This window comes from Corylus avellana, chromosome 6 (assembly GCF_965113065.1).
Source record: "Corylus avellana chromosome 6, dhCorAvel1.hap1.2, whole genome shotgun sequence".
Taxonomy (NCBI): domain Eukaryota; kingdom Viridiplantae; phylum Streptophyta; class Magnoliopsida; order Fagales; family Betulaceae; genus Corylus; species Corylus avellana.
This window is the reverse complement of record NC_142495.1, coordinates 23851821-23993837: the sequence shown is the minus strand read 5'-3', so window position 1 is coordinate 23993837 and position 142017 is coordinate 23851821. Positions and strand designations below refer to the sequence as shown.

The following is a 142017-nucleotide window of genomic DNA, read 5'->3' as shown; positions in this document are numbered from 1 at the left end:
TACCCGTTTAATAAAAAAAATACGCATTTTTGAACTTAAAAACTCTATTTCTCAAATAAAATCACAATTATGAATGAAATGAGTTATTGATGCTTTCTAGACCTATTCTCCGGGTCCCACAATTTACGGTCCATATTTAATAAAGAAAACATGTGTATCTCACGTCCCTTCGACTAAAAAAATATGTTCATATTAAAGCATGTGATGCACATATTTTTCTTTTAACATTCTTAATAATATTTTCCGATTAATTTAGAATCATAAACATTTGGTACAGATAAAGAAAGAAAAAATAGTTATAAAAAATCTTTATTTATAATGAATCATAATAATTAATAAGTGGCAAAGTGAGCTATATTTACCTAAAAAATCAGCTCATTTAGCTCATCTCTCGTCGACATGATTGCAACTTCTATTTTTGCTTTTTGGGAGCTAGTCACTACAGAAGACGAGTGGTTGCAAAAACAATCTCATAAAAAACGTGTCTTAATAATAACATTATAATTAATAAGTTGTCGGACAATTGGGACTTGTGAGATAACAGTTACCTCATATTTTGAAAGTGTGCTGGAATAAAAGAATTTACGATTAAGCATATGTACAAATTATATGATTTATAACATTAATGACCGAATTTCCGTAAGGTCAAAGTCTCTTTTCCTCTTCTTGATTCTGAAAACAAAATAAATATAGATGTGATTACTTATGTGGAGGTACAAATCTATTCTGGGAACCGATATAAGGGTGACTCTAAGATTTAGAGAATATTCTAAGACACTCTCATTTATCAAACTCTCCATTGTTTCTCTAATTTAGTTTTTGTCATAATCTCTCTTCATATTTGATGCTAGTTTTTCTTTAATCATTTATTATTTTATTACTTCCATTGTTTTCTCTTTCCATATGTGTACTTGGAAGTCTTTTTTTTCTTTGGTGGTTAGTTTCAACCAATTAACAATTAATAAAAAAATAATATTTATTTAAAATAGATAAATATTTATATAGCTTGATATTTAGTGTATGTAAAAAATAAATAGATAAAATGATAAAAATAATTTTTTTAGTTAAAATTTGATTAAACTTTAGAGAATTCTTTGATAATGATGATGAATAATGTCAACTAAAAGCATTTCAGCAATAATGCTATTTTAACTATTCAAATAGTGTAGTAGTATATTTTTATATTTATTGTCTTGTCTTATTAGTGAAATAGGTAGACAGCATAGGATGCGTAGACTACAAATCCTAGATTAATAGATGTTTGAAAATTGTGAATTGTTTGTCCATTGCTTGACTCTTGACCGTGGCTAATCACACACAACATATATAGCATAAATAGTGATGGTACATAATGGCATGACATGAGTTGCAACAATGATTCTGTTTATTCACCTTTTGATACTCTTGTATGCTTTGAGTATTTTTTTTTTTTTTGGCACATTCAACAAGAGTTTCTTCTAATCTACAATTCTTGATCATTTATTAGATATACTCTTCTTATGAATACTTAAGTTTGAAACATTTGTTCCCTTGTTGATATTGAGTCACACATTGAGGGGGAGTTTTTGCTGATGTTTTTTCATGATCTTGCATTATTCCATGCATGTTCTGTTATCTGTAATCATGAGTTTTACCATTTATGTATTCATGTTCTACATATGCCTTGATGTATTTTGTGAAGTGTTTCAGGAAACATGAAGACCTTTTGTCATTCTGTGACAAAAATGGGTGAGTAAATATGAGGAGATGATGGGATTGGCTCGGCATTTTGGTTTTGTCACCGAATTGCCAAAGGGGGGGTTTGTTAGTTCTCGTGTTGGCTTAATTCAGTTTCAAAATGCAGACGTTACTGTCCACGGGCTCAAACACTGATATATAATGCTCATAATCAAATCTCCACCGTTCATAATGTAGATTCATGTGTCATAAACGTCCTTGCAAAATTTCAGTTCAATCGGACTACATACGCCCATCGATCAGAGCTGTTAATCAAGGCTAGATAGCATTTTCAAAATGTTGTTTTCTCTCCACTGCAGGCTATGACTGGACAGGGTGCTAGGCTGTCCGGACAGGCTTTCCAGCAAGCATATGTTTCCCTGCAAGGCCCTGTCTGGACAGGCACTTACCCTGTCTGAACGCTATGTACCTATTATACCCAAAAACGTGTTTTTAGTGGGCCCAGGTCTAGGGTTTGATGTACTGATATATATACATCATTATACAAGAGAGAGGTACGGATTTTCGCCCCCAGAGAGTTCGTCGGAGGCTGTGTTAAGAGAGATCATACGTGACGAACGATAAATTGAATCTCTTAGAGTTTTAGTTATTCCTTTAATAAATCTACGGTTGAGAAGTCTATCAGAAGGGTCCGGTAAAGGAGAATCACGTTGAAGAAGATTGTGACCAAGGAGACGAGTTATAAGCTTGTCGATCTTACAGAGTCAAGGTCTTGCAAAGGGTTGTAAGTGTTTCTAGTGTCTGTAATCTCTGGATAATTTTTTGATAGTGATTTCCTGAGTTTGGCTGCCCCGGAGAGGTTTTACTTTTAGATCGATTTCTAAAAAATTTCATTTTCGTAACCAAAATACATGTGTCCGCGTCTTTGTTGCTTTATATATTTTGGATGATTGAATTGTTTATTGTTTCATAATATTAATTCCGCATAAATTGATTGTGATAAACAAATTTTTAAAGTCGGCATGACGTTTTTCATAGTTTAATGCTTGAAAGGCTCAGATACTAGCTAATAAAGTATAAAGGGTTGAAATATATACTTGTGTTGTTTTGTAATCCTCTACACTACACTTCAATATATATATATATATATATATATATATATATATGCAAGTCAATCGTGACCTTGCAAAGACAATTTCATGATCATCCGTAAGACAATTTCATATATTTTGAAATTGTTAATAATTACAAATATAGTAGACTTTTTTGTGTGATTGATTGTCGGTACTTACATGGTGTATTGACTAAATTCCCTTCCGGTTGCAATATTTTCCTGCATACAGTGATTGCCGTATTGTTTCTAGTTCAAATTTCATTTGATGCGTCTTATCGATCTGTTGTTCCTTTCCTTTACATTATATGATTTTGGACGCATGCCAAGTATCAATTGTGCTTCTTTTGGAGAGACGATTATATGATTGACATGCTTGGCGTAGGGTTTTTTTTTAGTGTGCGTTTGAAGAATTTAAAAGTGTGTTTAACATTCAAAAAGTTCATTTCAACCAAAAAAAGAAAAAAAGTATCCGTTTAATAAAAAAAATACGTATTTTTTAACTTTTTTTTTTTTTTTTGGAAACTTCACTTACCCCCCTATACTTTCGCGCTCTTTGCAAACACTCCCTTATTGTTCAAAACCTCTCACTTTGATGTATCCAACTTTCGTTTCCTTTCACTTTCCCCCTTCCGTTAGGATTTTCTGTTAAATCCTAACGGAAATAGTGGAAAATTACAATCGTGCCCTTATTTTTTATTAAAAATAATTTTTTTAAAAAAAAATTTAGGGGTGGAAAGGTCTTTTACACTGCAAAAGCTAACGGTAGGGGGTATTTGAAAGGAAACGAAAGTTTGATACACCAAAGTGAGAGGTTTTGAACAATGGGGGGTGTCTGCAAAAAGCGCGAAAGTATAGGGGGGTAAGTGAAGTTTCCCCTTTTTTTTTTTTTTTTGAAGGAAAATCATTCTTATCTCATTAATAGAGGAATCAAGAGTATTAAAACTCTTACAATCACAGAACATAACGTTCTGAAAGATCCTAGCCGAAGCTAAAAGATCAAAGTCGTAACTAAAAGATTACACATCAAAGATGCCAAACATCCGCTAACCTATAACTAATCTTCAGTTGGAAAAACAGATCTGCGCTAGGCAGACACAAACTAATGCATAGATAGCTCTTATTTCTTGACCCTGGGATCAAAAGGACCCCATGCCGACACACATCCCCCTAAACCCGAAAGCCAGGATATCGTTCACATCCACAACCCAGGGGTCTGGACCAAAATAACAAGCGAGGAGATCAAGGAAGAGGACATGGCCTTATTACAAGCAGCAAGAAAAACAAGGAAAATACAGGAAAAATCAAAGCAATACAACTAAAAATTTAAAAATAGGAGCACACTAGGCGGATGATAGCAGTCAGAAGAAAAGCCGATCGCGTGCTTGCCGGAAACTGATGCGTAGATGGCGTTGGAAGCACATCGCGGTGGGGACGCGTGAAAAGACCAAGCAGAAGACAGTAAACGGCAAAGCTGACGCGGAGGAGATCGGCGGCGCACTCAAAGAAATTGGGGGGAAGTTTGAGTGAATCCCCTATGAGCGGCACCCACAAAGTGTGCCCAAATAAACACCTTGCAAGAAAAAATAAACAAGCAAACAAAGAACAACAACAGGGAAAAGAAAACGAAATCCAAAAACAAACACAAAAAAGAAAAGAAACACAGATCGGGGAAGAGAGGGGGGGAAGGAAAATGGGGAAGGGAGTGGGGAACAGATCAAGAAAACAGAGGGGGAAAGAGAGGGGGGGAGGGGGAGAAACCCCTTCCCCTCAGCTGTGCGGCACTTCCTTAAGCTCTACTATGTATTTTTGAACTTAAAAACTCTATTTCTCAAATAAAATCACAATTATGAATGAAATGAGTTATTGATGCTTTCTAGACCTATTCTCCGGGTCCCACAATTTACGGTCTATATTTAATAAAGAAAACATGTACATCTCACATCCCTCCGACTAAAAAAATATGTTCATATTAAAGAAAACATGTGATGCATGCACATATTTTTCTTTTAACATTCTTAATAATAATTTATTATTTTTTGATTAATTTAGAAACATAAACATTTGGTACAGATAAAGCAAGAAAAAATAGTTATAAAAAATCTGTATTTATAATGAATCATAATAATTAATAAGTGGCAAAGTGAGCTATATTTACCTAAAAAATCAGCTCATTTAGCTCGTTTCTCATCGACATGATTGCAACTTCTGTTTTTGCTTTTTGGGAGCTAGTCACTACAGAAGACGAGTGGTTGCAAAAACGATCTCATAAAAAACGTGTCTTAATAATAACATTATAATTAGTAAGTTGTCGGACAATTGGGACTTGTGAGATAACCGTTACCTCACATTTTGAAAGTGTGCTGGAATGAAAGAATTTACGTTTAAGCATATGTACAAATTATATGATTTATAACATTAATGACCGAATTTCCGCAAGGTCAAAGGCTCTTTTCCTCCTCTTCTTGATTCTGAAAACAAAATAAATATAGATGTGATTAAGTATGTGGAGCTACAAATCTATTATGGGAACCAATATAAGGGTGACTCTAAAATTTAGAGAATATTCTAAAACACTCTCATTTATCAAACTCTCCATTATTTCTTTAATTTAGTTTTTGCCATAATCTCTCTTCATATTTGATGCTAGTTTTTCTTTAGTCATTTATTATTTTATTACTTTCATTGTTTTCTCTTTCCATATGTGAACTTGGAAGTCTTTTTTTTCTTTGGTGATTAGTTTCAACCAACTAACAATTAATAAAAAATAATATTTATTTAAAATAGATAAATATTTACAGAGCTTGATATTTAGTGTATGTAATAAATAAATAAATAAATAAAATGATAAAAATAAATTTTTTTACTTAAAATTTGATTAAACTTTAGAGAATTCATTGATAATGATGATGAATAATGTAAACTAAAAGCATTTCAGCAATAATGCTATTTTAACTATTCAAATAGTGTAGTAGTATATTTTTATATTTATTGTCTTGTTTTATTAGGGAAGTATGTGGGCAATATAGGATGTGTAGACTACAAATCCTAGATTAATAGATGTGTGAAAGTTGTGAAATTTTTGGGCCCTTTCGGCAAATGCCTCTGATCTTTTCATTACAGGAGAAAATGATTGAGGTGAAAAAAGTAAACGTATTTAATCATTTGATTAATGAGGGTTTATGAGAACAAAAAATTAATAGTTGATTTTTATTAATTATCACATCACCATAATTGTATGACAGTAATATGAGAATCTAATAAATAGCACTTTTCTTTTATATTTTTGTACTGATGCAAACAAAGGATCTCCAAAAGAGTAGCTAAATGGCTTAAAATAGTCATATTTGACTATTTTAAGTTATTTTTGATCTCCAATAGAATAGTCAATTTGTAGATTTTTCATCTAGTCTGTACAGTGAATAGGCTAATCAGCCTATTCACTGTTCACACACTAGAGAATAAAAACTTGAGAAAAAATAAAATCTCACTCTCTCTCTCTCTCTCTCTCTCTCTCTCCTCGTCTCTCTATAACACCCCGGTCTCACGTTAGAAAGATGAGAAGAAACTCACATAGAGTGGATGGTTTATAAAGATAGTCATGGGTGCTAAACCCCATATTGTCTAATTACTAGGTGAAAATTGGTTTTATAATGAATTTTAGGAAAGATCCAAATTGACTAGTCTTTTTGGGGTAATAGCGCAGATGTAGCTAGCATTTTTTCCTAGGTTGTTACAAATGGTATCAAAACCACCCAGTAACGTCAGGTCATGTGGCACTGGAGCACTGTATGATTTGGCACTAGTTGTGTATCCTCCATGTTAACATTTTCTGACTCATATAGCCTTTAGCTCACATGCAAAATAGGAAGTTGTCCGGAAATTGATGGCTCTAGTTGGCCGAGCATGTGAGCAAATTAACTAGCCAGGAAATACAAATGAATCATTGAATGGGAAAGTAAATCATTCGAGGAATAATTAACCTAATCAAACAAATATGCGCATGTGTTACATTATTACATTTACATACATACATAAAGAAAATAAGAAGAAAAAAAAATCAGAGAAATCCCCAAAATTTGGACTTACGTCAACCAACCCAAAGTCTCACAATTCACAAATCTTCACAATTTCTTGCTTTTACATTATAATCCCACGATTATATAACAAAATTTACAAAGAATTTCACCTCCCGCAGCAGTGCTCTCTCTCTCTCTCAAATTCTCAATCTCTCCATCTCATTCTCTCACCGGCAATCTCTCTCTATGACTCTCAAATTCTCACTGTGTGTGAAGCCATGAAGCAAAGAGGTTAAGGGGACTAGGGGGAACTGAGGAAGAGAAGGGGGTATCGGGACTTTTATGAAGACCTAAAATTATTTTTTGGCGACCGCCTTTTTCTGGGGGGGGGGGGGGTGGGATGGGAGGACCGTATAATTCCGTATAATTTTTTTTTTGTGTTTTCTTCAGCCTAATTTGTTTTTTTGTTTTTTTTAAGCAAAAGTGGGGAACCTGGAGCGAGACCACATTACCAGCCATTTCGTATCCATTACTAGCGCAGATTCCTCATCTCATCCTCTCTCTCTATATATATATATATATAACATCTCACTTTTGATCAAGCTGCAAACAACTCCCAATATTGCTTTCTTATGCAAAGCCAAATATTGCTTTCTTATCCAAAGCCAAACAACTCCCAATAGTGAATGGAGTACCTAGCATTTGTTCTGGCACTTTCCTTTTGGTGGGCAATCATTCATCTGATCACCTCCGGTCTAGCACGCCGGAACTCTGGCTCACCCAGACTCCCACCAGGCCCCAGACCTTTTCCGATCATCGGAAACATCTTTCAGCTTGGCAACCAACCTCATCAAGCTGCTGCCAAGCTCTCAAAAACTTATGGACCCCTTATGACTCTCAAGCTCGGGCGCAGGACAACCATAGTCATTTCCTCTCCAGACTTGGCCAAAGAAGCACTTCAAAAACACGACCAGGCCTTCTCCAGCCGAACCATCCCGGACACTGCCCGAGCATTCGACCACCACAAATTTTCAATGACGTGGCTGCCCGCATCGGCTCAGTGGAGAAGCCTCAGGAAAGTTTCTGCCCAGCAAATATTCGTTCCACAACGGCTCCATTCCACTGAAGCCATTCGATGTAAAAAGGTGCAACAACTAGTAGACCACGTTAAGGAAAATTGTAATAGTGGTGAAGCGGTAGATATTGGTCGAGCAGCCTTCACAACGGTCCTTAATGCCATATCCAACACATTTTTCTCCACGGACTTAGCAGAGTATTGTTCAGATGCGTCCCAAGAGTTCCTGGATCTCGTAGTGGGAACCATGGAAGAAGCTGGAAGGCCGAATATTGTAGACTATTTCCCAGCACTTCGTTTAGTTGACCCACAAGGTGCACGCCGAAGGATGAATGTTTATTTCAGAAATTTTTTTGTTGTTCTTGATGGTATAATCGATAAACGATTACAATCAAGAGCATCTTCCTTGGGTTCTAAGCCAACCAGCGATGTGCTTGACTCCCTCCTCTATCTCATTGAAGAAGATGATGCAGAATTGAGTTGCGATCATATGAAACATTTGCTTCAGGTGAATTTTCCTTTTCAGTCATATTTTGATCATTATATAAGTTAGGGAAATCAAATATAAAATTCTTAGATAAAGGCGCTTTTATTAAAAATTCTTTGAGTATTTTTTTTTTGAAAATTTAGTCTCTGGGTCACTCGAAACTACTAAAAAACTAATTAAAATTTTTTTTTTTTATTAATTTAATTTTAAAAATTAAATCTTTAAAAAAAAAAAAAAAAAAAAAAAAATTGAAGTGCCAACCCTGGCCACCCCCCTCAATCCCTATGGGGTGGCCGCAAGCCACCCCAGGGGTGGGCGGCCCACTCTTGGGGTGGCTCGAGCCACCCCTTTCCACCCACCCCCTTGGGGGTTTGGGGTGGCCCGCAAGCCACCCCTCCACCCATGGGGTGGCCGCGAGCCACCCCATGGGTGGTTTGGGGTGGCCCGCAGGCCACCCCATAGGGGTTGGGGGGGGTGGCCAGGGGTGGCACCACCCTTCAATTTTTTATTTTTTTTTAAGATTTAATTTTTTAAATTAAATTAATAAAAAAAATAATATTTTAATAAAATAAAACGGTGAGTTTTGAGTGGACTAACGAAAGTTAATAAAAATTAACGGTAGGGAGTTTTCTAGTAGTTTCGAGTGACCTAGGGACTAAATTTCAAAAAAAAAATACTCAAATGAGTTTTTAATAAAAGCGCGTTTACCTAATGATTTTATATATGATTTCCCTATAAGTTATAAACTTTATAAGGATGAAGACTTTCAATAATTTATAGAGTATTCTATCGAAAAATAAATAAATAAATAAATTCTTGTACTTTTAGTTCATTACAATCTTAATATTTTATTATATAGTCCATCCATATTTTAATAATAATGAATGTTGATGCGAAAAAAATCATAATTATTTTTATTTAGAAAATAAAAAGTGATGCAAGATTCCTTAAAATATAATAACTAGCCACCCATTCCAAAATAAATCTTTGATTAAATGGCTTAGAAATTTTAGACAATCTTAATTCATAAATTTATTTTGGCATGGGTGGCTAGTTATATTTTCAGCTTTTGAGATAAGAGGTTTGTTTGTTAAAGCCTTTTTTTTCTGGATACTGTAGTTAATATAGATTGATGTGAAGAAAAAAAAATGGTTTGGTATAAATAAAGAAAAAAAAATTGTGTTAGGGTGATTTTTTTATTTAAATAGTAATAAGAACCGAATGATATAATATAAAAAATGAAAAAAAGTTAAAATATTTTGATTTGGATTGTTTTTGGAAAAATGGTGCATGAAAACTGGCAGTAAATAAAGTGAATAAAAATTTTGCCCAACAAAGCCAAGTACTTTCTCAATCATAAGTCGTTATCATCACAATTTGGGGGACCAGCAGAATTTTGTCCAAAGAAAATTAAAAGGTCAATAAGTCAATAATATGTGAGAAAATTATGGAAATTGTTAAAGACACAACTATTTTGCCTAATTTTGGGCCAATTTTTGTCTTATTTTTTAATTTAAAAAATACCAAAATTAAAAATTAAAAAAGTTTCTGAAGCAATCATTTTTATTTTGGTTATTCTTTTTTTTTTTTGGTTTTTTTTTTAAAAATAAAAACTGTATTTTGCTTCAAAAAATTTTCCTTATTTTTTAATTTAAAAAATAACAAAATCAAAAATTAAAAAAGTTTCTGAAGCAATAATTTTTATTTTGGTCCTTCTTTTATTTGATATTTTTTAAAAAAATAAAAATTGTATTTTTCTTCATAATAATGACCATTTAAAAAAAATGTTCATTATTATGAAGAAAAATACAATTTTTATTTTTTATTTTTCAAAAATACCAAATAAAAGAATGACCAAAATAAAAATTATTGATTCAAAAAAAATTTAATTTTTAATTTATTATTATTTTAAATAAAAAAATAAAATAAAAAGTTGGCCCAAAGTTGGCCCAAGTTGGGGTTGTATCATTCCTCAAAAATTATTTATTACTACTGTTGCATTACTCCTTCTCTGTGAGCCTTATCCTTTAGCAGCAAAATTATTGATTACTTCTGCTTTCTTTGAGGAGAAGGTTTTTTTTTTTCTATTTTCGGAGGAGAAGTTTTCTTAAGTAGTCAGCTCTCACACAACTTTGTACGTGTCAGGATTTATTTGCTGCAGGGACCGACACAACATCAAGCACAGTGGAATGGGCGATGACAGAGTTACTCCACAGCCCTAAAAAAATGGCAAAAGCCCGAAAAGAGATTGAAGAAGTGCTTGGCAAGGACGGACTTGTTCAAGAATCAAACATCTTAAACTTGCCTTATCTACAGGCAATAGTGAAAGAAACCTTTAGGTTGCACCCACCAGCGCCCTTCCTGGTTCCCCATAAGGCTGAGGTTGATGTAGAGATGTGTGGCTTTACCGTGCCCAAAAATGCACAAATACTAGTAAACGTATGGGCCATGGGACGGGATTCAAGCGTATGGAAAAACCCAAATTTGTTTCTGCCGGAGAGGTTTTTAGACAAGGAAATTGACTTCAAAGGGAGAGATTTTGAGCTCATTCCCTTTGGAGCTGGAAGAAGGATTTGCCCTGGATTGCCTATGGCCAACCGGATGGTGCACTTGATGCTGGCCTCTCTTGTCCACGGCTTTAACTGGAAGCTGGCAGATGAGATGAAGCCAAAAGATATTGACATGAGAGAGATGTTTGGCATTACCTTGCATAAGGCTGAGCCCCTCCTGGCTATTCCCATCAAATCCGTGTAATTTTATAATGTTAGACAAATAATAGTCAATGGACGTGTGTAAATGTAATGTAAGGATTTTGCATATGCATAATAGATGTAGAATTACCGTACCTCATTTGTAGTTGTTATCTTCTTCCTGCTTCCAAAACCCTTTTCTTTTTTTTCTTTTTTTTTTTTTATGTACATTTCATTAATGATTAAACCAAACCAAAGACAAATTAAGCAGTATACAAAGGAAAACAGGAAAAGATCAATAAAACCAACTTTTTTGGAAGGATTTGCGTATGCTTCCAAAAACTCAACTCATATGTAATTATTGTACGGCTAGATTGATATAGAGTGCCTATATCAATCTAGGGCTGAGCCTCGATCCCTGCAGTAAATAAATCCTGAAATGAAGTAGTGTCAAAGTTTACTAATGGGCTAAGCGTCAGTCGATAATGTTGGTTTTGGTAAAAAAAAAATTATTTTTGCCTTTTGAACCAACAACGTCGGTAAAGTCAGTTATTCCACCAACTTATTCTGCCAAATTTTATTTTATTTCGCATTTCAAAACAAATGGTGGTCGGTAAAGTTCGTGTCTGTCAGAAGTCGGTAAAGTCGGTGTCGGTAATGTCAGTATGTGGAAAAGTGGCAAATTTGTCGGTAAAGTTAGTCGAAAGTCAGTCAGTAAAGTCAATTCAGTTAAAAAACCTCTTCCGCCTACCGAACCAAAAAATTCAGAATAAAAAAAATCATGCCGCCTACCATCTACCATCTAGTCGGTAACGGTCGGTATCAGTTGAAAGTCAGTTAGTCGGTAATTTGCTCAGCCCTATTTACTACTGCTGAGTTTTAGAGGGGCATAAATGTTCTTTGTTTTTTAGGAACAAAATTATCCAAAAAAAAAAAAAAAAATTATATGATAATTTTGCCCTTCTGAGCAAAATTCAAGAAAGGTAGTCAAATCACCAAAAGCAAATGTTTAATATCGTCGCAGCTTAATTCTAAACTATCTTCTTCAACGTGATTGAGGAGGGAGTCAAGTAATTAATCGCTGGTTGCCTTAGAATCCCCAAAAGATGCTTGTCTACCACTTTGATTGGAAGCTTGCAGATGAGATGAAACCAGAAGATATCGACATGAGAGAGATGTTTGGGCTTTCCTTGCATAGAGCCAAGCCTCTCCGGGCTATTCCCATCAAATTAGTGTAACTTTCATTGCTTTTGTTCTTTGCCAAATATGTATGTGCATGTTTAGATCATGTGTTTGATATTAGAGAAATGCTATAGTGCAATGAAAAGACTATTTTTAGCTTATAAAAGTCTTAGATGGCGAGAGGCTATAGGCCCCTACGTGGCTACAGTTAAACAAACTGTGGTTAGGGGTCTGTGGCCTCTTGTCACCTAGGCCTTTTACGGATAAAAAATAGTATTTTTATTGCACAATAGCATTTTTGGGCCAAAAATAATATTGTTGGGCATGACTTTCAAATATTTCGTGTCTTGTGGGCCCATCCAAGTTGCATTATATTTGGTGTTCTCTTTGTATTTTAACCGACTTTAATTTTTATGGTACAATTAATTCACGAAGTGGGTAGTTTTTTAAACTATAATTCAAAGATTTCAAACAACTAGAAGGGAGGGCTAATTCTGAGCAATGCTACAAGTTCCTTTTGTATCCCTCTTGAGTCACTCCAAGAATGATGTAACTATTAAAATCACTGTTAGGCTTGTGATTGATCATTATTGAATTTTGATCAAATAGTGATTTTAATATGCATATAATTCTTAGATGGACACAAGAAGGACTTCTAGAAAATGAATAATGAATTAATAGAGGACGTTGTGTTCTATTATTTAACTTGATAAAATAACTTGCCTACATGGGTATTTGTAGGATACAAATAATCTTTCTAATTTCTTTGTAATAACTTCATTCATTTATATCTCATATAACTTTCATATAACTTCTATGTAAAATAACTATTTAAAAACTGAAAGACACAACATCTTCAAGTTACTTAATTAGCAACATATGAGAATATGAAATGAAAAATAATAAAAAAACTCAACTAAATGTTATTAAAATTAAGTTTATTATTCAACATAATAATTAAAATAATTCCAATCCTAAAGCAGCGAGCAAGTAGTTGTGACATTTTCAAGAGACGTGTTAAGAATAATTCCAATTCTGGTCCAATATGATCATCAACTGCAGATACACCAGAAAATAAAGACCAAAGTTCAAATGTCAAGATGTGAAGATTAAGATTAGTTTTGCAATCTGTTTGCATTTCAAACATTCACGACATATCTTGTTTTGTTCCATTACTCAATCTGTTTGTGTTTTAAATATTCAGCAGCGTATAGCATTAGCAATATCTTAACAACTTAATTAGTTTATACAAGCCCATGCACGTTAAATGCAAGGCAGAAAAAATCTACAATATTTTACGGGGCCCACCAGAGTAAGGGGTGCAAAATCAACAACCCATGTCTTATCGTGTCGGTTTTCTTTGTCAAGATGTTAATTGGTGTGTTTAGCAAAGGACTAAAAAAAATGTCATTATTATTCCTTTCAAAATTAACTTTAAAATTTTTTACTTTTATATTACATTAATTATTTTTTTAATTTTTATGATTATTTAAATAAAAAAATCACTAAAAAATAATTTTATTTTTTTTTAACTTTTTCATTCAAAACAATCTTCTTCTTTTTTTCACATCAATCAAATCTACTACAGCTCCAGTTCACTTTATTTTTCAAGTTCTTTAGCAAACATGTACAACCAAGATTAGTTTTGCAATTTGTTTGCATTTCAAACATTAGGACATATCTTGTTGCATCAGTCAATCTGTTTGTGCTTTAATTAAGCTTTGTTTGGCATTAAACAATTATTGTTTAGTGGATTGAAACTGTAGCAAAAATTTATTGTTCTGAAAAAAAAAAAAAAATGTTTTGTAGTAATTTTTTATTTATTTAAATAATAATAAAAATAATTAATGTGATGTAAAAAAAAAGAATATTGTGAGTTTTGTGACTTGAATTTTTTGAATGAATAGTAATAATCCTTGCCAAACGGTCCCAAATATTCAGCAACGTATAGCATTAGCAATATCTTAACAACTTAATTTGTTTATACAAGCCTTTGCAAGTTAAATGTAAGGCAAAAAAAAAAATCTACAATATTTTAGGGACCCACCAGGGTGATGGTTGACAAGTCAACTACTCATGTCTTGTGCGGTTAGTTGAAAAAATTTGTGGACCTAACTCATCTCATAAAACGAGTTATTAAATAGGTTTTTTTTATTATTATTATTATTATTATTTATTTTTTTTTTTATTGGTCCTGTTATGGGGTAAGTAGTGAGCCACATTCGTCATGTAATAAGTTCTGATACCATGTTAAATTATTAGTTATCCAAAAAATTTAAGCCGAAAAAATTATAAAAAGACATTAATTTAATTAATTAATCAATACTTTAACATTAATTTCATCTGTCAGCATGTGAAGATTAAGATTAGTTTTGCAATTTGTTTGCATTTCAAACATTACATTTCTTGTTCCATCACTCAATCTGTTTGTGTTTTAAATATTCAGTAGCGTATAGCTTTAGCAATATCTTAACAACTTAATTAGTTTGTATAAGCCTATGCACGTTAAATGCAAGGCAAAAAAAAAAAATCTACTATATTTTAAGGGGCCCGCCACTACCAAAGTGAAGGTTGAAAATTCAACTACGCATGTCTTGTGGCGTCGGTTTTCTCTGTTTCTTTCCGGTTATCTCTTAACATAAATAACTACAACTACGCGCGCAAAATCGCCTCAAATCCCTTTCTAAAAAGAAAGCAGCCAACTTTTCCGGTTCTTGTTAATTACGCAACGCCCGCATTGCTTAATTTCTTACACCGACAACCTCTGAAGACAAAATTGAGTGAATGGAGTACCTGGCATTTGTGCTGGCTTTTTCCTTTGTGTTGGCATCCATTCATCTGCTCACCTCCGTTCTAGGACGACGGAACTCTGTCTCACCCGAACTCCCCCAGGCCCCACGCCTTTTCCAATCATCGGAAACGTCTTGTAGTTGGGCAACCAACCCATCAAGCAGCTGCCAAACTCTCAAAACCTTATGGACCCCTCATGACTCTCAAGCTCGGGAGCATGACAACCATAGTCATCTCCTCTCCAGAACTAGCCAAAAAGGTACTGCAAAAACACAACCAGGTCTTCTCCGGCCGAACTATCCCGGACTCCGTCCGAGGACGCGAACAATACAAAACTTCAATAATCTTGCTGCCCGCATCATCGGCTCAATGGAGAAACTTTAGGAAAGTTTCTGCCATGTAAATATTTGCTCCACAAACGCTCGATTCCACCCAAGCCATTCGAATAAAAAAGGTGCAACAACTAGTAGATCATGTTGAAGAAAATTGCACTAGTGGTGAGGCGTTGGATATTGGTCCAACAGCCTTCACAACTATCGTTAATGCCATATCAAACATATTTTTCTCCACTGATTTGGTGGAGTTTTGTTCAAATGCATCTAGGGGTGGGCACGGGTCGAGGCAGGGCGGGTATCAACCTTTTCCCTAACCCGCCCTACACCCTGTGGGCTTGAAAATTTCAACCCGCCACCCGAGCACAAGGAACAATATCCGCGCGGGTTCGAGTATTGCGGGGCGGGGCAGATCAGAGCAGGTATTGCGGGTTGTGGATTCTTTTCCAGATCCTCTCATTTCTTTCCTCCACCAACTTCTCTTCTTTCTTTTCCTCTTTCTTCTCCTCCATTTTCGCCTTTTCGTCAGATCCTCTCAGAACCCCAAGAAACAAACACAACCCTACATCAAACGATTCAAACCTATAAACACAGAACCCCGAGAAACAAACAAACATACACAACCCTACATCAAACCTATAAATTATGGAAAAGAAAACCAAAGAATGATTCATAAAAGAGATCTAGAGGGAGAAAAAAAACTTGGATCGACAAGATCGTGGTCTGTGTAGGTGGGAGCGGCGCAGCAGCCCGTGGTATGAGGAGGTGGAGCGGTAGCATAGACTAGAGAGAGAAGCAGATGAGATGCGGAGAGAGAGAACACACCGGAGAGAGAGCAAGGGAGACGAGAGAGAGCAAGAGGGAGAGAAAAGGGAACGGTGGCAAAAGAATAGAGAGAGAGGCTGAATAGATTAGGGTTAAGGTTTTTTAATTTTTATACATATGCGGGGCGAATCAAGGGGAGGTGGGTACTCGCCGAAAAAACCACCTAAAACCCGCAACCTGCCCCGTCCCGCACGGGTTGGAAGAATCCTACCCGAACCTGCAAGAAAACACATAAAACCAAGGTAGGGTGGGGCGGGTTTGCGGGTTGGGTGGGTTTTTGCCCACCCCTAAATGCGTCCCAAGAGTTCCAGAATCTTATACCGAGTATCAGTAAAGAAGCTGAAAGGCCAAATATTGCATATTACTTCCCAGCACTTGGTGTACTTGACCCACAAGGTGCACGCCGAAGGATGGTGATTTATTCTACAAAATTGTTTGAGATTCTGGATGCTATAATCAATGAACGAGTACAATTAAGGGCATCGTCCAAAGATTCTAAGGCAAGCAGCGATATGCTTGGCTCTCTCCTCAATCTCATTAAAGAAGATAATTCAGAATTGAACTGCGACCATATTAAACATTTGCTTCTGGTGATTTGATCAATTCCTTTCTTGGATTTTGTTTAGACAGCATAATTATATTTCTTGTCAATTTGATAGAATTTGAGTTTACGTAATAGTCCAAAGGGTCAGGTAAAGGATCAGTTTAAGCTCTAAACGTCGTTTTATTTCAATAAATGGCCAATTAAGAGCCTTTCAACTTTTCCATTGGTTGCTTAATTTGTCGTACGTACGTAGTCAATCCTCTTTGGCTAGTTCTCAGCTGTAGTAAACTTGGGCAAACAAAGTTTTGTTAACTCAACTTTGACACTACTACGTTATTTCAGGATTTATTTATTGCGGGGGTCGACACAACATCAAGCACGGTAGAATGGGCGATGGGGGAGTTTTGTTCAAGAATCGGACATCTCAAAGTTGCCTTACCTGCAAGCAATAGTGAAAGAAAACTTTAGGTTACATCTAGCAGTGCCTTTCCTGGTTCCCCACAAAGCTGAGGCTGACGTTGAGATATGTGGCTTCACCGTTCCCAAGAATGCACAAATACTAGTAAATGTATGGGCAATGGGACGAGATTCAAGCATATGGCCAAACCCAACTCTTTTTTCGCCCGAAAGGTTTTAGAGATCAACGTTATTGACTTCAAAGGCAGAGATTTCGAGCTCATTCCCTTTGGCACTGGAAGAAGGATGTGCCCTGTATTGCCTATGGCTAACCAGATGGTGCATTTGATTTTGGCCACTCTTGTCCACCACTTCAGTTGGAAGCCTAATGATGAGATGAAACCAGAAGATATCAACATGAAAGAGATGTTTGGGCTTTCATTGCATAGAGCCGGGCTATTCCAATTAGATATGTGTAACTTCCATTGCTTTTGTTCTTTGCCAAATACGTATGTGCATGTTTAGATCATGTGCTTTTGATAATAATGTTGGACGTGACTTGAAATATATCATGTCTTGTTGGCCCATCCAATTTGGATTATATATGGTGTTCTATTTGTATTTTAACCGTATTTTTCGTCTCCGTATATTCTTCCGAGTAATATGATTAGAAATTACATTCTTATCATATCTTTCACAGTGATGATACCATCGTTTTTCAAAATATAACCCAAAAATTCCAAACAACACTTAGAAGGTAGGGTTAAATATGTGTATGCAGGGACATAACCAAAAATTTTTGTCATGTATATGAGATCAAAGCATAAATGAGCGATCCATTACAATAAAGGGGTCAAAATATGAATGAAAAATGTATAAGATTGTAGATCAAATTAATTTAATATCAATTCAATGTTAATCAAATATAAATAAAAGAAAAGACGTAAAATAATTGTTTTATATTTAGATTTTCAACCCAACAAGTAAGAATGGTAGGCTTGTACAAAAATGAATTATAGACATTATAGCAAAGAAGAAATTTTGGAGTTACGAAGATAATGGGTGAATACTTAATTATATTATTAATTCAAAATTAATGACAAACCAAAATTGAGAGGAATTTAGATTGAAAATTGCTGCGTCAAAAAGATTGCAAACCCAAGTGAAGACTATCACAATTAATAGATTTTCGTTAAGACCGAGAAATGAGTTGATTGTTGTTTTCCACTAAAAAGTATATACTAATTGAGTGATTAAATTAAAAAGATTATTTTGAAGTAAAATGGTAAGGAAAAATTAATGGCAAAAACACTAGGGCTTCAAGGATCCACTTAGCATCCTTTTATATGCTCTCGAGATATATATTTATTACTTAATTAACCAGGTAGATAATCAACTCTTCCAATCGAAAAAATTAAAAAATAAAGTACTAATTATAAAGTCAATTGAGCATATGTTTGATTAAAAATTTGATCTCAATGACGTGTTAAAAGAGATTAAGCATTCACTATAAATTCGAATCATAACAAATCAAACAAATTAAGCATTTGAGATAAACAAAAATAATAATGAATCAAAAACTAGTCAACATGAAATATTTCTCAAATTAAATTCATTCCCAACATTCAATCATTAATCTATATGAAAAACATTAAACAATATAGTTTCAATAACACATAATAAAAGTATTCGGCTTCACCCATAGCCTTTGCTAAATACTTAGCTAGTACTCATGACTAGGTATGAGCTCAAAACCCTTAATCGCAACGCTAAACATTAAACACAACACAATAAAATAAAAAGCTAAAGGAAATGAAACTTAGCTGCTGGCTGAATGAGAAAGAGCCCCCAGCTTTCCTCTCGGCTTTTAATAGCCATTCTTTAGACACCCCCTTAATTCCTTTGCAGCATCCAAAATCATTTTTCCGATACTGCAGCAAGTCCTTACAAAGTTTAGCTGTATGGCAAGAAAGTGGACTCAAGCTTTGCTGTCAAAGAAATGGGCTGGAATTGTAAAGGCCTAATCGTGAGTTTGTCCTATGTGCAGGGTAGAGGTTGAAAACACATGTCATATATTGTGGTGTTGTCCTTTTCCATGTGGTCATTGTGGTGTGTGGGGAGAATGCCCTTGAAAAATTTAAAAATGCGTTAGAGGTGGTGATGATTTTTTTCAAGTGTTTGGTTAGATTTGGAATTTTTTTAAAAATGTAGAGATTAATTATTAGCTACGATTGTACGTAGAAATGGTGTTGTCTATGGAGGAGATCGTATGCACCTAGCTCAACTTGTTAAATGTGCGAAAGAAGTAACAGAGGCCTATAGTGCAGCGGAACGAGGGAAACATAAGGAGGAAAGAAGACAAGATAGTGGTTTCCCTAAGTGGAAGGCCCCTCCAAATTAATGGTGTGTACAAAAATAAGTTGGGATACAACAATCGACAAATCCATAAAATTGATGGGTGCGGGCGTAATTATTAAGGATGCAATGTGGGGAAGGTTTGATCAATGTGCACGTCTGTCTGGTATATTACTAACCATATGACGGAGGCTTATGCAGCTTGAAAGGTGGTATTATTCAGTAGAGATCTTAATATAAGAAAGATTATCCTGGAAAGTGATGCTCTAAAGATAGTTTACGCTTTTTGAAGTGAAGATCAATTGTGGTAGATATATGATACGTTGATCGAGAATTCTAAGATTGTTTTGCACAATTATCAAACTTGGAGTGTGGAGCATACTAGAAGAGAAACAAATATGGGGCCGCACGGTTTGGCAAAGGCAGCGATCCAAACATCTATAGAAAAAATTTGGTGGATGAGTACCCTGAATTTCTTCATGACGTTATTATTGCTGATAGTTGTAATCGTTGATTTATTATTAATGAATGAAATTTCACTTAAAAAAAATATAAAATAAAATAAAATCTACCTTTCAAAGTTTGCATTCTTAGAACATTTCCAATAAATTAGGTAAAAGTTTTATAAAAGCTAATATGATAATTTTTTCTCGGAGTTATAATGTTGCTCTTCACTCTAGCTCATGGATAAAAATTATAAAGAATCCTAATCCAATGAATCAGAACAGAGGAAGAGGAAAGATGAAGATGTGGGCACCAATACCCAACTTTGATGTCCAACAAGCTTTTAGAAAGCTGGTTCTCATTCATAAAAAGTTTTATTATTCTTGGTTAAAGTTGATCAGATTAGATTAATTGGTTCCATTATTATTTTTGGTTGGAGATGTATGGGAAAATTTCCCAAATCCTGCCGACATATGCATGCAAGGTACAATCATTACATTTTGGTATCTGACACTCGAGAAGTCTCCAATCAACCTGCCAAATAATGCCTTTCACGAGACATCACTTTTTTATAAAATATTTATATTCATTTTCTAATGGACAAACATTCCACAAACCCAAGCCAAATTACCCATTTACCCTCATTTCATATCCAGTACTAGCAGCTTCCATATATATATATATATATATATATATATATATATAAAAGCTATGTTTGGCAAGGGAAAGTTTCGCACTATAACTGGAACAGTACTGTTCCAGTTACAGTGCAGGACTGACACATGGCCGACTTTTTCTGTTTTTTAGCTTAAATTTTTTTTTTTTTAAGCAAAATATTAATAATAAAAATAAAAAATAAAAAAAAGAGGCAAGAAAACGCTGGGGTGGTTCCAGCCACCTCTTGGCCAAAATGGGGTGGTCCAGCCACCCCATTTTGGCCAAGGGGTGGCTGGAACCACCCCATCTTTCCCCTCTGTTTTCTTTTTTTTTTTTTTTAATATTTTGCTTAAAAAATTAAAAAGCTAGCCAAATGTCAGCCGCGCACTGTATCTGAAACAGTGCCGTTCCAGCTAGAGCGCGGGGCTTTCCTTTGCCAAGAGTAGCTATATTTCCCAAATCCTACCGACATATGCATGCAGGGTACAATAATTACATTTTGGTATCTGACAGTCGAAAAGACTTTCCAATCAACCTGCCAATAATGCCTTTCACGAGACATCACTTTTTTTATAAAATATTTATATTCATTCTGCAAGGACAAACATTCCACAAACCCAAGCCAAATTACCGGTCGGCCCAATGTATTTTAGAGCCTGGGGCAAAATTTTAAAATTAAGTTTTATTTTTTGAATATTTAAATATTAATTAAATAATATTTATTGTTATATGGCATAACATTTTTATCTAATAAGAATAGAGTTCGCACCGACTGTTTTTTTGTTTGAGACTAAAATTACCATTTTGCCCTTACTCCTTGATCTTTATACTTAAATTAAATAGGCTTATATTTGTCTTTTAGTATTTTTGTAGATTGCAAAATAATCATTTTAACTTTTTTGAAATGTGAAAAATTAAACATTTTAACCTTTTATAAGGAGCTGAATTTCTGCAAAATAATCACAACAGACAAGTCTTTCGGATTCTCAAATTTTTTTTTTCATTCTTATTTTATAGAGGGCCTCGATATTATAAACAAATAATATTATTTAAAAAATATATATATATGTTGACTGTTGAGGGCCTAAAAGGCCGTTATGCAGAAGGCCTCCATATTATAAAAAAGAATAATATTTTTTTTAAAAGCATGTTGAAGGATTAAAGAAAGCATGTTGGGATCTTGATATTATAAACAAATAATAATATTTTTCTTAAAGCTTGTTAAGGGCTTCAAGAAAGCATATTGAGTGTCTTTATGCAATTTTTTTTTGGCTTTATTAAAAAATATTTTGGGTTTTAAAAAAAAAAATTTGGGCCTTAGAAATTTGGGGCTCTAAGCGCCGGCCTAACTCGCCTAGCGATTGGGCCGGCCCTGATTACAAATAATAATATTTTTCTTAAAGCTTGTTAAGGGCTTCAAAAAAGCATGTTGAGGGCCTTCATGCAAAATTTTTTTGGCTTTATTAAAAAGTATTTTGGGTTTTAAAAAACTTTTTTTTTAACCTTAAAAATCTGGGCCTCTAGGCATTGGCCTAACTCTCCTAACGGTTGGGGTGGCCCTGATTACCCTCATTTCATATCCAATACTAGTAGCTTTCTCATATATATATATTTCCCAAATCCTGTGGACAAACATTCCACAAACCCAAGCCAAATTACCCTAGGGCCGGCCCAATATATTTTGGAGCTTTAGGCAAAACTTTAAAATTTGGCTTTATTTTTTTAATATTTAAATATTAATTAAATAATATTTATTTTTATATGGCATGACATCTTTACCTAATAAGCACCGAGTTCGCACTTAGTGATTTTTTGTTTGAGACTAAAATTACCATTTTGCCCTTACTCGTTCTTTATACTTAAATTAAGTAGGCTTATTTTTGTTTTTCAACATTTTCTTAAATTGCATAATAATCATTTTAACTTTTTTGAAATATGAAAAGTTAAACATTTTAACATTTTATGAAGGGCTGAATTTCTGCAAAATAACCACAACAAATAAGTCTTTGGGATTCTAAGATTTTTTTTTTTTCGTTCTTATTTTATAGAGGGCCTCGATATTGTAAACAAATAATATTATTTTTTTAAAAAGAAACATGTTGACTATTGAGGGCCTAAAAGGCCATTATGCAGAAGGCCTCCATATTATAAAAAAATAAAAAATAATATATTTTTTTTAAAGCATGTTGAAGGCCTAAAGAAAGCATGTTAGGACTTTAATATTATAAACAAATAATAATATTTTTCTTAAAGCTTGTTAAGGGTTTCAAGAAAGCATGTTAAGGGCTTTTATGCAAATTTATTTTGGCTTTATTAAAAAATATTTTAGGCTTTAAACAATTTTTTTTTTGTCTTAAAAATCTGGGGTTCTAGGCGCCGGCCTAACTCGCCTAGGGGTTGGGCCGGCCCTGAATTTACCCTCATTTCATATCCAGTACTAGCAGCTTCCTCATATATATAACATCTCACTTTTGATCATTGCAAACAACTCCCGCTGTTGCTTTCTTATGCAAAGCCAAATCCAGTGAATGGAGTACCTAGCGTTTGTTCTGGCACTTTCCTTTTTGTGGGCAATCATTCATATCACCTCCGGTCTAGCACGCCGGAACTCTGGTTCACCCAAACTCCCACCAGGCCCCAGGCCTTTTCCGATCATCGGAAACATCTTTCAGCTGGGCAACCAACCTCATCAAGCTGCTGCCAAACTCTCAAAAACTTATGGACCCCTTATGACTCTCAAGCTCGGGAGCAGGACAACCATAGTCATTTCCTCTCCAGACTTAGCCAAAGATGCACTTCAAAAACACGACCAGGTCTTCTCCAGCCGAACCATCCCGGACACTGCCCGAGCATTCGACCACCACAAATTTTCAATGGCATGGCTGCCCGCATCGGCTCAGTGGAGAAGCCTCCGAAAAGTTTCTGCCCAGCAAATATTCTTCCCACAACGGCTCGATTCCACCGAAGCCATTCGATGTAAAAAGGTGCAACAACTAGTAGACCACGTTAAGGAAAATTGTAATAGTGGTGAAGCGGTAAATATTGGTCGAGCAGCCTTCACAACGGTCCTTAATGCCATATCCAACACATTTTTCTCCACTGACTTAGCAGAGTATTGTTCAAATGCATCCCAAGAGTTCTTGGATCTCGTAGTGGGAGCCATGGAAGAAACAGGAAGGCCGAATATTGTAGACTATTTCCCTGCACTTCGTTTAGTTGACCCACAAGGTGCACGCCGAAGGATGAATATTTATTTCAGAAAGTTTTTTGTTGTTCTTGATGGTATAATCGATAAACGATTACATTCAAGAGCATCTACCTTGGGTTCTAAGGCAACCAGCGATGTACTTGACTCCCTCCTCAATCTCGTTGAAGAAGATGATGCAGAATTGAGCTGCGATCAGATGAAACATTTGCTTCAGGTGAATTTTCCTTTTCAGTCATATTTTGATCGTTATAAGTTATAAACTTTATAAGGATGAAGACTTTCAATAATTTATAGAGTATTTTATGGAAAAAAAATAAATAAATTCTTGTACTTTTAGTTCATTACAATCTTAATATTTAATTATATATAGTCCACCCATATTTTAATAATAATAAATGTTGATGCGAAAAAGTCATAATTTTTTGGGGAAATTCCGAAATTATCCTTTCTCCATGAACTACCACGAGATGACTATTTTCCGCCATCAATTACCAACTTTATATTACGACTCCATCAAACTACCATTTCTTTACAAAAACCCTCATTCAGTTAGTTAAGGCCATTAAGTCGGATGGTCAAACGTACTATTCACAGTTGACCGTCAGACTTAACGACTTTGACTGACGAAATTGAGGTTTTGGTAATGAAATGATAGTTTGATGGGGTCGTAATGTAAAATTGGTATTGGGGTATATGATAATCGAGTGGTAGTTTATAGGGGGAACGGATAATTTCCCCTAATTATTTTTATTTAGAAAATACAAAGTGATACAAGATTCCTGAAAATATAATAACTAGCCACCCATGAAAAAATAAATCTTAGATTAAATGTCTTAGAAATTTTAGACAATCTTAATTCATAAATTTATTTTGGCATGGGTGGCTAGTTATATTTTCAGGAAACTTGTATCAATTTATATTAATTTGGATAGCCTGACCATTTTTAATTTTTTTAATTTTTTTTTTTTTTTGTCATCGACAGTTTGGAAATTAGGCGGGTCGAATATTAAGGTTTAAGCTTTTAAGGTAAATGGTAATTTAATAAGGTATTAGAGCTTCTTTTAATCATTTATCTCAAATTTTAATTACATATTTATGAAAACTTCACAAAAAACCTTTGAACTACCACGCAATTTGAAAATATCCAGCGAATTTCAAAACCTTTAAATTTCACATCCGAACTTTCAATTTGATGCAATTTACCTCGTCAGTTTTTTGTTGTTAAAAGTGATGAGATGACCTTTATACCCTTGAAACTTTTATAAAATTTCAATTTTACCCTTCATTTCAAATTGATTTTTAAAAAAATTAAAACCAAAAAAAAAAAAAAAGGAAAATTGGATGATATAATTAGGTCCTTTTAGTGATTTCCGTTAGGGTTTAATGGTAAAAATTGATGAATGGGTCAATTGCATCAAATTGAAAATTCAGTGGTGAAATTAAGAGCTTTTGAAATTTATAATCTTCTCAAAAGTATGGTAGTTCAAAAGTCCTGAGTGAAGTTATTCCTAAATATTTTATAAGTTAAATCTAGCTTATTACAAAAACAAATTAAATAGTAAAAAAATAATAATTAAATAATTAAATCAATATCTCATTCAACTTTTGAGATAAGGGGTTTGTTTGTTAAAGCTTTTTTCTTTTGATACTGTAGTTGATGTAAATTAATGTAAAAAAAAAAAAAAAAAAAAAAAAAAAAGTTCAAATGTTTTGATGTTGATTGTTTTTCGAAAAATGGTGCTTAAAAACTTACAGGGAATAAAAATTTTGCCCAACAATGCCAAGTGCTTTCTCAATCATAAGTCGTTAATTATCATCACAATTTGGGGGACCAGCAGAATTTTGTCCAAAGGAAAAGGTCAATAATACATGAGAAAATTATTCATTACTACTGTTAATTGTATTACTCCTTCTGTGTGAGCCTTATATATATATATATATAAGGCTTAATTTTTTTTGTCTATGGGAAATACAGCCTTAATTTTGCAGCAAAATTATTGATTACTTCTGCTTTCTTTGAAAAGCAGTTTTCTTTTCTTTTCTTTTTTCTTTTTTCATTGAGGAGAAGTTTTCTCAAGTAGTCAGCTCTCACGCAACGTTTTTTTTTTTCTTTCTTTCTTTGAGGTGAAGTTTTCTTAAGTAGTTAGCTCTCACACAACTTTGTACGTGTCAGGATTTATTTTTTGCAGGGACCGACACAACATCAAGCATAGTAGAATGGGCAATGACAGAGTTACTCCACAGCCCTGAAAAAATGGCAAAAGCCCGGAAAGAGATTGAAGAAGTGCTTGGCAAGGACGGACTTGTTCAAGAATCGAACGTCTTAAAGTTGCCTTATCTACAGGCAATAGTGAAAGAAACCTTTAGGTTGCACCCACCAGCGCCCTTCCTGGTTCCCCATAAGGCTGAGGTTGATGTAGAGATGTGTGGCTTTACCGTGCCCAAAAATGCACAAATACTAGTAAACGTATGGGCCATGGGACGGGATTCAAGCGTATGGAAAAACCCAAATTTGTTTCTGCCGGAGAGGTTTTTAGACAAGGAAATTGACTTCAAAGGGAGAGATTTTGAGCTCATTCCCTTTGGAGCTGGAAGAAGGATTTGCCCTGGATTGCCTATGGCCAACCGGATGGTGCACTTGATGCTGGCCTCTCTTGTCCACGGCTTTAACTGGAAGCTGGCAGATGAGATGAAGCCAAAAGATATTGACATGAGAGAGATGTTTGGCATTACCTTGCATAAGGCTGAGCCCCTCCTGGCTATTCCCATCAAATCTGTGTAATTTTATAATGTTAGACAAATAATAGTCAATGGACGTGTGTGTGTAAATGTAATGTAAGGATTTTGCAATTACCGTACCTCATTTGTAGTTGTTATCTTCTTCCTGCTTCCAAAACTTTTTTTTTTTTTAAGTACATTTCATTAATGATTAAACCAAACCAAAAACAAATTAAGCAGGATACAAAGGAAAACAGGACAAGATCAATAAAACCAACTTTTTTGGAAGGATTTGCGTATGCTTTCAAAAACTTAACTCATGTAATTATTGTACGGCTAAATTGATATAGAGTGCCTATATATCATTGAATTTATGGGCATTCTTTAATAAAGGTTAATTCAATGGTTTGAAGCATGCCACATCAACTTAGTTGTATATAAGATTTGAGTTTGTAGTATTGCATGTTCATGAAAATTTGTTGAGAGCTAGTTCTGAATATATATAATCAAACTTCATGCCAGTTCCATGTGTAATTAGTTGCAAGTTTGAGTAAACATTACCTTTATGTCTATTTAAAATTGATGTGGCTTTTAAAATTATCATTGAATTTGTGATAGATTATAATTTAATAGTAATTTTAAAAGTTACATCAATTTTAAGTTGATAGAAGAGAGATATAAGAATAACGTATATCATTACTCCTGTATTAAGAATTATTTTTCTTTTTATGAAGTATTCATTGACTAAAAAAAATTATTGGGGTGTTAGCTTATGAGTGCTGTGTTGTAGTTTACTGTGTTACAAAGACAAGACCTTTTGAGCTCATTTTTTGTTCTTTCACTTCAAGTTAGTGCATTGAATTTCTTGCTAGCACTAGTATTCAATTTTTTATTAAAGGGTTATATGACCGTTTGGAACCATTGAATTTCTTGTCGGCGTTTATAACTATAAACCGTTAGTCTATAATGACCATTCAATTTCTACGCTTCTTTCTCTACGCCTATATAACTGTTTGTCCATGAAATTAGGATTTTTTTTATGTTCATTTGAATGATAATATCTAGTTACTTATATTGTAATGGTATTTTTATTCCCTAAAAAAATTATAAATAAAAAAAAAAACAAAAAAACAAAACAAAACAAAACAAAAATATCAATTCAATATGACTAACTGGATATTATCAAATTCAAATACACCGGAGAGAATCTTGTCCCTTGTCCATGGCCCTTCTATAATCGTTAAATATTAGCTTACAAGTAATGTCATAATGATGACTATAATTTTTTTTTTTTTTTTTTTTACATATTCGAACAAGGAAAGAGGGATTCAAAGACATTCGCTTTATGAGACGTGTCCTCCATCCAATTAAGCTACCTCTTGGGAACTAGAATAAGGACTAGAGTTAGTCCTCCTTGTATCCTCCCAAACACAACGGCTTTTAAAATCACTAATAAATCAAAATTTAATAATAATCATTTTAAATTTAATGGTAATTTTAAAATTCACGTCATTGGTTCTCATTCTAGCATTACTCAGCACTTGAAAATTACTACTTTGAAGCTAACATTCTCTATATAAAAGGCTCACTAAAGTGCACTTGAAAATTACTACTTTGAAGCTAACATTCTCTATATAAAAGGCTCACGAAAGAGCACTTGAAAATTACTACTTTGTTTACGCTCTTTGTTCTAAAAATTCTGAAATTGTCATTTTACAAGATAAAAATAAGGGTTAATAACTTTTTTGGTACTTGGGTCTTAAGGTTTTTCCTTTTTCCTCCTAGGTTTTTAAAACGTTACTAATTTAGTACCTCACCTATAGGAAAAGACAAAATCAATACCTCTGTTATTTTTCGTCAGTCCCAACTAACGGAATTCCACGTGTCACTCCCACAATACGCCACGTGTCCTAAAAAAATAAAATAAATTAAAAATTTTAAAAAAATTAAAAAAAATTAAAAATTAAAAAAAATTAAAAAAAAAATCTCTCTCCTGCATCCTTTCTCCTTCTCATTCTCCCTCTCCCTCGTCGTCTACCCAACCCTCCTCAACAAAGCACCCATTCGGCCAAGAATACCCAGAAAATCAACGAAGCACCCAAAACACTAAGAAACAAAGCAAATCAACCCCTTAGAAACCCAAAACAAGGCAAATCCACCACAACCAAAACAAAACAATCGACCAACCGGCCAAAACACCTCCAAAAAAAAAAAAAAATTGGACAAAACCCAACCCAAAAAATCAAACAAAAATAACCCAAAATCAAGCCTCAACTTCAACCGACTAAGACTCGCCTTGGTTACCGGCGTGGATGAGAGAGAAAGAGGTGACCCACCGGTGTTTTCCATCCTATGTCAATCCAGTGAGGGTGAGTTTGGCCGGTTGGGTGATGGGTTTTCCGGTTGCGTTCGCTGTATTCGGTGGCCGGCCGTTTCCCGTCGGTGAGGGGGAGAGGGAAGAGGAAAGAGAGAGTGTGAGGAGGTGGAGGAGGGTTGGGTTGATGATGAGGGAGAGGGAGAAGGAGAAAGGATGCAGGAGAGAGCCTTTTTTTTAATTTTTTAATTTTTAATTTTTATTTTAGGACACGTGGCATATTGTGGGAGTAACATGTGGAATTCCGTTAGTTGGGACTGACGAAAAATAACGGAGGTATTGATTTTGTCTTTTCCTATAAGTGAGGTACTAAAGTAGTAACGTTTTAAAACCTAGGGGAAAAAAGGAAAAACCTTAAAACCCAGGTACCAATAAAGTTATTAACCCTAAAAATAAAAATATAAGTTGTTGTTCTATTAGCCTTCATTTTTTAAAGTATCTTCTTAACAAATGTAGATGCTATATGAAAGAATTTATAATCTATGAAAAAATTTGTGGGCCTAACTCATCTCATAAAACCGGTTCAATAAAAGAAGGTTGCACATTTCTTGTAAACTTGCCTAAAATCTTGTCCACAGGTAATGTGGGATCATTCCTCAACACCCTCCCTCACATGCAGCCCAGTATTTTTCCTGGTCTTTGTTACGGTGTAAGTAGTGTGGGTCTCATTCGTATTGTGGTAGGCTCTGATATCATGATAAATTACCAACTATCCTAAAAGCTTAAACTAATAGAAAGAGATAAATTACTTAACCAATACTTTAACACTCCACATCTCCTGAACAGGGGTAGCTTGCGCCAACCACCCCAGATCGAATCTGGGGTGACCGGCGAGCCACCCCAGGCCATGGGAGTGGCCGTGTGGCCACCCCTAGGCCTAGTGGTGGCTGCCGGCCACCCCAAGTGGGGGAGGGATGACCAGCTAGCCACCCCTTCATCTCCCTTTAATTCTGGTTTTTTTAAAAAAATAATAATAATAAGTTAATTTTTTATTTGATATGTGATATAATCTGGTGTAGTTGAGCTTTTTTAAAAATCTTAAGTTTGGTAAATTTAGCTTAGGTGTTATCTTCTTATTGGTTGTACAAAACTCACATTTTGTGCAAACTCCTTTTCTAAGTTATTCTCTATGGGCAAACCCAACTCTTTTTTCACTCAAAAGGTTTTTAGAGAAGGACGTTATTGACTTCAAAGGTAGAGATTTCGAGCTCATTCCCTTTGGAGCTGGAAGAAGGATGTGCCCTAGATTGCCTTTGGCAAATCGGATGGTGCATTTGATGTTGGCCTCTCTTGTCTACCACATCGATTGGAAGCTTGCAAATGAGATGAAACCACAAGATATCAACATGAGAGAGATGTTTGGGGCTTTCCTTAGATAGAGACGAGCCTCTCCAGGCTTTTCCCATCAAATTAGTGTAACTTTCATTGCTTTTGTTCTTTGCCAAATATGTATGTGCATGTTTAGATCATGTGTTTGATATTAGAGAAGTGTTATAGTGCAATAAAAATACTATTTTTTGCCCATAAAAGTTCTAGGTGGCAAGAGGCTACAAGCTCCTACGTGGTTGCCGCTAAACAAACTGTGGTTAGGAGCCTGTGGCCTCTTGCCACCTAAGACTTTTATGAATCAAAAATTGTCTTTTTATTGCACTATAGCATTTTTGGGCCAAAAATAATATTGTTGGGTGTGACTTTGAAATATGCCGTGTCTTGTGGGCCCATCCAATTTGCCTTATATTTGGTGTTCTCTTTGTATTTTAACCGACTTTAATTTTTATGATACAATTAATTCACGAAGTCGTTAGTTTTTTAAACTATAATTCAAAGATTTCAAACAACAACTAGAAGGGAGGGTTGATTCAGAGTAATGCTATAAGTCTCTCTTGTGTCTCTCTTGAGCCCCTCCAAGAATGATGTAGTTATTAAAATAATCATTGGGCTTGTGATTAATCATTATTAAATTTTGATCAAATGATGATTTTAATAGGCATATCATTCTTGGAGGGACACAAAAAGGACTTCTAGAAAATGAATAATGATAGGCAAAATTATTTAATATTGATAGGAAAAATTACACCTACCAATACCGACCCAACGACCGATCCTAATGTATGTGCATGTTTAAATCGTGTCACGTGTGTATGATAATAATGTTGGACGTGACTTGAAACTAAATATCAAGTGTTGTGGACCCATCCTAGTTGCGTTTATAGTTGGTGCTTTCTTTGGACTTTTTTATATGTTGTCCTTTTATGCAAGATATAGATGTTGGGCAGTGATGGAGCTAAGATGTTGTTCTTGTAGGGCGGAGGGCGGGACAATGGTTTAATAATTAATTAATATAAAATAATGTTATATTTTAGTACATTTCATATAAAAATTAATATAAATACTTTATTGAATAATGTTACATTTACTTTCACTTTTTTACATAAATTTTTTATATTTATAAGTGGCTCTTAAAACTATCATTAAATATAATATGAATTTTTATTGAATTTTTATTCAATGATGGTTTTGAAAGTTACATCTAAGTATGAAAAAATTGTCTAAAGAAATTAGAGTAGATATAGCATTTCTGTACTTCATTTATTTCAAACACCTCAAAAAAAATATTGCATACTCAATATTAATTGCTTCTATATTTAATTATCTATCAATGCTATTCTAAAATAATATTTAATTTAATTTATTCAAATTTACTGCATTCTCATACCTATTAGTATTTTTACTTTGCATTTTGAAAATATATTCTAAATTTTTTTATATTTTTCATTCCATAATAAAATCAATTGGGTGGCTGAAATGCCACATATTTCATGCCATATTAAGTGGCTGAAATGCCACCACAAGGTGAGTTGACGAAAAAAAAAGGAAAGGACAATTTGGTCTTGAGAAAAGAGAGGGAGAGATCGATCGACTAGTGTGTGAGAGAAAAGAAAGTTTGAGAGAGAGAGAGAGAGAGAGAGAGAGGGAAAAGAAACACTGTAGTGGAGGAGAAGTGAGAAGAAAAAAAGAGAAATCATGAGCGAGATGGAGAAACTACTGTAAGCACAGAGAGAAGAAGTGGAAGAAAGAAGGAGAAGGAAGAAAATGAGCAGGGACAAGGGCAAGAAAACTGTGAAAACTACTTGTTAGAATTTTTTTTTTTTCAAATTTTTTTGTAAGGTTCAGGTTGCCTGCCCGGCCGGGCCGGCCCTACCTATATCTTCCACTGTGTTGTGGCGTATTTGGTACGTAAAACGACTATTTTATTAAATAAATAAATAATTATTACTGATACTTTTTTTAAAAAAAAATAAAAAAAAGTGAAGCGGAATATCTATTCATGCTTCGTAGTTTAATAACAACACATATGCTCTCATTAAAATTGAACATAAATTATTGAAATACTCAAGACATATATAAAATAATAATGATAAAAATAAGGAAGAAAAAAAAAAAAAAAAATCCCTTATCGTATAATAACATAGGGAACCCTTACCAATTTTGTAAAACTCATGACATTCTCAATTATACAATTACAAAGTTTAAAGAATACATTTTGGTATCAAAAGCTAATCCCATAATAAGTTTCTTAATAATTTATTTATTAAATTGTGGACTTTTGCAATAACATTGAAGATTTTGATCATTCATGATGTAGTCTCCAATGATTGTTTCATTGGTTATAATCTATGTCTATGTCTTATGAAGTAAAAATCATTCAGTTGAATCGGTATTTATATTTTATTCTTCATTCTTTATGCTTTTGTGTACACAGAGTTAGCTTCATTTACTTCCATTGTCATTTAGTAAACTTTGCAATAAATCAAAAGGCAACTTCTCTTATCTTGTACAATAATTGAGGTGTTGTACATTGCTGACTTGGTGCTTTTTTCAATTATGTCCTGCAAATAACGTAAAAAATGCATCGTTTAAAACGATTTTTTGTCTTGTTTCTCCGACCAAATTGCCTTTATAGATTAGTGATCTGATCATATCCCATTATTATCTTATCTCTGAATACAAAATTGAGTGAATGGAGTACCTACCATTTGTTCTGGCAGTTTCCTTTGTGTGGGGATTCATTCATCTGCTCATCTCCGGTCTACGACGCCGGAACTCTAGCTCACCCGGACTCCCCCCAGGGCCCAGGCCTTTTCCGATCATCGGAAACATCTTGCAGCTGGGCAAGCTGCCTCATGAAGCTGCTGCCAAACTCTCAAAAACTTATGGACCCCTCATGACTCTCAAGCTCGGGAGCAGGACAACCATAGTCATTTCCTCCCCAGATCTTGCCAAAGAAGCACTGCAAAAACACGACCACGTCTTCTCCGGCCGAACTGTCCCGGACTCCGCTCAAGTACTCGACCACCACAAATTTTCAATTGCGTGGCAGCCCGCATCGGCTTATTGGAGAAACCTCAGGAAAGTTTCTGCCACGCAAATATTTGTTCCAAAAAGGATCGATTCCACCCAAGCAATTCGAAGAAAAAAGGTGCAAGAACTAGTAGATTACATTGAAGAAAATTGCGGCAATGGTCAGGCGTTGGATATTGGTCGAGCAGCCTTCACAACCGTCCTTAACTCCATCTCAAACACATTTTTCTCCGCTGATTTGGCGGATTTTTGTTCAAATACATCCCAAGAGTTCCAGAGTCTTTTACTGCGCATCATGGAAGAAGCTGGAAGGCCAAATATTGCAGACTACTTCCCAGCACTTAGTCTACTTGACCCACAAGGTGCACGCCGAAGGATGTTGGTTTATTCTACAAAATGGTTTGGGATTCTGGATGATATAATCACTAAACGAGTACAATTAAGGGCATCGTCAAGGGGCTGTATGGCAAGCAGCGATGTACTTGATTCCCTCCTCAATCACGTTGAAGAAGATAATTCAGAATTGAGCTACGACGATATTAAACATTTGCTTGTGGTGATTTAACCACTACCTTTCTTGATTTTTGCTTCAAAAGCTATATATATATATATATATATATATATATATATATATATATATTTGTTTTTCTCATTATAATTGTTTTTAAATTAAATTTTATTTCAGGATTTATTTTCTGCTGGGATCGACACAACAGCAAGCACGGTAGAATGGGCGATGGCAGAGTTACTCTACAACCCAAAAAAAATGGCAAAAGCCCGAAAAGAACTTGAAGAAGTGCTTGGCAAGGACGGGGTTGTTCAAGAATCGGACATCTCAAAGCTGCCTTACCTACAGGCAATAGTGAAAGAAAACTTTAGGTTGCACCCAGCAGCGCCTTTCCTGGTTCCCCACAAAGCTGAGGCTGACGTAGAGATGTGTGGCTTCACCGTCCCCAAGAATGCACAAATACTAGTAAATGTGTGGGCAATGGGACGGGATTCAAGCATATGGCCAAACCCAACTCTTTTTTCGCCCGAAAGGTTTTTAGAAAAGGATGGTATTGACTTCAAAGGTAGAGATTTCGAGCTCATTCCCTTTGGCGCTGGAAGAAGGATGTGCCCTGGATTGCCTTTGGCAAACCGGATGGTGCATTTGATGTTGGCCTCTCTTGTCCACCACTTCAATTGGAAGCTTGCTGATGAGATGAAACCAGAAAATATCAACATGAGAGAGATATTTGGGCTTTCCTTACATAGAGCCGAGCCCCTCCGGGCTATTCCCATCAAATTATTGTAACTTTGATTGCTTTTGTCTCTAAGCCTAGTACGGATGTATTGCATGTGCATGTGTAGATGTATCATGTGGCCTCTTCCTTCAAACCGTAGCTTAGCCCCCTAGCTAGGTTAACCCATGGTTGTGACGTGCTTGGAAGTGCTATATAGTATTGTGTATTTGTTTATGATTGTTATATTTACTGCTTTGGGGGACGGAGTAATAATACAAAGAAGAGTAAATCTTTCTTAGAATTCTTACAAAATATATATATGATGTAACTTTTAAAATTATCAATAGATTGAAATTTAATAATAATTTTAAAAAGTTACATTACATTTGAAAGAACTTTAGAAGGACTCTAGTCTTCCTTATTAGAAACCATACATTTCAAATTGTTGAGATTAACGTGGGTGACTTGAAAGACATCAAGTTAGAGCTTCAATAAATTAAATACTTCATTCATTATTATAATAAGCTGTGTTACATTAATATTTATAGACTATCAACTTATTTGCTAAGATTTAAAAATAAATAAATAAAATAAGGCTCCATTTGTTTCAACGTAAAATGTTTTCTGTCATAAAATGTTTTTCACTAAAAACATACTTCCAGTGTTTGGCGTGTACGAAAAATCATTAAAATATCTTTTGTATTTGCATTCAATCATATTAATTACCTATAAAAATAGGCTTTTATTCACAACATAAAAATAATAATATAAAATAATTAAAAACTAACCTAACAATTTGAGTTCCGGCAAGTTTGGCTATGGTTTGCGGGGTTTGACCGTGGTTTGTGGGGGTTCAACAGAGTCCAAGTGGTGGTCCAGTGGTTTGTGAAGGATAAATTTAAACTTGAAAAATGGTTTACAAAATTTTTTAAAAAATAGACCATTTTTTTAAACTAAGAAAGCTTTTTTGGTCAAATATAAAATATTTTTTGTTTGACTATTATTTTTTGGTTTGCGCCAAGCATTCAAAAAATATTTTATGTCGAAACAAACGGAATATAAGGGTTACAATTGACAACTATTAAGTGAACACCAATGCTTGAAGAATACTAATGAGACAAAAGCCCTAAAGCATGATCCCTTCTTCTTCAAAGTAACCTTTACTACTAAAAAAGAAAAAGACTTCTTCCCTCCTAGACTCAGATATATTTTCTTGTCGAACGCCTTCCATGGATAGTTTTCATATTTGTTGGTTGTTAATGCCAAAAATTAACCTGTGATTATGCACGTTCAGTCTTCGATCTGAGATCCCTGCAAGACAAGCAAACGTAAGAGTGGTGCGCCGCGTAGGGGGAAGAAGGCGACAACACCACCTCCTATAGTTAAAGTAAAGGTATACAACAGAAAATGAAAGAGATTGATGATCATGCAACTATGCAAGCATACCGGATCCTTGCCTTTAGCCAACCTTTATATAGATGTGGTATTGGTTTGATTGGATGCCTGGGACGTTAGAAAGTATTTTCATAATTATGGTGGATTTGTTACCTCTTTGTTGCCATGTGCCTCAAGTTAGGTGCGAGGTCCCTAAGTGGCCGTAAAATCAAGTTTAGGCTATTTGAATATTGGGCCAACTGATTATTGGGCCAGTGGAAAATGTAAGCCCCAATTCAGTAGCCCCATTCCCTTTGACTACTTGGGCCTTCCATTGGGAATTCCTAACTTTAATAGAAATATAGCAACATGTAGTCTGTAGATAATAAAAGATAGCTAGTGTGGACAGTTGTTAGCTCTACTCCGTCAATTATTGTATCAATAGTATTCTCTACCTCCTCTAAATGGATTAAATTATTACTGCTTATTTTATCATGCTTTATTTAATAAATGTTTTTTCTACATGTTACACTATTATTTCTTCTTAAAATGCATCACTGTATATATATAAATGCTCTAAATGTTAAGATGGTTTACAAAAAGAACCTAGCTAATGTCACTCAAAGAAAATTGAGATCCACTGCGATAATGGGAGAATTGCTAGTGGATTTTTTTTTAAATTCTGGCCATTCATTTTTATCCAACAGCCACAAATTCGCAACGTGTCCTATTCGATATAAAATAATAAAATATTATGTAAATTTTAAAAATAAATATAAAATAAAATAATAAAATAATTTTTTTTTAAACATGGGGTGGTTCAGCCACCCCATTTTCCCCGAGGGGGGCTCAGCTTACGGGGGTGGCCAACCACCCCCAACCAGCTTTTGGGTGATTTTATAATTTTTTATAAAAAAATATTACACATTCCAAATTTTCTTCTAAAAGTTGGTTCCCAAATGATGTCACCATCTCATAAATTGGTGACATACTTCTCAAAATAATAAATATCACGAAATGATGACACATCATTTGAAAACTAACTTTTGAAAAGAAAATTTGAGACGTACAACACTCATCTATTTTATATTCTTTATATGGGGCCTTTGTTCTATTTTTTTTTTTTTAATCCCCAATTGGTACCAAATAATTCAGGACGGCTTGATTTTGGCCTCCACAAAAGCTCAAACAAATTACAAATGTAAACGGCTACGTTTTTGTATTTCTCAAGAAACTGAAGAAAAAACAATGGCACCGCGTTTTGGAGCCCACACAGCACACCACCCCTCTACCAGCTGGTTAGGGCTGGGGCTGGCTGAATAATAAATTCAAAACAAAATTGTTCAAATAAAATTAGTATGTCACCTTCATCTAATCGTTATTGGACCTAAAGCTAAAGCTACATATCATGACAAGCCTTTGTCAAAGAGAGAGAGTTGTGAGACAACCAAACTTCAAAAAGATTCACAGCTGCGAGCCTTCCTGATTTCAAAGATATATACGGCTGTCAAACAGCAAACATGGGGTGTTCTAGTGTATTTTCTCCATCTTTCACAGCATTAATCCTGCATGGCAGATTGCTTTGTTCAACGTGCCTCTTGTTGTTCATCGTAATTTCACCCCCTCACCCTGCTCGCGAGCAATGGAAGCTGAGAGAATTCCGAGGTCACGGTTTAAGAATGTCAGTGCCGACTCACACTCGGAGATTATTCTCGTGACGGAAGAAGGCTCGCCCGCAACAGTTTCACACGATCCAACAGCAAGAGCTGCATGGGAATCTCGAAGATTCCTCAAGTTCCCTAGGAACTACGATCAATGCAGAAAGGTCATCCAAATTAGTGGTCATATCAGTTTCTTCAGAAGGACAAACAACTCTTTAAAACAGTCCATGACATAAAAAGCACAAGACTGCATATCTATGAATGTGTTGTAATTAGACCTGCATCTCAAAGAATTTGGATCTAAGATGTAATTTTGTGACAAAAATTTGCACTTGTATCCATGACTCCATGAAAAATAGAAAAAAGAAAAAACAGAATTATCCCTTTTTCTCAATCAGATGCCTTGTAAATTTTGAAATAATATAAATATTCATACAATATACAGCATCTTATGTTAGTAGTAATAAATTGCTATGAGTATCTTAACTGGGCCTGTGTCAGTCTAATATAAAAACTAAAAGGAACCTAATAGAGAGATGTTCACAATCACAACCAGATAAAAAGGAAAAGCATAAGATCAAAGATAAAACACGCCAATAATCTACAAAGAAATATACCTTCAAAAGCATCTTGTATGCCTCCAATAAGCGATTGGCAGCTGGGCCAAACCCATGGAGCTGTGGTACCTCCATCATGTGCGTCCAGGGACGAATTTCCTACAAAGAAAAGAAAAAATGAAATTCATAAACTGTGGAACAATATGTGAGCGTAGAGCTACAGCGGTTGTAAAAAAATTCAACAGATTCTATCTTAGAACTTTTCAACTAAGGATAAGGCTGCAACAAATGGTAAAACTCCTTAGGCCAATCAAACCTTATATGTGAACGTGAAATTTATGAAAAAGCATTACAATTCATCAGGTGAAAGCATATAAAACATTCAGCAATTATATAGCATGATTCTTCAATTAGTTGGCACAAGTAAAAGGAAAAGTGAGATAACAAACATTCTAAAAGAAAAGGAAGAGCAGGCCAGACCTTGGTGTAAATCATATTAAATGATCTTGCAGTTTCTAGAAAAGATTCCAAATGTGCCCGCAATTGGGATTCCACCTCTGCATACTCCTCATTTGGGTTGTAAGCATGCTATATGCATAAAGGCAAAATAATGACCGCAGTGATACAAAAGGAAGAAAATAAAAAATACATTACTATAATGGACAAATTACCAGTGTACATAGGAAAAAAAAAAAAAAAACAGTAAATTCAAAATTGGGAAGTACATCCCACAGAAAAAAGCGGACTAGATCAAATCAGAAAAATAAGTTGAAAACAAATGCGAAAATAATTCTTTACAGGGATAAAGGGGGAAAAACAGACATGCTTATTTATTTAATTTTTATTTCCTTCAAGTCAAGATCCAAACCTATAATGTACTGCAACCAAACCCTATCCATCTCCGACTTGTGCAAAGGCCCAAGGACAGACAATTGTTTTGTCCTTACAAAATAGTCTCAAGACTTTGAGCATAAATTTCATAACTACAGATAATAGTACTCAAAGTTTTTCTTGTAAAAGTTACTAAAAGCACAAAAAGGAACACAATTCTAGTACATCAAAAACATAAAAGAGAAATGACTGAAAGGAAAATATAACCAAAATACAAACCAAGTTCTGACATGACAGACAGCCAAAAAAAAAAATACAGAAATGAGACAAAGAGATGCTCCTTTCATCCTGAGACAGCAGCAACCTTGAAACAAATACTTCAATTGCATCACAGTGAGCTCTAGAAGTTTATATGCTACTTTGAAGGGGAATTCTCTACAACTTTACATTTTTAATATGACTAATTTGTGCCAAGAACAAAAAGAAAATATGGAAGGAATAAATTACGTCTACTTTCATCTAAACAAGAAAATGATGGAAACATTTCATAGATGTTCTTTGCTAAAATAGGAATCTGAGAAATGTAAGATCTGCAATATAGCCTTACCTCTTAAAAACTAATGGATGCCCATGCAATAACAGGTGGGAGAAGAAGTTGACAAACTAAACTCAGTTATTATTGACACCTTCAAATGAGCCGACTTGATAGGTTCTTGATTTATTGAGGAACAAAAAATTGACTAGCAATTATTTTGAGTAACCGTGATATAAGAAGATGCATGAAATGTTAAAGAACCTTCACTTCTAAAAGAAGCTATCAAGAAGTGGGCCAATAAGCAGAAAAGATTACACTAGGACTTGAATCAAAGACCTAACAAACAGAGACTCTATACCGTGTTGTATAACCACCAGTCCTAAACGGTTAACACAGAAATGACGATATCAAATATTTAACTCAGTGAAGCTGATAAAGCCACTTAGTAGAAACATGTTACAAGAAACTCAAAAAGTAATTGTGAAAGACTAGTCAGGGGCAAGGAGCAGGGATAACCTTTGATGCCAAATCGTCAACCTTCAGTTGAAGATTCAATAGTATCTTTGATTGCTCTGAAAGCTTCAACTCCAGCTCAGAAACATCTGGCCTGCAAACAAACTTCCACTAAAAAACTTTCCAAAGAAGAAAAGAATTGACTGCAAATTAAGTTATCTATGGGTTGTAAAACAAATGTCACTTCATTTAAATAAATAAAGAATCGAAATTGTCATTTTTTACTAGTATCATTCATTTTGTGGAGCAGCTAAAAGCCTCAAATGGTGGAGCAAGATTCTTGTTGCCAACATAATAAATATAACAGATTGTATAAAACAACAAGAACAGCAAACATTTTGGTACTTCTAATAAATACTTATTAAAAAAATAAAAAATAAAAGGAAATGCTGGTTGCAGTTGGAGTAGCAAGAGCAGTATAAAACAACAAGAAAAGCAAACATTTTGGTACTTCTAATAAATACTTATTAAAAAAATAAAAAATAAAAGGAAATGCTGGTTGCAGTTGGAGTAGCAAGAGCAGTAGCAGCAACAACAATAACAAATAGTAGTGGTAATTCCCAAAAGAATCTCTCTCTTCCCCCACCCCACCAAACAAAATATACTCTTTCTATACTTGTTATTTACTAAATGAACCAGGAGAACCCTAGTATACCTATTTCCTAAGTGAACCCAAGAGAACCCTAGTATACCATCAACATTTTCATGTTGGCCCATTCCATTTCTACAATGTTCCAAGTTTCAAATGGTACATCTGTAATAACAAATGTAACTATCATTGACATATTTGCGAATAGAATTCGTGATCAAATCTTTTATATATGCCAAGACAAACATTCCATCTAAAGCTTGAAACAGTTTCATTACTTCCCCAAGTTCTGATGATACCTAACAACAACTCCGATATGTTCCAAAATCATTTGATTATATTTCTTTATAACAGATAATACTGACTATGTGTACAGGAGCACTACATAAGAAACCAAAAGGACAGTTCCAAAACTGAGAGAATCTGGGGATTTCAAGGTTATCTAAAAAAGGGAAAGAAAATCTTAAAGTTCACTTATGATGTTGTATACTTCCATAAGTAGTCTTTAGGGAAAAATTTGAAACACAAATGGGAAAAGAATATCCTTACAGTGGATATATTGATTGAATTTGAACATCTGCAGGGAACAACTTGCACTCCTCGGAGAATATTTGAGCTTGTTTTTCTGCAATAGAATCTATAAGTTGTATATCCTTGTTCACCTGCTCATCGATGCTGCACGAAATAGACATAAACCAAATTTCAGTTTCAAAAAACCTTGAGAAATTAGAAAACAAATAGTATGCATTTATTATTCAAGGGTGGGATTAATAAATCAAACACGTGATTGCTCTTCATCAAACATGAAAACTAAGTTGTCAACCAAATATAGAACTTAGAATCCTACTACCTCCATTACTTATCAAAAAAAAAGAATCCTACTACCTCCATTCTGGATTATCAGCATAGATGCTTGCCTCTACAAGATCAACAATAAGACGAAGCATTTCAGTGCGATCTTCATAGCTTCCTCGTCCCTGAAATAGTAGGACATTGCATTAGAAAAGTTGAGAAAATTCACATGATCGTGAGGCTTACTGCATTCTAATATAATGCAGAGTGCATGATGTTCCATTAACATATGATCCACAGATTTTGATTTTTTTTTTGTTTTTAATAGTAGTCATAAATTCGTTGCAAAGCATAAAGGCGCAACCCAAGTACACACGAAGTATAAAAGAGAAACATTTAGCTACAAGCAGAAAAAAGATCTAAAAAATATTAACAGTACCACCACTCCTAGGCCCAACCATGAATCCTGAATAAAGACCCACATTTACTAAAGAATAAATCATTTTACTTAACACCTCCATAACAAATAACAAATAGAAATGGAAACAATGGGTCTTCCTGTCTCAGGCCAGGGGAACTACTAAAGAAACCCATAGGAATGCCATTCACCAATACAGAAATGCACACCGAGGAGATACAAGATGCTATCCATTTGCACCATCTTTCTCCAAACCCACATCTTCTCAACAAATACGAGAAAATCCAAACTGACCTGGTCATAAGCCATTTCAATGTCCAACTAACATAACATGAAGGCTTGGCTAGATGCAAAATGTGCCATGTCCATCAAATCTTTCAAATCATCTTTTATCTATCTTTTTTTCTCTAATATAATCTATTCTAACTTCTATTACAAACTTAATTCCCCACGGTTATGCCAAGATATACATGTTCCACCTTTATTCTTTCCATGAAGGAGGTTACATCTTTTAGTACCCCTAGCATTTTTCGAAAAAGAAATACAAAAGTTTGTGAACTAGTTAGGGAACTCCAACCATAATATTGATTTCAATTTGGTTTCCCTGAAATGTAAGTCAAATTTGGTTGTCTTCCTCTAGTAAAATTGGGCTGGCCTTGTACAATCTTGAGCCATTTTCAATCCACATTGTGGCATTCAATTTTTGAAAAACCTATTGCAATCCCTTGTTAAGACAATGTCCATATAAGACCGACAAGCCATCATAAACTGGGCCAATTCATCATTTATAGCAGTAAAAGTACCTAAATTAACAGGCCAACACTCTTACAAAGGTACTTAGAAAAGCAACAACTATATCGACGAATATTGTAATTGCAAGAGTACAATTGACAATAACTATCCCTTTGGATACAAATAATAATAATAATACCAAAAATAAGCATTCAACAAAAATAAGACAAGACTCATTTCCACAGATAAAACGCGTATGGAGTAAAATAGATAAAAGCCTACAGCATTAGCGAAACAATATTAACCAATATATTGATAAGTATAGGAGGAACTGAACAACTAACTTGGATGGCTTCTGTATCTATAGTAGTTGTAAATCCCAGAAACTTTGCAATCTCCGCCAAATCTACGCAAAAAAGGAATTTGCATTAGCAATAATAGCAATAACTAAGATATGCTTAAATAGTCCTAGCCAAACAATTAAAGGGGCGCAAAGTCGGTACAAATGTCACAAATTATGTAGAATGATATGAAATTTGACCAGGTATTAAACAGCAAGAGAAACACCACAAGCTTTCAGAATATAGAGAACTTTAGCTAAGATGGCAGATCGATACAAGGCTGCTTGGAAAAATTATTAATTACAAAACTTTTGGTTCATACCAGTCTGCCAAAGTATGTAAATCAATGGAACGATAATGAATGAGAAGGCTTACATTGGATGCGAGAAGTCTCTTCGTCACGAACCATGGCATCCCCTTGCTGACTTTGTTGCGAGAATGGTGATTTATCACCCAATAGTCTGCAACAAACCAATTTAAATCGAACTCTCTTAAAAAACCCAAGGATCGGGATCATTTTGAATTGGATGATTTGGAAGAAAGAAGTAAAACAAATCGGGAAAAGATAGATCTAAAAGAAAAAGGGAAATTGTGGGGACCGGAAGAAGAGCCACTCGAGAAGGGCGTAGCGCTCCATGCCAGCAAAGAGGAGAGACTGCGCAGGAGCATTGGCTCTCGAGTAATTCAGCGTCGCCAGTTTCTTCTGTATTTCTTCCATTTGCCTCGTCGCCATTTCCTCTCGCTCCCGACACCTTCCGGAGGAGTAAAGCAGAATCTAGGGTGTGCTCACTGCTCAGTGCACTGGAATGTTAAAATTCGAACCACGTTTGAGGCCGTTTGGGAGTGCGATTTCAATAAGTGTGATTTAAAAAATTGCGTTTTTAAAATTGCACAGGCGTTTGGTAAAACATACTAAAAATTACTTTTTTTATTAATTGAGTGTTTAGATAATATTAGCATATAATTGCGGTTTCATGACCAAATTACCAATGAGGATGAACAAGACAAAGAGGATGAAGAAAAAAAAAAGAGAGAAAATAAGGGTTTTAATATATTTTAGGTGGATATTCTTGGTATTTTTTTCATTCCCGTTCTAAAAAAGGTAACTATTGCGCCAAATATCTTTTTAATAGAAATCGTGATTTTGTTTTAAATTCGCACTTTTTCAAATAAGCACCCTCTAATCAGCTTATGGAAATCGTAGATTTTTTTGCGATTTTAAAATTTGCGTTTTTAAAATCACAATCCCAAACACCTTAAAGTTGCGGTTTGGTTTAAAATCGCAGATTATTTTTTAAAAAACGCACTCCCAAACGCACCCTGAGTCAAGAATGTCGTTTACACGATTCTATTCGCATCAACAAATTCGTTCAAGCCAGCCGCTATGCAGGTCATTCCGATCCAACTGATTTATAGGTCGTACCAACTTGACAATGTAAATTGTATAATGTCTCAAAGCGCAAAACAGCACATATTAAAATGACAATTTATAAAATTTTTAGAAAAAATAATAATAATAAGTAAATTGATCCTTATGGTTCAGCATTTGATAAAAAAAAATTTATATACGTTCGATGCGAACGGGGTGTAAACGAGCCGAGCTTTGGCGAGCTTGGCTTGTCCGGGCTCGGCTCGTTTACTTTGAGGCCAGGCTCAAGCTCGACATCGACACGAACCTAGAAATGTTGCTCGAGCTCTACTCGATAGGGTTGGAACCCTATTCGAGCTCGAGCTCAAGCTCGATTAATTTTGGGATGTATATGTACATGCATTTGGCAAAAATGATTCAATCCTAGAATTCAATATTATGTGAAAGACCAACACCCATCTGTTTAATAAGACGAAGATACTTTTTCTGCTCTAATTTCATCAAACACAAACCATAATTCAGTAAAAAACAGAAACCCCAATGGCTATCTATCCAAAAATATTTACACATTTTTCTGGGGAACCAAACAAACACATCAAGCGGCAAAACCCCAAACCACCCAACACCCAAGAAGAAACGGAGAATAAAAAAAAAACCCAAAAAGAAAAGAAAAACCCACAAATCTTATCACCTCCTCCGCCTCCGATCCGCGGCGTACTACGAGAGTGAAACGACCTCCGAGAGCGGCGTGGACAGCGGGGTTGGCAGCGGCAAGTTCCTGGAAACCAGGCACGAGCCGTTCAGCTTCAGCCAGGCGTCGAGGTGTGTAGTTGCTGCGGTGGTGGTGGTGGTTGCTGTTGGGGGCACTGGGGGAGTGGTGGGAGCGGCAATAGAGATAGGAGGCGAGGAGGATGGTGGAGACTGTGAGAGGAGAGTCGAAGGAGAGTCGAGAGAACGGAGAGATCAGAGATGATAGATTTAAGGGTTCTCTAATTTGCAACCGTTGGATTTGGAAAAATAATTAAATTTTAAATATTAACAGTTTGATTCGTTTTACCAAAAGCTTATCCCATGTGGTTGTCTCTAGTTAGATCTGGTGTGGTTGTTCAATATAATCCATTGATAATATATACATTTTCAACATTTAATATTACTCGTCAAATTAGATTAAACAAGGCAAGCTTACGGTGTCTCTGTTACACCATATACATACTTCTTAGTAAATGCTTGATAGCTGTCATCCATTAATATCATCCAACGACTATTAGATCATCAAAACATTTTGGACGGCGAGAATCAACAGATAAAGCGCACGCATTACGGAATTAAGGCTGGAATATATTCACCTGGAATTAATCTTCTGTGTGCGTCTAATAGTGAGACCGGTTCCATGCAAGCAGAGTAGATGATCTAGACCGTTTATTAGGATCTTGACTTTCTTATTCAATTTAGGACGTCAGATTAATGAGCTTATTATGTCATGTGGAGCACCATATAATTCTTTCAAATTGGTTTACACTTATATACCATAGATCAAATTCAACCGCCAAGATTAAATTCAATTAAATTGGATAGCTATGATTAAATTCAATAAAAAAATTCAAAATTTAGGAATTAGGAATAAAAATTGTGTTATGTAGTATTATTTATGGTCAGTTTGTTATTTCAATTTCAATAATTACGATTTTAAAAATTGTATTTTTTTCAATCGCGTTTTTTTTTTTCTTATTTTATATTAAGTATTTTTTAAATCACAACGTAAAACGCTTTATGTCACACACTCACACACACTAATCACTATTATCATATTACATATACTATTATTTTGTTAATATGTTAAAATGTTAATGCTTAACACGGGTCAAGTATATAATGTTAATATTAATATATATTGTATCTTATATGTAAACATTTATATACTTATATAGTTATACGATTGTATCATTATCTAATTTATATGGGTAATAGCTTAATAGGTCAATGTTAATTGTTATAACTTATATACTTATATTATATGTTCTCATTATCACGATTCATGATATATGATTTAAATTCAAATTGTTAAGTTTTTACTTGCCGTAAATTGTGATTATAATGTATAAATTATAAGAAACACATTAGTTACTTAATTATTAATCATTTAATCTAACAATAATACTCAAACTCTAGGTAATAAATTCATAATGATCTAATGGTCATACACTCATACTTAAATTTTATGATCATATTATCTCATAATTAATATTAATATTATCTTAGATCTAAGATCATGTGATATATCATATATGTTTTATAAGAATAAAATATATAATTATAATGTATTGATTAAATAACACAATAACTTATGCATATATACCATATGATTATATAATGTTTAATGATTATGTGATATACCGTATACGATTCCAATTTCCAAAGTATAAACTATTTAATTATAATATTTGTATTAAATGACACAATAACTTGTACAGTTGTACTATATGATTATATCATATGATAAAATGATTAAATGATAATATCATATATTTCTTATTATTTACTATATATATATATATATATGTGTGTGTGTGTGTGTGTGTGTGTGTTTGTATTAATATATACATATATATAATATATATACATACATGCGCATAAATAACAAAAACAAAGGTATATTTTCCCTTCCCCAATTTCCTTTATTTGATTAGAAAAAATAAAAAATGAAAACAAAAACAAAAAATAAATGTATATAATATATTTGTTATTATTGAGTAAATAAGTAACGTTGACTATATATTGTTATTTGTTACTTAATAAAAAAATATACGAGCCGAGCCTAATAAGTGAGGCAAGCCTTATATGAGCTTGTTCACGAGTTTAACCAAGTCGAGTCGAGCTTGCTTCATTTAATATTCGAACCAAGATTTGTGTTCATGAAACGCTTCATTTAATATTCAAGTCGAGCATGAGCCGAGCCAGAACTTGCTCATGATTCGCTTCGCTCACTTAACAGCCCTACGTTCCCACAATGACAAAATGGTGAACGAGATTTAAAGTAGTAACATCTGTTTCATAAAACATGGTTTTCAAGCTTACATCCGAGAAGTGATTTAAACTAGTAACCTAGCTAATATGTCACTCAAGAAGAGTACTTACCTTCAACTATGAAATAAGTTTTTTTTAATGCCCCTCCAATAATTATATGGGTTAATAACATTTTTAGTATCTAGGTTTGCAGTTATTTTTTCTCACTTAGGTTTTCAAAACAGTCACAAATGGAACATGACTTACGGGAAAAGACCAACTTGACACATTCGTTAGGTTCTGTTATACACTGTCACACGTGTCATCATATAAAAATGCCATGTGTCATAAAAATTAAAAATAATTTTTAAAATAATAATAATAAGGAAACTAAACCTTAAAAAAAAAAAAAAAAAAACAAACAACCATGAATTTTTCAATTTTTTTTTTAATAATTATTTTAATTATTTTTTAAGACACATGGCATTTCTTTATGATGACACATGACATTCCGTTAATTTGGACTACCAGAACCTAAAAGAGGTATCAAGTTGATATTTTCCATAGGTCATGTACCAATTTTGACTATTTTAAAAACCTAGGTAAAAAAAAAATAAAAAATTACAAATTCAGGTACTAAAAAACTTATTAACCCTAATTTATATATTACATTTCCTCCCTTCACCTTCTCCACCGGCCATTCAAGCCGAGCTCACTTGCCTAATTTTGCTCGCTTCGCACTGAATCTTTTCTCATCCGAGTTGACATTCATTTTGGATATTTTGCCACACATTTTGGATATTTTGACATTCATTTTACATTCATATTTTAATGTTGTTCGCACCGAATCCGATTCCATTAAAATAAATATATTTGATTGTCCAAACTGAATCTTTTACTTTGAAATTGAAAGGGTGATTTTTAAAATATAATATTATATTGAAAAAAATATAAAAAGGCAATTCAAACTAACAGTTGTTTGCGATAGAATTACATAATGTTCAAAAAGTACTACTAAAATGTATCAAAAATGCTACATTTGTTTTAATAATCTTATAATACCTTTATTCTTTTAAAAATTAAAATAAAAAATAAAAAATAAACTAAACTATTTATTAAAAAAAAAAAATTTAGTCGATGGATATGCATTTTTTTTTTCCTATTTCTCTTTTTTCTAAAAAAACTTAATTTTTTAATAACATTTTGTATTTTAGTTTTTAAAAGAATAAGGGTATTATAGGAATTAAAAAATAAATTGGCCTTTTTTGACACACTTTAATAGTTTGATAACTACTTTATCACATTTTGAATATTGTGAACTCTTTAAAAAACGATTGTTAGTTTGGAGGATTTTTTTTAATATTTTTTTCCTCTTTTATATTCTTTATATGGGGCCTTTGTTCTATATTTTGTTTTTAATCCTCAATTATTACCAAATAATTCAGAAGGACGGCTTGATTTAACCCCCACAGAAACTCAAACAAATTACAAAGGTAAACGGCTACGTTTTTGTATTTCTCAAGAAACTGAAGAAAAAACAATGGCGCCGCGTTTTGGAGCCCACACAGCATACCACCCCTCTGGCCCTCTACCAGCTGGTTATGGCTGGGGCTGGCTGAATAATAAATTCAAAACAAAATTGTTCAAATAAAAATTTATTAATAAAATTAATATATCACCTTATTTTTTTTTTTTTTTCATGAGAAAAAAATAGTTCGGAAAATTAATTGTGACTATTTTATCTGAGCGTGATCATAATAAGTCTTATCTAATGAAAGTCGAAAACTTAAACGATAAGAATCCAAATTTAACCGAACCATAGCTTGAAGCAGCTCAGCTCGTAGGACATCATTGAAAACTAAAAACTAAAATGACTAATACTATGAAGATTCTCCCTTGCTGATATTAGAACCAACATCTAACCAATTAAAAACCCGACAACAACCAGACTAAGTTAACAACCCCCTCTTTGGAATCAAACCAAAAGTCATCAGATCGAGGGGACCGGGCACCAACACAACCCAGCGGCATTGGCGACGGCGATGGCGACTATGGCGAATCTGACGGCCATGATTGCGCTCCTGATCTCCGCCGCTGCTGCAGCGTCAACCGCTCCTCCTGCCACCGCTTACACCAACCACACAGTGGGCGGCGCCGCCGGGTGGCTATTCGATGCTAACACCAACACTTCCGCCACCAATTACTCCGTCTGGGCCGTTAACCAGACCTTCAATCTCGGAGACTATCTCAGTAAGCTCACTACTTCAGCTCACACGCTTTCTTTTTCTTTTTCTCTTTAGATTTGGGAATGAGGCACCCAGTTTAGATCAAGTATGTCTGTGATTGATGAGAAAATGTAGGAAAACGATTCAGCACTCTAAAACTGAGGTCGATTGAGATGATGACCTAAGTTTTTGAATTATATTTTCAGTTTTTTTTTTTTTTTATCAGGTTGAAATTGATGATAAGTCATAAACTTCATTTTCATTCAATGATTCAATTGAAGACGATATCTTTTTTCAAATCCCGATTTTAGTAATACTTGCATAGTTGGATCAGATCAATTCGTTCGAATCATGAGGAACCAAATGTCGGATCACTTCTCATTTTCTTGAAAAATCGAAATTTTGTGGAATGACCAAATGAGGTTTCTTTCGTTTCACTTTCTGAGCACCCAAACAACTACATCAGAAACAATTACTATCCCCACACCAGCTCCAACATAGATTCTTTTCTTTCCTAACCAATATACGTTTTCAAAAACAATTAATAAATTTCTCGATTTCTTTTTTTGTTTTTGTTTTTGTTTTTTTTAATTTTGTGTAGTTTTCAATACGAATTCGAACGCGACGGTGATCCAGACCTACAACGACACCACCTACTTGAGCTGCTCCTTTGACGACGCTCAGGACAACGACACGTCCCAGTACAACGGGGGCGACCAGCAGTTCGGGATGGCGTTGACCATAGCGGTTCCGTTGACCATCGAGGGCATCAACTACTACTTCTCCGATGCCGACGACAGTGTCCAGTGCCAGCGTGGCATGGCCTTCGAGATCCAAGTTAACCATGGCCTCGGCTTACCGCCCAGCCTCAACCAGCCGCCTCCGCCGCCCTACATCGAGCCTCCTGGACCCGGCTCCGCTCAGTCTCCGCCTACCTCCGTCACTCCGTCGCAGGGGAACGGTGGCTTCAGGGCCGCCGCTAGCGTGCGCGGCGTCTTCTCCGTTCTTCTTCACCTATTGCCGTTTTCCATTCTAATATTCTAGTTGGGGCCATTGGGGATAATAATGGTGGAATTTTTCTTGTTGTTAAATGTTACCTTGGTAATTTCATTACACGTGGCGGTGGGTTAGTTTTGGGATGTGTTTGGGTATGGGCGTAAGGTGAACATTACATTCCTTTGTTCTTGGATTATACTGGGCAGGGTTGATTAGACTTGTATTTCTGGTCTCTCGTTAATCAGTTGACCAAACACATGACATTCACAGATATCCTGTTGTCTTTTTTGGAAATTTGATACCGTTGGAATTGCCTTCCGTGGAATCTACTGCTGGAATTGCCTTGAGTTCAAGCAAGTTGCTTTTGTTGAGCATATAAATAAAAATGGAAGCTAATCACTTATTTTTAAGCAAAATTAACCACGATTTTATCAAACCAGACACTTTAGAAACGCTAAATCAAATGGATACCAAAAATCTTGATGAGCTTTGGTGTTGTAGATGTGTTAGAGTTACTAAAAAAAAAATTAATTAATTGGAGATGTATTAGAAATCACTACAGCTTATGGTTTAGATAAGATGGCGTTACACATGTAATTTATTTTTTTACAGTGAGAGCGTTATGGTTGGAATTAATAGCAGTTAAGTATCCTGTGCAAATTAAATAAGTAAATAAATAAAATTAACTACAATGGCCGTATTTAATTTACTTGTAAAAAAAAAAAAAAGTTTCATGGGTTAGAGAAGGAAAGGGACAAGGCAAAAATGGTAGCTTCTTATGTATTTATTTATTTTTTCCCATTAGATATTTTTCCAACACACGGAAAGCGGCAACTGGCAGATTCATCAGTTTTTAATCCAAAAGGTCTCTGTCTTGCCGTGGCCTACCGGTCGTTTCGTTTCGTTTCGTTTATCTCAAGACTATGCGATTTTAGAGCCAGAAACAAAAAAAGAAACCGACACTTTAAACACACAGAGAGAGAGAGAGAGAGAGAGACAACTCACAGAGACAAGCGATTAGCTCTAGAGCGAGAGAGTCAAACCTGTATCACAATTAATACAGGGGTTTCATTTATCTCTGTCTGTCTCTCTTTCTCGCTAGATACACTAGCTTACTTTCGTCGATTACTCTGTAAGCCTCTGTGTGTGTGTGTGTTGGAGGTTAGTGATTTGTGTGTGTGTGTTGTGTGTGTGTTTTTTTTCTTTGGGGGTTTTGAAATTGTTGGTGATTTAATTGTTTACAGGGGAATTGTTTGTTTGTTGGAGTCTGGAAAAGCGAAATGGGGCTGATTTCGGGGGTTTTCATGGGGATGGTGTTCGGGATTGCATTGATGGCCGGATGGAAGCACATGATGCGGTACCGAAGCACCAAGCGAGTTGCTAAGGTATGCCAATTACCAGAATTCGGAGTATCCTAAGCTTGATTTTGTTCGAATTTGCTGGCAAATTCCATTCATTGTCTTGAATTGTTGGTTTCGGTTTTCTTTTCTTTAATTTTAGTTTTGGGAGATTGGAGTGACTGATGGGTTAGCGATTTGTGGCTTACATTGCAAAATTTAGCTTCAAATGATCATTTTGTGATGCTTAAATTAGAACGAAATATGGGAATCCGTGATACTTTTGTCCACCGTAGCTTTTTGGGTGTACTTGCATAGAAATACGCACAAGAGGGCAATTCTTTTTGTTGACTTCATGTTGACCGTAGCCCCAAAAAGGCTTGGTTCTGAGAGCCAGTTAATTAACTATTTGGACCCTTCTCCTCATCTGGGGTCCTTCTTGCTTGCTGATACTAGTGGGTTTCTTTTCAGCAGCTTTACCTTCGCTGAAATTTCATAGATGTGCTTTAAACTCTTGGATGGATCGCTTTTACTTGGTTTAGTAACATTCAGTATGATTCGTTTCTTTTGTAGGCTGTTGACATAAAACTCCTTGGATCCCTTAATCGAGATGATTTGAGGAAGATCTGTGGTGATAATTTTCCGGAATGGATATCTTTCCCTGTCTTTGAACAGGTTGGTTCCTTTTTCAATTTTTTTTTTGTCCTTATCATTATATTAATTGATTATGTGATAAGGTTTTAAACAAATTTTCCTGACTGTTATGCGCAGAAGATGCTTCAGTTATAAATTGTGATTTTTTTTTTTTTTGGATGAACAGAAAGGGTAGAAGAGATCGTTTGATTTTGCTTTTTATTGGCATGTATTTTAAGTATTTAGGATTTCAGAAACATGATCAGTTCTACAATTTTATGTTTTTTGAAAACTCAACTTAAATCCTTATACTATAAAAAATGGAGCATGACCCAGAGGTTCATTTGATCATTGAACAAGCTTTTGTCTTTCGCTTTACCAAACCTGTAGCAGCTGAGTTAAGCTCTTCTACATCTGATATTGCAGCTGTGAGGTTTGAAGCTAACTTTGCTAGGCAATGTTCCATAAAAGTGTGGTTTGATGTTAAGCATATATTTTATGGTATTGGTTTACTTTATGGTATACTTTGGTTGACATTTTCAGGTGAAATGGCTGAACAAACAACTAAGCAAATTGTGGCCATATGTTGCAGATGTAAGCATTTTTTTCACTTGCTTTCCTTGTCAGATACAATGCAAACTGTTGTATACCAAATTGATATCCTTTGGATTAAATGCGACCTTATTGAAATATTTTTGGGAAACCTTTTTTATGACATTCACAAAATTTGAATATGCTCGTAGAAGAGCAAATTTTAAAAGTCCAAGATTTTTTTTTTTTTTCTAGATGTAAAAGTGAAAAGGAAATACAAATCTTGTAGACAAAAGTTGAAGTTATTACTAAACGGTCACCTCATGGTGTTTCATTTGGAGCCACTGGACCATCAATAGATGGTGAAAGAAATAATTTTTGTAACTAGAAAACTCTTAGGGGGTGATGTAAGATAAAAGAATATAGAACTTATGTGAGCCTTGTGCAATTTTTTTTATGTGGTCTCACTATGCAAGATAGATTTTCTGTGATCGCTTATTGTGAAGGACTTTTTCTTTAAAGCAATTCTAGCATGTAATTTTCCATTGTACTCTTCTATTCACGTGTAAGGCTATTTGCATGTATTACCTGCACACACATGAGAAAATATCAGTTATAGACCCAGATTGTAGTATGTACATGTCCATTGTACTCATTTATTCATTTGCAAGGCTATTTCCATTTATTACTGCACACATATGAGAAAATATCAGTTATAGACCCCAGAACCAAGTTCGGTTATCCTAAATATTTAGGCATTGTATATGCATGTGTGAGTGCTTGTCAGAGAGATGAATACAACCGGGAAGGAATACAGAAAGAAGAAAATTGAGCAATTGTCCTGGATTTGTATACCCAGTTTATTTCTGAAATATTTAACTCAACGCTGTTGAATGTGTTATTGTCAGGCAGCAGAAATGGTGATTAAAGAATCTGTTGAACCACTTCTGGAAGAATACCGACCACCTGGAATTACTTCATTGAAGTTCAGCAAATTGTCTCTTGGTAACGTGGCACCCAAAATTGAAGGTGTGAATCATTGATTAATCTTTGAATCTCTCTCTCTCTATATATATATGTGTGTGTGTCAATATTGGGTCGACTGACACTAATTTTATGTCATGGAGATAGACATTTCTAATTGATCTTTATGGCATTTCCTTAACAGTAATCCACGCAAGAAGCTTTTAGAATTTGTATGGAAGTAGGTCACACCAGTCTTTTTAAGTTCTACAATGTTGTTATAAGTAGCATGTTTGCTTGCCCCAACATTCAGTTGAATGAAAATTTCTTCTTATTAGCTAATCAATCTTTAAGGTAGGTATTTGTCATTTCACTAACTCAAATGTAGAAAATCCTCTTTTTGTTGGTCTTTTGCTGGCCACCTCTCTTGTTGTCCATTACACATTCTTATCTACGCTTACACTATATGGTGGAGAAAAAATAAATTAGGGGAAATTGCACTTAACACCACACCACCCCCCCCCCCTCCCCCCCGGCGGCAGGAAGTGACATTTGCGCTCCTGAATTGTTGCCACTCCTGACGAGTAAAAGCCCCTTTTGTGAAATTACAAAAATACCGTGTGTTACAAATTTACTTAAATACCTTCAATAGTAACAAACAAACAAAGCAAATCAAAAGTGATTAGCCACCCCTAAGGAGTGGCTGAATCTCCCTTGGCTACCCCCAAAAAGTGCTTGGGGATGGATTGGCTGATCCCCCATGTGATTTGGGGTGGCTGAGACATTTGAGGTGGCCGATCCACCCTTTGTGAGGGTCATTCAACGATCCTAAATCTCTGTTTCTTTTGTAGTTTAAAGTGTTTTTTTGTTAGTTTGTAAGTTTTTTTTATATTTTTTTACTTGAGAATCACTTACCTTATTTCAGGTAAAATGAGCACATGCGTGTCTCACGTGCTCATTTTTCAGCCAAATTTAACGCACTCAGCTAATAGAAGTGTTTTTTTACCAAGGATTGGTAGTTGAAGGGGACTATTCATTGTGAGTGGTGTTCAGGGGGCAAAATGTAATGGTTGGGGGTGGGTCGTTAACCACTCTGAATCTCTTCCCTCTTCTTCTCTTTTTTTTTTTGTTGTTGTTGTTGTTGTTAGTTTTTTATTTATTATTTTTTATTTATTTTTGTATTTTTTTACTTGAAGTTCACTTTCGTTATTCAAGTCTCATGTGCTCATTTTTTAGTCAAATTTAATGTGCTTGGCTAATAGAAGTATTTTTTTGCCAACGATTGGTAGTTGAAGGGGGTTATCTATTATGAGTGGTAGTGCAGGGGGCAAAACCAGTCAATTTGTTATCAAGTTGCTCCATGTTTCCTATATATTTCTTGTTCTCTCTTAATTATGTGATGTAATTTTAATACTTTTATTATTGTCCATATCACCATGAAAAGTCATTCCTTCGCTCACTGTTTTTAGTCAATATTTATACATTTTGTTTACGCATGGTGTGCCTGCATAAATACTTAACTTGATGCAGGCATTCGTGTTCAAAGTCTTAAGAAAGGTCAAATCACAATGGATATTGATTTGCGGTGGGGTGGTGATCCAAGCATCATTTTAGCTGTTGAAGCTGCACTTGTTGCTTCAATACCTATTCAGGTTGATGCATCAACAACTTGGAATGATATCATCTATATTGAATATTGTTTTATGTTAATTTCTCTTCCTAGTAAATCAAGTTATGGTGCAAGACTATTGAACTAAGTACTATTATGATACCATCTGCCACAGTTGAAGGATCTTCAAGTTTTCACTGTTGTTCGGGTTATCTTCCAACTCGCTGAAGAGATACCTTGTATTTCTGCTGTTGTTGTTGCCCTGCTTTCCGAGGTACTTAGTGAAGTTTTTGATCTGCTTGCAAATATATAAGTTTTTGTTAAATTGTTCATAAGTGCTTTACACCAAAATCTGGTTAGTGCGTAATATGTTGGTCAAATGATACCAGTGTTGAACATGATATGGGTACCAATACGTTTATCTTATCTGACAAGAACTATTGCTAATGTATTTTGTAGAATGCAGATAACATTCATATTAAAAATAATAAATGTTTCTGTAGTATACATATTATGATGTTACCAAGGGACAATATAAATAGCTTTATTATGTAAGAGTGACTTAAGTTTGATAATAGAAATTGGAAATAGAGATAGCGGTTACTATTTTTTTTTTGTGGCAATTTTGTACCACTTGCTTCTTATTATGATGATGCTTTGAAGACATACATATATTTATCAATGTATATGTATGCAATATCACTGGTTTCTTTTCTTTTCCCACAATTATGGCAAAGCAATTTTTTTGAACTTCAAGTCAGCCCCAACAATAAGTGCATGCTTTATGGACATGAAGTTATGAACTCATTTTCAGTCTGTAGCGAGTTGCCATATTTGAGACATTGTTTATGAGGGTGATCACTAGTATTCATTCTGGACAAATAATCAAGTGTCCCTTTAGACTTAGAAAAACTTTGTAATCTCTAAACCTGTTGTAAAATCAACTAGTCTTGCAACGATTTTTTTTTTTTTTCTCTTTTGGTTAAAATATCAAATCTCTTACAACCTAGCCAATCCAAGTGAAGGAATTTAAGCATAACTATTGATTGGGTTAATTTGCCGATTTTTTTGTCGGCGTACCATTTTGTGGTTTTTTGGGTGAGTAACTTTGAACTGCAGTTCTAGTTTTTGACCATTCTTTTGTCAATACAATACACCCATTGATTTGGGTTTATAGATTAACTGCACTCATTGATGTGAGGGTTGATAACTGTGAGGTGTTCTTCTCAAAGTAGTAATGGAAAAATAGGACACAGTTTTATGTGTTTGTTTTCATTCAACCTTTCTAAGTATGCCATGGGTACGGAGTTAAGAAAACTTTTTAAAGTGCATAATTTAGCATCAAGTTTTTTTTCTTCCACACCTTTTTCCCTCAAGTGATTAAGCATCAAGTTACTAATCTTATGGTTGGGGATTTTGAGTGAGCTGACATCTAATGGCATAGTGAGATAGTTAGATTGACACATAGTGACATGGTAAGCATGGTTACTACTTTTTTTAATCAGTTACACATATTTTGGAATTCACTAATATTCTCATTTACATTTAATCAGCCAAAGCCTAGAATCGATTATACTCTGAAGGCTGTTGGTGGAAGCTTAACAGCCATCCCTGGACTTTCCGATATGATTGATGTAAGTTCTCTTCTTGTATCCAAATTATATGAAAAATGCTAGAGCATCTACTCTTGTCCTTTCTCCCATCCTTCTCCATCCTCCCTTTTTTCAAATCAACCGTTTGGATCTATTTTTACGTGGGTCCTACAAATCTAATGGTTGATTTTTGTTTTTTAAGAAAAGGTAAGGAGAATGATGGGAGAAGGCAAGAGTAGATGCTCTAACATTTCTCAAATTATCTTTCATTTCTCCCGATTGATTTTGTATTGTTGCTAAACTCATTATGCTGTTTACACTTATCTTTGGCAGGATACCGTGAATTCAATTGTCACAGATATGCTCCAGTGGCCCCATAGGATTGTTGTTCCAATTGGTGGTATTCCTGTTGATGTAAGGTAATTATGAGTCTCCATTTTTGTGGTTTTTGTTTTTTTTTTCTAAGATAATTTGAGGAAAGGATCGAAGGATGAGACTAGTAAGCATAAGTCCCAAGCCCACCCTGAGACTCTTAGGGTACCTTATGCAGTTATGAATTTTTATTTTCTTCCTCTCTTTTAGTTCCTGCCCTTATAGGTCTATTTTGAGATCTTCTGTAGATATATATCTTTCTCCTTTTCACTTGCATATGCTTGAACAGTCAGGTTTAAATTATTCCTCAGATGTTCAGTTCATCACAAGAATGTCAAGTATCTCTTTTTTCAAGCTGTGTGACGTTTTCCTTTGTTTCTTATGCAGTGAATTAGAACTTAAACCTCAGGGACAGCTTACCTTGACGGTCGTGAAAGCAATTGATTTGAAGAACATGGAAATGATTGGAAAATCTGATCCCTATGTTGTTGTGTATATTCGGCCACTATTCAAGGTCAAAACAAAGGTTGTTGAAAACAACCTCAATCCTGTTTGGGATCAAAAATTCGAGATGATTGCAGAAGACAAGGAGACACAGTCTCTTGTACTTGAGGTTTTAATCCACTAACACCCCTTTTTTTCACTTCTGCTATGCTCTTCTGCTATGCTCTTCTGCCAGATCTCTGATTCTCTGAATACATTGCTTCTGCAAGAATCTACAGTTTCTGGGATCGTAGGATTCATATTTATAGTGCCTTAAGTGTTAGTTTATTTAGTGTTTGATTTTATTCCAAATTAAGTTGTGGGAAAGTCCGGAAAAAGTACAAATTTTCCAAAATTTTATATTCCCCTGGTTAATTGAGTGATATTCACAAGTCACCTCTAGGAAAATAATACCTTCCCCCATTCTCTTCAGAAGATAACATAAATATTTTTTTTTTGCCCTTATTTGATGTAAGGGTATTTACAGACAATAACCAAGCAAATTAAGTCGTTGCCTTCAAAATATATGCCAAACAATGATGTGTATAATCTTTATAGAAGAAAATAAAAGATATCCACAGATTAAAATTAAGGCCAGTGTTTACTTATTTACATTTTTTAAGATTTTAACCATGTAAATATTGTTAGAAAAAGCAGTAATATTTTGTAATGAGAAACATGTAAATTACAAAGATTCAAATGAAGCTGTAAATCATATAATTCAGTATGGTTTAAATCATATAATTCAGTATGGTTTATTCCAAACTTGTCCTGTAGGCTAATAATATTTTTCTTCTTTTTAGATGTAGGTAGAGATATGGGATTTAATCCATAGTGGATATATATCTATAGCATTGAAGTTTATCCAAACCCCCCCGCCCTACACACACACCAAAAAAAAAAAAAACTGTGTTTGGCAGTTGATGCATGGTAGGAATGATGGTGGAAACTGTAGCAGAAATAAACAGAACAAGGGTAGGTTGAAAATTTGAATTGAGCTTCTGAACAGGTTGTGGATATCTTATAATGACCAGGAAAGCATGAGATGGTTAAATAAAGTTTTAAGAAATGTTAGGAGAGATGTAAAAAACATGCAAATTGAATACACTATAAAGTAGAATCTTTGAGCTCTGGATGTATGTTCTGGTCATATCTGATGGAAGTACTGTTTTTGCGCAATTGCACACACATATGCATGCAGAGTCACTGTATATTTAGAGGTAGACATGGTTTATCCCTTACCATCTATATGTACAGTTTTAGATGCCTAAGCTGAATTGTCACAGATCCAAATATATGAAACTTTTAGTCATTTTCATGTGATGGTCAAGTCATTTTTCACTTATCAAGAGAGGTCGAGTCATTTATCTCCATGTCTTAGTTGCGAATGTGTTCCTGGCCCCCTTCTTTTTTTTAAAAAAAAAATTTAATTTGATTTAATTTTTTATTCAAACGAGAGCTTTTCTCCTGTTATGTGATCCAAATTGCTCTCTGCCTTTACTCTGTAAATCTTATATCTGTTACTAGAAGTAATGTTCATGAACTCTTCTAAACAGGTTTTTGATAAGGACATTGGGCAAGACAAGAGATTGGGAATAGTAAAGCTGCCTTTGATTCAGCTGGAAGCTGAAACCGAAAAAGAGTATAATTTGAGACTGCTACCATCACTTGACATGCTGAAAATTAAAGATAAGAAGGATAGGGGGAGTCTTCTTATTAAGGTAGACATTTCTAATTAGAAATTATTATTTTATTATCTTTGTGACACAGATATTGTGTTAAATTTCTATTAATATTTGTCCCCTTCTGTATGTTAGGGGAGGCCTGGTATACAATGATATTATTCATTTAATTGTTGGCAATTGCCATTGATATGTATGCTATGCAGGAGGGATTGATTTTGTTTCAGTTTATATTTATTAAGGGTATTGTTCTGTATGACTTTCAGGTCTTGTATCATGAATTTAACAAGGAAGAGCAGTTGATTGCTCTGGAACAAGAGAAGATGATCCTAGAACAAAGAAAGAAACTGAAACAAGAGGGAGTTATAGGGAGTACAATGGATGCACTTGATGGAGCAGCATCACTGGTTGGGTCTGGTGTTGGAATGGTGGGTACTGGTCTCGGTGCTGGAGTTGGGATTGTGGGAACTGGCGTTGGGGCCGGAGTTGGGATCGTTGGCAGTGGCCTTGGAGCTGTTGGCAGTGGACTGAGCAAAGCAGGAAAGTTCATGGGCAGAACCATTACAGGAGGCCACTCCAAGAAGAGTGGCTCTACGACTCCAGTAAATAGTGTTCAAGAAAATGGTGGTGCCAAGCCACTGTAGTCTTCCTGTAGAGTTGGTGCCGAAAACCCATTTTCTTCCCTTGTTTGTATGCATTAATGACTGGATAGAGTTGGCTTATTGTGTTGCAATTGTATCTTCTCCAATCCTGTTCTCTATGCTCCAGTGCGAAAATGATGGCATAAATGTTGGGTATTCTCTTGTTTTCAGCTAGCCTGCAGCCCTGTTTATGTTCTACCTTGCTTACCCGAATTCGTAATAAAAATTTGAAAATTGTACGCAATTCCCTCTACTTGTTCTACCTTGTAGTTCGTCTATGTTGTGTCGGGCCTCTGGTTTGCACAAGGGATTTTCGTTTGTCAAACCAAATAGCAGATATTTGCTCATGCTTGCTTATCTCATTTCCCACTACTTTTTTTTTTTGTTTTTTTTTTCAGAAGTTTGAGGGATTAATTACAACTATTTAAAATTTGGAGAGAACCTTGCAATTTTAGTAGAAATTTGAAGAGGGTAAGTATAGCCTTCTCTTTTGCTCTAATAACGAGGCATCGAAGTTTATTTTTGTAGATCAAATGTGGCAAGTACAATCAGAAATAATAAGAAGAAAAGTGATCTTAATAATATAACGATTTTATTAGGATTTAATTACAAAGTAATGTTATGTATTTTCTTTTTTCCTAATTTTATATTATTGAGTTGACGTGATAATGCTTATAAGCGTCTGTATTATCATTTCAAAACAGAGAGCCAAAAAAATCAATCCAAGAGACAGTTTTCCAAACACATACAACGTTTCTTTATTATCATTTCAAAACAGAGAGACAAAAAAATCAATCGAAGTAGACAGTTTTCCAAACACATACAACGTGGTAACTGGTACGTATGATTAGACAATCCCGCGGGGAATATTTTCACGTTAGTGTGTGTGTGTGTGTGTGGGAGATGAGGGAAAGAGTGGGAGATAAATTGTTGAATTAATATATAATTAGGAATCAAAGCAATTAATAGTTTATTTATGATGAAAAATCATCATCGCAGCGGCCTGGGAAATATCACTCTCACTCTCACGAGTCAGCCCCCGGACAAGCGTGGGTTCGTCTTTATTGTCTGAAAAAAGGTGGGACTCACATGATCTCACTCTCCTCCATTTTTTCCCTTTGTTTTATTCTCTGGCCCCTTCCTCTCCAAAGCTGCAATCCTGCGTCTTCTTTATATTTCTTTTTTTGTTCTTTACAGGAAGATTCCTTCTACGAAGTTAACAAAAGTCAAAAGCCATCTCTCAATTACCATTACCCTTTACAAAATGTCTTCGATTAAACATTTGTTTATCTCCTTGAAAAGGTTATTGGGTTTGAAGGTTTTTCCCTAATATGGTTTCTTGCTCCAGGGTTCTTCAACTTCAGTGTGGTAATATGTTTGAGCAGCCATGACAGCGAGTTGATAAGCAAGAACACTTTTGAGACAAAGTGGAATTGATCAAACTCAACAGATAACCGTTAACCATAATTGTCTTTTCACCCTACGTACTTATTTTTTCACATTTATTTCTTTATACTTGTAGGCTACATTTTAAAATCATTATTAGATTAAAATTCAATAAAGATGTATCACAAATCTAATAATAGTTTTAAAACCCATTTATAGATGTGGAAAATGTGAGTGTTTGTAACATTACTCATGTTTAACAGTTGCCACCTAAAAACAATCTTGAGGTGGTTAGTCACCCTCAAAGAATCCAAACATAAGTGTGTAATTATCCTGAAAACAATTGATGGAGGTGATTTGAACAATTTTTGAGATAATTAGCCACCCTAAAGGGAGTCGATGGGGGTGACCGCCCCAAAAAAAAAAAAACAATTGATAAAGCTAATGGGTTGTCAACCATCCTAATTGGTTGATTTAAGGGTAGCCGACCACCCTCATCAGCTACTTTAGGATTTCGACCACCTTCATAGGGTGCTATTCATGAGTGGTTTAGCCACATATTTATTCTCACTTTTTAACACTAAGGTGGTGTTTTACTTACCATACATTACAAATAAATGGTCAAGATATGAGCTATTGTAGCCCTACAATAGTTAAGAGTATTGCAAGAAATCCTACTCCATTTCATTGGAAAGACTAGGTTTTTTTTTTTTAAACATGAATTGATCTAAGAATTAGTTAAGACTGTTAGGTTTTTTTTTTTTTAAAGCAAATGTGGGTCCTCTTCTTGAGTCCCAAAAAATTAGCCCTCAACAATATCTTAATTCGCTAATAACATTTTTTTTTTATTTTTTAAAAAACTAATCCTTGGAAAATGAAACCCTTTTTAAAATAATCCAAAATTGAAAAGTAAGACCTAACCAAATCAAAGTGTTATTATTATTATATTTGCTAAGCGACAAACAAAAACGCTTATTTAAAAAAACCTGACATTAAACATACTGTTTTACTTTTAATATTGTCAAACAGCAATCTTACGTACGGCTGTGGCCCCACTCATTCACTTTGCAACCCCCAAAAGTCAGCCCTCCTCGTGTTGTGTTTCCGAGCTCCTCCTCATGCTTATTATTGTAGTGGTGCGTTTTTATTTATTTATTTAAATCTTATTTTTAATGAATTAGTTTTCTATAGAATCTAACCATTGAGTTAATTTATAAATCAAGTAAATTATAAAGGTTAATTTTAATTTATTTTTATGAGAATTTACAAATAATGTTTAATAGGATTAACTGTTCAGTCGAGAATCTTAAGATTGTCTTTAAGAGGTAGTTTAATCAGTTAAAATATGTCTAATGAAACGAAAATCATTAGTTCGAATCATCTTCTCTTCTCGGACATGTTAGCGAAAAAAAAAAAAAAAAAAAACAAATAAATCGTGGGTCCATATGATGACGGGGACCAAAAAAAAGGTTCTGTGAAAACTGAAAAAGGATTTGTTAATTGCTTTAGCAGCAGAAAGAAACAGAGTAGCTTTTAGAGGTCAAACAGCTTCCGATGACGTGTGCGCGATCGTAGCCGCGAATCTTAGAGACTGAATTTTCGACAGGGAGGCAACACCACCTGGACTCGCACGCAAACGAATAAGGCGCGTCGGATTGTTGACTAGATCTCGACCCGTGGACCCCACCAACGTGGCCAAACAGCGCTGTAGATGGAAATTGCCAGCTTCCAAGGCTTGATCCACGTGACCCACTTACTCTCCTGGCGCGTGGGATTTACGTTTTGTTAATTACCTACAACCTATGGCTATGGTTATGAGGCTATCCTCCACCTGTTTCGTTATAAATGACAATTAATTAATTAATTATAAATTTATTTTTGGTTTTGTTTTGTTGTATTTAGCTGCACATGTGATGTGGTGCCAATTTTAAATGAGAGGTTGCATTCAATTTCAAATATCTACTCTAAACTACTCAAATAAATTTCTTCAATTTCACCTAAAATCAAACAAAATTTCATGAAGAAATACAAAGTTTTTTTTTTTTTTTTTTTTAAAAAATAATAATAATATCCACTTAAATAAAAATAACATCATCTTTAAAACGACTAACGAGAGACGGATCTGACTTAATAACATGTATGCTATAATTTAATCAACAGTTAAGATTGAATTTTTAAAAATATCTCTTTATTTTCTCTCTGTTATTAAAAATTTTAAAAATAAGTTAACTTTAAGATTTAATCTTAACTATTGATTAAACTACAACATAAATATTGTTATTAACAGCATGTAAACCGGATCGAAGACAAGACTTCACCTCATCATTTATTTCAATAATGTATTTAATAAACGGGGTTTACTATATTAAATACATATTACTCTTTATTTCTTTTACTTGTTGACTTTGAAATACGAAAGTGCGACCAAATCAAGGGGGAAAGCTAGGAAAATAAAAGGATTGTGGAATAAGAATTATAGTATTAAATAATAAGCAAACCCAATAAATTTTTTTTGTAAAAAAAACACTAAGTAGAGTAGAAGTAGTAGTAGCTTTGAGCCTTTGGAGTTTGGATAACAAAGAATGAAGAGAGAAGAGAGAGAGAGAGAGAGAGAAAGGTAAGGCTGGAGAAAGCAATGATATCATAAACAGTCTCACTCTTTCTTCCTCATCAAACACTCTTCTTCTCTAATAATCTGTATAGACCTCACAACCAGAATGACAGCATAACACCCCTCCATCCCCACCATATTTACAGACATGCCATCCCGCCCCACCCCCATCCCCTCACCACCACCGGAACCCCTCAACTACCACCACCACCACCACCGCCACCACCACATTCCTCTCCTACCCATAGTCCTCCCGGCGACCCTGACGCTCCTTGTCCTTCTCTTTCTAACTCTCCTTCTCCTCCTCCACCGCAAGCTCTCCCGCAACCGGACCACCCCCTCCGATGACCACCAGCGCCGCTTCTCCTACACCCTCCTCCGGCGCTCCGCCTCCTCGTTCTCCTCCTCCGCCCTCCTCGGCCACGGTGGATTCGGCGCCGTCTACAAGGCAACGCTCCCCTCCGGCCAGTGCTTGGCTCTCAAGGTCATGGACTCCCCGGGCTCCCTCCAGGGTGAGCGCGAGTTCCACAACGAGCTCTCCATCGCCTCCGCCCTCTCCTCCCCGCACATCCTCTCGCTCCATGGCTTCTCCTCCGACCGCCGCCGCCGCAAGCTTGTGCTCGTCTACGAGTACATGCCCAACCGTAGCCTGCAGGACGCGCTGCTCGACAACAAGTGCGTGGAGCTCATGGAGTGGAAGAAAAGGTTCGACATTGCGATCGATATCGCAAAGGGTCTGGCTTACCTGCACCATTTCTGTGACCCGCCGGTGATCCACGGGGATGTCAAGCCCAGTAATATTCTGCTCGACGCTGATTTCAAGGCCAAGATTGGGGATTTCGGTTTGGCGAGATTGAAGACGGAGGATCTCGTGGAGAAGAGAGAGGTCGAGGGTGGAGAGGACAACGGGTCGATTCTGGAGGAGACGGAGAGCGTGACTACTGGGTTCGATGAGGGTGGTGCTGGGGTGGTTGCTGATCGGTCCCCGGAGAGCTGCGTGGTGAGAATCTTGGATTCGGAGGCTTCGCCGGAGAATATGGCGGTATCGCCGGAAGTTGGGATCGACAAGGCGAGCGCATCGGATGGGTGCTTCGATAAGATGAGCTTGGATAGCGGCAAGGATTTGATCGGAAATGGTAGAAAAAATGGGGGTTCAAGGAGGGATTGGTGGTGGAAACAGGACATTAATGGAGGTGGGTCTGAGTCTGGGAGAGTGAAGGACTACGTGATGGAGTGGATTGGGAGTGAGATAAAGAAGGAGAGGCCCAAGAGCGAGTGGATTGCGTCCCCGAGCTCGGCGGAGAACGATGGGTTGGGCTCAAAGGTTGAGCTAAAGCAGAAGCAGAAGCAGAAACCGAAGAAGCAGAGGAAGAGATTGGACTGGTGGGCTTCATTGGACGAGGAAAGGTTGGCGAAAAGGAAAGAGAAGACTCGGAAGCCGAGGGAGTGGTGGAAGGAGGAGTTCTGCGAGGAGCTTTCTAAGAAGACAAAGAAGAAGAAACGAGCGCTTGGTTCGACTAGCGGTCGAGAATTGTGGTGGCAGAAGGACGATGATGATGACGAGGATGTGGTCCGCCAAGAGAGGAAGAAGAAGAGGACGAACAAGAACAGCAGAGGTAGCATTGATTGGTGGTTGGACGGACTGAGTGGCGAGCTTAGAAGTGGATGGAGAAATAGCCAGGATTGGACTAACGGCGGAGGCGGAGATATACCCAAGAGCGGCGGCGTTAGCAGCACCCCCAGCATGCGAGGAACTGTTTGTTACATTGCTCCTGAATATGGTGGCGGTGGGCTGCTCTCTGAGAAGTGCGACGTTTATAGCTTTGGAGTTCTGCTTTTGGTCATTGTTTCTGGGCGTCGGCCGCTCCAAGTCACGGCGTCGCCGATGTCGGAGTTCGAGAGGGCCAATCTGATCTCGTGGGCTCGGCAACTTGCTCGCAATGGGAAGCTTTTGGACCTTGTTGATTCGTCAATTCATTCGTTGGATAAGGAACAGGCTTTGCTCTGCATTACAATTGCACTTCTGTGTCTTCAGAAATCGCCTAGTAAGCGACCCACAACCAAAGACATCGTGGGGATGCTGACCGGCGAGGCCGAGCCACCCCACCTGCCGTTCGAGTTTTCCCCGTCGCCGCCTTCTAGTTTTCCTTTCAAGTCCCGGAAGAAGGCCCGGTGAGTTTGTTTGATGCTTGTTTCCATTTTCATTGACTGTAGAGACCGAGGTAGTGCATGTTCTGTTGTAGGGCATTTCTAAATTTTCCCATGTTTTGTAGAAATCCATCAAGAAAAAAAAGAAAAGAAAAACGGATTGTTTATATTTGATGAAATGAATTCAGGTCTTCTTTTTTTTTTTTTCTTTTTTTGCTTCATTGTTTGGATATATCTTCTCTGGCCCACAAATTACTTTCCATTTTGAAAACTTTCGGAGAGCTATCATCATATAGCTATAGGTGCAACCAACCCACAGTTGTCCTTTGCTCTCACAAGTTGCTGAATTTTAGGAATCCCAGGTTTAATAGTAAAAAGCCTAAAAGGAGGTGGCATGGAGACGCATATTATTTCTTTTACTTTCGAAACATTGAGGCCACCCTTCACAAAATTTCCTTAGTGCTCTGAGACTCCAATGAGCAGCTTCCCTTTATGGGGGCCCCCGGGAAGATTATCCTTTTTTGTTGTCTGCAACCTTTTGATGGTTGGTTGATTTTTGGTGCCAAAGCAGCATCAATTTCAGTAGAAGGGATCAAATCCTGGGTCCCAGTCATTTGTTTTCAATAGTGACTATTGTGCAACAGCAAGGGAAGTGACCCGAGTGGGAAATCCACTAAAATGTTATTGTCATGCATCTTTTCATAACAATTAGGATTAGGAAAGATGGGTAAAAATCAGAAATGAAGGAAAATGATTACTGAATTGATTTCTGTGTGTTTGTCTTATATTACAAATTGGTCTATTTATACACAAAGAGATGGGAGGCAGATCCCGTATTCAGATCAATCTCATTAGCATGATTGGGTCTATGTATACGATGACAATATCATCAATATGTCAAGTATCAATCTTGCACATCACGCACGGTAGGTGCTCGATGAATTACAGCTGTATTTTCCTTGTTTGGTTAATTGACGAATCCGACGCGTCCTTTGTTTCTCCGGTGTTGATTGCGAAGAGTGCAGATGTTCTTCTTTGCAGCAATTGAGTAGGAAGGAGGAAGCTGAATTTCAGATGGATTCTTTTATTCTCTGACTTGGAATATATCTCGTAATGTTTATATTCCAGGTTGCTATGCCTTTCAACATTGAGTTTTAATATGCTTTTAACTTTTATTGGATTGAATGTGATTCTGGACAGCGATGATAGCTATGGTGGGAATATTATTGACCTTTATGGTATCTGTAATGACTTCTTTAACATTGCCTTTTGGGAGCTTTTTGTGCTGCAATTGATGCTGTATCTCGTGTGTCCAAGACTTGTTACAAATTTCTGTTCTTTGAACCAAGGAGTTGATTTTGTATAAATTTCAACTTGAAGAGATCACTCACAGATTGTAATGTTGAAAAGCAGAGAAAGATTTCCCATAGCTGACAAATTTCCTTCTGCTCTATCTATGTTCATTGCTTTTGTACTGAAAATCTCTGACAGTTGATGTTCAAGTCTATTACATGAAATCTAATTAACAAGCTTTGACCTTTATTTACCTCATATAAGATTGAATGAACGAATCTTGTAGTAAATGATTTAATCAAGCTTATAGAAGTTTATGGGAGCAGCTCCTCTACCGTTTTCTCTAATTTTTCTAGCAAATGATTTTAGCATGTTTGCATCGGAGAGCGTGATCCCAACATAAAGTGATTGTTTGCATGGGTCGCGGGTAGGGGTGGTATCGGTTTAGAAAATTCATTATCAGTCGGTTAACCGAAATTGTCAGTTAAATCAGTTAATTCACTGATAGCATTTCGATAAGAAAATATTTTGAAAATTTCGGTTGATTGGTTAACCTTGGGTCTTTTTAATTGGACCAATGATATTTTTAAATGGGCCATAAATTGGTTGTTCGGGGGCTCAAAATGTTTTTATTTTTATTTTTGGCTACTAAGCGTAAAATCTTATTGAATATGTTTTTTTTGGGTTAAGATCAATCTTGGGGGCCCAAATAACAACTTTTCTGTACAAGCCTAGAACTTTAACGAAGATAAAGAGCTTTAACGAGTGTAACACTTCTCTAACATATATTTTCAATGAAAAGTTCTTTCAATTCTCATAGTTTTAATGTTTACAAATTGGTTACAAGTTTTAACGAAGGCCTACTATGAATTTTTTATACTAATGTCAATTCGGTTCGGTTAACCGATAAAAATAATTCTTTTACCAATTAATCGAACCGAATTGACGTTGGTATAAAAAATTCATACTGATTTTCGAACCACAAAAGTCGGTTGACGGTTAATTTCGGTTCGGTTGATAGGTAGTTAATTTGCCTACTCCTAATTGCAGGACTTAGGGAATGCAGCAATAGGAAAGCCTCGAATGAGCATGTGCAACATTGCTAACGCCTATGGCAAATTAGCTGGCACACACAAGTAAAATAGGGACTTTCGTCTCTTTCTCTTATACAATATTTTTTACTCTTCAAGATTATTCTTCTCAATTATACTGACTTAAGTATTAGAGTTATTCTCGTCGGTTTGTTCTTGTGCTAAAACTTTTCCTTTCTTTACAAGCACTTCGGATTATTACCTTTGCCCACAGGTAACTATTCTAACAGTTTAGCATCGTCTACTTATGAAAAAAATTGAAATAACAAGCATTGGGGGTGAGTTTTATGCACATTGCTTGTAGTCTATAGTTCTTTAGACAATCTCCAACCCCCAAATCTGTAAAAAAAAATCCATTATCAATCATTGATCTTAAGGTAAGAAGTCTCTAAACTTTGAACTATTCAAAATGAGCTTACTGCCTAGTATCAATCATTCCGTCAGAAGGTATCAAACATTCGGTCAAAGAGGAATCAAACGTTTAGATCTAGCATAAATCTTTATCAAATTCATTGGTTTACCTTAAAGCACTTTAAACAAAAATTAATGAGGTACACGCGCCAGCGAGTGCATCTCACTCGCTCGTGCGTGTCGGTCACGAGTTGACGTGTGGAGCTTCTCCTGCTGCGTGTGACTCTACACCGCCACTTCTCTTGGTTTTCAATGGCGGTTTCTGGTCTCCTAGTTGCCACTGCCGGTGCATGGTCTTCTCATGCTGAAGCGTTGTTCGCACTGCCGGTGCATGGTCTTCTCATGCTGAAGCGTTGTTCGCACTGGTTCGCACTGGTTGGGCTTACCACTTCTCTTGGTTTTCAATGGTGGTTTCTGGTCTCCTGGTTTATTTCTTGTTTTATTACTATTTTTAAATTTTCTTGTAATTTTGCTGTTTTTTCTTGTGTATTTAGGACGGAATTTTCTTCCGTAGGCTTTAAATCGTTCCTCATCAGTGTTTTTTCTGTTGTTGTTGTGACTATCCTTCGGGTGTGTTGCAACAGTTCTCTTAGTTGTACCATTTATGGTGCACCTTTACAAACCACCTCTTTAGGTGGTTAGGTTTTTTGGTTGTACCAAAAAGCTATAGGGCCACATCATTTATTTAATGCATTCTCTTTTATTTTCTGTTTACCTACTTTAATGAGGACATTTTGGGGTTTATTGTTGGGTTGCCTAGCCTATTGATGTTGTTTCCCCTCCCCTGTATTCACAAAAAAAAAAAAAAAAAACAAAAAAGTTATTCATGCAAACCTAGTAAGTTATCAAGATCCTAAGTATAAATTGCCCATGCTATAACCATCAACCATATTAACATATTAACCGTAGATGCTTGATCTACAACTACAAGGCCAACCTACGAAAATACAGCTAAACAATAATTAAACAAAGTTACAACATGCTAAGAATATATAGAGTCAAAGTTAGGCTTAAAGGATTACCTTTCCTTCAAGATTAAGCCTTCAAGACAAAGCCTCAAGAGAGCTCATTCTCTCTCCAAAACCCATTCTCTCTTTCTCACTTTCTCTCACTAAGGTTCTGTCAACTGAAGGAAGGCAAAAATGAAGGCAAAGGGCATAACGATAGTATTTGAAGAAATCATGCACGCACAAAAGGGTTAAGGTAGAGAAAATTAAATGCTATTCGAGAGACATGGAACGTTCGGGATCCAATTTCGAACATTCACCATCGAGGGTTTGACATCCAACTCGTATAAGTTTGTATAAACTCGTCAAAATTTATCTTATTATTCAAAATTTGTAATGAAAAGTCACGAGTATTTAAAAAAATTAAAGAGAATTCTCTTTATAATGTCAATGTGATAGACATAACTTGAAATATTGTGATTGTGAGTTTTGATATAAATATAGGTGTATATGCATGTGTGTATGTATGTATGTATATGTGTGTGTATAATAAATATATATACATACAATAAAATATACATATAGATGCAAAATTGAATTGTTTAATATTCAAGTTAATTTATTTAATTAATCCAGATGATAAAATCTTTAAAATAATTAACTAATGAATAACATGTATCTAGGATATTTACTTTATATATGAAATGAATTAAGTTCAGTTCATGAACAAGTCCAAATTTGTTCGAAAAATAAATGAATCGGATTTGAACATATTACCTAACTCAATAATAAAATCAAACTTCTCTAAAAAAATAATATAATAAAATCAAATTATCCTTAAATGGTGACTCAATCGACCGGAGATCACGCCTTATGAAGCGAAGGTCGCTAGATCGAATCTCCTTTCCCCCTTCCCTCTCTTGTGTGAACATGTCAAAATAATAATAATAATAATAATAATAAATCAAACTCAATATATATTCAAAATAAAATTAAACAAACCTAACTTAATATTTTACCTGGATTAATTAACTTCTAAGCTCTAACAGCAGACTCTCAAACCCATTTTCCTTTCCTAAATGTAGAAAAAATCCTCAAAAACCCACATGCATTAGATTCTCCTTCCTTTCCATGAACCAAGGAAATCTGTTGTGCTACCCAAAATTTAGGAAAGCACTTTAGCTTTCATTATTCTTATTTTATTCAAAAAAACTCTATCATTCTTAGCTTTCCTATCTCTTTTTTCCCTAATATTGATTTTTAAAAATATTTAAATGATATAAAAAATAATAATAAGAGGAAGAGTATATTTGAAGAAAGAAAAAAAGTAAAAAGTAATTTGATTCTCTAAAATTAAAAACAAAAATTAAGAGAAATTGTTGCTCGTGATAGGGTGTGCGGTAGAGATTGCTGATAGCACTCACATCCGGCTCAATAAAATAGCATTTTGGCTACTCTACATCCGGCTCAATAAAGTAACCAAATGTTTGTTGAGTAACTACAATGCTCAACAATGCATATTTGATATTAATAAAAAATTTAAGGGTAAAGTCCACTTAACCCCCTCAAACTACTACTCTAATGACAATCTACCCCTCAAACTATCAATTACAACAATTTACCCTCCAAACTACCAAAACAATGACAATGTACCCTCCAATGGTAGCAAAATGACAAAATTACTCATATAGAATTTCCAGTAAGACAAAAATACCCTTAAAATTTTGAAAAAAAAAAAAATTTAGTACTTTTGTTTGTATTTTAGTAAGGGTAATTTCTTAATTTTTTTAAATTTGGGGGTACATTGTCATTGTTTTGGTACTTTATAGGATAAATTGTCGCAATTGATAGTTTGAGAGTAAATTATCATTGAAGTAGTAGTTTGAGAGGGATAAGTGGACTTGAATCCGGCTTCTATGCGGTAGTGAAAACTACCGCATAGATGCTGTAGGCCAAAACGATATCGTTTAGCTTTAGTAAAATAAGTGCTAGCACCTGAATTTTACGCCGTTTCAAAACTGCCGTCACAGTAAAGTTGCAGGCAAAGAAAAAGAAACTAACAGTGGGTCTAGCAATCTCAAGGATCTGGTCACTGCGGACGTGCTTCAGTCAAGGGACAAGAAGGTGACTGCCCCCAAGGAGACCAAGGCCAGGTTCGAGGACAGGTTCAAGGCTGAGAAGAACAGGTGGTCCTTAAGAGTCAATTGCAAATTAGATGTAATCTCTCTCCTCTCTCGAACACAGAGTGGGCTATGGGTGAGGTTTGTTGATTTTTGAGAAGGTTTGGAGACTGTAAGTGGGGTTTTCAATCTTGCTCTTTCTATGGAATTATGTAGTTGTTGATGTCAAAAAAAAATGTAGTTATTGATGGGTTTCTTGGAATAAGCGAAATGGGCAAGTACCCAAATTATTTTTTCTTCTTTGTTGATATTTCATTGTGCCTACAGATATTTGTTGATTTGCTAGAGATTATGTCCTTTTCCTTTTTGCATCACCATTTCATTATCGAATGATTCAGATTCGTCCTGTTTTGGTAAGATCTGAGAGGTATTGAAAGTGAAAACAGAGTGTACTCGATGCCATTTTTTTGTTTCTGTTCACCTTGAATATGCAGATTCAAAAAAGAAAAACACAAGACCTGGGAGCAATCTAGGAGACTTTGGACAAGATGTAGCATGTGTCGTTTCAAATTCAACATGTTGGTTTCTTTTTCTTTGCCTGCAACTTTACTGTGACGGCGGTTTTGAAACGGCGTAAAATTCACGTGCTGCCTTATTTTACTAAACCTAAACGATAGCGTTTTGGCCTACAGCATCTATGCGGTAGTGAAAACTACCGCATAGAAGCCAGATCCAAGTGGACTTTACCCAAAAATTAATATCGCTCTCTCTTTTCATTAAAATAGGAAAAGTATATTTTCTCAAAAAAAAAATTATATAAATAAATAAAAAAGTGAAAATTAATAACTAAAATGTTGAGTCGAGGTGTTTTAACTAAAATTTATCCAAACATTTATTGAGGCAGAAGTGAATGCGATGCCTAAAAGAGCACTATTGATTGCTGACTTAATAGCAAACGTCCCCAAACAGCCTCACCAAATTGCTTGCTGAAATGACTTTAATGTCATCATCATGAATAGCATGAAAAAACAGTTTTTGTTTAATGCTATTAATGACTTCTCTTTATTGAATACATAAATTTTGTATTGATGTCAATTTAGCCTTAAACCTTGACCTCGTATATTTAATAAAGTCCATAATTAACTTTTTTATAAAAAATCCGGAATTTTTTAATTTTTTTAACCTTTACAATGTTTTTTTTTTTTTTCTTCCTAATCAAATAACATGAATACATTATCTTGAAACTTATCAAATAACTTCCAAGATAAGTTGAATACATAGATTATGTATTGTTGTTTATAATACATAAAGTCATCTTTGAAGGTGACTCCTTGCAAGTTATTAAGGCTATTGCTTCAGAGGGTCAGTGTTTGTGTAGCTATGGGCAATTTATAGAATGTATTCAACGAGAGCTACTTTTGTTAGAGAACGCCCATTTTATGCATGTAATGAGGGATGCCAATAAAGTTGCGCACACGTTAGCACAATTGGCTACCACAGTACCACCTATGTCACTATGTCTACTTGATTAGGGGATGCACCACGTAGTGTAAGTGATATTGTAAGGAGAAAAAAATCTTTCCTACTTGTGTGATCTTTTGATAGATCTTTTGAAATAATGAATATTCATAATATTCCTTAAAAAAAAAAAAAATCCCTTAATTGACAAAATATCTAAGTGTAAGACAATTTAAATAATCAAAATTTACAAGTTTTGGCTAGTACGATATAATTTTATAATTAATTATAATTACATATAGTTGAACATATAAAATTTGTATTTGTCATAATTTTTTTTTTTTTTTAATATATGCGGATATATAGAGAAACAACCTGCAAATTTACTTTTTTGAGCATTTTCTGCATTAACGACCAAAATAGCTACTAAAAAAATATAAATTTTTATTTGAATTATTTTATCTTATACACACTCAAACTGATTATATATTATACTCTGTATTTTACGACGATGTCTAGTAATGGTAATTAGGACGATGCTGTAATTTTCTTACATTACGTACAAGCATGACTCATATGAGGAAATAGGTTTCAAGTCGAAATGATCACCTTCTGGGTATGCCTTGTCTCCTCTTGATCGCTCCTATTTTTCATTGGAAATAGGGGGCTTTCCCAGCTTCAAAAGAAGCCCCAAATGGGTCGATTATGAACATGGGGTCGATTTCATCTCCTTCAGCTTCAAGCTCTTTCAACGACATTGGAAAATATGATTTTCTCGACTTCCAAACAAAACTCGGACTAAGACGACAATGAAGTGTGACTTCATCTTAGAGCATTCTTAGTAGGCTTCTCAAATAAAAGTTAATTTTGAAGATAAAATTTCAGTTGATCAAATTTAAACAGAAAAGTGAAATATTATTTTTGGTAAAGTCCATTTAACCCCATCAAACTACCACTTCAATAACAATCTACCCTACAAATTATCAATTGCGACAATTTACATTATAATAAAGAGGCCGGATACTAAAAAGACACTAAAAAAACACCTAATATTTCTCAATATTTTAAGTATTTTGGCTTCGTTTGCAAATTTTACAAAACCGGTAAAGATAAACACAATGGCATGCGGGCCAAATATATATATATATTTTAATATTAAAAATTTTTTTAAAAAAAATTTGTCTGGCGTGTGAATCACGTCCTTACAAAACTATCACAAATATAATGTTTTGTTGAGTGAGACTTAAGTAAAGTTTTTTTATTAAAAACTATCACAAATATAATGTTGAGTGAGACTTAAGTAAAGTTTTTTTATTAAAAAAAATAATAAACTAAATTTTTATTTAATTATTTGATCACTTATAACACAGTTTATAAATAACTTTTTTTAAAAAAATTATAGTATTTTCTCTGTCACAAAATTTAGTGTACACCTACCAGGCTACCACCACCCCCCTACCTCACCGCCTATTTATTTCCACCTCCTGCTGCTTTCACTCAATACTCACTCTCCTTTCATTCACGCAGAAAAAAGACATGGCTGACCAAACATCCTCCATTGATCCGTACAAATTTCTCAAAATCAGCCCCAACCCAGATGGCTCACTCACCCGACTCGCCCCTTTCCCCACAGCGTCAACCAACACCGAGTCCAACTCAGCCCAATTCGCCCTCTCTAAGGACGTCCCTCTCAATCCCACCACCAATACCTTCCTCCGCCTCTTCCTCCCCCACCCTCCCCCTCCAAACCAAAAGCTCCCTCTCATCATATACTTCCACGGCGGAGGCTTCGTTCTCTTCAGCGCCGCCTCGCAGCCATTCCATGATTCGTGTAGCAGAATGGCAGCTCATATCCCTGCTGTAATCGCGTCCGTTGAATACCGTCTCGCCCCTGAACACCGTCTTCCGGCGGCTTACGACGACGCCGTGGACGCCGTCATGTGGGTGCGGAACCAGGCCAAGGATACCAACTGTGATGATTGGTTGAGAGAGTACGTTGACTTCACGCGCTGCTTTTTAATGGGTAGTAGTGCTGGGGGCAATATTGTGTACCATGCAGGTTTACGTGTGCTTGATGTTGATCTGGAACCGGTTGAGATCCAAGGGCTGATACTTAATCAGCCGTATTTCAGTGGGGTTGAAAGGACGGGATCCGAGATGAGGTTTATCAACGATCGGATTTTGCCGTTGGCTGCTAATGACTTGATGTGGGCGCTGGCCTTGCCAAAGGACGCTGATCGTGATCATGAGTATTGTAATCCGATGGTGGGTGGGTCCCATGATGGGAAGATCCGACGGCTGCCGAGATGTTTGGTCAGGGGGCACGGTGGGGACCCATTGCTGGATAAGCAGAAGGAGCTTGTGAGGATGCTGGAGGCACGTCAGGTGCACGTGGTGGCCCTGTTTCATGACGAAGGCTTCCATGGTGTGGAGCTCTTTGACCCCGCGAAGGCCCAAACTTCGCTCATAGATATCAAGGGTTTTATTACAAGTTGTGCACGTGAGAGTAATGATGTTGCAGCCAGATCCACCATGTGAGAATGTATCTTCATATATATATATAATAATAAATGGATTTGGTTTAGATTTTGAAATATATATATATATATATATACTCTCTGAACTTTTTGTTCTCCTCACTGATTTCTTTCCTTTTTCCTTTCATCTCTGTTATCTCATTCTTCTTCTTAGTTATGGAGAATCAGAATCCTGAGATTGTTGATCTTATCAACCAAACATCTGCTCTTGGTTGGTCAGATATTCCACCCCCTCTGTTTTTTCCTCCTATTAATCATGTTGCCCCTCCCTCCTCTTTCACACTCGTAGGAAAGATTATGTCTTCCCAACCTCTTTCTAAAGTTACTATAAAAAGCAATATTTCTCTAGCCTGGAAGTTTGTGAAGTCTCTCATATCTGAAGATAGAGAAGATAACCTGATGGTTTTTACGTTTGAAGATTTGGCAGACCTTACTAGGGTCCTTGAAAATTCCCCTTGGAATATAAAGGGCTCTCCTCTTTTCCTGAAGAAGTGGTCTCATGAAGATGCTATTGAAGATTTGGACTTCTCAAAAGCTGCTTTTTGGGTGCAAGTCCACAACCTTCCGTTAGATTTGGTCACAGTTGAAAATGCAAAAGGTATAGGTGCAAGTCTGGGAGATCTGCTGGAAGTTGATAATGAGGAGAATTTAAAGCCTTCAAGGAAGAGCTTCCTGAGGTTTAGGGTCCTTCTAAATCTCCTTAATCCTCTTGTTCCTGGTTTTACTCATCACAGGCCTCCAAAAGACCCTATCTGGGTGCAATACAAATATGAGAGACTTTCAGACTACTGTTATTCTTGTGGCAGAATAGGGCATCTCTCCTTTTCTTGTCCTGTGGATCCCCGGCCTCCCGATCACGGCAGATATGGTGTTAAGTTGAAAGCTAGTCCTCCCAATACCAATCGAGTTGTTCATCTCATTCAACCTAGAATGCAGACAACTGTGTTGGGAAACTCTGATGCATTAGCTATCGTCCCTGTTCCAAATCAGTTCTCTACTGAGTCAACACGTGTTTCTACTCCTGGTCAGCCTCACCAACTCCACTCATATCCAGCCAGCTCTTCTCGCCCAATTTCCGCTAGTCACATCTCCTTGAGCCCCATTATTCCTACCTCAGCATTAAATGTAAATGCTCCTTTTGTCAAGTTTCTGCCAGACCAACATGACCCATCTTTATTACTTACCAATACCAAGAAGCTAAGTTCCCTTAACCTTTGTTTTTCTGATAACACGTGGCTCCCTTCTCTAAGTACTGCTATGGGTAATGAATCCCCTAGCCTTTTGTCTTTTTGTCCTAACTCCCAGTTGGATTTTAAAGACTTATGTCCCAAGTCAACTGACTTGGTTATCACCAACAGTTCTGATTTTCTCACTCCCACAAACACTATACTCCCTCAAATTGAGTCTCGTCCCTCTCTTCCTTTGTCCCAACCATATCACAAACCAGCCCGTATTTCTTCTATCTCTTCTCCTAAAAAACGTTTCCATCCTTACCCAAAATTCCAGTCCAATAAAAAAACAAAAATTGGCTCCTGTTCTTCTTCTTGCTTTGAAGATGAAGTTGGTCAGAATGATCAGTCTGATGCTCTTCTTGGGTCTTCTCCAGATATTTCTTTGGCAGCCGGGGTGGCGGGCTTTAACCTGCCCCCACCCGCTCAATGAAGGTGTTGGCGTGGAATTGTCGGGGTTTAGCTCGTGGCCCGACAATTCGTGCTCTTCGGGCTTTGATCAGGTCTCACCGTCCTGATCTCATCTTTCTTTCTGAAACTAAAACGCCTTCTTCTCATTTTCGTTCTTCTTTGATTGGTTTGGGTTTTTTTGCCTGGTTGGAAGTTCCTCCCGTTGGTCTGCAAGGTGGACTTTTTTTGTCTTGGAAAGGTGGTGTGGACATTGAACCGGTTAGACTGGACAAGAACAACATTTCTTGTATTGTGTACTCGGATCCTCAGTATAGCCCTTGGCTGTTTTCAGGAGTGTATGCCCCTCCTAATGGTCAGAGACGGTCTGAATTTTGGCATTGCTTGGAGTCTTTGGGGAATTCTTTTGGTGGTGCTTGGCTTTTGCTAGGCGATTTTAACTCTATCTTATCTGCTTCGGAGAAGAGTGGAGGCCGTGTTTTTGGCTCTTCTTCACACAATGATTTTGTGGATTTCGTCAATTATAATGCTTTGGTGGATCTTGGTTTTGTGGGTAACAAATTTACCTGGAGTAATTGTAGAATTGGCAGAGCTAATATTCGGGAGAGACTGGATAGGGGTTTGGCAAACCAGAGTTGGGTGCATCTTTTTCCTAACTGTCTGATTAACCATTTTCCTGCTACTCAGTCAGATCATTGCCCTCTTTTGATCTCTACTACAGGTTCTTATCGTAATCTGCCTAAACCTTTCAGGTTTGAGGCTTTTTGGACTAGGGATAATTCTAGTCATGCAGTTGTGGCGGAGGCTTGGTTGGGAGAAGTTGAAGGCTCTCCTGCTTTTTCTTTGAGCAGGAAATGGAAGAATACAAAGGGTGCTCTGAAATTCTGGAATCAACACCATTTTGGGCATATTCAGCAGAAGATCAAATCACTAATGGCTGATATTAGTGTGATCCAGTCCAGTCCTCATTCCTCTGCTAATGCGGCCAGAGAGCAGGTTCTTCAGGAAGCCTTGCAGGAACAGCTTTTGAGGGAGGAGATTCTTTGGAAGCAAAAATCTAGAGAGTTGTGGCTTACCTGCACTGACCTCAATACGAAATTTTTTCATGCCTCGACAGTGAGTCGCCGCAGGTATAATTCTGTTTCTAGACTAAAAACTGTGGATGGTATTATTATTGAAGGTAGAACGAATATTGGGAATTATTTGGTGCAACATTTTAGCTCTCAATTTACTACTACTAATCCTGTTTTAGATAGTAGTCTCTCTGAGTTGGTTGGTAGGGTAGTTACAGAGGAGGAAAATGGTAGACTCTGTGTTATTCCTGATGAGCTTGAAATTTTTTCTGCAATTTCTGATCTTGGTCTTAATAAGGCCCCGGGTCCGGATGGTATGACTGGTTTATTTTATAAGACCTATTGGCCTATTGTGAAAGGAAGTGTGATTTCTTCAGTTCAATCCTTCTTTAGGGGTGGTTTTTTACTCAAGGAATTCAATCATACAAATATTGCTCTCATTCCTAAGGTGGATAACCCTCAGTTTGTGCATCAATTTAGGCCTATTAGTCTTACAAATTTCAATTATAAGATCATCTCAAAAATCTTATCTAATAGATTTAAGCCTATTTTGCATAAGATCATTTCTCCTACTCAATCGGCTTTTTTGAAAGGTAGATCTATTCATGACAATACTATTCTTGCTCATGAACTATTTCATACTATGAAGCAAAAGAAAGGAAATGGAGGCTTAATGGCTTTGAAGTTGGATATGGCTAAAGCTTTTGATTCTATGGAGTGGGATTTTCTGTTGAAGATTTTAAACCTGTTGGGGTTTCATCCTACTTGGGTACAATGGATCCATCAATGCATCACTACCTCTTCTTTCTCTATTCTACTTGATGGTGCTCCTTTCGGTAATTTCTCTCCTTCCCGTGGACTGCGTCAAGGAGATCCTCTCTCTCCATTTCTCTTTATTATGGGGTCTGAGATTCTTTCTAGATTAATTGAGAGAGAGGAGAATTTGGGTCTACTTCATGGTATAAAAATGGCTAGAATGTGCCCTCCTATTTCTCATCTTTTGTTTGCAGATGATGTGATTATTTTTTCTAAAGCTAATGTCTCTGAAGCTCAGGTGATTCTAAATTGTCTCAACACTTATTCTGCTTGGTCTGGACAGCACATCAACTTGGCTAAATCTGCAGTTCTTTTCAGCAAAAACTGCTCCCTTAGCCGTAAATCTTCTATTAATGGGATTTTGAACTTGGCCCAAATTCCTGCCCGAGCAAAATATCTGGGGATCCCTCTTTTCTTGCATAGTAAGAAGCAAGACTCCTTCATTGATCTCAAAGATAGGATTTTTGCTAAATTCTCAGGTTGGAAAGCAAGACTCTTGTCTCAAGCAGCAAGAACCACTTTAATTAAATCAGTGGCAAATGCTATCCCAACTTATGTTATGTCCTTATTTCTTCTCCCGAAGTCTTTGTGCTCAGCTATCAATTCTGGCATGAGGAAATTTTGGTGGGGTTTTCCTCAGGAAAAGAAGCATAATCTTTCTCTTTTATCTTGGGATAATATTTGCAAGCCGAAGTCTTTGGGTGGCTTAGGAATTCGAACGATGGAAGCTCTTAATAATTCCCTTCTTGCAAGGCTAGGTTGGAAGATGACCTCAAATCAGCCTCTTCTTTGGGTGGATTCCCTTAGGGGAAAGTATCTTAAGCAAGGTGTGTCTTTCTTAAATGCCTCGCCTAATCCCAGCTCCTCTTGGATTTGGAAAGGTTTGATGAAAAATAGAAAGGTGGTGGCACAGGGTGCTTGTATTTCTATTTCCTGTGGATTGAATGTGGATATTTGGTCCTCTCCGTGGATCCCTTTGCAGCCAAGTTTCAGACCATTTCCTAATGAAAATCTGTTGGTGCTTCCCCCTTTCACTGTGGCTGATCTCATTATTCCAGGAGAAAGAGTTTGGAATTCTCTCCTTTTGCAAGACCTCTTTGATTCTTCTACAGTGAATAAGATTCTCAACATTCATCTTCCTCTTATTCCTTCTTTTGATAAGTGGACTTGGATCTCCTCTCCTTCAGGGCTATTTTCTGTTAAATCTGCGCATGAATTCTTGATCTCGACTAATGGCAAGCCCTCTCCCCTTCCTTCGGATGCTTGGTTGTCTCTTTGGGGACTCAAACTTCAAGCTAGGTTGAAGCACCTATTATGGAAGGTTGCTTGGAATATTTTGCCTACAAGGGCTTTGATCAGCCGGTTTGTTGTTTCTGAAGACCCGGTTGCTTGGGTGTGTCCTTTTTGTAAGGGTACCTTGGAAACTTTATCCCACATTTTCCTTAATTGTGACTTAGCTAGAGTTTTATGGAATTCTTCCCCTTGGCAGATTGGTTTATATCTCACTGCATATGCTTCTCAACCCATCTCTAATTGGATTTTAGCAATCCTTTCTCCTGTGATTTCTCTTGGTATTACGAAGACTGAGGTTAGAAAGTTCCAGCTCTTTGCTGCCCTTGTTTTGGATCTTATTTGGAGGTCTAGGAATTTGCTTATCCATGATGGTATTCAGCCCTCCACAAGCGCAGCTATTTTTCAGATTTCTACAAGTCTGAATCATCAGATTGAAGCTTGGCGTGATCTGGCCCTTCCCTCCTTGTGGGTGCCTCCGGTTGTGGGCTGGTTTAAATGCAATTTTGATGTAGCAGTTAAGGGGTCTTTTGCAGTAGCGGCAGCAGTGCTTAGCGATGATAAAGGTGATATTGTTGGTGCTGCTACTCTTAAACTTCTCTCTACTGATGTGCTACAAGGAGAAGCCGCTGCAGCTTTGTTGGCGACTCGTTTGGCAGTGTTTTCAGGGTGTGATCAACTTTTTTTGGAAGGGGATGCTCTTCTTGTTGTTTTGGCCATAAACAACCCTTCTCTTTTTTTGTCTTGGTCTTTTGCTAATTGTATTTCTGATATTACTTTAGCTCTTTCTTCCTTTCAAAGTTGGAATGCTTTGAAAGTGTCTAGATGTGCCAATTGTCGTGCACATGCTTTAGCTCAATGGGCCGCTTCCCATCTTATTTTTGGAAGCATTCCCAAGGAATCTCCTATTCTCTCTTCCTTGCGGATCAGAAGTGGGAAAGATCCTCCCATGTAGCCCTTTTCCCCTCTTTCTATCAGAAAAAAAAAAAAAAAAAAATATATATATATATATTTTAACAAATTGGCATCCATTAAAACGACAAAAAAGAAGCTAATAAAAGCTTAGATAGAAAACTAAAAACAAGTTTAGACAGATTAACCTAATTTAGATAGACCATGAGCACCTCTAAACAGGTAAAGTGGATTAGTTCTCCGAATGCAACCCAAAAAACCTCTTACTGCGGCGCAATCTGATGGATAAAATCATCAAGGGTACGAATATCTATATCGAACATCTAAACAGACTTCCTAAGAAGCAATGAAAATTTAGATGAAAAGTAATAGTTTTTTCAATCGCACATGTTTAATTGAATTTTTTTATTTTTTATTTTCATTAATTTTTTATATAAACAAATTCTATTTGTCAACCCAATTCCAAATAGGCTATTAATTGGGTAACTACCAATTCCCTTGAGGTGTAAATCAATCAAGTTTAAAACTACAAGAACACATAATCTTTAAAGTAAAATAATTTCCTGAAAAAAGTAGAAGACAAAAAAAGAAAATTGCAAAAAAGGATAAAAAAAAATTTGTTTGGACTAAAAATGATTCAGAATTAGTAAAAAAAAAAAAAAAGAAGTTTTACCACAAGTCTATTTTCTTGAAAAAGATTTGTTACATTGGATTTATAAAATTCTTGAAGAAAATTTTAGTGAAGATCCTTTAAAACTCTGGTCGAAATGACCTCGATTAAGTAGTTTAAAATTAAAATATCCTAATATCATAATTAGAGTTAAACCTATGATCCATACCAAAAAAGATATAGATGAATTTGATATATAAATTAAAGAACTTCTTGATACAAGGCTGATAGAAGAAACAAACCGTCCTCATTCAAGCTCAGCTTTTATGGTGAGAAAACCATAGTGAAATTAAAAGAGAAAAAGGTCGTATGGTAATCAATTATAAGATCTAAAATATTTAGTAAGTTAAGTGATGATAAACATCACACTGGGCGTGCAGGATGCATATCCGGCTGATTTAATATTTTAATTATAAAAAAAAAATTAGCAGGACTACTCGCCACTCGGTGATGTGAATCAACCCTCAAGTCAGAATTATGGTAATCAAATCATAAATTCTCTCATCAAATTTACAACTACTTCAGCCCGCCGCGGGTCCACTAAATGAATATTGTGGAACCCAACTTCATCAAAATACGCCTCGACGTGGACCCCACTATGGGCCAACAAGGTCACAAAATCCTGCTGCCGATCGATCAACGGGTCCTTACCGAAGCCGATCACCAGACACCTTCCCAGCCCACTGATGAGACTCCTGTGCGGGCCCTCCATAATCGGATTACAATATCGATGGTCCCGATTGACTCCTTTTGGCAAAGCGAGGTGCCACATAAGGTCGAACACAGGCAAAGGATAAAGCTCGTCCGTAGCAAATTCAATCTCGGATTTTGTTCTCCGTTCACCGCCGAACATGGGTTGGTTCAGTATTATCCCGGCGAGCCCCAGTTGATGCTCATAAGCCTTCAAAGAAACGAAGAACACCATGTTTGCGCCATTTCCACTTCCGTAAAGATAACACCTCGAGAAGTCTCCGTAATCTCTTATCCAGAGATCGCCTTTGGGGTTCGTCCTCTGTCGATTCACCCAGTTGATGGCCTCCATGGCGTCGTAGTACTGCGCCGGGATCCGGTTCTCCGGTGCTAGCCGGTAATTCAAGGAGACGACGACGGCGGGAATTTTGCTCGCCAATCTTGCGCAATCTGCGTGTATGACGGGGTCTGCGGCGCTGAAGAGAACCCACCCGCCGTGGTGGAAGTAGATGATTATTGGAAGCCGAGCGTTGGAAGCCGGCAGTTTTGTTGGCAGAAAGACACGGACCCATGTTTTGTTTTCCTCGTTGAGAGTGACGTCCTTGGAGACCACGACGTCGTCGGGAGCGGCGTTAGGCTTTGCCTCCACTACCGGGATTTTGAGGTGGCGCGTGAGCGTGCCGTCGGGGTTGAGGAAGATCTTCAGGTGGTCGTAGGGGTTGAATTTCGACATTCTTTTTGTGGGAAATTAATGATTATTCGAGAATTAAGAGATGAAGACGTAAGAAAGCCTCGGATTTGCGATGATGGATGGATGTTTTATTTTGGAAGCCATGAAAGTTGGGTTACTTGTGGTGCTTTCTGTTGTTGAAAATGTCCAACCGGGAAGCGGGATTTCCTTATTCTTTGCAAATAGGTGGTGAGGTGTCAAGTTTTCGCATATGAAACAACTAAAATATTTCAGGTTGAAAATAGTTTTTTCTAGATTTTCAACGAAATTGTGCTATTTATGTAGAGTATGCTCCAAAATAAAGTGTTTATGAACGAATCAAATCACGATTTTTCCTTTTTATATAGCTAGGAATTCCCAAAAACATGCCATTTAAAAAGGAATATCGAAAAAATTGGAGTAAAGAAGAAGGCAATTACTTTTTTAGAGGATATAAATTAGTTCAATAAATTGCTAAATGTCTCTTGGCACGCGATAAATTTCTCACATGCTTTTGAAACACATGTCACTTAATTAGATTAATTATGTATATATATATATATATATATATAAAAGTGTGTGTGCACGTGCACGGTGTGAACTTTGAACAATGGTCTCATTTGATCTTTATCGTCACTCTGTTGGCAAAGTAAAATCATACTAATTACCATAATAACAATATCATTCCAATTTCCAATAAGAAACCAATGTTTATAGTATGGCAAATGGTCGCAAATATGCATGTAGGGTCGCCGTGGTGCCCTCTTCCTCTCCCTCGCTTACTTGGTTTCTCTCTTATCTCCCTCCAGCATCACCACTGCTTGGGGTGGCCTTGAACTGTACGTGCCTGATATCGCCGGCAACTCCTTTTGCCTTATAGCCACTCAACTCCCTCTTTCTTTTATTTTCCAATTCTTTTCATCTCCTTCTCCCTCAACCCATTTATCTTTTTCTGAGTTTTCTCTCTAAAACCATCTCTCTCAATCTACAAAATTCATCACAAGTTATACAAAAATCACCCTACTACAACATAAAAATTCACAAAATCACAAACATATACCTTCTTTCTCCTCTTTTCTTCCTCTTCAAAATCTCTCTTTAACAAGAAGGGGGCATGTTCTCATCCCTTTGTTGTTTGCAAAAACTGTAGAAGAGCTGTAGCGCCCTAGATTTTAAAAGTATTATTTTAGAGATATTTATTTGATGATGATTATTTTAATATTCGTAGTAGCCAATGATTTTAATTTTTTGAGGAATCTATGGTGCTATATGAATTTACGAAAAGTGGTAATTAGATAATAGCAATTGGTAGAAAGAGTATCATATAGTAGATAGAATAGTAATTGAAGGCAGAATAATTAATGGTAAGTAGAATAGTAAGTGGTAGATAGAAGAATAATGGAAGGTAGAATATTTAATGGTAGGTAACAGTATTTGGTAGGTGGAATAGTAAAGGGAGGGTAGAATTGTAAATGAAAGGTAGAATAGTATTTATTTTTTTTTCTTATAAATAGAGCTCCCCCCTTCACAATTTCACCACTCCTCTCCCTTCTTTTCCACATATTCTTCATTTTTTTGCTTTCTACTCGGTTTTTCTTTTTTCTGAGAGTGTTTACACAGAGTAGAGAGAGAAAAGGCGAGACAAAGCGCTACAAAAAAGAAAGAACACGAGAAAGAGAGCTAGCAAAGAGATGGTGAGAGGTAGAGTTAGAGAGAGGCGATTCCACAAAGGCGATTCTACCTACAACTGTACTTCCAATAGTTTATAGATATTTTATGAACTTTTATGCCCCTTCATCACTATCATCGCACCCTTAGTCACATTCATTACTCCACTTTCGGACTTATAACATTAACCATTTGAGTCTAAGGTACCCAATGAAATCATATTATTTTCTACATCTGGTACATGTCTAACATTACATAACGTTCTAACCACACCATCAAACATTTTAATTCTAATATTATGTATGCCAATAATTTTTCAATGTGCATCATTACCCATAGTAATTATACAAGAATTAACTGACTTGTAGGTGCCAAACCAATCTATGTTAGACGTCACGTGAAACAAACATGCTGAGCCTAGAATCCAAGAATCCGCAGGATGCTTTGAATTAGATGCAATAGAAAGCATATCACCATCAGTATCTTTTAAATTGTCTTCCACTACGTTCACAGACCTTGAGGAACCTTCGTTCTCGTCGTCCTTATTCTTCTTCCGATCTGGATAGTCCCGCTTTATGTGCTTCTTCCCGCACTTATAGCAATTGACGTCCTTCCTCTTCCTGAACTTTGATCGAGAATTCTTGCCATTCGAATTACCATTGTTATTGCTTCTTCCACGCTCTTAGTTACCCTTTACAACTAGTTCTTCTCTTTGAGAACTTTCATCATTGATTTTCTTTCTCTGATGAAAAGCTAATAGGGCTCCTGTAACGTCCTCTAACTCCAATGACTCTTTCCCCCATGTCAGAGTTGTAACCAAATTTTCATACGTATGAGAAGTTGTGAGTGAATTCAATAGTATCAATGCCTTGTCTTCGTCTTCGAACTTCACATCAACCATCTTCAGATCTCCAATTATCTGATTGAATGGGTTGATGTGTTGGCTCAGATCCGAGCCATCTTCAAGCTGTACAACCGCTGCTTTAGATATAGCTTGTTCGTCAACGACTTTGACATATACCGACTTTCCAATTTTAATTAAACTGCTGTCGAAGATTCTTTGTCCATGACATGATACATCACGTCATCTTCCAAACAAAGCCGAATAGTAGCCATCGCTTTCGCCTCAAGTTCCTTCCAATCTATGTCTGCCATACTTTCTGATTTCGTCCCATATAACGCATTCACCATTCCTTGTTGCATCAACAAATCCTTGACACATCTCTGCCATAACCCGAAATGACTGGATCTATCGAACTTCATCACGTCGAATTTTGCAGAAGATGTGCCAATCCTAGTCATTGTATAATTAGGCTCTGATACCAATTGTTGTTAGTGCGCATGACAATGATGAATAATATGGAATCGAAAAGAGAGAGTCGAGACACAGATTTACGTGGTTCGGCAATGAGCCTACATCCACAGGAGAGAGTGCAGCTATATTTTACTATCAAGTGATTTAGGGTTACAACATAACATATTTATAAGAAAACCCTAATTTTAAGTATTTTAGAAAACCCTAAAATACCCTCTACAACTTATTGTTCTCAGGTTCACATAAACTAATTACACCCAATGGACCAGTAGTAGAATATGAGCCATTTATTCTAACACTCCGCATATAAGTTATTCGCTTCTATAAAATCTTAACCTCTACTTTTCTTTTAAAAAATGTAAAATGAGGAATTAATAACTGATTATAAAAATGTACACTTGTTTTTGGACAAATTAAATTTTGGTTAACTTCCAAAACTTCACCAATGATTATCCAACTGCCACAACTCATGCACGTGCTCCTCACTATTAAGGCTTTTTTTTCATTATAAAATAAAAAAATTAATAAATAATTTAACACACAATACCTTAAAACTGTTTTTACTTTGTTATAAATTTTCTTCAAATTCGATTAAAACCCCTATATATTTCTTAACATATGAAATTTGATTTGATTTTCTAAAATCCGATTTCAATGACATTTTTGTCTTCTCGTTTTTATATCATGTCAAATCATTTTACGAAAAATACAAACACACGCACCTTAACCAATAGAACTTAAACGAAAGAACACGTTTTTCTCCCCTTTCACATTTTATTTAGTTAAAAGAAAAAAAAAAGAATATATATTATATTCGCGTATTCTTTTAGTTGCCTTGTTTGTGGGGTCGCAGGTTTTGGACTGTCTTCTTATCTGCAGCATGAACCTCATTTTTTTTTTTGGTTGCCAGAGAAGAGTATAATAGTATTAATGCTTGTTTGGGTCTAGTTGAAGCCCGTGGAGACTATTTCTCTTAAAGCATTGGACTTGATGGAAACAATCAAACAAATTTAAAGTTCTGGATCCCACAAATAGACTGGGATGGCTGAGTGTTTGGGTAAAAGTTTTGGGTCCACCAACAACTTTAATGGTGGGACCTGGCCCTTTCCATCCAATAATTTTTCCCTTTTTAATGAGGCAGGCAATTATGAGCTCAATTGTCCAAACAATGCTCGGTTTAAGCACCTCTTAGAACAATTAAACCTTATCATAAGCTTTTTACAATTGTAAAGAATTTCTGCAATTCGAACAGAGGGGTGAAGTAAAAGAGCACGCGGCGTGCCAAGCACGCCGGTGCAAAATTTTTTTTTTGCATTAAAATATATATAAAAAAAAATTCTACACAGCACGCCGTGTGCTCTGAATCATGACTCCGAACAGAGAATTGTAGGTATCTTAATCGTTCCATCAAAGGATGCTTGTGAAATTTGAAATTTCATGTGCTTGAAATATGGTTTCTGGGTTGTCATATTTTTAGGCCTTGGTTTAGGTTGGTGTTTATTTAGTGGCTGGAATTGAAGGATAGATCTGGTTGGAATGAAAATAACTCATTTGAACCAAATTGTTTATCAAGATTTATACATAGCGCCTCAATTGCAATTACAATTAAAAGTCGTTCTGACATTCAAAGTAAACTTTCAGAATGTTTCAATTGTAGTCTTGATTGAAGCTTAATCGAAAGAGAAGATTTTTGAATCCTTGGACCGCAACATTGGCCAATCTTGTTTGATCGTCGTGCTTGGGTTCACCCCATTCTTTTGTGCTTAACCATCGAAATAAACTATATCTTTGCACCTAACTTAAACCGATAGAAAATGATAAACATAATTATTGTTAAAATATTGAGTTAAAATTGTGCATCGGCATCAATTGCAGTAGCTCTTAAAGCAGAATCTGAACCATAGTAGGGCTTTGTTGAAGGTTTTATTGAGAATACTTGAGATTTTGCTAGGAAATCGAATGATCCAATGGTGGATATTGATTTTGTAGGATCGGGGCCTCTTGAGAGTGGTGATCCTCTGCATGTATAAAGTTGGTGGCAACCATAGCAACTTCACCAGTACTGGTTGTATTTGTTCCTGCTGTTCCAAATTCAAGGAGAGATCATCCAAAAGTTTATACATGTACCAAAAACTGACTGAATTGAAAATTAACATCAGAAGCCCAAAAATAGTAAGCACTTAGTTATGAATTATTAAAAAAAAAGATATATAATCATTCTGAGAAATTCATCACAACTTGTAAATTCGTAATCAGGTAAGTGAAAACATTTTAAGGGTAAAATGCTTTTTCGAGGAAAATCATTAATTTCTCATTGTCTAGGTTTATAAGACCTTGAAAAGAATATTGATCATGTCTACTTTTTGATTTGTAAGAAAAATATTTTCCTATTATGATTGGACACCATCTGAAAACTACATAAATTTACATGATAATATCAAATACCACCACCAACTTTCTTTTTTAAGGGGAGGAGGCAAGGGGCAAGGGAAAAGTTCTTGGGAGGCTTTATTGTTGGGAAAATGTTCATTTCTATTTCAAATGAAATGAAGAGTATTAGTGTATTTTAGAGAGGATAAAATTATTCAAAAAATTAAAATAACAATTTTATCCTTAAAACCACTAACTAGAATAATGGAGAGTATCTTATTCTCATTGTTGGGGGACAGGGCAATTGTGGGAGGGAGGAGGGTGAATTACGATAGGGCAGGGCTGTGCAAGCAATCGGTAACGGGGAAGGTGGAAACTTAGATTTTGAAGATCAACACAAGATAGACAAGTATTAGTAGAATCTGACATAATTGGGATAATATTGTGAATTTGGCAATACATTAGACATAACTTTTTGGCCAATGGTAGTGGTCGAACCATTTCCAAGAGCTACTCCCAATGGCCAAAAAAACAATGGATGAAACCAACCCTAGACGTCATGGGGTATTTCGACCACCTCTTACGGCTGATTTAGGGTGACCGAACCATTCCCAAAGTTCAAACCACCTTTAATGACCAAGAAAAGTGGTTGAAACCACCTCCAAAAGCCTTGGGGGTGGCCGAGCCACCTTTAGAGGCCATGGGGGTGGTTTGACCACCCTTAATGGCTAAATGGCTAAAAAGGGGTGTCTAAAACCATCCCCAAGGCCCTTGGGGGTGGTTCGGCCACCCCATTCCGATCCTAGGGGTAGCTCAACCACCCCGAATGGCCAAAATGGGGTGGCAATGACACTTTTTTTTTTTTTTTTTTTTTTTTGAGGTTTAGTTTTTTAATTAGGATATGTGGCGTGTTTTTGTTAGTACAAGTGTCAGTTCGTTAGTTTGACTGACATAATGATGACAGAGGTATTAAACTACTATTTATTGATAACATAGGTACCATCTATGATACGAATTAAAACTTAAGTGGAAAAAAATTAAAGTCGTGAAAACACATGTACTAATAAGATATTTAACCCAAGAAAAAAATAAGAGGTATTATGATATGGGATATAATAAATTGACCATAAGAACTAAGGTTTTGTTTAGTTTGCGGAATAGACACTTGGAATAAAATGACTATCCCTATAAAATAGGAATTCTTTTGTTTGGTAAAGACTTATTCCTAAGAATGATTATTCCCTAATAGCATCTCCAGCAAGGTCTTTTATTTTAGCTACTCAAAACACCACTTTTTTTTTTTTTTTTTGAGGTACTAGTTTTTCACAACACACTCCACCAAAATAGCTATTTTAACTCTCAATTCTAATTAAATATTATTTTTATCATTTTCGTTTCTTCTCCATCTCTCGTCTCTCTCTCCCCTCTCACTCTCTCTCTCACAGCAAAACCATATTCCCCCATCTCTCGTCTCCCTCTCGCCCCCAGAGCTGGGTTAACGCCTCTTGTGGGTTCTCAAGTACCGTGAAAGAGTTGTTTCGGCCATTTAGGGAACCAAAAACCCTTCCAAAATTCCCACTCCTAGCAAACCCGGCCAGGAAGCCCAAATCAAATTTGCAACTAAAATTTTTCAACTGGCCAAGATATCCACAAATCTATTGCAAAGGAGATCTTGGTGAGTGGTGAGTTACAATAAATTTTCCGAGATCACGAAATAGGGTTGGTGGTTATGGGCTCTTCGGTAATGGTGGAGGATGACAAGCTCACCGTGAAGTGGAGGAAGACGAGAGCGACAGATAGGGGGGAGGGAGAGAAAGAGAGAGAAAATAGAATATAATATTACTTACATGTGCTACAGTAAACTTTCAGATATAAAAATTTACTGTAGTACTTGCAAGGAAAAAAGTGTGAATAACTAAATTTATCTAAAAAAAACTAGTTTAGAGTTACTGCTGAATATGCTCTACCTATTCTTGAAGGAATATGCTACATGACCACGTGGTCGACCACCCACATTAGCAGCCGAAGGCAGTCACACCACCCCCAAGCAGCCTTGTCATGGTTCCCAAGACATATGCGGTGGTGTGACACCCTTGACATTTCGGGGTGGGTGAAGCGATCCTAAATTTACTTCTTGTTTCATTGTTTCTATGAAAATAATAATAATAATTTTGATAACACTTTCTGATTTTTTCAAACAAAATTATTAACATACAATTCAAACTACAGAACATCCATTCGATATTTCATTTTTAAATTAATATAAAACATTTTTTTTTAAAAAAGAAAACACCATTTGAAAAGCAGAAATAATGACGAACTAACTGTTTTCAGACAAAGATACTACCATAACCATACTGTTGGCCTACCTACCATCAATGTCATACACCGACGACGTAGTCGGGAAGGATTGCGTATAATCCTCAAATTCAACAGCAGAAGCACGACGTTTTTTCTGATATGGCATCGCCACCTCCTCCCGCAGCGCCAACTCGCCCTCCAAGTACCTCACCACCAGCCTCATCGTTGGGCGTGCCTCGGCGTCATCATTTGAACAAATTAAGCCCAGTTTGAGCACCAAAACAGCCTCATCCTCATCAAACTTTCCCTCCATCCTTGGGTCTACAACATCAAGCACTGCTCCTACCGCCCAATTCTCCCAAACCCAGCCCACCAGCATCAGCTCCTCAGACGATGCTGTAGGATTAATGGGTCTTCTACCGCAAACCACTTCCAGCAACAAAGCGCCAAAGGCATACACATCCGACCCGGTCGTAGGCTTGCTTGTCCGCGTCAGCTCAGGGGCCATATATCCAAGCGTGCCCACCACCCTGGTGGTGCTTGGGTTCGAGCCGTGCTCGTATAGCTTCGCAAGACCAAAATCGCTCAGCCTTGCATTAAACTCAGAATCCAATAAAACATTTCCGGCCTTGATGTCTCTGTGAACTACAGCTTTTTCCCACTCCTCGTGTAAGTATAGAAGCCCTGAAGCCACTCCTTTGATGATCTTGAACCTTTGTTCCCAGCTCAGGATTGATCTGGGCTCATCAAACAGATGCTTATCCAAGCTTCCATTTGGCATGAATTCATACACAAGTAGCAGATCAGTTTCCCGACGACACCAACCCAATAATTGAACCAAATTTCTATGACGCAGACGACCAACAGTAGCAACCTCCGATATGAACGCTTGCAAACCCCGTTTAGAATCCTGGGGAATACGCTTGACAGCAACTTGGGTGTCAGAGTTTGGAAGAGTTCCTTTGTAAACTCGACCGAACCCACCAGACCCAAGTAGCTCTTTCTCTTTGAAACCCCTTGTTGCTTTCTTCAGCTCCTCGTAAGGAAATCTATGCGGACCAATATCATTCTCCCAGTCCTCAACCACATCAGCGTTCTTGATCCTCCTGACGATGTAAAACGTCAAAGCAGCAAGCAAAATCACAGCCAAAGCACCTGAAAGTAGTGAGACGCCAACAATTAGGCCTGTCCGACTCTTTTTGGTCCCAGTGGCAGTACCGGGGAGCTGTGGCTTAGGAAGTTTATCTAAATTGAGAGATTTAGCTTCTCCATTCATGTTGAAGCTCCAACCCAGGATATAGTGCGAGCTCGTGACTAAACCAATAGAAGCAGAAAACCCGATGTACATGGATTCATAAAGAATTTGTGAGAGGTTAACTTTAGAGGACAAAAGTATAGAAGTGGGTTTGGCAGAGTCCGTCGCAACCCTCACATCCAATTGATTTGTAGGCGAATTATAATCGATCCATGCCTGAATTACCTGGCCACTCGTCAAATTAAGGCGTACCCCGTTCGCATCATTACCCTTAAATTGCACGACCGGAGCAGATTTTTTGGATATTATGCTATTGATGTCGACGGCGACATGGTTGTCATCGGTTTCATTGTACTCCTGGTTCATGTAAGTGTCGAATTCGATCGCTAAGATATGGTTCGAGAAGTTCCCATTATTGCTGGCGTTGAAGAGGCCAATAAATTCGCCTGGTTTACCCCCAGGAAGCCCTTTTACGGGAGAGATTGCGAAAGCCAGACCATCGCCGCCTTGTCTCCATGGCTGGGGGATTATAACGAAAGCGAAGGTGGTGGAGAAGGACATGACTTCGCCGCTGGAGTTCTTGAATTTGATTGGGTGTGAATAAAACGCGTGGCCGAGTACCATGGTCGAGTTGTAGTCTGTTAGCTGAAGTACGCCATTGTTCTCAACCGCTGCAACGCCTTCTAAGGTCAAGTTGTTGCCTGCAGCACTGAACCCGCCGCTGAACTCGTCCAACAAGGATGTAGCTACATCAGCTGGCTTTACTAGATTTAGGAGGAGAAGGAAAACACAGATAGAGATCATGGTTTTTTCTGCCATGAGAGCGAAAAAAGAATTCAGCTTTGGCCTTTGTGAGGTAGACGAAATTCAGGGGTGTAGATTAACAACACCCCGCCGTTGCACTGTTCATGTGTAAAAGAAAAGAAAATAATAAAATAATAATTTATATGAGAAAATAAAAAAGTGGTATTTGAAAAGTGAAAAATTAGGTGAATGTGAGGAGATGGGGGTGGGAGTTTAACAACCATGGCCATCGATGTGTTGGGTGACGTGAGTGAAGGCACCACATGAGCTACAAATAGAGGCGTCAGCCTATGTTCTGTAGCCTGACGCACAGTGTGTTGTCAGTTGTATTTGGTGATGACGAAAAAGAAGAAACACGCTTTGTGTTTTGACGAAGAAGAAAAATTTAAGGGAGTAGATTCAAAAACCGTGACGGTGGGACAAAAATCAATCTGAAAGGTGTGACCACAGAGAAAATTGAGGTTTTACACATAGTCACGTCCGAAGGTGATTGGATGGTACCTTATTCCGGTCAATCTTTTAGAGTTTACTTTTGATTATGTGAAGTCCTTTTGATTTGTCTAAAGATATAAATGGTCCATTTGTTAAAATTTTGCCATGTCACTACCAATCACAGTTTAGCACGTGGAAAAAAAATTTTTAGCCAAAAAACCCTTGGGATGGAGCGGGCACCTCCATTGCCAAAGGAGGTGGTCAACCACCCCAAAATAACCAAAGCCCACTCCCAAATGGCCAAGGAGGATACAATCACCCCCAATCATTTTTTTAAAACTAGTGTTAAACTGTGATTGATACTGACGTGACATTTCGTCAAATTTTGGCAAGAAGGGACCATTTCTGTCTTTAGGCAAATCAAAGGGACCTTCTGTGATAAAAAATAAATCCTAAGGATCAAAAAATAGAGAAATTAAATCACATGAATGAATAAGGTATTTAACCCTAAATTTTATTATGATCTTTTTGGGAATCGAGAGGAATTGGTTAGTGTATTATATGAGGGTAAAATGGTGTTTTTAAGTTTTTTAAGACTATTTTTGCCTTCTTGTTTTGCCTAATTGGTTCGCCTCTATTTCCTTTGAAATAGAGACGATCATTTTAGGGTTTTTTTTTTTTTTTTTTTTTTTTTTTTTTTTTTTTACGATAAAAGTTTAGTGTTGAATGGTGTTGGTCGTTGACTTTTCTCAATAATTGCTCAATTGTTTATGCTCAATGAAACTATTTTTTTTTTATTGCTCTGGTTTAAATTCACTATTGGAATAGCAAATTTATGTTTTAATAAATAAATAAATAATGTATTCTTCATGTGTTGGTAGCCTCTAGATATTGTTCTTGAGAAGACACTTGTAAACTCACTATTATGGATGGTGAGAGGTTTAACTAGACTATGTCATGTGATTTTTTCCTTCATAGCTAAGGATTTTTCATGAAAAATATGTGGTGGTGTCTTGATTGTGGGTTGTTTGATTTATTTCTCTACCTTATTGGTGAGTTGTTATTTGGTATTACATTGACAATTTAATTTGCACAAAGAGAAATAGATCATTTCCACTGCGTGTGCCTATTGGTGAAAACTCCCTTGTTTTGATATCGTTTCAGTTCGGAAGGTAATATCAACAATTAACCGATTTTTCAAGTAAAATTTGAATTTTATCTTGTAGGTTTTTTTTATTGTGTTTGTCTAGCTAATTTATAATTTTCATTTTGGTTTGTGTTCCATGAATTTACTTTTTATTTTCATTTGTAAAGCATATGCTTTAATGATTCTGTAGTTACAAAGAAGTTCATAAATCTTAACATAAAAAATTATAATTTAACCGACCACCAATTAACCTATTAATCCAAAAAAGTCGAAATTTTTTTTTTTTTCGATATGAAGTTGATTAACTAACTAACTGATACAACGTGACTTAGTGGGCTGCAACGAATAACACCAATAACCAGCAGATAGATACTTCTAGATCTTTTTTCTATCAATGATCTAAGAAATCTTCTTGACAAAACTAGATACTCTCTAAGTTTTGAAGGAAAAGATGAATGAACTCAATTCTTAGTATTCTCATTTATTAAAATCAATAATAAACAACAACTGCTTTTTTATGGAAGCTATAAGCATATATTTATAGCCCAAAACCCTAAACCTAATAAAATATGACATAAATACCCCAAAATCCTAAACCTAATAAAATAACGAAATAAAGACTCCAAAAACCCTAACCCTAATAAAACAACAACATAAAGTTGGCTAGAAAATAATAAAATGGGAAAAAATAACATAAGCCTCCCGTGTATGCTCGAGCGCAGTTACATGTGCGATCGAGCGCTCGATCGCAAGATCGAGCACAGTACCAGGAGGTGTGCGAATAGGGTCTGATTTGCATCACTAACTTAACCAACTTTCACGAATCAATAGGTAAAAATACCCTTAACACCAACCAAACCAATGCCGACCTTATGTATATCACACACAAACGGAAAGTGGCCTTTAATTTAGCTTCTCAATGTAAGTTATTATCTTTTTTTCTTTTTAATTTTTTTAAATTTTTTTTTAGATAAACTGATAAAGTAAGTCATTCTTTTTTTTTTTAAAAAAAAAAAAAAAATTATAGATAAAGTAAGTAATCCTTTTTCGCTTTTTGTTTGTTTATAGTAAACTACGTCATGCTTTTTCTTTTTCTTTGTATAGAAACACTAATTCATACTTTTTACATATATAATAGATAAAGTAAGTTTTTTTTTGGTGGATTAATAGATAAATTAAGTTATCCTTGCCTTTTATCATTGCATCTCGTGGAATATTCCACAAAATCATAGTGGATGCACAAATGGTCCACAGATATTCCCAAAATTTCTTCACAAGAATCCCGTCAAGGATTTGTCCACTCAACTCTCATCTTGGTGGGTGACACTGCCCACCTGGCGGCGCCTGTTGCGAAACACGGGCGTAGGACCCTTGTAATGTTTGGTAACAATTTTTATTTTTATTTTAAATTAAAAAAAAATTGTCAAACTCTTTTCTTTTCTTTTTTTCACTTTGATAAACAATTTTTTTTTTCTTCAAAACAAAGTTTAAAATTCTTGTTACCTTTGAATCACATTGATCAATTCTTATTACTATTAAAGAAAAGCTTTAAGTACATAATACATGAGAATTGGGAGCACACCCCACATGCAAAAGAAAAAGAATAGGAAAGAAGAAAACAATTTTCATTTTAGTGTAATGTTATTTTTCATATTAGATTTTCATATCGGTTAATGTGACAGGTTTTAAGTGGCTAACATAAAAAATTACTTAAAACACATCATATCAACCAGTTTGAAGCTGATGTGAAAATCTAATGTGCAGAATAGCACGAGTAGCATTACAGCCATTACTCTTCATTTTATCCCACATTGAAAAAGTTGGAAAAACTTTTATTGCTTCATAAGGAATCATCTTTCGCTTAGAAACTCTACTGTTGTCATAGTTGTGTTGACCTTTTAGGCACACTTGCCATGGCCTATAATTTTCGTGTGAAATATAATGCATTTTTTAAACATGTATAACTGATATTCCAACTAAGGGCGGCTCTATCATTAGGCCAATTAGGCATGAGAATTCGGTTAAATAAGTCGTTAGAGGAAAAATTGTCTGCTTAATAACTTCCCTTTGGCAAAGGGGCGTCCAGATCTTTGTGGCTAGCTAGGAGGGTAGATCTTGACGATTATTTGGGCCATTGGGTCATTGGGTCACTGAGTTGTATGGCCATCTAAAACCGACAGGCCTTCGTGATACCTAAGGACTAGTTGGACTTTTCTGAAGAGTGAGCCCTTTTCAGGGTCCATTAATTTCTGGGCCTCCACCAACCATTATAGCATTTTTCACCCAGACCCCCAACAACTTACATATATACGACCAAATGAGACAGTGCCAGAGTGGTAGCCATGTCACCATTAAAAGGATAAAGGGCTACATCTTGCTTTCCAACAAGCATCAGCAAGTGGAAAATAGTGGCAAGTAGATGAGGTATTAATACTAAAGCAATAGCCTGCCAGGCTACCAGGGGAGTCGCAAGGCCTCTTAGCCGACTATTTTTGACCCATTTCCAATGGACCAGGCCCATCATCAAAAAATGGCTCAAGCAATTTCAACACGTCTTATTTAGATTAATTGCATTGTGCACTCACACCCTTGGTACTAATTAAAGCCCACTTTCAAGAGTGAAATTCAAAGGCTTATGTCAAACAAGCAGAAGAGAGTGTCAATAGGACAAAATGCATTGTCTTTTATATCCATGCTAATGATACAAGATTACTAAAAATTTGCTAATACGCCCCCTTTTTTTTTTACTCTCTAGGGCGCCGCTGCAACCCTAGAGGAGAAGAAGATTTTTGCAACTTTTCATCTGGAACTCGTGAAGGGAGGAGAGGTCAAAGCAGGCTTTGTCTTCTTGTTAACGAAGTTTATTCCCTGTTGAAAACAATGGCTGATGAACTAATAAGGAAGTGGGGGAACTTCTCCTTGTCGGAAGAGGAGAGTGTTGGAGTGGAAGCCATTGACAGTGTTGTTGAGGTATTGGAATCAAGGAGCCAATCTTGGCTTGTGGGCAAACTTATAGCCGACAAGATCATTGGGAAGGACTATATTCACTCTACCCTTATCAAGGGGTGGAAGCCGACGGGATCCTTACATTTCAAAGTTCTAGGGGAAAATTTATTCCTCCTAGATTTTCAACATTCTTAGAATAGATCACGAGTTTTGGAAGGACGACCATGGATTTTTGAGGGTCAATTGTTCTTGGTGGAAGAGCTGGATGGGCTTACACCGCCTAGTCGTATGAAATTTGATTCAGCTGCATTTTGGATCAGAATGTACGATCTCCCGATGGTCTGTACGGAAAGGGAGATGGGTTTTAAGCTAGAAGCCACAGTTGGGAAAGTAGAAGATGTTGATACCGACGTAGATGGAACGGGCTGGGGCAAGTATCTACGTGTTCGTGTGCATGTAAATCTAGCAAAGCCAATTCCGAGGGGATGTACTTTGAAGCTGAAAGACAAATCTTATTGGGTGCCTTTCCAATACAAAAAGGTTCGAAAATTCTGCTTTAGTTGTGGGGTCATTAGCCATGGTCCTCAAGGTTGCTTGAAAGGGGACGGGAAGGGGAAACAAGGAGACAGGTCAGACCTTGAGTATGGTTCATGGATCCGAGTCCCTCCTAGCCAAGCTTGGTTGGAAAAGCTACGCTTGTGAATCAGAGAATTGGCTGCCGGTTATGCACCGGGGATGGGGAAAGGAGACTACCGATCACTGGCCACAGCGTCGGTGGGACCTACTGCCCATGACAAAATACGAAAAGAATTCACACGCACCAATGACGGGCTAGATGGCCGCCATGCATGCAACGTGAAATCTGGAATCGCTACCGATGGGGCGAAATTGGTGTAAGATTTTGTCAATGAGTTGGATAGCGATGATTTCGGAAGAGACAGTGAGGAGTTGCCTTACAAAGAAAATTTGAATGCTCCTTATAAGGAAAGAAGAAGCGATGACTTGTAGGATCAAAATCCACCAATAATGGAGGGTGAGGAAATAATGGGAATCAAGCATCATCAAACGGCTCCACAACGAGCAAATGAAGAAGTAGTAAACATCTCCAAAAAAGGAAAGAAGGCACGCGTGGGAGATAGGAGTTTCAAGGAATTTCGTGCTAGCAATTTTCTTACCCAAAAAGATGCTAATGTAGTTTCTGGCAAAAGTCAAGAAGAGATAATTTCAAAATTGGGAGCACCTTATGAGGAAGGAGAAGCATAAAAATTATGGAAATTTTTACATAGGGCCAATGGAACCACATTAAAGAGCAAATGGAATGGAATCTTGTGGAGGGGAACAAGGAATCGACGTGGCCAGCTGAAAATTTCAGTAAACCACATCACCCTCTTCTAGACATGTGGCTGTCTCTCATTCAACTAGGCTATGCACCAAAGGCAAGACAGTTGTCCCATAGCCCACACCAAAAAGAGAGAAGACCCATGCGGTTTCACCCGGCCTAACTCAGTAGAAGGGTGGCAAACGAAGGGGACGTGCAGTAGCTGAAAATGACGAAGGCTTGTGGATGGAATATGGGCAAGCTTCTTTGGACCAAAGAGCATCTGCTGGAAGGAAACGGGTAAGGGTTTCAAACTCTGCTGTTAGCAATGAGAATAATGTTCTGGCAGAGGCTGCTTTGCAGCCCTGCCAATCCCAATGAATGTATTAAGTTGGAAATGCCGAGGGCTTGAGAACCTTCAGACAGTTCGGAACCTTCGCCGTTTGGTGAAGGGAAAAAAGCCTGATATGGTTTTCTTGATGGAAACCAAAATGTTTGCTAATAAATGTGACTTTATTCGAATAAAATTGGGATTTGATTATATGTTTGGTGTGGATTGTGTGGGTTGAAGTGGAGGTTTACTTTGCTTTGGAAGGATAATTTTATTGTTAATACTCAAAATTTCAGCCGCCATCATATTAATGCGGTGATTGTTAGTTGGGGGATTTGGCCCAATTGGAAATTCACTGAGTTCAATGGACACCCGATGACCGGAAAAAGAAAAGAATAGTGGAATTTGCTTCGACACCTGAAGTCTTTTCAACTCACCCCTTGGGTATGTGTCGGGGATTTTAATGAAATTGTGAGTCAGTCAGAGAAAAAAGGAATGATAGCCCGACCAAGGGGACAAATGGAAGAGTTTAAGCATGCCTTAGAGGACTGCAGTCTCCATGACCTGGGGTTTAAAGGCCCAAGATTCACATGGAATAATGGTTGTCCCGGGAAAGAAAACATATTGGAAAGACTGGATAGGGTAGTGGCTAATATGGAATGGAGTGAAGTTTAGAGGGATGCGGGTGTTGATGTACTAACTTGCTGCAGTTTAGACCATCTTCCATTACTTCTAAGTATGAGCAAATTGGGGACGTCAGCTGGGAAAAGATGGCGACCCTTCCGGTACGAAGCTGGATGGTCCAAATGTGCAAATTTTAAAAAGGTTCAAGATTCGTGGGCTACTAGAAGTCTGAGCACAGATCCATGGAAGGTATTCAGAAGCAAGCAACAAGGTTGTCAGCGAGTCATCAAGCAGTGGGTCCAAAAACAGAAGCCACCAACCGAGAAACAAATCCTAGCAAAAGCTATAGAGTTACAGAAACTTCAAGAGGAGGCAACTTCGGCATCTATGCATATAGAAAAGGCCCTGAAAGAAGAAATAAATGATTTGTTGGAACAAGAGGAGCTCAAATGGCGACAGAGGGTAAAGGAAAATTGGTTCTGTGATCGTGATAGCAAAACCAAAATTTTTCACGCCTGTGCAAATCAGAGACAATGCAGAAACCGAATTGAGCAAGTTGAAAATAGCCTGGGTCATACTTGTACGTCACAGACTTCAGTGGAACGGGCCTTTATAGATTTTTATTGAGAATTGTTTACATCGGCTGGCCCGCATGGCATAGATGATTGCATAGCCACTATCGAAGGTAGATTGTCGAACAATATGAAGCTCTCCTTGGCTGCTACATATACGGAAGATGAGGTATATAAAGCATTGATGCAGATGGCACCTCTCAAAGCACTAGGCCCCAATGGTTTTTTTGCAGAATTTTACCAACAACAGTGGTCGACAGTTGGTCAAGAGGTATGTACTGTTGTTTTACATTTCCTCAATGGATCTGAGATGGACAAAAGAGTCAATGAGACGCACATTGCCCTCATTCCAAAAAAGACAGCCCCACGGTGTGTTTATGATTTCAGACCAATCAACCTTTGTAATGTTGTCTACAAAATTATTGCAAAGGTCCTCACAAATCAACTCAAGCTCAATCTTCCACATGTCATATCTGCCAACCAGAGTGCTTTTAATCCTGGACGTCTAATCTCGGACAATATAGTGACGGCATATGAAACTCTCCATTCAATGCAAACGTGATTGTGGAGTATGGTGGGCTATATAAGGATTAAACTTGAGATGAGCAAGGCTTATGACCGAGCGGAGTGGGCCTTCTTAGAAGCGGTGATGCGCAAAATGGAATTCCCGAATATCTGGATAAAGTTGATCATTGGATGTGTTAGCTCGGTCTCTTATGCCATTCTAGTTAACGAACAGCCAGTTGGACATATAAAGCCTTCCAGAGGGATTCGGTAGGGGGCTGTGCGCTGAGTCGCTTAGTGCACTTTTCACTCGAGCTGAGAAGAATGGGGTACTGACAGGTGTGCCTACTTTCAAAAAAGGACCCCGATTGAGCCACTTGTTTTTTTACTGATGATAGTCTGATTTTCTGTAAGGCAAATTCGGTAGAATGGAGGAGGGTTACAAAACTCCTAGACAAATATGAAGCAGCATCGGGGCAGAAGCTTAACAAAGAGAAGACTTCCATATTTTTAGCCACAACACGAGCTAGGCGAAGATGCAGGAAATTACTCAACTCTCAGGCCTCCAAGCCACACAGAATTACGACAAGTACTTAGGGCTCCCAACTCTTGTTGAAAAGTCACGGATAACGGCTTTTTCAGGTATCAAAGATCGTGTTTGGAACTGCCTCAATAACTGGAAAACAAAATTTCTGACATAAGCAGGGAAGGAGATCTTAATTAAAGTTGTGGTACATGCCATTTCAACGTATTGTATGAGTGTTTTTCTCTTGCCGATCGCTCTCTGCGAGGAGATTCAGAGGTTGATGCAACGATTTTGGTGGGGACACAAGGAAAAACACTTCTAGAATACATTGGATGAGCTGAAAAAAAATGGGTGTGTCTAAAGCCCATGGTGTTCTGGGATTCCGTGATTGGAGAATCTTCAACAGAGCTCTACTAGCACAGCAACTTTGACGACTCTTCCAGTGTCCAGAATCTTTGGCTGGAAAAATATTAAAAGCTAAATACTACCCATCTTGTTCAATTCTGGAGGCATCTTTAGGTAATCGACCTTCTTATGTATGGCAGAGTTTTATGGCAGCGCAGCCTGTGCTTCGAAATGAACTTGTCTAGAGGATTGGGAACGGAGAGGCCATTCATGTGTGGGATGATAAATGGATCCCGACAACAACTGCTTATATGGTCTAGTCACCGCAGAATGTACTTGATCGACATGCCTGTGTTTCAAAGCTTATTGATCCAGATACGAGACAGTGGAAAGATGATCTTAATGCACAAGTTTTCCTGAAGGATGAAGCAAAGATGATTAGAAGCATGCCTTTTAGTCCTCAACCATCAAAGGACCGAATCATTTGGCGAGGTACTAAAACTAGAATTTTTTCCGTCTGTAGTGCCTATTTTTTGGAAAATGATAGCCTGACAAGCAGAGAGTGTGGAACATCAAGACCTGCGAGTGGCGTAGTCTGGAAAGAATGTTGGAAGCTCAAGATACCAAATGCGGCAAAGCTGTTTCTTTGGAAAGCCATGCACAATCTCCTACCAACAAGAACGAATCTAAGAAAAAAATGAGTGCTTCTAGACACCCGATGCCCCATTTGTGGACTCGAAGATGAGACGATGGAGCACATCCTATGGACTTGCCCGTCAACGAAGGATGTGTGGGGAAGTGGGCCGATTAGATTGCAAAAATCTGGAGGTACGAATGAAACTTTTCCATAAATTTTCGAATCAATGCTTAAACTTTGTGATGCAAAAGAAGTCAAATTGTTTGTTGTGTTGGCAAGGAAAATCTGGTTGAGGAGAAACTCGGTTGTACATGAAGAAAAATTTCTCCACCCTACACGGCTAATACAGGAAGCTACTAAAGTGTTGGAAGAATTCCGCAGAGTAAACCCTAATGAGGACGTGGGCATGACCAACAACCGTGTTTCTAATGTTGCAACATGGTAGCCCCCACCACGTAATATGGTAAAGATTAACTAGGAAGCAGGGATTAATTCGAAGGAAGGGCGTGTGGGGTTGGGACTTCTTGCTAGAGACTCTAATGGGAAGTTTCTTACTACGCGTAGTATGTATTTGGCTATTCAAACTGAGCCAACAACAGCCGAAGCTTTACCAGAGATGAATGCGGTTCTCTTCTGCAAGGAATTAGGGCTCAACAACATCATTTTTAGGGTGACTCTTTGCAAGTGGTTAAGGATATTGAGTCTGAGGGACCGTGTCTTAGTAGCTATGGTGAATTTATAGAATGTATTCAAAGATAGCTACGTGTATTGGAAAGCTCTTGCTTCAAACACGCTATGAGGGACGCCAATTATGCTGTGCATGCGCTAGCAAAATTGGCCTCCACCCATGTCACTATGTCTACTTGGTTGGAGGATGCCCCACCAAGTGTAGGTGATATTGTACGGAGGGAGCTATCCCTCTTAGTTGTGTGATCTTTTGTAGATCTTTTGAGATAATGAATATTCATAATATTCCTTCAAAAAAAAAAAAAAAAAGAGTAAGTGGTAGACAGAAGAGTAATGGAAGGTAGAATAGTTAATGGTAGGTAATAGTATTTGGTAGGTAGAATAGTAAAGGGAGGGTAGAATTGTAAATGAAAGGTAGAATAGTATTTGGTTTTTTCCTATAAATAGAGCTTCCTCATTCACAATTTCACCACTCCTCTCCCTTCTCTTCCACATATTCTTCCTTCTTTCGCTTTCTACTCGATCTTTCTTCTTTCTGAGAGTGTTTACACAGAGCAGAGAAAGAAATGGCGAGACAAAGCGCTGCAAGAAAGAAAGAACACAAGAGAGAGAGCTAGTAGAGAGATGGTGAGAGGTAGAGTTAGAGGAAGAAGCCATGAAACGAAGATAATTCAGAGAAAGATGGAGACAGAGATTCAAAGATTAAGGAGTTTTGAAGACAATGAGAGATATTGAAAGAAAGATACTGTGTGAAGCAGAATGAGTTTCAACAAGTAATTACCTTTGATGATCCATTCATGTAATCCACTGTAAGTATTCTTACTTACTGAGAGTGATATTGATATTCAATAATACAGATCTTTGTAGTTTTATTAAGTATCTGGCCTTTTGATATAATTGCTTTAACAATGATTTATATTATCTTGAATCAATTGACTCATTATTTTAAGATTTTTGTAGTGCTTGCAGTAATGGAAAGTCAATGTAATTATGCAGTTGTGATTAGAGTTTCATATTTGAGATGTACATAGATTCTAAATTGGTGAAGTTTGTCTAGAGTTTATATAGTCAGATAGATTTGTATAAATGCCTTGCTCGGCATAATTGTGGGTATTTTGTATAAAGAAAAGTATTTTTAAGAGTATTGTTTTGTATTGATAAATTTCAGATGTTTCGCTGCGTAAGATTATTTCAGCGTAACGCTCGATTTATTTACAAGATAAAAGAAGAGAAATATCGGGATGTTACAAACGGTATCAGAGCATTGCCCAGCCTGAGATGGTGAGAGCGTGCACAAGCCTATGAGGGCCGCTAGTGGACATACGTTAGTGATGCCAAAAGTGGGTTATATTATAAAAGTGTTAGTTAAGACATGATGAAATATATAAGGGCCAAAAGTTAAGGGCCGAGAATGAAGAAATTCCTTAAGGATTGCCAATGGTAACACTAGTGCCCAAGAAGAGTGCTTGTGACGTCTCACATCGCCTGGGTATGGAACATGTTATGGTATTTATTCTATGAGCGGATTGAATTTTAAAGTTATATGGTAACTTGGGTAAGTTATGGTTTGAGTGTGATTTGTTTTAAATTGGGTCACTCAATTTGAAGATATGTGATAATTTATGGGTTTTAATTTCGAGAACGAAATTTCTTAAGGAGGGAAGATTGTAGCGCCCCAGATTTTAAAAGTATTATTTTAGAGATATTTATTTGATGATGATTATTTTCATATTCATAGTAGCCAATGATTTTAATTCTTGAGGAATCTATGAAGTTATATGAATTTACGGAAAGTGGTAATTAGAGAATGATAATTTATGGAATAATAGAATATTAATTGGTAGAAAGAGTATCATATGGTAGATATAATAGTTATGGAAGGTAGAATAGTTAATGGTAGGTATAATAGTATTTGGTAGGTAGAATAGTAAGTGGTAGATAGAAGAGTAATGGAAGGTAGAATAGTTAATGGTAGGTATAGTATTTGGTAGGTGGAATAGTAAAAGGAGGGTTGAATTTCAAATGAAAGGTAGAATATTATTGGGTTTTTTCCTAACGCTTCACAATTTTACCACTTCTCTCACTTCTCTTTTACATATTCTTCATTTTTTCGCTTTCTATTCGGTCTTTCTTCTTTCTAAGAGTGTTTACACAGAGCAAAGAGAGAAAGGGCGAGACAAAGCGCTGCAAGAAAGAAAGAATACGAGAGAGAGAGCTAGCAGAGAGATGGTGAGAGCCTGAAAGGCAGAGTTAGAGGGAGAGGCAGTGAGACGAAGATAACTCAGAGAAAGATGGAGATAGAGAATCAGAGATTGAGAATGAGTTTTTGGAGACAGTGAGAGATATTGAAAGAAAGAGATTGTGCGAAGCAAAATGGATTTCAACAAGTAATTACCTTTGATGATTCATTCATGTAATCCACTGTAAGTATTCTTACTTACTGAGAGTGATATTGATATTAAATAATACAAATCTTTGTAGTTTTATTAAATGTTTGGCCTTTTGATATAATTGCTTCAACAATGATTTATATTATCGTGAATCAATTGTCTCTTTACTTTACAGTTTTTGTAGTGCTTGCAGAAATAGAAAGTCAAGGTAATTATGCAGTTGTAATTAGAGCTTCATATTTGAGATGTACAAAGATTCTAAGTTGGTGAAGTTTGTCTAGAGTTTATACAGTCAGATAGATTTGTATAAATTCCTTGTTCAGCATAATTGTGGGTTTTTTGTATAAAGAAAAATATTTTTAAAAGTATTATTTTGTATTGATAATTTCAAGTTTTCTGCTATGTAAGATTATTTCAGCGTAACACTCGATTTATTTACAAGATAAAAGAAAAGAAATATCGGGATGTTACAAGAGCATAGTGAGTAATGACTTCCACACCTACTCATTGCCTTAAAAGAGCATTTTTAGTGTACTACAGTATCGAGCGCTCTTTGACTTTTTGTTGACCACTGATTTTTGCCCCTGTGTGCCACTTGCAACTCAAAAACCCTGGATAAACAATACACGAGCACTTGCACAATTTATGAAATTTTCTGCAATGCCTTCGGTTTTTTCCCCTATTTAAACCCACCCCCTATGCCTTTAAACCTTCATTTTAGCCTTTGAAGCCATAGAGAAACTCCTTTGTTTTGATTCTTGAGTATGTGTGAAGCTGTGAGTGTTTTTGGAGAAGAAGGAGGTGTTCTTGAAGAGCTTGCTTTGTTGAGGTGACCATTGTACTTCCTTTTTGTTTTGTTAGGTTATTATGTTAGCTTCTTGTTTTACAATAGCTTAGTTGTTAATATTTAGGAGTTTTAAGTTTTCCTTCCCATATAGGTTTAATCTTGTTATTTGGAGACATTGTTCTGGTTGAAAGGTGTTAGAAAACCTTTTTATGGCCTTAGAACTAGTCAAGAAAGGCTTGGGGAGCATTTGGACCAAATGAGGTTCTACTTGAACCTCATTGGCCGAACGATCACCCTAAGGCACGAGCGCTCATCCAGAGACATTCAGAGGAACTCCTCTTTGGCTAAACACCCTATGGCCTTTGTTACTGAGTTTTATGTTCGTTTTAGTTGGACTTAGGACTAATGGGAGGTTTTTCACAGATTTGGAGAACCCGAATCGTTTGGAGGAATATTCGGAGAACTTGTTCGACCCAGGTGAGTTTTAACTCACATAATGCTCACCATTTATTTTCCTGCATTGCATGACTATTTTGTGTACCACAACATGCATATTTAAAACTCTTACGATATACACTTTGCTGCACCATGAACTCTATCATTTGTGAAAATGTGCTATTTAACAAAATAATGACATGGAGATTTGTACAAGCATGCATGTAAAATACGTACAAGATTAATTACATCGTATGAAATGGTACACCGGTATGTGTGGGATAATGGTAATGGACTTACTATACATGTTAACTTTATGGTCAAATGTGTGTGTTGATATATGGACCTTTGATCCAATGATTGTTTCGGGACCGGCACAGCCTTAATGGGCGGTCACAACATGACGTATATCATTAGTAGCGTGGGCCACCCGAGGTCGAACTTGGTTGGTTGCTAGTTTTATGGACGGTAGCGTACAAGGGTCAGGGCACCTGCATTGCATTACAGGTCCCTCGGGACAGCGCCAACCCTGCTAAGGAGTAATATCTCGAGAAGACTATACTGTTGAACTATCAGTAATTCCCATGATTATGAACTTGTGCTATATCTATATCGCATTCATGGATAACTGTCATACCTAAAATCTATATTCTTTACCAAACGAAGGTCATCACTAAAATGGCATGGGTATTGTGTGCATTATCTTTCACTAAGTCCTTGGACTTACCCTTTTTTATTTTTCTTCCCATTATATATAAATTGCGCGGTTTAGCTAGCATAAAGGAGGATACCTTCGGATTGGATCGTGGTGATTGTGCAGGACCTGATTCAGGTCATTTTTTAGGACATGAACCCTGTTTGGCTGAAATCCATGTGGGAGGATGGAGGGACTATCCAAGGAGAGATGATAGAAATAGTGATCGTGCTTGTACTACTTAAGATTATGCGTTAATCTTGTTATCTTATTTTAAGACAAGGATTTGGGGTTGTAGTATTTTGATGATCGGTCTTTGACCATATATTTGATGACCTATTTATGATATGATGTTTTTACTCTGGTGGTTATGCTTGTGATATTTAGTTATTGCTTTCTATTCCTGTTATTTAAAGTCTTCCACTGTATTCTCTCGTTTAGGAGAGATAATGTCCTTGAGTCTTGTCCCTTGAGGGATACAGGCTGAGAGATGAACCATGGAGTCAATTACCGTTAATTAATTTCCACGGGGTGTTACATTTTATGCTAAATTGACATACACATGTCACTCATGCAGCTCATGAAAAGCCACACCTCTTCTTGAAGCATTGGATCCCTTCCTTTCCATATCCACCCTTCAATCCCTATCTCATACTCTTCCCAAGAAAGCCTTCTTTTTTTTTCTTTTTCTCAACTATGTACCATAGCCATTTATTCCCTTCTAATTGCTCTCCTTTTTTTCTCCCCCAGTCTTCCTCTTAGCAGTTTCTACTGACCATGGCTAAAGAGAGAAAACCCATGGCTATTGCAAACCCCCTGCCTGGAGTGGCCCACCTGCTAGCCAAATCTCAGAGCTGATCCACTTGGCGTTCATAGCCACTGGATTTGAGCTCGATCAGTGAAATGGTGGCCAATGACGACTTGTCGTTCATGAATCATGATTCATTTGTACGGTATGCAATTCAGTCAATGGACAGTGGAATACGGCATGCCGTCTGTACAGACCCAATGGCAACATTTAAATACAATTTTAATAGTGACCATATTTCAACAGTAGGCTTGTACCGCCTTCCTTCCATATGGGGGAGCCAGCGTTAGTTCAATATCGGAGAGAGCCAGCCTTAGTAGTCAGTCTTAGTCCTACATCAGAGAACCAACCTTCTAAGTCGGTGCATGGTTTGTATATAAATGTTTGTCCTTGGACGTGATTTCCAATTTACGCATGAGAGAACTCCTTATTGTTCAATGAGAAAAGAAAGGTGAGAGTGAAGGAGTGATGAAATCAATTCTATTAACGCAAACAATGCAGTCAGTGAGATTTTGCTTTAGGCCCTACAATGATGAGCTCATAACCGACTATTTATTGAAGAAGGTTAAGGGTGAAAAGCTTTCCGGTGATGGCATCGGTCAGCTTGATTTGTATTGTGAAAAGTTCCCTTGGGAAGTCTGCGGTGATATTTCTGATCCGAGGAAGAAGGTTTACTTTTTCACAAGGCTGAAGAAACTATCCAAAATTCGAGTGTGGTAAACAGCTAGTTGTGGGGTTTGGCATGAGAATTGTGCTGACAAGATATATGATTATAAGGGCGATGTTATTGGGGCCAAAAAATCGTTTTGTTTTAAGGTAAAACAGGGCTCATGCATGAAGAAATCCGACTGGATTATGCACGAGTTCTCACTCGTTAGGGAACAAGAACAGACTTACTGGGTCCTATGCACCGTTCAAAAGAAGAGATCAGAATCAAGAGTTGGGATCAAAAGACGCCTTCGAGATCATTAATCTTGTATTGTTCAGATTCCTCCTTATACCGTCATATCTTTTGAAACTGAAACCCCCCAACCTTGGATTAATATAGACATGCTGCTTCTCGAGGAAGGAACCCAACAGAGAAAGAGGATGTGCTACGATGTTGAATGCGATGTGCGTCAAGCGACTAAGACGCCATCCCAATATCCAGCTGAATTTGGAATGCCACAGTCTGAATTTACACCATCGCAAGATCCTGTAGACATTGGGAAAGTTGATCTGGAAACCTCCATGACTCTACCAGCCAGTGACGACCCTGATTCTCAACTTTTGGCTTCAAATAATTTTCTATCGCCGCCTATGCCTAAGGGTGTACATCTGCCAGTCGGTACATGTGTCCATTTTTTGGATTTTTTTGATGCTGAGTTCTCACGACAATGAGCTCAAGCAAAATGTTCTGGTGCAAATGGGTCATTCTGGGTCGGCAGAGACCTTTGTAATGCTTCTTTTGATCAAAATAGAGAACAAAAACTCTGTTTTGCTCTTGGCGCTTGTTAATATAGGAAAAGATTGTAACTTGTAAATCTATTCTATGGAATAAATTCTTAATATTTAGTGTTCGTTCAATTTTGTTGGAGCATATTGGTGTAACATTTTCCTTGATTTTTGTTATGGCAACTTTTCTTTATCAACTTTGTTGGAGACATACTTGAAATCATAGAATCTCTTGTCTTGATTTATTTAGGTAGAGCATATATTTCTTCTAGTTCTAACATATGTGAAATGCCATTGATTTTTATTTTTATTTTTATTTATTTATTATTTATTTATTTTTTGAACTCTGGAATTAGTTGATTTTTCGAGTGTAGAGGATTAATTTCCTCTGAATATTCATATATAATCAATGCTGGAGAATTATAGGAAGAGGTTTCTGGCAATTGCTTGGTTGTGGGAAATTTGCATGCGTCTCTCTCTCCCTCCTCAACGCCATCATTCTTGAATGAATAGTTAAACCATGTTTACATCCTTGTTGAAGCTTGAAACAACTCAAAGCTAAAAAGTAAAAACAAAAAACAGCATCACTTTAGACACCTTGGCGACTAAAATGTAAGATTTGATGGGATTGGAATGGATTTGAATCACCCATTGCTATCTTTGGGTGGAAATATAATCAGAATATCAATTTAATTACAAAACAAACGGCTCAAAAAGCTCAAATAGAGATGGAGATGCGGGGGATCAAAGCCCGTGCCTCTCGCATGCAAAGCGAGCGCTCTACCATTTGAGCTACATCTCCTTGCGCTCTAATCCTTGTCAAACCATGATTAACACTGTAGTAAATATCACTATTGATACACTAACCATCCCAAACAAAACATCCTCATTTGAAACTGTGTTTTATTTGCGTATCTGAGATTTCATAGGGTCCATTATTAAATCAACCTGTTTGTCTTTCGCAGATCATTTGCAGACAATCAACTTTAGGTACTCAACAGGCATAGTAAAGCTTCTTGCAATCGCATATATAATTTTAAATTAACCTAATAAACCCTCGATATGTGGTTCAGTGCATGCCCATATAATTCCTTCACATGGACTATCAATCTCACTCGCTCAAATCCTTAGCGTAGTCATGTAGTCAAATGGTATAACCAGGATGGTTCTAATGTTATTTATATGATTCAGAAAAGTGCTAATTAGGGTTTTCTATCATCATTTATATAACCGAAATCAATTTAACACATGTCAAATGTGAGATTAAAGACATACCCAAAGAAGGCTCTCATAATCGAAATCCACATAATTCTGAACATCTCAGTGATAGTTCCATTTATTTTATGCCTCCATTTTGCAAGATTATCTCAGTGAGCTCAAAAGCTCACAAAGCACATAGTTCATTTGTTCAATTAAGATAGCATCAATTTACAGCTTATATCGTCATCACACTTGGTCCCAAAGAAATTTTTAATTTCCAAAACATATCTGGATTGCACTAGAAACATATAGGAAAAAATACACTTTACCCCCCAAAATTTGGGACTATTTTCAGTTCGACCTCTAATGTTTCAATTTTTGCAATGCATCTCCCCCCCCCCCCCCCCAAACTTCCAAATTTTTGCAATTCGAACAATTTTATTCCAAAATTCTCATATTGCTCCTAATTTTTTATTTTTTTTATAATTTTTTTTTTTAAATTCAGGGTTGGCCATTTTTGCACCACCATTTTTTTTTTAATTTTATAAATAAAAAATAAAAAAAATTATGGGCAATATGGAAATTTTGGGATAAAATTGATCAAATTGCAAAAATTTGGAAGTTTGGGGGGTGCATTATAAAAATTAAAACGTTGGAGATCAAATTGAAAATCACCCCAAATTTTGAGGGATAAAGTGTAATTTTCTCAAACATATAATGCGAGGGATTGAAGGCATAGATATTTCTAAAATGAAATCATTCTAAAAGATCAATTACTGACACAAATGATTGTATATTATAAGGTGGAGTAAGAAGAACAAACGTCATATACTAGCTAGGGAAGAGGTAAGAGGTAGAAGGGATAGACTAGTTATCAAAAATAATCAAATGGGATTATTTAAATTGATAGGGTTCAGAAAACTGCCATGTACAATCCTGGGCCTCCGATGAAAAAGCTCTATACTCGTGAGCCTTTAGCCAAGGAGACTGAGGAGTGTGTGCGTTCTTCAAGGTCATCATTAGCTCGTTGAAGGCCCTCACTAGCTCCATTACCCAACTCCTCCCCCTCGCACCCGCTCGCCCGCCTTGCTCCACCCCTAGCTCTGGTCCTCCTCCTAGCCTCCACCTAGCTCCACTACTCGAATTGCTCATGCCATCGCTAGGACCTTGCAATTACGATGGACAACCGACATCGTCTTTGGAGGAGTTGTGCTTTGGTTGTTATTGATGGATTGAATCCCACTAGAGCCTCCATTAGAGGGACCGATTGAGAGGTGCCGTTAAATGACCACTTGTCCTAAAAGTTTAAACTTATAAGAAGAGATAAATTTAATCATTTAATTAAATACTTTAATACTTCACCTCACATGTGGGCGTAAACTCCATTTTTAATAAAGTGGAGCTTAACACCTAGAATATTTAATTTAAATTAGGGGTGAATGACTAAGACAAATTTTAAACTCAAGACCTTTGCTCTGATTCCACGTTAATTGGTTAAATTTATTTTTCCTATAGGCTTAAGTTTTTATGACAAATAGTGATTTAACCATGTAGATATGCTCGCTTATCTTCTTTTGCTTTAATTCTTCATTTGATTAAATCATATTTTACTGAATGCCTAAAATACCTCCCATCGTTCCATATAATTCCATCAGTGCCGTTGTATAAACCCTCCTATCCTATAGTATAACTTTTAGGACCCGTTTGGTTTGCGGAATAGATCCTTATAATGAAATAGTTATTTATATGAAATAGTCATTATTTTGTTTGGTAAGTGTCTATTCCTATGAATAGTTGTTCCCATGGGAATCACTAATCCCGTATACATAGGAATAACCATTTATCTAAAAAAATTAGAGGAATAGATATTCTTAAGAGAATGTATAAAGTTTTCCAAAAAACTATATATATTTTCAAAATTTCTCTCCAACTTTAAAAATAATTAAAAAAAAAACCCTTGTGGGTGACTGGCCGCCCACCGCAGGAACTAGGGGCCCAAAGGACTTCGGGGGTGGTTGCGGCCACCCCGGATGGAATTAGGGGTGGCTAGGCCACTCCTAGTTCCTGCTTTGGGTGGCCAGCCACCCACAATTTTTTATTTTTATTTTTTAAGTTTTGAACAAATTAGAAATTATATGGACTTTTTAGTAATTTTGGTTCAATTCCAATTATGAAATATGTGTTGCTATCAAACTAAAGAATTGGAATAATTATTCAATTCCAACCTCTTCTATTCATAGTAATACCTATTTATTTTCCTATTGGAATACCTATTCCGCAAATCAAACGGAACCTAAATGACAAATGTAATTGAATTATCGCTTGACTGCCTCTTTGGCTTTTGTTTTTTTTCTTCTAAAAATAAATTAACAAATAACATAAAACCAATTTTTACCCTTATGTAAGAACATTTTTTTTTTTAAAAAAAAAACCCCTCAAAACACATTAACATACAAAATTTAATTCAGAATATAATAGTCACTACGTTGTGAGGCTCTTGGGCTCTAGCCTCTACGTAAGAATACCACATTTTGAAGCCTAAACCTATTAGTCCAAATACGATTTCCATGTGTTCCAAGATCAAAGTTCAATCTAACTATTTTAAAAATTAATTATTGAATTTGTAAATCCAACAAAGTTAATAATTAATTAAATATTTTTTTTTGAGTAGAATAATTATTATTATTTTTTATAAATTAAATAAGAGGAGGATAATAAAATTTAGGAAAAATTACATTTTACCCCTCAAAGTTTGGGGCGATTTGCAATTCGACCTCCAAAGTTTCAATTTTAATAATCCATTCCCCAAAGTTTTAAATTTTTGCAATTCGATCAATATTATCCCAAAATTTTTATATTGCCCATAATTTTTATTTAAAAAAAAAAAAAAACAAATTTGGAAGTGTAAAAATGGCCAGATGGCTAGCCACCTCGATTTTTTGTTTATTTTAATTTTTTATAAAACATAAAAAAATAAAAAATTAGGGGAAATATTGGAAGTTTTGAATACAATTGGTTAAATTATAAAAATTTGAAACTTTAAGAGAGTGAATTGCCAAAATTAAAACTTTAGATATCAAATTGTAAATCATTTCAAATTTTAAGGGGGTAAAATATAATTTTCTCTAAAATTTAAATGAAAACAAACGTAACCTTTAACATTACGTAGGAATGAAGGAAAGAACGGACATAAAAAAGCGCCGCCACTATTAACTGTGGACCCTCTACGATCGTGTAATCCAAATCAACGGCCTTAAACTGCCACAACATCGTGTACGTAACGGAGAAAGGTTGGCAATCCGAACACTCGCACCCGAGTATGGGATCAGAATATTTACACTGGGGATTCTCCACGCCTTTTAATGAGGAATTAATATTCGAATCCAATGGAAACCAGATGGTCCAACTCAGAAAAGAGAACTCGTCAAGCCTTCCAATTACTCTTTCTACCTCTCTCGTCACTCAATAGTTGGACTTCACCCAAGGCCACGCGCTATGAGTGGCGGTGGAGGTGACGCTCCGCCTCGTCCGGCGACAAACGGCGGCGAGTTCCTGCTGTCTCTGCTCCACAAGCAGCAGCAGCAGCACCACCACCAACAGCGCCAAACTCCGCCACAACAACAATCTCCGACCGTTGATCCTGCCGTTGCAGCTGTTGGCCCCACCCTTCCCTTCGCGCCACCACCATGGTCGTTCAATTCCAACGGCCCCGATCTTCCTTTCCCTCTGCCTCCTTGGCCCCACTCGCTCTCTCCTCCTCAACCTTTCCCTTCAAACTTCCTAGGGTTTCCGCAAAACCCTTTCCCTCCTCCTCGGAATCAGTATCCAGGCAATCAAATTCCACCAAATCACATTCTCTTCGGCGACGATTCCAGGAAAGTAGGGTTTCCTGGGATTGACGCCAGAGACAATAGTAGAATCGACAAGTTTACTGTGCAGCAGACGCATCATGAGCCGAAGCTCAAGTTCGGTTCTTTCGCTAGCGAAATTCGGAGCCCTGAGGTTTTGTCAAATGTTATTTCTCAGAATTCTTTGGATACTACGAAGTTCGATACTCAGAAGGAGGGCGAAGCGGGTTTGGGTACCAGAAGCTATAATGGGTTGGATAGGAATTGGCAATTCGAGCCGCGGGTGAATTCGAATTCGAATTCCAATTCCAATCCAAATTCAAATGCTTTCCGGCGTGCGAATTATGATTCTCGAGAGCAAGAGCGACGAGGGGGTGAGTTGGGAAAGAAGTACCACAGTGGGAACTATCGGTCTAGTCCACCCCCGGGGTTTCCGAGCAAGCCTAGGGGAAAAGGGAATTGGGATTCTGGGAATATGAGGAGGGGGTTAGAGCACAATGTGGATAAGCAAAAGGCATATTATCTTGAATTTGGTAGTAGCGATGTTTCCTCGGATGCTGAGGATGAGAGACTGAGGAGATTATCAATGGAAGGTGAAAAGTCAGGTGAGCTGAGGCTCAGTGGACAGCTTGATCGCCGGGGGATGCCAGCAGGGAGTAACCTTCCTTCGGTGTCGGCTTTGGATATCGATGAGTCCATATCAAATTTGCATAGTGAGATTGATGAATTTGGTGATGGCAATAGTTTTCAGGGTCGAAACAAGTTCAAGGAGGATGGAAGTAATGAACTAAATGATATTGGCGAACAGCTTGTCGATTCATTGTTGCTTGAGGATGAATCTGATGGCAAGAATGGCGCAAGCCAACATCGCACTTCTCGTGAGAAGGTTGATTATTTTTGTTGCTTCTGTTTCTTTCTATTCTTATATGATGTGTTAAATAGGCTTAAAATATTTGAAATTTACAAATAAATTTTGATCCCGAAGGAACTGATATTTGAATAGAGATCTATGATATAAACATGATCTATGAATACTTAAGGTTTTCAACTTTTAGCGTTCATATACTTTCAGGTGCTAGTTGGCCGTTGTTAGTGAAAAAATGTCAATCATTGTGTATTCTCAAGGGACATATTTTTTAATGGAATAGAGGTTGAAGTTATTATTAGCGTTGGAAGATTAAATTTTCTGTGGAAAGTTAATTAAGAAACAAACGGTTTAAATGTGGGATTCACTTGTATTTGTTATCATCAGGATGTAAGGTCAGATAGCAGAGGGCAACGGCTGCTTAGCCAAAGGATGAGGACGTTAAAAATAAAGATGCAATGTCGAAGTGACATACACAGATTAAATGCACCTTTTCTTGCAATTTACGAGTCCCTAGTACCTGCAGAAGAAGAGAAGGCGCAACAGAAACAATTGTTAGCATTATTGGAGAGATTAGTTTGCAAAGAATGGCCTAAAGCTCGGCTCTATCTTTATGGATCATGTGCAAGCTCTTTTGGAGTTTCTAGAAGTGATATCGATGTTTGTCTTGCAATTGAGGATGGGGATATTAACAAGTCTGAGATTTTATTAAGGTTGGCGGATATTTTGCAGTCAGATAATCTCCAAAACGTGCAGGTATATCAGATTGCTCTTTCTGATAATCAAACAGTAGACACTCTTAAAGTTTACTTAATTGAAACTGTTTGCAGTGTGTTTAGCACTGTATTTGATGTTGCATTTGTATTTCAGTTTAGACCCTTAGATTAAGTAGTTTGCTTACATTGGCCTTGATTCTTAAGTTAGATGATGAAAAATGACCATCGGGCATGGCAGAAGAATCTGAATTGAATGTCACCTTCTTAACTCAAATTAACTTGCCATATTTTCATGGTCCATTTTGTTGCTGAGGGGAACATAAATGTAAGTAGTGAATTTTTGTTGTTTTATTATATTAGAAGCGTAGATTTCAGCCCAGCAATTCAGTCTTATTGCTGCTTTGGGTTTTAACTCCATGAATGTTTGGCCCATCAACTTCATAGTTCATGGTGGATTGTATAAAAGCAAATGGTGCGAAATAGATTAAGTCTTTTCTTTCTTTCATATATATTTTTTTCAGTTGAGTTTATTAGCCATGTGAGCTGCGCCTCCCCTGGCACATTTGCTAGTTGTGGACTTTCTTGCATGCCTATACTCTTACATTCTCTTGGATGCCCCTTTTTTTTTTTTCCCCTTTTTTTTGCCAACTGCTGCTGCTTCTTGGGAACTGGATTTTCTGTGTGATAGTCCAAAGACCAGTATGCTAATATATTCCGGCCAGGAGTTAGATATTGTGATGCAATTAAAAGGTCGTTGAAGGCCTACTAGCAGAAGCTTGAGGGAATGCCTATGGGGAGGGATGATAAAACACTTGCTATTTGATACACTATGTGATGCTTTAAACATAATTGGCCTTTCGTAGCATGTGACCAAATTCCTTCTGCTCTATTTTTTTGTATAGTCCGTCAGGTTATATAAATTATGTCCATGTTTGGCACGTGGTTATAAAGAGCTGGATTGTATTTTATTGCAATGGGTTGGATAAAGAGTATCCTACCCCAAGTTTGGAACATACCTGGATTGGATTAAATATAGGAAACTTTATTTATTTATAGTTGGCTGGTTGTCGTCGATGTTAAGAGATCTGTGGTGGTGGCAAGGATAATTAATAAAAATAAATAAAAAATTGATGCTTAATGTTGCTGATAAGCTTAAGTGGGTGATAGTTGGGCATTGATGAGTGGCTGGAAATATGTTGCCGATGGCAAGATTAAATGGCATGTGGTAATCTTGAGACCGTTGGCATTGATGGGCAAGGTGATAAATTGCAGTTTTAAGACAAACTGACAAGAAACCCATGTTATCCCTATTGGTGGTATGGAATAATGCCACCTCCCCCATTTTAATGTTATATACCCCATATGGAGTATAAAAATATCCAAAGTAATTGTTATATCCAGTCTGAAATGACATGCCAAACATTGGATATGGATATCTTTATCCAATCCAGCCTCTATACAGTGCCAAATGTGGCTTATATGTATTAAAGAAGTTTCTATATTCTCAAGATAACTCTTAATTGCCAAGGCCAACTATGGAAACGCCAATAAGGGTTTGTATATTTTTTTGTCATATCGTGATGAACACAGTTTGTCCTAATGTGGGAGCTTTAGATCTTGCATGGGGAGCTTATTGGTTATGTTGATGCGCTAGATGATCGGTGAACTCTGAATGCATTGACTACCATAGGTTGTTGAAGGGGTGGAATTGCATGAAATGTGGAAGGTTCTGCTTTCATAAATTAGGAATCTGTTCCATACTGGGGTTTTAATAGAATACCACGTTCTGGGGGCCTTTGAGCTAGGTAACAGTTGCATTTTCTTCTAATTTTTGAAGTTTTTGTTTTTGGATTAACCTATTAGACATTAACACCTTGTTATAGATATGCAGGCTGCATTCTAACATATGGACTTTGACTCACCAAAAAAGTGATTAATTAATGCTTGTCAATCATTTTCTAATTTTCTTATTTATTCTGCAAAATTGTTAAGTTGCTGGATTCCTATCTCCTGTTGCATCTCCAAAATAACATTCATGTTCCTCTTTGAGTGATTTCAGATCGTAAGCCCTTAAATCAAGTAGTGACAAGTTTTGCAGATTATTTTATGTTATTTCCTTAAAAATATTCTTCTTCTTCTGCATGGGCCTTTCCATCTAAATCTGTTCTTTTAAGGCTTTGCCTGTTAAAGTCGTACTTGGACATTTACTCTTGCATGAGGTTATGAAGTAGAAAATGCTCTAGAAAAGCATGCTATAAGAGTGTCAACCAAAGTTTTGCCTCATGTAGGGCGGCTTGTGAAATCACATTCATAGGTTCATGTATAGTACATCATTATTTCATTCGTTTTGAATTTAAAGCAAATTTGTTTATGGGTTCTTGATTTAAGTTTTGTTTACAGGCGCTGACACGTGCTAGGGTCCCCATAGTAAAGCTTATGGATCCAGTGACTGGAATTTCTTGTGACATATGCATTAACAATGTTTTGGCTGTCATAAATACTAAGCTTCTTCGAGACTACGCTCAAATAGATGCGAGATTACGACAGTTGGCCTTTATTGTGAAACATTGGGCCAAGTCAAGAGGAGTCAATGAAACTTACCAAGGAACCCTGTCTAGCTATGCGTAAGTTAGGCATAAGATTTACTTGTATTCTGAAACTTAACACTTACAAATTGAGCAACATTTGCCAGTGATGGTATAATGAGACTGCTTGACCCTTGTGAATAAAAATAGAATCACCATAACTTACCTATTTGGTGCAATCTTCACAATCAATTGTTTTTTTTTTTTCAAAGTCACAGTTCATAAACATGCCTATGATGAAGATGTGCCTTTTCCTATCTTTTTTTTTGTGTGCCCATCATTACAATCTTTTTTAACTACTGCTATTTTCTTTTCAGGTATGTCATAATGTGCATACATTTCTTACAGCAACGCAGGCCCGCTATCCTGCCTTGCTTACAGGTGTGTGTTAATCTGGTTCTGTTGCAAGCATGGAAGGCATCTGTCATCCCACATTTTCTTACTAACATGCTTCTATTGTCTTGCGGTGTATGTTGTAAAAGTGTATGATAATGTGTTACCAATTACCAAAATAACAAACATAAAATGATGCTTTTTAATTTTATTTTTATTTTTTATAATTAATCGAAATATCATTTAAAGCATAAGGTGCCCTCAAGTACATGGGAAGTATACAAGAGAAGCTACCTAGGAAGTAAGGGCAAAAAGAACAAAAAAATTGTTATAACTAATCACTAAAGGAGCAACATAAACAATTGTCCAAAGATACAAAGTATTCAAAGATATCAACTCCTCCAAAGTCTTCTCGTAGTTCTCAAAACACCTATCATTCATTTCTCTCTATAGACACTACAAAAGGCATGAAGGAACCGTCTTCCATACTACAGTGCTCCGAGTGCTGCCAACATTCCACCAAGAAGCAAACATTCTTTGCGAACTTTCTTTGTCATTCTATAAGTACTTTTTGGGTTTCCATTTAGGATGTACCTAAAGTTGTTCTTGATCATTTGGTAAACTCCTGATTTGATTTTTAATTAGTATGTTATTCCTTATTATTTTTTTGCTCCCTGGTCAAGATACTTGACCTCATAGGTTGAGGATTCAACTTTAATGCAAAAAAGAATACTTTGATTGCATAGCAACTATTAGAATATTAATTAAATGATTAAATTCACTATTTCTTATTAGCTTATTCTTTTAGGATTATTGGTTATTTAACATGTTATTAGAGTAAAGGTCTTGAGTTTGAACCTTGACTCACAATTTACTCTTAGTTCCAGTTAAATATTCCACGTGTTTGGCCTCATTTATTGAGGGGGAGTTTGAGCTCATACACGAAGAAGAAAATTTATTAAAGAAACATGTGATTTTCACATGTTATTTAAAAATGCATGTGCATCTCATATGCAAATGGACACATGTCATTTTTATGGATTGGATTTCCTTCAACCTAGTTTGGAGGAAAATTATATCCCGAGGGTAGTGCTAGAATTTTAATTGAATAATTAAACTCACAATTTCTTATCAGTTTAAGCTTTTTGGACAATTGATAATATAACAGCAACAAATAAATTGCTTTAGTATGATGAGGCAAATTAGAAAGGATGATGTCATTAAAAGGCTGAAACGTGTAAACCTTATTGATTCAAACTACTGTGTTCTGTACAATCAAACATATATGTTGGTGGTCTGTTACTTGCATATAATGAAGAATATCCCTTTGGGCTTACCTTCTGAAAAAGAAATGTTTCGCCCTGTATGAGTTTGGCCCCCTTTTTCCCACCCGAATTGAAGGAAGTACAAAAAGTACTTTAGACATAATATTGCTGGACAAAATTTTAAAACAAAATGGAGCTTTATCATCATGCCGTGGAGAATAAACAGCTCCTCTCGTATGCATTTCTATGTGCGAATGGTGGTTGCCACATCATTTTCTACAAAAACTTCTGTATAATTTGTTTGAATTTTTGTATTACATTACCTATTAGATTTTAGGCCTTCATATGATTAAACATCGTACCAAGAATTGGTTTTGGAACATGGTTGTTTCTCAGTTGTGGCTTACTATGGCCTTAAATTGGTGTACATAGACTTATCGTATTAGACATGTTTGTTCTGCCTTTGTCTCACTTAGTACCTTCTCTCATGGGCTTAGTCAGCCTATTCTCTAACTTGTTGCTTGGTTTATTTACTTTCAGGAAATGGAGCCTACTTACTCTGTGACTGTAGATGATATTGAATGTGCTTTCTTTGATCAAGTTGGAAAATTATGTGATTTTGGATCCCGGAACAAGGAAACTATTGCCCAGCTGGTGTGGGCATTTTTCAATTATTGGGCATATCGTCATGATTATGCAAATTCTGTTATATCTGTCCGTACAGGAAGCATAATCAGGTTGGATGTAAACTATGGTGGCTTTGTTAGAATTCTGGTTTACTCAAATATGTGAATTTACTTATCAGAAATATAGAAGAGGAATGATTATGGAAAGTTTAATAATTATTAATACTGTGGCTTCTGTCCTCATAAACAAGAATCAGAACATGTATACGTCTGCCATTTTACCAAAAGCTGTTGCCAGATTGTTGCCCCTAATTCTTATCCTTGAGGTCTTTCTTACATGTTGAAGGTCTGATTCATACATATGCTGTTGGTGCGTTTTTATAATGACTAATTCTAGAAATTACATTTTTATCTTACAATTATCTCAAAAATATTGATGTGTTAGTTCTAACAAATAGTTGGACCAGTCCTCGTTAAAAAAAAAAAAAAAAAAAAAAAAAAAAATCCAAGGGTTAGTTGGGGAATGACACGTCAATGTTGTAGGATAAAAATGTGGTATATAGCATTACAATAATATATATCATTGATTGCTTTAATAGCCACTGTTCAACATTGAAAAATTGGGTTTGGATAATCTGTTTACATAATTAGGTAACGGTATTATTTTTCAGTTATTGGCATTAATGTTATTTGTCCTGTTAATGTTATTTTGTTTCTTAGTCGCTCTCTTGTATACTCCCTGTGTACTTGGGTTGCGCCCCCTCTGCGTTATTTAATGCATTATTACTTATCAAAAGAAAAAATGTTATTTTGTTGATGGGGTGATAGTAAAGGAGGTAACTGCTAGGTTTTCAGAGCCTGAAAGTTTTGAAATGGCATGTTAAATAGTTGTCTAATTTGGTTGAATCTAAAACATGTCTGATTTCATTGAAATTGAAACTTTAGTTGGGGCTGTTCCTGTGACTAACCAAATGTTCTTCACTCTGTTAATATGTTCAGCAAGCAAACAAAAGACTGGACAAGGAGAATTGGGAACGATCGTCATCTAATATGCATAGAGGATCCATTTGAGGTATCTCATGACCTGGGCCGAGTGGTGGATAAGTACAGCATAAAAGTTCTGAGGGAGGAGTTTGAACGTGCAGCCGACATTATGCAGTATGATCCAAATCCTTGTGTGAAGCTCTTTGAACCCTACGTTCATAGTTGACGTGTTGATTGCTTGTTTGAGCAGAATGTAGATGTAATTATGGTCAAGGTAACCAGTCTTGTCCCATCTTCCTCCTTTTGGTTATGGCATTTTGTCCATAGAATGTATTTAGTCTTCTAGGTTTTTATTCAAATGTCCAAAAGTGTAAAGAACTTTGGTTCTGTAGACCTCTGATCTGGATCTTTCATTTCAGATCAGAGGTATTTCAGTGGACTACTGTAACTTCTTTTCCCCCTTGCGGGAGGTGAGGGGCTTTCTCCTTTCCGTGCTGGCAACATGCATGTCCTGTGTGGAGTTTTGGGGAGAGGGGGATGGAGGGTGCTGAATTGGAACTTTAAACTACTTATATGTTTGAAACTTATCAATCTCTGGATTTGATTAAAAATCAGATAAAAAAAAGTTTCCTGGAAGGATGATATCCAGGAAATATTTTTTATTTTTATTTTGGTGTGTGTGTGTGTGTGTTTGAGGAATAAGCATTGTATTTGTGGTGTCCATTTTAGACAGGGGCCATTTGTTGCCTATAGTGAAATTGCTGCAGTTTGAGCTCCATGGTGACCTGAAACGATTTCTCAAGTTTTGCTTTTTATATTCTTCCATTTGCCGGAATCATTTTCCTGAATGTGGGCGAATCTGAAAGTTCAAATAATGGAAAACGTTATTACGAGAAAATACTTTGCTTGGTCTTGTTATTTTTCATTTTAATATGTTTATAGAAATTCTTTTTGGATGGATGAACCTAAGTTATTTTTTACTTTCATATTCAAATATACTCTACACTAAATATCTTTATCTTTTTTATTTTGTTGTTGTACCATTTGAATATTCTTTCTGCGTATATTTAACCAGGTGTTTTTGAATGTTCTACCTATATTTAACTTTGTACTTGGTTATGCTTTGAGATTTACTAGCTTGGTAAATAGTACAATTGCCCATCTTGGTGCATAAATCTTAGAACATTTGGAACACTTCTAGGTGTACAAATTTATAGCATGTCCCAACATCTCTATGTTGACTCATTGTAGTTCTTGATGTCGCTTATCGGCCACGACTCTTAAGACTCTAGAGTAACATTCCAAAAACTGCAAAATATTATGTATCGGTTTTAAGTACTTCCAACACATTGTTCATGGACTCACTGTATTGGGTGCTTTTCATATCGACATACATACGTTGACCACATATTGTAGCCCATTTTTTCTTCCATATCAAATATATCATCCAACTATTTGTTATTAGTAAGGTTTACTTCTTAAGCATATTATCCCGTGCAAGTAGTAGTTTGTCTTCATCGTTATAATCATATACACAATTGTTAAATCATTTGCAAACTGCTTTTGATGAATGAAAATATATGACTCAAATGCTTGACAACATTCTGATAAATATGCCGTATATTACTCATACGAAACCATGAAAAGTATGGCAATTATATAAAGAGGAAAAATAGAGAAAAATCCATTCCTTATAGAATATTATTCAGCTGTGACCCAGATTTAGGTTTTAGGTCTACCTTGAGTTGGACTATAAAATATCCACGGACTTGGAATTACAAAAATTCCTTCAAACATGCCCAGCTTTCTTTGGTAAGAATTCTTACTTTTCTCCGGCCACAAATATATGATTTTTCATCGCTCACAACTTTAAAGTAAGAAAAAGATAAATAAAACACTCTTATTTATCGTTTTTCATTTGGACATATTGTGAACGTTCTAAATTTTTACAAATTCACGAAACAAAAATGTTACAAGAGGAGATCTTTTCCATTTTTGATTTGGAAGGAAGAAAGAATGAGAGACTATTTAAAAATGCTTTTTAACACTAGATTAGAAGTAGCCAATTTGACTAAAAATAGTACACTCGTAGAAACTTTGCAAACCTGCCAACTATACACACATGTAATATAGCAAAAAAAAAAAAAAAAAGAAATCGAAAAAAAAGTCCAATCTTGAAATGCCAGCAGCACAACATGGACTTGAACGACAACAGCAGGAGTCCGTGGCGACAATATGAATAATTTAAGAACCACAACAACATGTGTGATTGTGTAATGATCAAAAGATATTATATAATTTGGGGAAATGTTAAGTGTTCTTCTAATGTTTTTCTGGTATCCTCCCAATTGCGATGTAGCTTTTAAAAATTAAAATTATCGTTAAATCTGAGATTATCATTATTGCCTTTTAATCTATTAGCAATTTCAAAAGCTACATTACAATTAAAAAGATATCAAGAGAACATTAGAAGAACACCTAACATTTTCCTATAATTTGACGGGAAGAGAAATTGCAAAAGATAAAAGACAACCAAACAGCTGTCTAATATTTTATTGCATAAGACGAAAGACATGTTCTTCACCTTGAAAAGGGTAACCTGAAGGAGATATTAACAATGTGATGTGGGCTTTCTCCTGTTTTCCTAGCAAGAATCTTCAAAAAAAAAAAAAAAAAAAAAAAAAAAAAAGGAAAGAAAAAGTCAATGGCAGCTGATCATAATCACCAAGTAAATCATGATGAGCATGAGCTCCCACAAATCCTAGTCCTTGAAGCACCGCCGATCATGAGACATTATGGGGACCAGTTCTTGAAGAATTTCCGGTTGTTGAAAGCATGGGAGTCACCACTTCCTCTAGACCAATTCTTGACCATCCACGCACACTCAGTCCAAGCCCTCCTCTCTCCTGGAAGATATCTCCTCACCGGCAACATCCTCCGGCTGCTTCCCTCGCTGCAACTTGTGGTCACCACCAGCGCCGGCCTTAATCACATTGACTTGCCGGAGTGCCGGAGGCGTGGCATCGCCGTAGCCAATGCCGGGGATGTTTACTCAGAAGATGTTGCAGATCTGGCGGTAGGACTTATGATTGATGTGTTGAGGAAAGTCTCTGCTGCTGACAGATATGTGAGGAAGGGGCTTTGGCCTTCTGAAGGAGATTTTCCTCTTGGCTCTAAGGTAATTAATCATCTCTGTTTGATCTTCACTGTTTATAGGGAAAGTAGACTCTATTTCATAGGTTGCCCTTTATGAATCAAATCCGAGACGTGATGTTTGGATGTGATACCAAATGATACAAATTTTGGGTAAAGTGCTATTAAAATCTAGCTTACAAGGGAAGGGTACACCCAAAATTTATATAAGTATGCATAGTTAAGGTTACAAGTAAGCCATTTGAAATATTTAGGATCCGTAACATGATGATTCATTTTATGGTAAAGATTTTGTTTTGTTACATCTGATTATATATATAGAACCCCAAGGGGTTGGCTCAAGTGGTGGAGGCTTTGGTCTTTAAGGTTTGCTCTCTTCAAGGTTCAAGGTTTAGCACCTCATAGATGTAAACAATCTCTTGGGACCACACCCCCTTGTAAAAAGCCAGCAATTTAACTAGTTCTGTGTATAAAAACTTTCGAGGGTGCGGTACATGAGACCGAGGTTTACTTTGCAAGAGTGGGTCTGAAGGGCCCTACCTTGAAAAGGATATATATATATATAGTGTTGGTGCCACACGATTTAAAACTTTAAATGACTGGACAACATATATATTTGGATTTATAAAATCTAATATGAACTATAAAATAGATAATTCTCAAGAGGATTCTAACCCTTGTTGTTGGGGATAAAACCACTCTATCCCGCCCAAAGACCCATGAGACATGAAAAGAATGAAAGATTGCCGAAAATCAAGATAAGCAATTACACAAAAACAACAAGATTTACGTGATTTATCACTAAGGGCTACGGACATAGAATTGCAACAGATTTTACCATGTAGAGAATGTTGCCCAAGGATTACAGAACAAGAGTGTTGAATAAACTGTTCAACCTCTATAGAAAACCTCACAATTCTCTCTTATGTTTTCTTTTAGTATTTTGCTCTTTAAATAACATAATTCCAAAGTCCTAGAAAGAGACTTTAAATAGGCAGCAGTAGAAATTGTGGGTTTTAAGTTGGTACTGTCCGGACACGCTTAGGGTTAGTGAACCCATTGCCCAGCGCGTTCGGATAGATGAACACAATGTCCGGACATAGCTTCAAACTTGATGCTACCGGTGGCTCCCGTCCGGACGTCTCTTTTGGTTTGTCTGGACATGCACAAACTTTGAGACTCTCGGTGGCTCCTGTCCGGATGCCCTCAAGGCCCGTATGTACATGCTTGTCTTTTAGTTACTCTCGGTGGCTCCTGTCCAGACACTATAGCAGCCTGTCTGGACACACACTCAACCAGACTCCTCCAACTCCAACACTTGTCACCACGACCACTTGTCATTAATCTTAAAATGATAATATCAACATGATAGATATTAATTGTTACATTTAAAATTACTTACCATAATGTTTCTTTTTCTAAATTCCAGTTGGGGAGCAAGCGAGTTGGGATAGTTGGGTTTGGAAGCATTGGCCAAGAGGTGGCAAAAAGGGTGGAGGCGTTTGGCTGCAGAATCTCGTACAGCTCGAGGAACAAGAAGTCACTGGTTTCATATCCCTATTATTCCAATGTTTCTCAGCTCGCAGCAGACAGTGATGTACTGATTGTCTGCTGTGGTTTAACCGACCAAACACGCCACATGATTAATAAGGATGTTATGCTAGCATTAGGAAAGGAAGGAGTGATCATCAACATAGGACGGGGGCCTATAATCAATGAGAAGGAGCTGGTGCATTGCCTGCTGCAACAAGAGCTTGGAGGGGCTGGTTTGGATGTGTTCGAGAATGAGCCAAATATTCCCACAGAGCTTCTCACGTTGGATAATGTTGTGTTGTCACCGCACAGAGCTGTCCACACACCAGAAACTTTAGCAGCAATGTGTGACCATGTGAAAGCGAATTTTGAAGCTTTCTTCTCAAATAAGCCCTTACTTTCTCTGATCACGAACGATTGAAAATAGAAAAATGCTATTTTGTACTCTCTGCTCCTTCTCCCACCATACTCAGAAGAAGATCTGGCTTATTAGGGTGGATTATTGAGCATGCTACGTCAGCCGAGTATACTGGGAGAAGGACCGCAGGCAGAATGCAAAATAGCGTTTTTCAAACATGTCTTTCTATTTCTTGGTGCAAAATTAAGCATAGTGTATTTGCCATACATGCATACTGAACAAATTACTTGAGGAAATCTTGTTGTAGTGTGCTTGCAAATAAGCTGTTCTACATAACAGAGCTTGAAATGGAATCTATTAAATTGAAAATTGTAATCTTAAAATGATCAAAATTATAGACAGGACAGGGAGTCCTAACTTGATTTTCCTAAAATTTACAGTCAATACCTTATAGATCAAAGATTTCCACAGTGATGAACAGTGGTGCTCAGAAAGTTACTCTCAGCTCTCTGAAGCAAAAAAAAAACTCCCACATAACAATTTTCCCATTCTTAGCCATGGAAGAGGGAAGCTCTTCCTTGATCTTCTCTACTCCACACTACCCACCATTACAAAATTTTCCTTGCCTCCTTTGTTTACTCTTATCCCTTTTCCGTTTAGTTTCTACGGCTTTTAATTTTTTTTTTGGGGGGTTTGGATCTTAGATCTACCGCAACCTTTCCGCTCACACAAGCTACATTACCCTTACACCATCTTCAGCTACTTCTCATTCCATTGAAGCCCTTCGTTACAGGGTGTGTAAACCATTGCGCGTGCGAGCTACAAGCACTACTTCTCTCCTTTGTTTCTCTGGATAGATTTGACGGATGTTTATCTTTACTCTTCCAACTCTTTTTTCGCGAAGCCTTTTAAAAAAAAAAAAAAAAACTCAAAATTTAGATATGGACTTCAGACTTTATTGTCATCCGTCTCGCAATCCAAGATGGAGCCTCATTATTTACTTGTAGATGTTTTTCTTAGTCTTTATAGCTTACTCTATAACTGGTTTAAAACTAAGAACCTTTCGGGCGTTGTTCATGACACTCACAAATTTTTACCATTACCCGCTACAATTGGTACCAATGGCAGCATTTCTGTATCCTTCTTCCATCTCAAGGATCTTCTTTAGGGATGTGGAATGAGTTGTTCCATGAATAATGTTATGTTGTTTGTCTTTAATTTAGTTTCTGTGTATCTCTCTTTCTTTTTTGTATTGTTATAAAAAAATACTCAAAAGATTCCCTCTGCCTCCATTCAACTATTCGGTCCCAAGTTGAAGGAAGTGTACGTAGCAATCAACCACTTGTTGATTTTTCTTTGCACCATTTTCTTCAAGCATGTGTTATCTAATAATAGATTCCTTGTTATTAGTTTAAAGGTAGAAAATTAGTGAATTTGTTAATAAATTAATTTATAATTTGAATAACAGTTAATATATTAATTATATAATTAAAATTCATTATTTTCTTATTTCAATATTCTTCAATTATTATTTTTGGAAAGCAATATGGTCCTACTCCTACGGATTCGGTTGCTGTCTAAATTTCTGCCAGCTTCACCTGAGGAGGGAGCTAGAGAGATTCCCTCACTTTTTTCTTCCTTGAGCTTAACCAACCAACAATGGCTGCAAGATCTCCTCCTCAAGCGCCACATGGCCCACATGAAAACCAATCCACCGACCTCCCTGAAGTCCTAGTCCTGAAACCACCACCTGTCCTCAACTATTTCGGGGACGATTTCTCGAAAAAGTTCCGATTTCTCAAAGCGACGGAGTCTCCACTCCCTATAGACCAATTCTTGGCCACCCATGCACGCTCAGTCCGGGCCGTGCTATGCTCCGGCACCGGCCCTCGCATCAACGCTGAAATTCTACGGCTGGTCCCGTCGCTCGAGCTCATTGTCACCACCAGCGCCGGCCTCAACCACATCGACTTGGCCGAGTGCCGGAAGCTTGGAATCCTTGTAGCCAATGCTGGAGATGTGTTCTCCGAGGATGTTGCGGACATGGCGGTGGGGCTGTTGATTGATGTGCTGAGGAAGGTTTCGGCTGCTGACCGGTATGTGAGACAAGGCCTTTGGGCTGCTAAGGGGGATTACCCACTTGGGTCTAAGGTCTTCTTCTCTAAACTTAAATCTCTCATATATTTTCCTCAATTTTCTCTTGCAATTTCTAGTGCTCGATTTGATGCTTATGATGTTCAATGAATCAACTTGCAATTGAATGCATCTATTTATGTTTATGATTCTATATTATGGTGCTTTTATTTTACACTGACCCAAAGAAAGAAAACGTTTCGAGAATAACTTGACCTGGTGTAAATTTGGTGTTTTGCAATCTTGAATAGGAAGCACACACCTAAACTTGAAACACTAAAAAAATAATATAACCCTTCACACCAAATAATTTTCCTCTCTTAACAAAATACCTGATAGACAAAATACCCATGTCTTGGTTGGTTTTAGAGACTCTAGTGTCGAGGGCTCCGAGTTGGGTGAAGAGTTCGGTTGTGGGTGTTGGATGTTGCGTTAGAATGAATGGAAAAGTCTATGATATTGATTTGAATTAAGGATACATGTTTTCATCTCTATTGTATTTGGTATTTTTACTTGATGTGTCAAATTTCTATTGAAGGGTGTAAAATGGCATTATGATAGAAGGGACTTTCAAAAGAAAAATTAGTGCTTTCTCTTATTTATTTTCTGTGAGATGAATAAATTCTATTCTATCCTCTTGTGATGACGGGTAATTACAGTTAGGAGGCAAGCGAATTGGGATTGTTGGATTGGGAAGAATTGGCTCCCAAGTGGCAAAAAGGCTTGAGGCCTTTGGTTGCAGCATCTCATACAACTCGAGGAAGAGGAAGGAATTTGTGTCATACCCTTTCTATGCAAATGTCTGTGAACTTGCAGCTAATAGCGATGCCCTTATTATATGTTGTGGATTGACTGAGCAAACCCGGCACATGATTAATCGGGAAGTGTTATTGGCATTGGGGAAGGAAGGAGTCATTGTCAATATTGGACGTGGACCTATTATTCATGAGAAGGAAATGGTGCAGTGTTTGGCGGTAGGAGAGATTGGAGGTGCCGGCTTGGATGTGTTTGAGAATGAGCCTAATGTTCCTAAAGAGCTCTTTGCATTGGACAATGTTGTCATGGCGCCGCACATGGCTGTCTTTACGCCAGAATCTTTTCAGGCTTTGCGTGATATAATGATTGAAAATTTGGAAGCTTTCTTTTCAAACAAACCTTTGCTCTCTCCAGTCATGGAGGAATGAGTAATGGATTTAATTTGCAGGTACGTTTCTTAATCTTTCTGTGAAACATTATGACCAAGGCTCTAGTTTTGTGGAAGTGATTTTCAGGATGTGTGTATTGGTTCAGTTTTATAACTCATTGTACATGCTCTGAACATAGATCTTCATTGGGACTCTAAATTTTTCTCATTGGGTATAATTTTCTTATAACCTCATATTTAGTGGAAATTTTTTTTACAAAATCAGTGGCTATTATAGTTCACATTTTTGCTGTCTTTCTTGCGCATCCTGATTAATGCAAAAACATGTTGCAAATGGAGCCTAAATTGCAAGTTTGCTTGATCCCTTTGGTGATTGCTGCTTTTTTCACTGGATGCAGGATATTGGGATTGGTGTACTGAATTAAGAAGTCAATGTTTAAGAAAAAGATTATGAGCTATTGTATTTCTAAGATTAGGAGCATGCAGTACAAGTTCTGGTCGTGTTTAATAGGCGAATGAAGTACTGAGGAAAACTGCTCTTAGATATTAGCTATATATTACAATTCAGCAAGGGTTCACAAACTGCACAATTAGCAGTGTGCCTCCATAAAAAATTATTCGAACAGAGTAGCTGGGCTATAGAAGATGTTTTACAACGAAGTGTTTCCAGCAATGGGGAAGGAATGAAGCCTAGTCAACTCGGTATTTTGGGCTATATCTGTCGAGAAGGAATTTGTTTGGTGTTTTGTGCAATGAGAGATTGGAATTGCTGGTTTGGGTGTTGTGCTGTCTCCAAAGAGCTGTCTTTTATGGCGGAATGTTTCAAGGCTCTGTATGAACTCGTGATTCAGAATTCCAAGGCTTTCTTCTCAAATAGACCCGTCACTTTCTCCATTTGTGGAATCCAGTTTCTTCTGCATAATCCGCATGTTTCAATTGTATATCTCATTACACAAGCTCTGGTCATAAGCTACTTTGGTAGGCTCTTCCAACCTTATTTGTTTCTGTAGAGTGGCAAATTTACCGTGTGCTACTTCTAGCAAACTGTTTAAATTATTATTATTATTGTTATTATTATTTTTCCTCTTTAAGATTATCTCTCTTTTTTCTAGGGGATAATTCCCACAGAAATCAGTCACACAAAAGTCTTGGTAATTTTGTTTGCAGAGTCTTCTGATGGGTGCAGGATATAAAAGATTAATGTAATGAAAGTATCTCCCTCCCCTAAACAATATTTACTTCATTTAAAAAAAAAAAAAAATCAACATCAAAACATTCTCATTGGTTATATCACATCATTTACTTTTTACTACTATTCAAATAAAAAAATCACTACATAACAAAATTTTTTCACTTTTTAATACAATTTTTTACATTTCTATAGCAATTATTATTCTTTTTTTTTTTTTTTTTTTTTCACAAAAAAAGGTGTACCGTACCTGGGTTGCTAACAAACAACCCCAAGGATGAAGAAAAGATGCAATATTATTATTTTGGTAGTACTATGTGTAAGATTTTTCAACTAGATAGTAAATGCTACGGCTACCTTACCACAATATGGTGAAGGCTGTTCTATTTATAAGAATATTTATTACATGGTATACACAACAGATAAGCGTACAGATTGTTGAAGTAGAAAAGAACTATAACTATACACTCCTTATCCAATGCAGCAGATTATGTTTTGTGCTTACCTTGTAGTCTATCACAATTTTGTTCTTGAGTGATTAGTCTGATCTATATCTGCAGCATACTATTTGGGTTGGATTGACTTGATCATTATCTCTAACACGCCCCTTCAAGCTCAAGGTTAGAGGAGACTTGTCCCGAAGTTGAGCAAAATGAGATCATTGACAATGGTTTAGTGAAGATATCTGCAACTTGATCTTTACAAAGTAAGTTTTAAATGATAGTTTTCAAAGACATGAAGTTTTAAGTATGAATGTTCACCCAAGGTGATGCCAATTTTGAACGGGGATTATACCTTCAAATCCCAAGTTTGAGTGTGGATGGTACACTCAACATGTCGATGTCTAAGGTTGAACATGGTGTTATGCTCGACAAGTCCAATTTGTATGGAGTTAATCAACGAAGCCCAAGGTTGAGCCGGGTGTTACGCTCAGCAAGCCCAATTCGTATGGGGTTAATCAAAAGAGTCTAGTTGAGCTAAATGGTATGCTCAACCCTTTAAGTTGAATGGGGGAAGACATTCAACACTTTTACGTCGAATAGGGTAGTAAGTTCGATGTAGGCCAAGTATTCAGATTATCCATATGAATTGTGTTTATAAGCATGTTTTGTTTGTCTTTCATTCCAAGGCATAACTGAAATTCTAGTATGCACATGTTTTGAAAGTTTATACTATGATAGTATTGAAGTTAATAATGTGTTAATACAAAAAGGGCTCATGTTACACACACAGTGTGATGGATTGTATTACTCACAGTTCCACTTGTAAATTGTTAAAATTTACAAATATAGAGGCTAGGGATGCAGGAATACCCAACAACTACTTGGACTTTGATCCATAGATTTGAGAAAGCTTTAATATCTTGGTGACCTAGACAAAGGCTTTTTGTTTGGGTTTAGTCTACTATGGTATCTTTTTAATTTTGTGTATAGGTCTCGAAGGTTTGAACAATTTTACATATGGAACAAATTAAGTATGTAAATGAATGTAAATTATGTTTCAGTTTGTAATCTGGTGTTATCTTTACCGTTTATGGTTCAATTATTTTTCCACTGCGAGTTTAAGGTCAAGAAATAGTAGTAGCGCCTCATGGTATTTATAGATGCATGAAAAAAGAAAAAAAAAAAAAAGAAAATTGTAGGGTGTTAAAATACTCATGCATGTTATTACAAGCAATAATCACACGGAAAAATTCCAATTATAATTGTTACATGCTAATCATATTCATTTCCTCGATATAATTAATAATACAAACAGTGGGAGAATATTAAGGAAATTAGTGTCATGATCCAATGGCTAAGCCTAAGGCACCAAACTCGAAACTCGAACCTCGCCTTCCGGCATTTTTTTAACTCTCGGGTCACACGGGTTGGGCATCAGGCCTACTGGCCTAGGCTGGTCCAAACGGGTCAACCCACTAAAAATTATCCCTTTTTTTTTTTTTTTTTTTAAATATTGTTAATTGGTTCGGGCCTTATGGGTTTAGAAAAAAACCCTACTTGAAGCCCAATTGTTTGACCAAACTTTCTTCTCACCATCATTGCCACCACTTCAAGGGATTGCATTCAAAAAACAGAACTTGAGTTAAAAAAGCGTTTTTTAAGTAAAAATTTCATTTTTAAGTTTTGTTAAAAGTGTGTTTTGGCTATTTTTAAACTTTTTGGACAATTAAAAGCGCTTACAATTATTTTTACCAGATGGATACTTTTTTCTCAAATGAACTTTTTGAGTGTTAAATGTACTTTTAAGCCTATCAAACGCATACCCAAACAGACCCTTAGCCTACACAAAGTGATTGCAACTAGCAAATTCGCACAAAAGTCCATCATAAGGCTACCTGCCATTGTCGTTGCCGGTTGATACAATTGAAAGTACCCTGCTAATTGATCGGCAATGGAGCGGGAAGCCACATAGGATAAATTGAAAAACACAAGGTAATCTCTCGTCTGTTAAAAAGCCTAGCTTTACGGTAAGATACCTTTTAAACAAACTAGATGAGACCAAAGTCGAGCCTTATACTCTGCAAGTTATATTTAGGCTACCATGTGTAGAGTTTGGTGAAAGGAAAATGTAGAGGTGTGTTAAATTATCAGTTATTTCAAAAGCTTAAGCTAATAGGAAGAGATACATTTAATCACTTAATCATTACTTTAACATTCCCTCTCATGTGTGGACTCAAACTAAACTCCATTTTAATAGGTGAGACTCAACACGTTGAATATTTAGTTTAAATGAGGGGTGAATTGACAAAGTCAAGGTTTAATCCCATGACCTTTAGCTCTGATACCATGTTAAATTACCAATTATTCCAAAAGTTTAAGCTAATAGGAAGAGATAAATTAAATAACTTAATTATTACTTTAACAATGTGAAAGTTGGATCCACCCAAGAGATTGACAATGGACAATCTTGTTAGATTGAAATTTGGGTCAAACCCAAAGTCAGTGGCCTATACATGGAGGCATGTGGCAGAGATTAGGGCATGACACCTTTATTGGTTTTGTACTAGTAGTATATAAGCAGTGATATAAGAAAGACTAGAGTCCTCCTAGAGTTCTCCCAAATGTGATGTGACATTTAACGGATCAAAATTCAATGGTGATTTTAAATGTCACATCACATTTAAGATGACTTTAGTCCTCCTTATATTATTAGTCTACAAATAATAATAACCATAACTAAAACATAGCTTAATAATATCACATAGGTCTGTCATTAGAGCAATAAAAAAGACAAATTGTTAAGCTAAGTCATCAGATAATACATAAAATCTCTAACAAATCATAATTTATAAATGTCTAGGAATATCATAAGCCTCGAAGCACAATCCACAAGGACCCAAGTGGAAAGCAAGATACTACGAGTAATGATATAAGGAGAATTAGAGTTGTCTTAGAGTCATTTTAAATGTGATGTGACATTTAAAATCATCATTGAATTTGATAATGTGATGTTCATGTAAATTCAAATCCGAAATATATAGGATTTGATTGGAAAGTTGTTCCACGTGCTTTTAACTTTTGAATCTCCAGCATTTTCTTCGAAATCTCTAGAGGTAGACCACGCTACTAAAGCAATCCTCACAAAATCTATATTCTAAAGAGATCGAGCTCTCTCTGATGTCATATTTGTGAATGATAAAATCCCATGAATCAAGGTGAGTACGTAGCTGAGCCGTCCACAATTCACACTGACTCCAGCCGTCAACAGCTCATTCGATCATGATCACTCCATGATTCATGCAGTAGCTAGAAGTCATCTCATTTCTATATATATTTCTCACTTGAAATATCTTCTCCTAGTTTTTGTATTCTCCTAGTTTTTGCCCCTTGGTGGTGTGACACATTTCAGAACCATATTAGTTTTCAAAGTATATATATATATAACACCTCCAAGCCTCACGCCCACGCCCACGCCCACGCGCGCCTACGCCGACGCCCACACATCTCAAGTTTTGATTTCAATAAACGGCCCTTTGATTGGTCCATGTGGCATGCATGCACGCTTAATTGGTGTCTTAATTAAGAGTCCAGTTTGAGACTGATTCCCAATACAGCAAGACGCATGATATAATTAAGAGAAGGCATGAATTCTACTAAAATGTCAAACTCGATCACCTCAATATATATATATATATATATCATGTGGGGAAATATTACTTATTTCTTTATTTTCGTTTATGTCATAGGTTTTTCTGTATTTTATTTTTTATTGATGAGAGAATAAAATATAATTAGAGATCTATCAGCTGGCGGGATTGAACTATTGGATAGCGATTAGAGTGTGTGTTACGTTTTAACCGTCATTCGACACGTTTGAGAAAGGAACAACTTTTGTGACAATCCCTACCTAGTGTGCTTACAATGTTTCTTGTCTCTTTCGTATACGCATGCACAAGGGCCAAGCCGAATGGCGACTACCCCTTGATTTATGATCACAACATTTTATATAAATGTTTCAGAAAAATTCAAAATCTTACGATTTCATGTGCACATAAATAAAATCTCTTTATGTAGAAAAAGAAGCAATATCTACGTATATGATAATTCTGAGATTTTCTTGAAAGTTATGTCTGAATTCTTTGCCCTAGGCCCGTTACGATCCTAAGTGTTTCATATAAGCCCTTATATTTTTTTTTTTTGTAACATATAAGCCCTTATAGACTTTCTGCTTGCAAGTCGATTTTTACAGGTCCGGTCCTATTCTCTATCCCTTTTGTCATTGTTATAAGTTGGTTTTCATACGCAGTACAAGTTATGACTTTTTTTTTTTCTTCTTCTTTTTAAAAAATTGATTGGGTCATAGTTATATTGAGGAAATTAATCCGTCTTATTCTCACCAAATAAAACAAGGTTTGCCAAGTCGGATGAAAAAGAAACATGGAAGTGCCCGAACAGGCACTTTTGTTGTAGTCTTGTGGATTGGTGTGGCTAGCTAGCTCATGCGAGAGCGATTAGAAAATGCCAAACTTAGAGTATATTCTTTATAACAAACAATTATTTTTCTTAAAGCAATCTTGTTTCTTATCCAATTAAGGCATGTAAAGTATCAATCATGCCAGGTGATGACAGGTTTGGTGGCCAAACACATTTTGTTTATTGGTTAATTATTTAGTGATTTTTGTTATAATAGAAAAACTAAAGCTTCTTATCCAATCAAGTCATGCAAAATGTCAATTAATTAGCTTAAATGATGGCATCATTAATCAGGATGAACGGTACGTTTCAAAAATTCTAAAACTTGGCTTCCATCAACTAATTTTCTTTGCTTTTTGACATGGACATTCTATTGGAGGCGATGATTTCAAGGTATATTAAATCGATTTTGATTCTACAGAGATCATTAGTCATGACAATGACATGCTTATTTAATTAATTAATTAATTAATTATGCTTTAATATAATGAAGTTAATTTATTGCCACGACTACATTTGATTAAACAAATAGATAGGGCGTATCTATATAGATTTATAATTATATATATACTCTCTTCCTCTTGAAAATCATATGATAAAGTGCGTGCTACTACTCTTAGTGCAGTACTGTCCAGACACTGCCCATCCCATGTCGTAACCATATAGCGTGCGCGCAGGCCAAATTAATTATATTAAACAATCATCTAAGGTGGTAGTTCAATGGTTCAAAAAAAAAATTCTTAAAGTGGTTAGGTATATATTAATTAGGACATGGGTTCGAATTTCGCAATGAGAATTTCTATACCTGATTAATGTAATCATCTTGGTTCTTATTGATGTTTTGGTGGGACTGGATTAAGCTATATATGACTCAGTCAGACTTAAGAGAGCACCTGCGGTTTTCACTGTCTAAGCCCATCATGTATAGCTCCCAGTGGGTAGGTGCTAATCTATATAGTTACGCTCAAGTAGAATAGTAACAATTAATCTCCTTGCCCACCTTTCAAATTAGAAAAAATAAAAATAAAAATAATCTATATCAGACAAAAAACAAATAATTAGCACAAGGAGAGTCAGGCAAATTAACCTTTTTGTTTGAGCATGTAGCCACTCATGTCTTCCCACATATTTGGAGTAATGTTAATCACATACACCACATGTATTTAATTATGGCTTGAAGGAGTGATTTCTAGCCCTTAATTTCTTGGTGGAGCATAAAAGAAGAGTGGAATAATTGATTAGCAAAGAACGTGACGAGGGAGCTTGATTGGCAAAGATTTATTCTCTCTCTTAAAAAAAAATCAATTTTACACCGACTGAGGTAACAGTTTCTGTTTACGTTCCCGTCTTGAAACTATTTGCCAAACTCACCATAATCCATGTGGAAAGAACGTAATGGTTTTACAAAGGTTGAAGACTTTCGGTTTATGATGTTGATTGATGTGGAAAATTTCTAACTTTTCAAGCAACTTTGAGTCATGCATGCAGCTTTCTATATACATGTCATGGGCGTCTCTTGGTAGAAATAGGGAACTTTTCTTGGGAGAAAAGTCATGATTTCTATATCATGATCATCAGCTTCTATGCCTCTCCCTCCTCCACAAAAGACACTTTCCAAGAGTTTAAGGGATAAGGTTTCATCTAGTTATCATTAATTAATTATCTCAGTTTGTTTGTGTACAGGATGTATGTTGTAATTAAGTTGATTTGTCATCAAGTACTTATCATCCTAAAAACTAGGCCATTAAATATTAAATTCGATCATATAATATATACCCTGCAAAAGATACCAACGGCGAAAGCACTTTGCTGTGCCGACATTGACACTGAGAGACAAAAGCTAGGAGAGCGAATTAAAAAACAAACTTCAAATAAAAACGAAAAAAAGGCAACTCACGGTCAATCTGTGCATGGGTCACGGTCGGCTAGCTCACGGTCAGACTGATGAACATTTTACGTCACTTGATGCACTTGCTATTTGAGTAAACAAGAAATCCTAATATTAGAGATGAGACATAGCAAATTGAATGACAGATAAGAATGGTACATATTACAAAAATTAAAATATTAAGGAGAGATTGCAAATTGTATTTCGAAGGGGTAAGTGTAGTTTCCATAAGAGTTAAAAGAATCACAGTACTTGTCGTAAAGAAGACCAAGAAGGCAGAAAAGTTAAACTAATTCGATTACATACATTGAATTATATTAAATCAATATAGCTAGCTAGTTTCCTTATTCTTAAGCTAGTATATGCAAGGGCCATTATCAAAAAATTTCTGATCCTCGAGAGATTTTGCATTAATTTTTCTAGAATGTAATCAAGCAAGAATTTCACTTTGGCCTTGATGGAGATTCTCTTAATTAGTTGTGAAGAACAATTAATAGTCCATCGATCTTTGGTTCTGAAAGCACATTCTTTCTTTTTCTTTTTTATTCCCTTTTTTCTTTTGTACGGACAAGAGCAAAGCCATGCATGCAACTTTCAAGTAGTGCCTTTTTAAAATGGTAGATGTAAACTCCACCACAAGCATTTAAATAAGCTGATTTCACATGCTTTCTGATATGATTACATCAAACTATGAAACCAAAACGAGATGATTATTTTATATATATATCTATAAAAGAGAGATTTGAAAGATTTGGACACGTACACTTTTGATCTTACATAATATGATGTTAACATGAAGAAAAGAGAACAAAAATCAAACTAATTATAGTTGCCGAAAGGAAAACTAGACGTGTCTCTTTATTCCTCCAAATTGCTTCTTGCACTTGCATGATGATATATTCCCTCCAACACTAACACCAAATTTCAAAGGGGCCGGGGGCCTTTCCTTTTGGTGTTTCTGTTACCATTTTCCTCATAGACCCACCAAAAGCACCAATTCTCTCTCTCTCTCTCTCTCTCCGGCCAAACTAACGGGCAACGGACACTTCAAAATCCTTGTTTTTGTTTTCTTGGATGTTCTTGTGATTCTGTCGATGCCAATTCGAGAAGGCATCTAGGGTTTTCGAGTCGGCCCTGTAATGTTTCTGCGTGAATTCGAGGAAATTCGGCCATGTGAAGTCTGGATATGTTCTTGGATTTTCAGCGTTGATCAAGCTTCTTGGCGGAGTCACCACCTTGTCCATCCTCGGACATAGAAAGAAGGCAAGAGATTTCCTCACTGTTCTGTTGTTCACCACTGCTCTGTGCAAGCAACTCTTGTAAATCCCATTTGACAGAGCCTGAAATAGCATACATTAATATTCATTACTTTTCATGCGACATGCAAATATCGATAGAAAAATGATATTTGAAAATAGTCGTATAACAGTCTAGTATCGATAATCACCATAAACGTGTCGCCAATGTTGACAACCAAAGCATCCGGGTTTGGTCTAATGAAGTGCCATTGTTCATCTACAAACACTTGAAGGCCGCCAACTTGATCTTGGTGAAGGATTGTTAACGATGTGGGATCACAATGTGGCCCCGTTCCAAGTGTTTGATCTGGTTTTTGGCATGGTGGGTAATAGTTCAATCTCATTATTGAATCGTTTCCTTCAAAAAATTCTCTGAAAAACTTTCTCCCAACACCTAGGCTCATTCCCAGAAGCTCCATGATCCCAAGGGAGAGAGTGCTCATGGCTTCACAGTATTCCTGATACACCCTCCTATATGCACATCAAAACAGTACAACATAAGAGAAAAGCAAAACAAAAACATATATATATATGACTTTTGTTCTTTTACGAATCGAAACGACACAAGACTGAATCTCAGTGGATAACTAAACATGGGTCTTACCCGAACTGTTTGAAATCTTCGCCCATCACATTTACGATATAATCCTCGACAATTTTCGATGAGGGATCGCCGGCACAATATCTGAAAGAAAAAGTCTCCTTCCACGGAAGCTTGGAGGAGAACCTGCCGGTGAAGCTGCTAGCATACCCACAGTGGTCGCCGATCTTTCTTTGAGCCTTTTGCTTTTCTGAGATATGCATGCGGAAGAAGTCGTCCATGAAATTGTGTGCTTTAGCTATAAATTTCGTATCAATCCCATGATTTACAACCAGAAAAAAGCCGTGTTTCTTGCATGCCTCGTTGACCAACAGAGAAGCATTTGAGACTGCTTGTGGGTCCCCGGAGAGGAAACCGCCCAAGTCAATCGGAGGGACTATAAGCTCCGGCAACTCGGCACATGGCTTTTCATGGTCCGGCCATATGAATTGCGAAGGTATGTTGGATTCACCCTGAAGAACAGATGCATCAAAAACCAGAGCTTCCTCTTCATTTTTTTGGTTTGCCGGCGAGGAAGGCGTAGGAGGAAGCATTGGCATATTTGAATATTGTAGAGAGAGAGAGAGAGAGAGATGGGTTGGTTATTGGGGGGGAAAGAGGGAAAGAGATCAGCTTTATAAAGAAGTTTGGGAGAGAGAAAAGCCAAGGCTGTTCAATTGGGAAGACAGGTAAACACAAAGATATGGAATCTGTTTGACAAATTAATTATCTTTTTTTTAAAAAAAATTAATTATCTTAAAAAGAGTAGAGAAATTTAAGGAAGAGGAAAAGTGGAGATGGGTGAGTGAGTGGGAAGAGTGGCAAAGGATGTATAAATATTTTAGGAAACTTCAGAAAATTCTTATCTACTTTGCATATTGCATTTTTTTTTTAATAAAAGAAAAGTGTACTTTGAAAATTTTGACAAAATTTAACGGAATCGGGTAATTGAAAAAAATTAAAAATTCGATACCCTTAATTGAGAGTTTTTTAAATTTTGGAGGTAGTATCAAAAGATTCAAA

At 36.5% G+C, this 142017-nt stretch overlaps 15 protein-coding genes, 1 non-coding gene and 1 pseudogene across 20 annotated transcripts; 12 read left to right on the top strand and 5 right to left on the bottom strand.

Moving 5' to 3' along the window:
- Positions 1 to 7493: 7493 nt before the first annotated feature.
- Positions 7494 to 11123, top strand: LOC132188225 (cytochrome P450 76T24-like). The gene is made up of 2 exons (XM_059602634.2): positions 7494 to 8390; positions 10515 to 11123. The coding sequence occupies exons 1-2, from the start codon at positions 7494 to 7496 to the stop codon at positions 11121 to 11123; spliced, it is 1506 nt and encodes a 501-aa protein (XP_059458617.2).
- A 3902-nt stretch (positions 11124 to 15025) lies between these two features.
- Positions 15026 to 17607, top strand: LOC132188023 (cytochrome P450 76T24-like; annotated as a pseudogene).
- A 5465-nt stretch (positions 17608 to 23072) lies between these two features.
- Positions 23073 to 26674, top strand: LOC132186097 (cytochrome P450 76T24-like). The gene is made up of 2 exons (XM_059599899.2): positions 23073 to 24006; positions 25966 to 26674. Exons 1-2 carry the CDS (start codon positions 23113 to 23115, stop codon positions 26572 to 26574), a joined length of 1503 nt encoding a protein of 500 aa, XP_059455882.2. The 5' UTR covers positions 23073 to 23112; the 3' UTR covers positions 26575 to 26674.
- A 6192-nt stretch (positions 26675 to 32866) lies between these two features.
- LOC132186096 (cytochrome P450 76T24-like) lies at positions 32867 to 34707 on the top strand. The gene is made up of 2 exons (XM_059599898.2): positions 32867 to 33802; positions 33932 to 34707. Exons 1-2 carry the CDS (start codon positions 32906 to 32908, stop codon positions 34541 to 34543), a joined length of 1509 nt encoding a protein of 502 aa, XP_059455881.2. The 5' UTR covers positions 32867 to 32905; the 3' UTR covers positions 34544 to 34707.
- A 2337-nt stretch (positions 34708 to 37044) lies between these two features.
- LOC132188826 (AUGMIN subunit 7) lies at positions 37045 to 43619 on the bottom strand. The gene is made up of 9 exons (XM_059603383.2): positions 43415 to 43619; positions 43191 to 43276; positions 42819 to 42880; positions 41418 to 41509; positions 41082 to 41207; positions 39947 to 40037; positions 38545 to 38652; positions 38125 to 38223; positions 37045 to 37652 (listed from the first exon to the last, which is right to left on the bottom strand). The coding sequence occupies exons 1-9, from the start codon at positions 43546 to 43548 to the stop codon at positions 37452 to 37454; spliced, it is 999 nt and encodes a 332-aa protein (XP_059459366.1). The 5' UTR covers positions 43549 to 43619; the 3' UTR covers positions 37045 to 37451.
- Positions 43620 to 49029: 5410 nt separating this feature from the next.
- LOC132187575 (early nodulin-like protein 18) lies at positions 49030 to 50733 on the top strand. The gene is made up of 2 exons (XM_059601924.2): positions 49030 to 49437; positions 50014 to 50733. Exons 1-2 carry the CDS (start codon positions 49230 to 49232, stop codon positions 50454 to 50456), a joined length of 651 nt encoding a protein of 216 aa, XP_059457907.2. The 5' UTR covers positions 49030 to 49229; the 3' UTR covers positions 50457 to 50733.
- Positions 50734 to 51308: 575 nt separating this feature from the next.
- On the top strand, positions 51309 to 60598 carry NTMC2T4 (Calcium-dependent lipid-binding (CaLB domain) family protein). 2 transcript variants are annotated; one of them, XM_059601652.2, is made up of 12 exons: positions 51309 to 51569; positions 51653 to 51793; positions 52319 to 52420; positions 52922 to 52972; positions 53818 to 53938; positions 55403 to 55524; positions 55657 to 55755; positions 57035 to 57115; positions 57407 to 57492; positions 57833 to 58058; positions 59485 to 59649; positions 59877 to 60598. In XM_059601652.2, the coding sequence occupies exons 2-12, from the start codon at positions 51689 to 51691 to the stop codon at positions 60252 to 60254; spliced, it is 1536 nt and encodes a 511-aa protein (XP_059457635.2). In that variant the 5' UTR covers positions 51309 to 51569; positions 51653 to 51688; the 3' UTR covers positions 60255 to 60598. The 2 variants fall into 2 exon arrangements, with proteins under 2 accessions (XP_059457635.2, XP_059457634.2); XM_059601651.2 differs by having other exon boundaries at positions 51310 to 51540.
- A 3628-nt stretch (positions 60599 to 64226) lies between these two features.
- LOC132187359 (Protein kinase superfamily protein) lies at positions 64227 to 66595 on the top strand. The gene has a single exon (XM_059601650.2). It carries the CDS (start codon positions 64397 to 64399, stop codon positions 66422 to 66424), a length of 2028 nt encoding a protein of 675 aa, XP_059457633.2. The 5' UTR covers positions 64227 to 64396; the 3' UTR covers positions 66425 to 66595.
- Positions 66596 to 75189: 8594 nt separating this feature from the next.
- LOC132171720 (alpha/beta-Hydrolases superfamily protein) lies at positions 75190 to 76355 on the top strand. The gene has a single exon (XM_059583105.2). It carries the CDS (start codon positions 75253 to 75255, stop codon positions 76252 to 76254), a length of 1002 nt encoding a protein of 333 aa, XP_059439088.2. The 5' UTR covers positions 75190 to 75252; the 3' UTR covers positions 76255 to 76355.
- Positions 76356 to 76409: 54 nt separating this feature from the next.
- On the top strand, positions 76410 to 82024 carry LOC148585057 (uncharacterized). Its single transcript, XM_088517679.1, has 4 exons — positions 76410 to 77896; positions 77932 to 79135; positions 80426 to 81766; positions 81851 to 82024. The coding sequence occupies exons 1-4, from the start codon at positions 76410 to 76412 to the stop codon at positions 82022 to 82024; spliced, it is 4206 nt and encodes a 1401-aa protein (XP_088373805.1).
- A 1111-nt stretch (positions 82025 to 83135) lies between these two features.
- Positions 83136 to 84074, bottom strand: LOC132188782 (putative carboxylesterase 9). The gene has a single exon (XM_059603320.2). The coding sequence runs from the start codon at positions 84072 to 84074 to the stop codon at positions 83136 to 83138; it is 939 nt and encodes a 312-aa protein (XP_059459303.2).
- A 4824-nt stretch (positions 84075 to 88898) lies between these two features.
- On the bottom strand, positions 88899 to 93788 carry LOC132188166 (L-type lectin-domain containing receptor kinase S.4-like). Of its 3 annotated transcripts, none has more exons than XM_059602569.2 (2): positions 91777 to 93788; positions 88899 to 89114 (listed from the first exon to the last, which is right to left on the bottom strand). In XM_059602569.2, exons 1-2 carry the CDS (start codon positions 93776 to 93778, stop codon positions 88981 to 88983), a joined length of 2136 nt encoding a protein of 711 aa, XP_059458552.1. In that variant the 5' UTR covers positions 93779 to 93788; the 3' UTR covers positions 88899 to 88980. The 3 variants fall into 3 exon arrangements, with proteins under 3 accessions (XP_059458552.1, XP_059458553.1, XP_088373583.1); XM_059602570.2 differs by having other exon boundaries at positions 88899 to 89111; XM_088517457.1 differs by lacking the exon at positions 88899 to 89114 and having other exon boundaries at positions 91700 to 93788.
- Positions 93789 to 111109: 17321 nt separating this feature from the next.
- Positions 111110 to 111182, bottom strand: TRNAA-UGC (transfer RNA alanine (anticodon UGC)). The gene has a single exon. It is a non-coding gene; the product is annotated as a tRNA-Ala (tRNA).
- Positions 111183 to 114984: 3802 nt separating this feature from the next.
- Positions 114985 to 123578, top strand: LOC132186365 (Nucleotidyltransferase family protein). 2 transcript variants are annotated; one of them, XM_059600300.2, is made up of 7 exons: positions 114993 to 116314; positions 116681 to 117049; positions 119410 to 119633; positions 119912 to 119975; positions 121733 to 121929; positions 122818 to 123076; positions 123222 to 123578. In XM_059600300.2, exons 1-6 carry the CDS (start codon positions 115076 to 115078, stop codon positions 123026 to 123028), a joined length of 2304 nt encoding a protein of 767 aa, XP_059456283.1. In that variant the 5' UTR covers positions 114993 to 115075; the 3' UTR covers positions 123029 to 123076; positions 123222 to 123578. The 2 variants fall into 2 exon arrangements, with proteins under 2 accessions (XP_059456281.1, XP_059456283.1); XM_059600298.2 differs by having other exon boundaries at positions 114985 to 116314; positions 122818 to 123578.
- Positions 123579 to 125392: 1814 nt separating this feature from the next.
- On the top strand, positions 125393 to 128184 carry LOC132186913 (glyoxylate/hydroxypyruvate reductase HPR3). The gene is made up of 2 exons (XM_059601031.2): positions 125393 to 125980; positions 127385 to 128184. Exons 1-2 carry the CDS (start codon positions 125507 to 125509, stop codon positions 127907 to 127909), a joined length of 999 nt encoding a protein of 332 aa, XP_059457014.2. The 5' UTR covers positions 125393 to 125506; the 3' UTR covers positions 127910 to 128184.
- Positions 128185 to 129405: 1221 nt separating this feature from the next.
- On the top strand, positions 129406 to 132184 carry LOC132188749 (glyoxylate/hydroxypyruvate reductase HPR3). Its single transcript, XM_059603284.2, has 3 exons — positions 129406 to 129997; positions 130639 to 131183; positions 131522 to 132184. Exons 1-2 carry the CDS (start codon positions 129506 to 129508, stop codon positions 131161 to 131163), a joined length of 1017 nt encoding a protein of 338 aa, XP_059459267.1. The 5' UTR covers positions 129406 to 129505; the 3' UTR covers positions 131164 to 131183; positions 131522 to 132184.
- Positions 132185 to 140144: 7960 nt separating this feature from the next.
- On the bottom strand, positions 140145 to 141554 carry LOC132188021 (gibberellin 20 oxidase 1-D-like). Its single transcript, XM_059602441.1, has 3 exons — positions 141019 to 141554; positions 140564 to 140885; positions 140145 to 140456 (listed from the first exon to the last, which is right to left on the bottom strand). Exons 1-3 carry the CDS (start codon positions 141552 to 141554, stop codon positions 140145 to 140147), a joined length of 1170 nt encoding a protein of 389 aa, XP_059458424.1.
- Positions 141555 to 142017: the final 463 nt, after the last annotated feature.

Bases quoted from the DNA above. Each gene is read 5' to 3' on its own strand.
- LOC132186913 (XM_059601031.2), top strand. From the start codon at position 125,507: ATGGCAGCTGATCATAATCACCAAGTAAATCATGATGAGCATGAGCTC. The intron at 125,981-127,384 runs GTAATTAATCAT...TCTAAATTCCAG, and splicing joins ATTTTCCTCTTGGCTCTAAG to TTGGGGAGCAAGCGAGTTGG.
- LOC132187575 (XM_059601924.2), top strand. From the start codon at position 49,230: ATGGCGACTATGGCGAATCTGACGGCCATGATTGCGCTCCTGATCTCC. The intron at 49,438-50,013 runs GTAAGCTCACTA...AATTTTGTGTAG, and splicing joins CAATCTCGGAGACTATCTCA to TTTTCAATACGAATTCGAAC.
- LOC148585057 (XM_088517679.1), top strand. From the start codon at position 76,410: ATGGAGAATCAGAATCCTGAGATTGTTGATCTTATCAACCAAACATCT. The intron at 79,136-80,425 runs GTTTTAGATAGT...CCTCAGGAAAAG, and splicing joins AATTTACTACTACTAATCCT to AAGCATAATCTTTCTCTTTT. The intron at 81,767-81,850 runs GCTCTTCTTGTT...GATATTACTTTA, and splicing joins AACTTTTTTTGGAAGGGGAT to GCTCTTTCTTCCTTTCAAAG.
- NTMC2T4 (XM_059601652.2), top strand. From the start codon at position 51,689: ATGGGGCTGATTTCGGGGGTTTTCATGGGGATGGTGTTCGGGATTGCA. The intron at 53,939-55,402 runs GTGTGAATCATT...AACTTGATGCAG, and splicing joins CGTGGCACCCAAAATTGAAG to GCATTCGTGTTCAAAGTCTT. The intron at 55,756-57,034 runs GTACTTAGTGAA...ACATTTAATCAG, and splicing joins TTGTTGCCCTGCTTTCCGAG to CCAAAGCCTAGAATCGATTA.
- LOC132186365 (XM_059600298.2), top strand. From the start codon at position 115,076: ATGAGTGGCGGTGGAGGTGACGCTCCGCCTCGTCCGGCGACAAACGGC. The intron at 119,634-119,911 runs GTAAGTTAGGCA...TTTTCTTTTCAG, and splicing joins GGAACCCTGTCTAGCTATGC to GTATGTCATAATGTGCATAC. The intron at 119,976-121,732 runs GTGTGTGTTAAT...ATTTACTTTCAG, and splicing joins CTATCCTGCCTTGCTTACAG to GAAATGGAGCCTACTTACTC.
- LOC132171720 (XM_059583105.2), top strand. From the start codon at position 75,253: ATGGCTGACCAAACATCCTCCATTGATCCGTACAAATTTCTCAAAATC.
- LOC132188021 (XM_059602441.1), bottom strand. From the start codon at position 141,554: ATGCCAATGCTTCCTCCTACGCCTTCCTCGCCGGCAAACCAAAAAAAT. The intron at 140,886-141,018 runs GTAAGACCCATG...ATGTGCATATAG, and splicing joins GAAGATTTCAAACAGTTCGG to GAGGGTGTATCAGGAATACT. The intron at 140,457-140,563 runs GTGATTATCGAT...ATGCTATTTCAG, and splicing joins ACATTGGCGACACGTTTATG to GCTCTGTCAAATGGGATTTA.
- LOC132186096 (XM_059599898.2), top strand. From the start codon at position 32,906: ATGGAGTACCTACCATTTGTTCTGGCAGTTTCCTTTGTGTGGGGATTC. The intron at 33,803-33,931 runs GTGATTTAACCA...ATTTTATTTCAG, and splicing joins ATATTAAACATTTGCTTGTG to GATTTATTTTCTGCTGGGAT.
- LOC132188749 (XM_059603284.2), top strand. From the start codon at position 129,506: ATGGCTGCAAGATCTCCTCCTCAAGCGCCACATGGCCCACATGAAAAC. The intron at 129,998-130,638 runs GTCTTCTTCTCT...GGGTAATTACAG, and splicing joins ATTACCCACTTGGGTCTAAG to TTAGGAGGCAAGCGAATTGG.
- LOC132188225 (XM_059602634.2), top strand. From the start codon at position 7,494: ATGGAGTACCTAGCATTTGTTCTGGCACTTTCCTTTTGGTGGGCAATC. The intron at 8,391-10,514 runs GTGAATTTTCCT...TGTACGTGTCAG, and splicing joins ATATGAAACATTTGCTTCAG to GATTTATTTGCTGCAGGGAC.
- LOC132188782 (XM_059603320.2), bottom strand. From the start codon at position 84,074: ATGTCGAAATTCAACCCCTACGACCACCTGAAGATCTTCCTCAACCCC.
- LOC132188826 (XM_059603383.2), bottom strand. From the start codon at position 43,548: ATGGCGACGAGGCAAATGGAAGAAATACAGAAGAAACTGGCGACGCTG. The intron at 43,277-43,414 runs GTCCCCACAATT...GGTTTGTTGCAG, and splicing joins CTCGAGTGGCTCTTCTTCCG to ACTATTGGGTGATAAATCAC. The intron at 38,653-39,946 runs GTTATCCCTGCT...TTATGCATATAG, and splicing joins TTGACGATTTGGCATCAAAG to CATGCTTACAACCCAAATGA.
- LOC132188166 (XM_059602569.2), bottom strand. From the start codon at position 93,778: ATGGCAGAAAAAACCATGATCTCTATCTGTGTTTTCCTTCTCCTCCTA. The intron at 89,115-91,776 runs GTAGGTAGGCCA...AATTTGGAACAG, and splicing joins GTCGGTGTATGACATTGATG to CAGGAACAAATACAACCAGT.
- LOC132187359 (XM_059601650.2), top strand. From the start codon at position 64,397: ATGCCATCCCGCCCCACCCCCATCCCCTCACCACCACCGGAACCCCTC.
- LOC132186097 (XM_059599899.2), top strand. From the start codon at position 23,113: ATGGAGTACCTAGCGTTTGTTCTGGCACTTTCCTTTTTGTGGGCAATC. The intron at 24,007-25,965 runs GTGAATTTTCCT...TGTACGTGTCAG, and splicing joins AGATGAAACATTTGCTTCAG to GATTTATTTTTTGCAGGGAC.